Source organism: Melozone crissalis, unplaced genomic scaffold (assembly GCF_028551555.1).
Source record: "Melozone crissalis strain CALT ecotype California unplaced genomic scaffold, PUWL_Pcris_2 ptg000005l_1, whole genome shotgun sequence".
In the NCBI taxonomy this organism is placed as follows: domain Eukaryota; kingdom Metazoa; phylum Chordata; class Aves; order Passeriformes; family Passerellidae; genus Melozone; species Melozone crissalis.
In genome coordinates, this window is record NW_026535783.1 from 48,680,653 (window position 1) to 48,805,990 (window position 125,338).

Sequence of the window (125,338 nt, forward strand, 5' to 3'; positions counted from 1 at the left end):
AATGGTTCAGTGCTCTTTGAGGATGCCTGTTCATTCCTCTATATTACCTCAGTCTTATAAAAAAGATGTATTACTTCAGAATAAAAATTAAGTTTTGGAACTTTTCAGTTCAAAGCCAACTAGGAAAGACATTTTCCCTCTTTTTTTTAGTTTTTAATTTTTAATAATGGACTCTTTCCATTGACAAGTTTTTGACATTGCCTGTTTTGAACCCTTGGTATTTGAAACAGCTTGCTGATGTTTTCTTAAATAACATCCTCTTGTGGGTCCATAAAATCCTGAAGTTATTACAAATAAATAAACAAAATTTCTCTTCATGATGTAAACCAGCTTTGAATGAAGTCATTGAGTGGAAGTTTGACTTGGATTGCTTCTGAAAAATTGCTCAGACCCAAGGCAAAGTTCTGCTTTTCCTCTGTGTGCTGTAGAAATTGGTGAGCAGCTGTTCTAAGTCAACTGAGGGGAGCAAACCCCTGTTGTTTAATGCCTTGTTTTAATTTCCAGTGGGAAACCAATCAGAAAGTCTGTACTCTCCAGTCCCTTTTCCTTCATTCATTTTTGCCAAGAAGTATCCTCCTGATTGAATGATACGAGATCTGAGTTTTCCCTTCTCTATGTTAGGTATCTTATCCCATCAGGCAATGCAGTGGGGCTCAAGCTTCCCCTGATTAGTGGCACCAATATTTAATGACCTGTTCCATTCTGACTGTTCCAACCGGAGCCACAGTGGCTGTGACACCAGCAGACAGCACGGTTCAGACTCTGCCGTGAGACATGGGACACGAACGTGACGCAGCAGGGCTATGAATTTATGCCTGCGCTTCACTTGGTTCTCTCCCCATTTCTCCTCACTGTGGTCCTGTGCTCTTCCACAGATCTTCATCACACTCATGGGAAGCCTTTGTTTTGATAAGAGAAAAATTAGACCTTCTGTGGTCCCCTGCAAGGATTGAAATCTGAGTCTTTATCACCTCAATGACATTTGCTCCAGTGCGTTATGAGGAGATGCTAAAAAAAGTTTTGTTGACCACTTGTCCAGATTCAGGAGATATGTTTAGCCTTAGCACTAAGGTGCACATTTCTTCAACTAGCATCTGGAGGTCTGATCATCTATACTTATCATTTTGTCTTTTCATTTTAGTGGCATTTTCACAAATACCCACCAACAACCCAAACACTCAAACAGATATGAATCATTTAATGTGTCGAGCATGTCAAACAAAATTCTCACAATGTGCTTTTCAATTATGTCATTAGCTGTAGTAATAACTTGGCAATGCAAGTAATAAATGCAACAACCTGTCTCATAGTACTGAAGACAATGGCCAGGACAACCTGCTCTCAATTCTCCTGAGAGACGGCCATATTCACACACTGGAGTTGTAGACCATATTTTAAGTGATGATGCTGTCTGCAAAGCCCTGTGCAAGCACTGAGATTGCGTTTATGTAGTGAGGTACTACCTAGTCTTTTGACCATAATTAGCAAGTATCTGGCCACAGCCTTCACAGGAATAAAATAATGGACGAAGAAAAATACAAATGAGGTGGCCGGACCTAAAGGTAAAATGAAAGTTTTACTACATGGTACAGCTTGAATTAAAAAGAATGCTCTGGTAACAGGTGAAAATCTATACAAGTATGACATTTAGCACTGTGACTGAGATCTAAGTGCTATTTGCTCCTTTACAGCTGATAAAGCTCTTTAGCAAGATGGATGCTGTGGGATTGTCACTGATTCCCCAAGGGCCGGACACTCACACTACCACATTCCCCTGTTCTATGGGCAGATGTTAGCAATGGTTGGAGAGTCATGTTTTATTGCTACCCCTCCCTCCCCATACCCTGAAAACTATGAGCTGAAAATCAAAATATTGGCAGGTATTTCTTTGTACCTGGAAATGCTGTCACTGTAGCCTCCAGCAGAGCTTCCAAGACCACTTCTCCCACTCCTCCCAGTGAGATGGGGAGATGCCCCACCTCATCCTGCTCTGTGGGATGGAGGTCAGTCAAGCAGCACATTTTTTCAGATTGAGCATAACCAGACACTCTGACTGAGATCAGGAGAGCTGCTACACTCAGCTTCCAACCACAGCTCCCATGAAACTTTGTGGCAGAATTTCAGTGTGGAAATACTTCAATTGTCAGGCATTAGGGGGTAGAGTATGAGATGGAAAAAGCTTGCTGAAAAACTGATACTGCTCACAGAAAACCGATACTTAAACAAATAATTCATTTAGCTGCACACCGATTTTCTGTCAATAAACAGTTTTAAAACGTGCCTGATCCCCAGTGAAGTCTGCAACCCATACTGAGCTATTTTATTACTCCGAGTACCTCTGAATCAGTTAGCCCTGCTGTTTTCTCTTCCTCCACATAAGGTAGAGATTTGTTCATCTTGTGGGATGCTCAGTCAGTCCTTGGCTCCCCACACTGACAGCCAAGTTACAGTTTCAGCTCCACAAAATACTGTTTATATAAGAGCTAGAGAGAAAAGACACCTATGAAAAAAGAAAAATAATTATATTTGTTTGTGTTATAGAAGCCCTCAGCAGCCCCACTCACAGTTGGGCCCCAGTACATAGCACAGGGTAAGATCATAGCTGCAGTCAAAGCTAGTTGCAATCTAATTAAGACAAGATGTAACACTCTGATGCAAAAAACGGTTGAAAAGGGAATCAATGATGGGGGAAGCATTCTCTCCTTAAGAGGAGAAAGAAATTAGAGATTTTTGTTAATTGCCCAATTCCAGCATCTGGGGCCTGAAAAATCTCTAGATCAACAAATAATCAGGAATTTGCAATAGATCTTGAGAGCATGTGAAGGGTTGATATATTACTTGGCATTTTCTGCTTGGAGCTTTTTTTTTGTTTTTTCCCCTTTTCATGGGTCCTTCACATTTGTGCCTTTAAGTGGAAGATGAGTTAGCACAAGCAGCATCAGACTATATTTTGGAGAGCCATGTACACTGCAACTGTCTGCCCCAGCAACTCAGTGTTTAGGTAGGCTCTAGAAGGCAAAATTTTTGTTCAGGAGTCATTATTGTTGAGAAAGCCTTAAAAGCTAGTATGTTGCACATAGTCTAGACAGATCAGCTCCCTGGACTGGTAAGTACAATGCTGAAAGAACAGAACACAGGTATGGATCAACTTTTTTCATCGGAACGAGAAGCGGAATCTAAAAATTGTCTGCAAACCTTTCTGTTTCAGTATTGATTACTTTCCCATGAACAGACTTTTTATAGGTACTTAAGTACTGTGTTTATATCAAAGTCCTAGCCACTCCCTTAATCTTCACTTGTCCCAGCTCCCATTGTTTTCTAGCCACTTGACCAAATTTCTGGATTTTGGAAGGAGGATCTGCAGAGTTTTCTATTTAATTGAACAGAAAAATTCTCAACTGCAGAGAGCAGGCAGTAAGAATATGAGTGTTCAGGAAGTTTTATATTAATCAGAATCATGGTTATGAGTTGTAGTGTCAGACAGAAACATGGTAAAAGTTTGTAAAAGACAAGATGCTCCCCCATTCTGGTGTTAGGATGTGCTGATGTAGTACTGACGTATTGGCATGCTTAGTAGGAGTAGTTTTGGTTACTGTTTGGAGTCTGCCTGCAAAAGAAAAGTGCCTGGCAGAAACAGAAGGTAAAGCCAATTCAGTCTGCAACACTCCTCTCTCTAAATTATGGCCCTGAGAGAATTCTGTTTGAAAGGGTTCAACAAAAATAACCTTTTCTTTTAGAAAGGTTTCAGAGTAGTAACTAGGGAAAAAAATCAGTAAAAGATTCTTCATCATTGTTCAGTCAGTGATTGTTGGTGGTTGGAAGCTGGAAGAAGAAATCCAAAAATGTCAATTTTTCAATAAGTTTTTGTATGAAAATTTATACTTTGGAAGGAGCATGCTGAAATCCCACCACTTTCACGTGACATAGTCTTGAAAATGTGTAAACATACTGAATTTTAAAAGTGTTCACAAAACTTTGCAGCTGCGACAGGCAAGTGCTTTGGTATTTAGAACTTACAAGCAGGCATATTTAGATTTTCAATCAGCCGTTTGTAAAGTACTGCAGTAACTAAATTACAGCTCAGCCAGCCTAGCCTGAGAGTGCCAGTCTCCACTTCTAATGATTTCAACATCATTCTTAGAATTGCATAGTTCTAAATACCCCTCAAAACTTTACTCCAACCTGGTCTAATTCTTCAGAAAATATAATCCTCCAGAAACAGTACTGAGTTAATACTTGGATAGGATAAAAAGGGATATTCATGATGCTGATTAGAATGGACTGTCAGTCTGACAAACCATGAACATGAAATACAAACTGCTTGTGATCATTTAACTCCTTGCAACACAGTGTCCCAAAACTAGGCTGTTCACTCAATTTCCCTGTTAAAGCAACTATTACTTGCTCATGTACAATTTTAGAGAAAATTAAACATAAAGGTAATACATTTCTTAATTTCCTGCCCTGAGTTTATGTAGTCCTGTTTCATTTTGTTGAAAAAGCTGCCATGTTCCACCCTACCACTGGATGTGTTTCAAAAGTAATTGAGCTAGTTGTTAAAGTATACAAGGAGCACACGCACTGCAAAACTTGTTCGAACAGTCATTTCAAACTCTTTCTCTGTTCTGGTGGACAAGAATGTTTGTACAGTGACTATTCACATTTGTCTACACTTAACATCTTTGCTCTTTAGAATAATAGCACCATTCCCCTTAGGCAGGAATGCAAAATGTTAAAACATGGCCACAGAGGCTGCCCACTACTGAGCTGTGAGCCTATTTTGATTTCTGCTGTAGTCAAATCTCAGTGACATGTCTCTCGTGTGGCTCAGTAGGGCTCCCAAGCTTGCAAAGCTAGCATGAAAGGAATGCAGGTCTGCCCATTTGCTGCTAGTAGAAACTATATCCAGTAGATGTGAGCTAGTAATCTAAAATCTTTCGCACATTTGCAGTCAAGGACAGTTCAAAAACTTCAGACTGCAAAGGTAATACTTACTCTGATGAAATGAGATTTCTTTTTCTAATATGCGGTTTATTAATTCGTGGTTTGAACAAAAAGAACAGGTAAGCACTGAGTCATTTTGGCTAGGATCTGAAAATCCAGGATGAATTTTTGGAGAAAAGATTTTCTAAATAATTTTTCAGATATTAAGCCTTCCATCTCAAGCTATCAGCATATTATGTCCTTTCCCTTAACCTGATCAAAAATTTTGTGCGCTTGTATGAAGATTTTTTTCCCCCCAGTTCTCTATGGAAATTTATTCTTGGCTTGAAGGAGAAGAAATAAGAGATGGGCAGCCCTCTTCAAATCAGGCAGTCCATGTTCCATCAAGTATTTCCAGATGAAACCACTGCCATTGGGACTTGTCCAGGGGCTGACAGCAGCCTGCAGAGAAGTGCTAATGAGGAAGTATGGGCAATATGAGAAAATACCTTTGTTGCAGCATTAATAGTTCATCCACTTTACAAATATGAGCAATGTAAACAGGGGCCTTTCTATGTGTGTCACGGCAAGGAGGCAAAAACTATCATGGAAAGTGTTTGTTTAATGGTTCTGGCACGTGGCCAACAAAAAGGACAGAAGGTCACACCCCGTCCAAAGGTGCACAGTGTAAGCTGGTGCTGGAGGAGACACTGGTACAAAACAGTTTTCCACCAGCTGCTCTGATTTATAGGAGCTGTAGAAGTGTAAGCCCACTTCAAAACCAAGGGGATAAAAAACAAACTTTATGTCTCTTGTGTACCCATGTTTGTAGTTATGAATTCTGCTCACTTCCCTTTTGGAGCCTCTAGCTTTTCATCTAAATATTAAAGGGACCTCCAGGTCCAGAGAGACCCCAGACTTTCTTTGTTTACAGCTACCCATCTGCTTTCCAAGCCACAGAGTGGTTATCTGTCATCTTTTCACATTTTGTTTATGGATATTGCAAGGTCAATCAAGGAAATAAGTGTCTCTTCTATGCAGCTAGCAATACCTCAGATAAAAACATTTCTTGTAATACATTAATCCATATGCATCCGTTTCGAATATTTGAGTGCATTGGTTTGAGCTACCTCCTCATCAGCTGGCATCAAAAAGCAGAAATACACCTGCAATTTTCCACAGAAATAGAAGAAAATATATACAGATAGCCCTGTGCCGTAAAGAAAAAAAAAACGCGCAGCTCCTTCCTTATGAAAGCATAATCTTTATTTGTAACATAGATATCACAGTATGAACAAAAGTACTCTATTCATGTGGACAAGGGTTCATATTCTCCTAACAAAAAAAGGGCTATCTGCACCCAGCTCAGAGAAATCCTTGTTACACATCTGTTCAGATGCCACTGGTTGCACATCAGGATGTCTTTCAGCCTGAAGACTGATGGTCTCCTGAGTGGGGGGCCACAGGCAGAACCGCCCTGGCCTTCCCACATCGAAGTGTTCAAAGCAGGGGGAGCCAGGCTCCAAGCCTGGCAGTCACACTCCCTTTTCAGAGAAGATAAAAGCAGCAGAGGAGTGTTACAGCACAACCACAGCATCTCAGCTGTTAAACAGTACTCAAACAAAATGTGTTTCTGCTTAGTTTAAGGAAGGATAAACAAGATTTAATATCTGGCGATGAACACAAGTTGGGGTTTTTTTGCCCTGTTAATGATATTTGGATTCATTCAGATTCATGTAGCTTCCACTCACGTAAGACTCCATTCCATTTCCTAATTTTCCATCCTTTTTATTTCCTAAAACATGAGTTGTTGAGCTAATGAATTAGAACACTCTGAGGTTTGGTTTTGGCTCTGTGTGCATCTGTGCTCTTTTACTACCATAATTCAATGTGACAAGTTTATTGTCCAAACAAACACTAGCACCTATTGTAGAACTATAATAAAAAAAGAAAGATTGCCTTAAGCAGCACATTTTCTTCAGAGAAGACCAAATACTACCTATTGACATTTTGTTTTCCTCACATCATGTTCCTCTTTTCATTCCATAGTGGTCACTAAACATGCAAGTCTGTAGGCAAAATGGACTAGATTAGGCTTTAAGGATCAGCCTCTGCAATGAGCTGGATCAGATGGAATTCATTCTTCTTATTAGCTTTCAGCTGATACTTATGAGCCTGAACTCAGGACTTCGTTTGTGCAAGGCACATTAAACACTGTGAATGCAACCCCTGCCCCACGGAGCTTGCAGCTCAAAAAGACAAGTATGCAAAGATAAGACAGATTTAAAAAAAAAGGCCTAGGACTTTGCAAAAAACAAAGTTAAGACCAGCCTTTGCTAAATCAACATGCAAAAAGCCAACACAAATGAGAGGTTGATTTCTCCACAACAACCAACTTAAATGTTTCTATACAAATCAGTCACATCCAGTGCAAGGCTAGCCCTCCAGATGAATGCCTGTCCAAAAAAACACAAACCCCCACAGATCTACAGCTAAGTAAATAAACTACAGTGACCCAAAATAAAATGTGAAACACTCTGTTTTTCAAGGCTCACAAAACAAGATTTTAATGATGCATATGGTCCTTATTTTACCCATAATAGTTCTTTGATATATAGTGGCAAGGCTTTAATTCATTGATGGAATAACATGTTCATGTAACCCATTCTATTGCTAATGAGATAATCAAGACTTCTCTCCTTGTGTCTCTTTGAAAGGCTATATTTAATAGCAGGTCTTGGAATATTTTACCAGCAGAGGAATGACACAAGAGTAACACACACAGAAACTAAAGAGGAATCTGTCACAACTTGTTCCCTTCTTAAAAAAAAAATCACTTACAAAATTGACATTTCTGCAGAGAAATGATGATTCATTATGGGTTTGAGGAGCACAGGTAACAAGGCAATTAGCCACAACTGAAGACTCCTTTAGGAAAAAGGAATTTGGAAGCTATTCACACTGGTGATGCAAGTGCCCTGGCAAGGCGAGGCGGACTTCCTGCTGAAGCAGGATGTTTGGCATGGGCCAGGGCTGGTGGTAAGTGCTTTGCAAAAGCATTCTTTTCTGCTCTCTTCAGTCCTCTCCTTCCTCAAGCGCAGCAAAGGCATGGCCTGAGGTCTCCAGGGCTTGCTTCCCTTGTTCTCCTCCTCAGTCTTGCTGTGGCAGAAGCAACCTGACCCTAGTCAGGTCCAGTCCTTCATCTGTGGGCTCAAGCCTGCCTGCGCTACCAAGTGTCAGGCTGCCTTTCAAGGATGAACGGGGGAAAAGCTAGATGGGGTAGAAACACTGGTCTTTTTCAAAGTAGTTATTTCCATGCAGTTGAGTGTTCAAGAATCTGACTGAGAGTAATTAGTGCATTTCGCCATATTAAGGACTCTCAAATTGCTGTTACTTTTTACCTTTGTGAAAAAGCTCTGTGTCATCAAGTGGCAGAGGTATGGCCTTTTCTTAAAATATTAGATACAATTTATAACATGCATCAATGCCTACTGAATTGGTGAATGTAATAAATTCTATCGCCTTCAGCATCCAAACAGACTGTGTTAAGCACTGGAGGAATCAATCTGACACTAATTTCATGTTTCATGATATTTTGTTCAAAATGGTTACACAAATACAGCAGGCATCTGTTTAGAGCATCTTTGGCACTGTTCAGAGAACCTATATTTCACTCAGCTTTCATGCCTGATTTAAATTAATTACTGCTCAGGGAAGGGACAGGAAACAGATACAGGTATATACAATGCATGTGTTACATATGTGCAATTTCCCTAATGGAAATAAAGTGGTGGGGGTTGCAATTTTCCAAGCTTCCCACTTAGCCTACTTTTTCTGCCCCAGTCTAACTGAAGAGGCTGCACAACCACAGCTGTTTGATGCAGTGAGATACCATGTGTAATTGGAGCAGGAGGAGGCAAGCCTCCTTTCACATCCCTAGAAAATTCATACTCATCCCATCTCTATCAGGCAGACCAAGAGGTTCCACTTTCAGCCCCCCAGGACACTGTGGTGGAGCAGACCCCCACCTACAGCATGCAAATGAAGGGGACCCAGGGGCTGGAGGGGAGCAGTAGCTAATTAAATTTTTCAGCAGGAATAAAATTTGGCAGATCTACATACAAGACTAAAACCCCTGATTAAGTTTAGGAGTGCAAGTGAAGTAAAATCCTGATCTTCTCTGCATTGGTGAGGACCAGCATGGCACTCAGCTCAGAGTTTATTTACCGTATGTGAACGCAAAAAAAACCTCTAAAAATATAAATTATTCATATTTTGTTTTGCAACTAACTTTAAAAAAATAAATTCATTAAATATGACGTGTTTACTGCATTTGTCAATTACTAAGAGAAAAAAACCCCGTATCTTTCACTAATAAAATGTTTTCGCTGAAGCATTTAGCATTGAATTTTAGTAGATCTATACATACCTCCTTATTTCCAGGCATTGAGTGAGGACAAAGACAAATCTTTCACATGCAGCAATTTCCCTGGTGGAAGTTTGCTATCAAGACTTACAGCTAACATATTGAAATATATTAATAGGGTTTAAGGCAGCCGTTTATCTTCATTAAAACCAGTTTGGGTCTGAAAGCTGACTTAAGGATAATTTTTCATATCAGGAATGAGAAGACAGAGGTTTCACCCCAGCTCTTCAGAAGACTTAAGTAGTGATTTCAGACAATTCACATCAGTTTGGAACACAAAAAATAAACTTAATAGCACATATCTCTCTCCAAAGTAGCCTGACTTGTCTTTAAGAAAGGCTGTGAAGGAGTAAGGGTATCGTAGGTGAGCTAATTTTTCTTGTCTGATGATTAAGAATCTGAACAGATGGACTTCCATATACCTAATCAATCCTGCGAGCTTTATACTCTGAGAAACTATCTGCAGCTCTTAAAAAAAAGAAGCATTTTGTAAAAAAATATGTATTGCTGTTTTTAACAGACTAAATGCTTTTCAAAACATATGTAAGTCAGTAAGTCAGAAATTTTGCAATAATGCAACATTTCACACCAGAAACTGCTTTGGAAATCATACCTTTCCTGCATTTAAAAAAAAAAAAAAATTATATCCTCCCAGTGTTTTGCGTACAGGCAGAACAGTGCAGTTCTAAACCTTTATCCAGCATTTTAACCTGCTGGATAAAGGTTTAGAAGAGTGACGTCCTTGTGGCTCCATCTTTTCCCCTTCACGCCCTGCTATGTTCCTGGAACCCTTTTGGGAAGTCTGGGTGGGAAAGCAGCCAGGAGAAAAACACAGCACAGTACACCACAAAATTCTGGGATCAAGCTGAGCAGCCACAGGTAGTGGTGGGCTTGGGGGCATGCTGGGGAAGATGCAGCTGAGGGGAAAGTTGCCCCTGTGACCAGCTTTAAGCACTGCAGTTCTCTGTTTGGTCCTTAGCGAAGTGGAAAGACCGTGCAGTTCTTTTTTCAGTCTATGTTTTCTTACAAATAGTCCATGGATAAATGAGGCTGGGAAACAGGCACCCAGCAGAGATCATAAATAAATACTTTGTCCTAAAACTCTGAATTTGTGATCTTTTTTGGAAGAGGGCAACAGGATATTGCATTTTTGTTCTTCAAGTGCTCTGCCAGAGTACTACAATGCACACAAGCACTGCACAATTCTGCTGTAATTTCTGTGTTGTAGATAACACCCCAACTGCAGACTTCCCTGTGTCAACACCCTTTTTGTGCTCAGCAAATCCTGGAAGACTTATTGCATCTTCCAGGAACATCCAACAAAGTAAGACTGGGGTAAAAGTGTCTTGAAATGGTCTGAAATTAAAGGGATTTAAATTTTGTCTTTTCAGTTGGAAGGGAGCTCTTGGAACAGTACACGTCTTAGTGTGTTGAAAGTTTTCTGTCTCTGTTTTTTCCTCCGTAAAATGGGTATAATGGTACATACTTCCCTTGGTAAATGCTGTGGAATCAACATGTGAAAATGCCATGTGGAACTTGAGTGTTTTTATTGGTAGTATTACTTCTGTTGTTCATGCATTTGCTCTGAAACTACAGTTACTGTGCAGGGACATCAACCAAAAAATCTTACTACAAAAACACAAATGTGTGAATAAACACCATAAAAAAAATTCACACGCTCTCAGTTAAGCAAAATACCTCACAGAATTAGGTCGGGCTCTTCAGACAACACTTGCAAAATTCAGGCCCCAATTTTTATTAATTCACCCTTTAAATAAAACTCAATTTTGATTTAAAATTTTTTTCAGCAATGCTGTGAAAGAAGCCAGAACACCTTCCCAGGGATTATGCCAAGCAGTAGTTTTGAACAGGTTTGGGGCAATATTCAATGAACTGTAACTAATCATTTTCATCTTATCGCCTACAGAGTCATTGCATTGGAATGATGTTTGGCTAATTTTCCAAAGGACACGTTTACCATGGATTGTTCTACATTGCTGTCAGGAATGACAGTGAGCCAAAACATACTCTGCCAAGGGAAGTGTTTGGTTGATGAAATTATAAATAAGTCATCAAACAAAAGTCTGTTAAAATGAATCATCATTAAATGTTTCTCTAAATACAGTGTTTAATATCAAACTCCAAAATAGGAACTGCAAGACTGTCTTTCCCTACCTCATTCACAGATCTCCTCTTTGAACATATAATGAGAATATTAAGTTAGTTAATTTAAGCTATATGTGCATGCAAGCACATGCAGAGAAGCAAAGACTGTGATATGTTTTACATAAAGCAGGCCATTGTGCACTGATTATAATGTGTAAAGAGGAAATATGTTTATACCACAATCTATTCTAAACTCAAATAGGCAGCAGTACACTGTGTTTATAAATACAAATGCAAAACCTATGTTAAGATAATGTTAAGGGTCTGGATTCTAACCACAAACCCCAGGAAATTCAGAGCAAACCTTGAAAGTTTGGGTCTGATTCTGATTTCCATGTAACCCCAGTATCTTTAGCAAAGTTTGTACAGGAGAAAACAAAAATTTCAGTCTGAGGCTCTGTAAGTATGGCAGGGCTTGTGCAAAGTATTATCATATCAAAGACTGAAGGCTAGGAACAAGAAAACAACATAGGTAGCTGTGACAGTGTTCCCCGGGGCTTCTCTTAGTCTAATGAAGTGTGTATACGCACATGTGGGTGTGTGCAAGAGGGGAAGGACAGAAATGTGCAGTTTTGACAAGCACATCTTCAAAACTCTCTTTTGTTGTTCAAGACACATATAGATATTACAGAAAGCTTGGAACAAGCTGAATATTATCAGTCTTTTGTGATGCATAATTTACAGCATTACATTACCACATTTTAAGGGGACTATAATAAAGGAGCACAGCCAGGGATGTCCCCATTGAGACACACAACTGAAATATTAATCAAGAGACTTCAGTGAGGAAGGAAATGACCTAAGTCTGTGCAGTCCTGCGTGATGTTCCAGTGCACAGCCATGACAATAAAAGAAAATCCAATACAGGCAGGAACAAGGTTGGATCATTCCAGGTAGAAAAGGAAGGGACATGGCAATGAAGAACGATTGATCTGGTGGTAATCTCTAACAAATGGAGCAGATGTTGGCTCTCCTCTATCAGCAGAAGTGAACTAACATTCCAGATGGTAATGCTGAGACATCAAGGATCTCCTCTTGTAACAGCATATTTAATGTTTTACCTTTCCGCAGCTTTCCATATATACAAATTTCAATATATACATCCTTTAGTAAAAATGGCTTTGAATATCTTATTTTCCCTAACCATAAATATAGCAAAACCTTCCCTGAGACATAATCTTCTATGAGTGTCTTCTAGACAACAAATTGTGGAGCTCACAGACATTGGTAGAGCAATCCACTTATTTAGAGGGGCCTGATAGGTGGTTAAAAAAATCTCACCATGTTACAGTGTGTTATGTCACTCAGTAAATGCTCACCCAAGACTTGGGCCAAACTTGGAAGTTGCAATGAAGTTCCTGAAAGAGCCCTGAGAGGATCAGTAGGTGGAATTTAGGCACTAAAATGAGCAAGCCACAAAAGCATATCCAACTGCTTTGCTCTTAACCAGCTGTAGATATCCCTAAATGGAGCAGCCATGTAGCACAGACCCTGTAAACTCTGCTCACATGGTGCCAAAACCCTCCACTTTCAATGGCCTTAATCCGCCTAAAAGCAAAAGTTGACCTGCACTTTTCCTATAATAGCTGATGATTGGTGAACCTCCTGAGGAAGAAGAGATAGAGGCTGCACAGCGTCCTCAGCCTGAGGCAGTCCCCACCCACGCCCTGCGCACATCCAGTGCTCTCCTACCCACTGCCCCAGAGACTCACAGCCGTTCCTTGGATTGGAGCTTCCCTGTGGGCTGGAAGGCAAACAGCACCATCAGAGAGGAACAAGACAGTGCCCACATGCACGTCTTATTAGTAACATTGGCAAAACTGACTCCCAGATCAAACACAGGAAGGACCAGATGGCATGATCTCACTAATGTGGAAACAGATATGCAAACCTCCACTGACAGTCCCAGAGAGAAGAACTGACAGTCTTCAGAAAAAGGCTGTCCATCTCACTTCAACCAGAAGAAAAGGAAGTCCAATGCACAGAGTCCGTGAAAGTATTGCTAAAATAATGGTAGATACTAGTACAGTCACAAAACACATCAAGAAGAGTGGAATATACCTAGAGGAAACGTTTCAATGATGGTTCAGCTTGCTTAGATGTATACCATTTTCAAAGGAAGTACAAAAGGGGACCATGTTAATGAGTTTCTGTTCCCAATTAATGAAAATTATACTTCTGATGTTTCTCCTGGTTTTCCATACTATTCATCAAATTATTTTTAATGAGACACCGCTTCTGCTGCAAGTACATTGATCATCTTTCCATGAACATTGACACAATGCAATCAAGGATCATTGCTTTACTAGCTAGTCCTAAAGTTCATTACTGTAAAAAGCCTGAAAATATGTATGTGTGTGTGTGTATGTGTGTGTGTGTGTGTGTGTGTTGTTTGCTGTTAATTCACCGTTTATTTAAACCAGTACTTTCTTTCAGATTGGCTTATTCATGACCTCTGTGTCATAAGTAAAATAGTAAGCACTTTTAAAAAGCTCTGAAAGTTTCTTAAATGAGTAAGGAGATGAAAATAGTCTGACTGTAGTCCCAATTGATATACTCTATTGAAAACCAGGCATCAACTCAACTAAAGTCTTCTACGGGGAAAAAAGATTATGAGAGAAAACTCAGGATCAGTCCATTGTTCCTACCCCAAGGGCAGCAAAGAAAATTCCAGGAAACTTGTTCTTTATTAAAAAGCCATAAAGAAACACGCTGTACAAATAAGTGTGCCAGATGAGAGCACTTCTATAAATGGCTGGATCTAGAGGACAAATTTGGAGATAAATCCTGCCTCCAGCTAAAAACACCAACACAGACCATCACAAAAGCAAAGGGAAGATCTCCAGTAAATTATATCACCTTTACCAGCCATCTTGAGACACTAACACAAATTTGAAGCTCAGTGAGACAGAAATCATCCCAAAGGAATAATATTCTTGCCTTCCTGTGAGAACAACATATTGGTGCATACTTCAACTATTGTTAAAGGGGCGTGGGGGATTCATACAGAATTTCTGTTGCATCTAGATGGAGTTGTCTCCTAAGGTGTGTACTCAAGTATTGAATTTTTGTAATATTCTCTTTCTACAAAGGATGTGGAACCAAACCCAAGGAATTCTTCATTTCTTTCAATTCTTGATCTTCTTGAAAGAGGTCTTGATGTTCATTACAAATTTTTATTTCTCTTAACAGCTTCATCTGACAAAGATTAGATAGGCAGGGTCAAGCTGAACAGGTGGGTTCAAGCCAGAAATGAGCAAGCCAGACATTCTGCTGGAGACTGTGTGAACTTCATCCCAATGCTCATCATCCTGTGCTGAAAGGAGCCCTCCAGGCCACAGTCCACAGGTTATAGAGATGGCTGCCTGACATCACGTTGGTTGTGGTTTTCAGGCTTTATTCCATTTGTTGCCATGCGGATATAAATCTTGAATAACTCCATTAGAGATTGCTGTATTAGTGGGACAGCCTAGATTTGCATCTCTGAAAAGAGAGCTCCACTCCTGTTCCATGGGGCCTTACTTGCTCGACAGTGAGACAGCATGTTCAGGCTCCTCATCTATTTGCTGTCTGCTCCTGATAAAAAGGTAGTAACTAGTCAACTACACAGAGAAAAAGCAAGATTATTTAAAATAATTAAGAAAATTATTTGCATAAAAAATGGTTACACCCAAAAATCAGACTCAAAACTTCTGAGAAGAAAAGTATTTATTAAGAGTTTGGAGCTTTTGATGGATTTTTGTTAGTATTACAGCAGCATAACAAGACATCTAAATTCTTATAACTCTTTTTTTTTCCGTTTGCTTCATAGTAATTTTTTAAAACATGTCCCACAAACTATTTGAAGATAATTAAGGGGTTTTGTATCCATAATTTGATGGTAAAACTTCTTTGGACTTTCTGTGTGATATCCTAGACTGCTTTTCTGAGGAGAAATATCATTGATTTTATTTGTTGATAATCCACCTGGTGATTTATCACCAAGTGATATTATAGTCATAATACATTTTTGTTGAAAGTATCAGGAATTTCAGAATGCATGAATGCAATCAAGGCAGTTTATGCACCAAAGGACATAGAGATATCATGGTGTTAAAATAATAGTTTAGGTTCAAGATAAACTCATGTTGTTCAAATTGGATAAAAAACCAGAAATTAAAAGATGAATCTCACTGGAATCTCGAAGACAGAGGAACAACATGGAACTGAGACAAGACTGAAGGAAGATTAGATGTGTTTTAAAAAGAGGCACAAGTACAGGGCCTTGTCTCTTCCTGAAACCAAAATTAATTACACAACAGATACAAGCTTATCTGAATCAGGGAGCAAGACTAACGGAAAGAAAGCAAGAAGGGGAAAAGACCACATAACCATATGGATAAATCTGAACAATATGTTCAGAAAGAAGGAAGGAAAGAAGAAGTAGAAAAAAAAGAAAGAAGAAGTAGAAAAGAAAAAAAGAAGAAGAGAACGAAAGAGAAAAAAGAGAGAAAGAGAGAGAGATGTGTCTAGAGGACTTCAAATGTCTGGGAGACTGATAAAAAGGGAGTGAGTAAGGTTTTTCTCCCAGTTAACAAGATAAATTTTAAAGGAGGAATGTTTTGTCCAACGGGACAGGAAGCATGCCTTAGGTTTTGCATAGCATTTTGCCCAGAACTTAGAGTATCTCCCACAAAGTCCTGCAGATACTTCTAAAATCTGAGTTCTGTTTGTTCTCTGGGCTTATCTAAACTTTGAACTTTGCTCAGGCTAATCACTAGGGCGCCACTTGCAGGTTATGCATCATAGGTATCGTTTCATGAGCAGCTAGTGTGTGACTATGAAACCTTTGCCCTGATACACCAAAATTCTATCACACTGAGTGACAGAAAGTCTGAGAGTTCAAAATGTCATCCCCAGTCAACGATACAAGCAGCAGCTCTCAAGATACTGAGGTGCTTAAAGTAATTGTAGATGTAAGACCAGATGCCAGATGTTGTGCTTTGAATTATAATTTCATACAGAAAGTGCTCATGCCAAGCCATATATTATTCATAATTTGAAATATTTTTTTACAAATTTATGTGGTTAATTTTTTTTCTGTCTTTCAAAGGAAGTCTGCAAGGCTCATTTTTATATCTGAAAATGTACCAAAATCTTGTGAAGGAAGTCCCTGTCTTCAGGCAATATAGTGTTGTCTTCTCTCCCATTTTCCACAGTGGTTCAGTCTTTTCTCTTTGATGTGGTCTCTGGCACCTGAAAAGCAATAAGCTGATTTCAGCTCTTATGTGCCAGCATTTCAATACCTCCAGCCACCATCTTAGTACCTACAGCTGAAAGCTGGGGCTGGGGAACAGGCAGAGGAGTGTGAGGGACATCCTGAATTACATTCCTGCACATCCTGACTTCCAATTCTGAAACCAACAACACAGCAGTTAACCAGAAATCTTTACCACCAGAGTCAAATAACATCCAAAAAACTAGGATTTACGCACATGTCAAAGACTGATTGCAGCTTGTCAGACACTCCAGGCTAAGTGATTTTAGAGCAATTTCTTCAATTACCAGTCTTTTTGTTTGTGTGGACCACCATGAGGAGACATTCAGAAATCTCACGACTCCAGTAAGGACTTGGCAAACTATACACACACACATATATATGTATATATATACATACTTGCAAACTATACATATATGAGCAGGCACACACATGCACAAGAGAAAAAGGACTATAATGCCTGAAATTTCCTACTTTATTGACTGAATTACCTTTTTCTGACTGGTTAAGCAGACGCTGGGGTGGTTAGTGATTATCATTTTTCTGCAGTGTTAGGGTACTTGACATTTTCATTCCCCAGTGACTTCAGTTAAAAACAAATAGGTCTACCTGCAGTCCACATCTGATTGCCAGATGGTCTTTTTGCCTATGAAGCTCCCATCTCCAAGTGAATTCAAATGACCTCACACATACATCTTCAAACATTGCTATCTGACCACAAAAATGTATGGAAAACGCAACATCTGTACATGTCCACATCTTAAATCCCTGTTGTTTTACAAAATATATTGCTTGTCACCCTAAAGTCTAAAGCCTGTTAATGATCTTCAGGAGGAGATGTAAATGGTAGCCTATGAATTTAGTGGTTGTTTGTTGTATTAAACTGTTTAATTTCAACCAAAGGTCAAAAGATAGAAAACTATTCATACGAGTCCACTGAAGCAAACAAATATATCCTTATTAAGTATTTCAAACAGTCCCCAATGCATAGCAGTGTGTCACTGTGTGTCTCTACACTGTCTGTATTGTTATGCAGCTGATGCATCCAAACAGTTCAAATAAACTTGAGATATTGTGAAATTATTACTAAAAGTTGAGAGCTGTTTTTACCTGTGTAACAAAGGTTTATTGAGCCACACAACCTGTAGGATTCAGATTGGGTCAAGGGGATTCCTTGTCATATCAACATCATTGTACACGTAAACCCAACGAGAGGGTAAACACAGGTCCACTCAAATGACTGTATGAAAAAACAGATGGAATATCACAAACATTTTCCAAACTGCAACAGACTTCTAGGCCAATTAAATATGGTTAGCTTTGAATAGGAGAGGAAATAGTTTTCTTTGCTGTTAAATGTCAAAAAAAATATTTCCTTGGGGCATAAAAACTCAGTTAATTTTTGGAAGCTTGCTAAAATTAATCAACCCTGTGTGAACTTTAACCAAAACAAAACAACAAAAAAAAATAGAAATATATAGGGGAATATCAGAAAACGGAAGTGGGACAAAAGAGATTTTGAGTTATGTGGTGCTTAAATTAGTAAGAGCTTTTTCACAAAATGACTTAACAGATCAGTATGGAAAAACATTTGTATTTATTGCTTAGCAGAACATGAAGTTGAGGGTAAAAAGGGTTGTTTTAATATTACTACACTCCTTTAAGCTTAAATACAGTCATGAACAGCCAGGTATGTTGAAAAATATGAGATATTTTTTCATGATGTATTCTGTGTGCAGCATTTACATTTTCTTTTTTTTTTGTTAAATTTTTGTTTTGTTTGTTTACAAAGCAGACTTATATTTTGGCACCTGAAAACTAATTTGCCTTCTGTGAAATTCATTAAGATGACCAAGGAGAAAATTCATTAAGGTTACCAATGAGAAAATGCCAGTTTAAATTGTTTGTCCCTTCTACTCTAGTGGGACTTCATTTTAAAGGGGAAGAAATCACATTCGAAATACTTCAAATAGCAAACCATCCCTAAGTTCAGGCATCCCAAGTTTCCAGCGCTGACACATATTTAGCTCCTTTGAAGGGAGAGCCTTCATCACACAGCAAAGTCAATAGTGGCCATCAGGACATAAAGAAAACATTAGAGAAATTCAGTTAATCTATCCTAGTAGACGAGGTCATGACAGGACCACGTGCATAAATAGCAGAGGTATTATTTTCAGATGTAAATGTTCTAAACAGGAATGGACCAGCTGGGAAAAGGTTTCCTTCCAACTCCCCTAAATAAATGGCAGTTTTTGGCTAGGGAGAGTGTGAGCTGGGATGTCATCCTTTCCTATCACGGTCAGCTCAAGGGAAAGTGGGAGCAAACCTCACACCGAAAACACAAAGAAAATCTCTTCTGCTCTACCTGAGGGGTAGTAGTGCATAAGGGCAGAAAGAAATGAGAGAAACTGAGTTTGTCCTTGCATTTGTTTTCATTCTTACTCACTTTTCTGCCCTGAAGAGGACATATTGAATATTCAACCTGCAGTTTGCAGTGTGGCTTTGTGATACTGAACTTAGATGGGCTCCTTCAACCTCACAAATGAGAACTGCCAATTTGCCCTGCAGCTTAAATCCTTGATAGTGTAGGGATTAACCACGTACTCTCTAAGTAATAAATGCAGTCAGACTAATGTCCCAGAGGGTTTTTCAGTCATTCTGTGTCATCTGACATTTAAAAGTGTTTGGGCTCAAATTCCCTTCATATTCTGGACTTGCAGCAGCAACCTACAACCAAAGCATTTCCGTTCCCTTGAAGCTGCTATTGCAAACACTTTTTGCACTGCTTGTCAGATGTGAAAAGAGGATGATATAATTGAGCCTGCTTTAAAAAAAAATCAAACTGACATAATATTGCTAGTAACTTGACAGCTTTATGTAAAGCCTTCCCCTGAAAACCCAAGCTGATCACACTGTTGAAGACAAGCAAAGGTTAGGGAGAAGGTTTAGGCTCTAGGACTCCTAGACTCAGCCTTTCAGAGGTTCGGTCATATTTAGCTTGCCCTTTGACATGACCCAGGCTTAAACAATAGCTTTGTGGATATGCTAAATGGCCACATCTTGCCAGTTGCTGCCAAATTAATGAGCCCATGTCATTTTTAGTTTACAGTTCAGTCATAAAGCAGCCAAGTGGAAAATGAGGCAGGGACCGTTAAGGAGTGTCACGCAAATTTTCAAAGGGTATAGTCCCTAATTCCTCACTGCCCCTTTCAGAAGTCTCTAATCATTGTTCACTTTCCTCCCCTTGATTTCTTCAGATCCTCTAAAGATCCCCCTCACTGGGCAAAAGGCTGGTCAGAGAAACTAGGTACTGGTGACTCCATCCAGAAGAGTTGAGGAAGAGTAAAATGCAACCTGCACTCATGATTTGCACAAAATTTAAGCCATCTGAGTGGTCACCTGAATTCCCCAGCCCCCACCAGGGGTATACATGCATGAGTGTTGCATAGTTATGCAGAGCATAAGCGTCTAATAGCTTAAGGGACAGAAGCAAAAGGAAGCTTCCACGCTAAAAGGGATTGTTTTAAATGGAATCTTGTCCAAAAAATGCTTGGAGAAAAGAAAAAAACCATCATTTTCTAGTGTCTTACATGATTTACAGGCAGGAAATTAAATCAATGACACCTAGCATCCCATCTGCTCTTCTAGAACTCTTTTCTTCATCTGTGGCTTGATCAAAAACCCAAAACTCAGTTCAGAGTTGCAAAGCTTTCTGCTTCAATCCTACAAAGTTGCATATGTTGTACAAGTGGTTTTACATGGTTTCAACCTGAAACCACACAAATCTTGTCAGCTTTCCAGTGTGACTTTAGAATTTTAAGCAGCTCTTCCCTATCTCGTTCAGCTCCCACCTGTGCTTTACCTCCTTGTGACAGCTGTAACTGGCATATTTCCTCATTCTTAATCCATCTTCTTCTGTATCTTCTGTCCCTGTTTCTCACCAGCTGTGGACCTCATTCTTCTATTCCACAGCCTGGGCTTTTACCTTGGAAATGTCTCAGCTTCTCAAAGCTCAACTATTGGATTTTCTTACGTGTGGCCTCGCCTGGATGCACAGGATTCTCTCCTTTGCAATTGTCAGGGATCAACGTTTACATTATCCCCAGGCAGCCTCCATGGTTCCCTATTCAACTCAAATTTGTCCTTGTTGTTTTTAAATCCTGCCTCAGACGTGCCTCAGGCTCTCCCATGCAATTTGTCTCCCTCTGTTCCTCTTCTTGCTCTTCCTGATTGTCTAGCACTTGGCTTCCTGTGTCCCTCCAGGAGCTATGTGTATTCCTTGAAATTTTTACTAGGACTATTCAACTGAACAAAAAATTGTTTTGTTTCATGCTGCATTCACACCCTTTTGGCTCAAGTATAGAGGGTGAATTTGCTAGCAGGAGCACTTGCAGACGCAGCAAATTTGAAGAATATAGGTCAGAATATTCTTGGAATATAAAAACAAGTATTTGCAAAGAAAGTCAGTTCTAGGAGGTATGTTCTTCCAGTTGGGAAGCAGAGTGATTGTCACATGACCTCTGTGCCCATCCGAAATTTGAAACACATTTCACATTTTAAAGACAGAATTTTCTCACGGAACCTCTTGCAAACCATTTACAGACCCTTGGTTAGATTGTGGTGCTGCACCACATGCCCTAAATAGAGAGCAGTTCAAGGCCACACAGGAAGAGCCAAAGAGATTGAGCCTGTCTAAGAAACAATTCTTCCCCAGGGCTGCTCCCCTCTATGTGTGGAGGTGAACAGTTGATATTAGCTGGTAGGAACCAAAACATTTAGAAATACAGAAATCAGTCCTCAGAATACCCCTAGTTGTCTTGGGGTACATTTCAGGTCATCCTTCTCTCAACCCAAGCAATCTTCTCCCAAAAGCAGGTCTGGGCCTGTTCTCCTGCTCCAGCCAGAAACCTATTCCAGCACCACACCCATCTTCATTTAAGGAAACCTCTTCCAGTTCCCGGCCTAGCCTTGTTCCTAGCTGTTTCAGACACCTGTGTGTTTCTGATAAGAACACCATTAAGCTGTCATTATGCTATTTTTTCCTTCTTAAATACCAGTCTGTGTGGTTGCTTAAGCAGCATACAGAGCCTGTCTCAGACTGTGGCATTGGACTAAATGCTGTTGTGGAATTTTAGTTTTCTCTTGTAAGGTCAGCTCTTGTTCCCTTAAATGCATTCCAGGTCAGCCCTTCTTGACCTCTATTCCTATTTGAATCCTTCTTTCTGAAACATGGGTGCTCAGATAGGCACATTTCATTTCAAGGGTCTCACAGGTATCTGAGAGATTAGCATCAGTCCCTTTTGATCTAGTGAAAAAGCCTCTTTTGGCATATGCTGTAACCACACTTGACTTATTCATTGTTATATCATGACCATATCTATTTTGTATTCCTGTTATTTTCAAACAAAAAATCTTAATTTTTATAGCAAAATCCATGCTACCTAGAAATAAATGCATGATCTTAAAATTTGTGCTAAATGACTGAAATCCTATTTCTATTACTTCAAACCCAATGTAATTCCAGTGTTCATGTTATGAATTCCAGCTTACTGCCATACTCTCTCCTTTTGTGCTGACAAAAAATGCCATCAAAACATTTCTATGCTTTCTACAATGTGACTTTCCCTACCATTAATCAAATCCTAAAAAAATTTTAGTTCTAGATTAATCTTTTAAAAGCTCTTTCAGTAACCCTTAGCCAATGAGATGCTTCTTTACTTGTCTTGTTGATCCTCCACAAGTTCCAATATCTTCTTTACATGAACTGTTAATTTCTTGAGTAAGACCATATGAAATGTTTTACTGAAGCTGATATAATAGAGATCATTCTTATTTCCTTTTTTGACAATGTAGTTAACAAGGAAAAAGTAATTATTTTAGTCTTGCTTGTTTCACCTTTTTCTAACTCAAATCTTATTTTTCACTGACTTTCATGTGTGTAACTACTGTCTTAGAACTGGCATACTGCTGAGGTCAGACTAAAAGGACTAGTTTTCCAGCTTGCCACTTTCCTATTTCCTAAAACAATATGTACAACATTTGCTGTCCTCTAAAGAAATGCTACCAGATTTGATTTTACTCAATTATTCAGGATCCCATCACCACAAATTACAGTCTCATCTTTCAGTTCATTAAGGACTCAGGAAAAAGTTGTCCCTTCCCGAACACATTGTGCTCTCTATATCATGCTCCTCCTCAGAGATTGCAAATTTCCATGTCAATTCCCTCATTCCTAATTGTCTGCCCTGTTTCCCTGTCAAGAAAAATGTTCGAGAGAAACAGAGGGAAAACTCTTGGTTTCTCAGATCCCATTCAGACTGTGTGGAGGATTCACACCCCTCATTCCTTAGTCATACATGGTCATCTTTTCTTTTCTTCCTCATCTTTCTTCCTCCCCTTTCCCTTCCTTTTACGTGATCATCGACCTCAGCAGTTTTTATCCACCCCTGTACTTCTGGTGCTGGTACTTGCTTTCTCACTGCCTTTTTAGAGCTTGCACAGGACCTGACCAAATGTGCCAACCTCATTCAACAAAATGTTGAATATTCCCAATACCTGTGACCAGGCATCATCTCATCATCTTCCTGGTTTTTCCAACCCTTTCAGACACTCTGGTAAAGTAGAGCAGAACTCCTACAAGCAGGTGCCCTTCAAGGAAGAAGACCTCTGCTGATTTAACCCCATTGTACAACTGTGAAGACAATCACAATCTTCCTTCAATGGCTGCCTTCAAAAGATACCGTAAGCAATGGACAAACTTGAGACAAATTAGATTGGCTGCATGAGCTATCTCCTGAGAGAAGAGAGACAAACAATTTGTATGAATTAAACATTAGTTAAAGTTACTCACTGTGGTGTGCAAAAGGTCTTTTTCTTTCTCTTTACCTTTCTTTCTTCTTGTTTCTGGCTTCATTTTTCTTCTAGCTCCACATTTCTCCATCACAATTACTGTTCCCTGGATTCCCTTACAGCTGCTAGAAAGCATCTTAGTACGCCATCTCAGATGCTTCATTCTGAAGTCGTAGAGGTGTAAAGCACTGCTCTGCCACTTGCTGCAAGATATCAGTCCAAAGTCACTACAGGAAAATACTGGCATTGGTTTCAGTAAACCTCTCTGGTGAGGTGCAGGGAGTGGTGGTCTCACTTGAATCCTTCACAGCAGTTATTTCTCCAGACCTATCATAGTCCATAGAGTGAAATGGTGGCAAGGAAAAACAGACTTGGGCCACTCAGTAAACAGACAAACGGGTTTTAGAAAGGTGTCCAGGACCAACAAAAGAGGTACTGAGGTACTGTGATAGTATCTACACCAAATAATTTTGATTTTATTTAGCAGCAGGGAAATTTTGATCTACTACTGAGGTACCAGCTTTCTGTGTACTGCTGCTCTCGTGTCCTACAGAGAAACCCTCTCTCACCAGTTCCTTAACTTGTCAAAGAGGTGAGAACATGCTCTGTTGGCTCTTCCTGCACCACATCAGAATGAGCAGCGGAGAGATGTAACTCCTTAAACCGCTTGAGTTGCCAGAAGAGCAAAAGAAATGCACAAACCCAAAAATACCACCAGACCTATGTTACAAAATCCTTGGTGAAAGATTGACATTTGCTTCGTTTGAAGCCAAAGACCTCACTCCTACTGGAGACATCATGCGCAGTACAGGCCTGTAACCGTGACCAAGCACTTCTTTCTGTGCAGCTGAATTTTTAGATTATGTCCATCTCCAAAAGAATGCAAATCTTGGTTTAGGCAGTTATAGATGAGGTATTTGAAAGGTAGATGTGTTTCTAGTGGCAAAAGCTCATATACGAAGTCATGAAAAACTGTTTATTATATTCTAATCTCTCTTTTAGTGGGTATTTTATCCCTCACCCTCTGACCTTGAGCACTCTGCACAGCAGTTCTGAAGCAACCCCAATTAGTTACTTAGAGCGTAGGCAGACATGGTCGAGTGGCTTGGCATTTACAGACATTCAGCCATAACCTGAGCAGCTAGATTTGCTTTAATCCCATAAAAAATAGTCAGGAATATAAATGTGCCAGATTATCAGCTGAGACAAACTAGCTCTGCATCACTGGGCTCAGTGACGCTGTGCAGACTGAATCCATTGAAGCATTTGTCCTCGATATATCCTAGAGAAACAGTCTTTCATAAAAATAATCAAGGCAAAACAATGTTGTCATTGGAAAGCCTGGATGAGATGCATGTCAGAATTACTCAAATTCTTTGGTGTGATATTTAAATATGAGTGTTTGAATGACAGGGAACTACAGGCCAAATAAACTGTTCCAAGTTGGATTTGGTAAGCACTGGCTTTTTCTATAAAGAACATTAGTCATAAAAGTTCAGTCAAAAGTCATATGTAAGATTATTAGCTCTTGTGCAGGGGTTTTCTCATTTGTGTTGGCTCTTCAAACACTTTGGAAGCTGTACTGAGCAAAACACTGAACAGCTGAAGATGGTTGTGCTGGAGGCAGGCTTTTTTCCATGCCTTCCTCACTGCGCATCCGCTTGCTATTGGAATCCCACAAGAAACAAATTCCATTCTTACAATCATAGTTTTGGGAAAGCAGTTCTGCAAAAGGGAGGGAAAAATATTATGATGAAGCCTCCTTTTCCCAGCTTTCTTAGTATTAGAGACAATGGACCCCATGGTGTCTCATACAGTTAAACAAGGGAAGGGACACAGCAGAAAAGAAAAGCATTGTCATGCTAAAATAATGTTTCTAATGCTAGGATTCCAAGCTGTGAAATGGTCACAGCCTTAAGTCTGCCCCTTTAATATATTGTGAGAAAGCCCCTAATTCCCTGTTTATTAATCTTATCACTGAAAAACATTCATTAATGAATTAAAACATAATTAAAGCAAAAAAAAAAATCAGTATGTGAGGCCCAATAGGTGGCCCTTACAAAACTAATACCTTTGGCTCATATAGGTGTGAGCAACCTGCAGGGGCCAGACAGCTCAGGGACCAGCAGGGGTTCTTCAACAGCATCCTGAGGCTCCCAGTGACCAAAGGACTCACAGCACTGGAATGGTCTAGTGCAACCATGAAACTCAGAACTAGCTGGACTGCTTGTAAAGACCACAGAGACTGGAGGACCATTTGAAGACAGGGCAACATGTGTAGTCTGGCAAGTGAGTTATCTAGTTGAGCGCCTCACACATGAGTCTGGTTCAAATTAGGTACTCCACCAATAACCTGGTGGCTGCAGCTTCCCATGGGGATATTGTTTTTTTCCTATGTACTTCCCTAAGAATGTGTTGCAAGATACAAAAAACTCTGTGGACACTTTAGTCTGACTGGGCAAACCTTGTGTTTTGTATTCTCATTACTCTATCAGACAGATGGGCTGGAGCCTGATTCACTTCAAGCATAACAGGCACAGTAGGAAAGACAAGCTATGGCCGACATGCCCTTCCAGGCAGTGAAAGCAAAACAGCTAAATTCGTCTTCCTGCCTCTGACACTATGGCTCTTCTGCTCTTTCCATTTTATTTTCATACTTCATATCCCAAGTAACTTTGAAATCAAATTCACGTTCACATATGACAAATATATTGTATTGATCTTTCCTCTAGACAGGCCCAAGGCTGAACTGCTATTCATAAGCAATGGTGTCAGCACTCCAACAAATGGGAAGAGGCAACAAGTACATCTCATCTTGAGCTCCCTCTCCCTCCTTCTACTCCACTGACAGTCAGCTTTCAGCTGCATTGACCTCCTGAATGGTCTGCAGGTGTCTTTCAGAAGAAAGCTCAAGCAACTACTTTGAACATGGTTTAGGCATAGCAGCCTCTGTGAATTTATTCTGTACAATGCTCTGCTTCTGTACTCAGTTACAAACATTATTTGGCTCTAAATATAAAATAACTTGCAAGTTACCTTAATCATACTAATTTTATTTTGAATCATGTAGCTCTAGAATTTGATTTATGTCTTCTATACATCAATGTCTCTTGAAGTACAGCTGAAGCCAAAGCTACACCTCAAAGCAAAGTTAAAAGTGCATGTGAACACATAAAAATGTGTGTGTTTTTCCTGTTTTCCCCACCCTTCCCAGCTTACTGTGATGACAACACTAGCACCCCAGTGGCAGGACAACATGCAGCCAAGCAGCAGTTCAGAGCAGATCTCCTCACCAGGAGGGAGTGTGGTTGTACCATCCACTTACAACATCTGCAGCTCCCATCCTGAGCAGGGAGCCACATCTTCCTTCAGTCCTTTCAGCCTCTGGCGTAGACCTCTGGCTTGTCTTGTTATATTTTTTAACTTACTCTCTAGCCTGATGATGAATGAATGAATTAATGAATTAATTAATTTTCCAATGAATATTGAAAAATTCTGAGCAAGCTGCCTTATGTCATGATTTCACAAACTGCTGGTCAGTCTAACACAGAAATGGAAACTGGAAGTGAAACTGTTGGAGTAAGAATCTGCAAGAAATACAGAGAGAAAGAGAGAGAGAGAGAGAAAGAGAGAGACAGAAAGAGTAGGTCCTCTCTCTCTGTTTTCCTAAGATCTTATTTTTATTTATTTTCATGGATTGATGAAAAAGAACAGCTGAAGGGAGTTGATAAAATTTGTGTTCTATAAACATGAAAAAAAATCCCCTTTTTGTGCACTCCTTCTCTGTAGTAACCAGTCTTTGTTACAGATCTGAAATTACTGATTGGTATCTTGGACTTGCACAAATGCACAATGCACAAATAAGACTGTCACTGTGTTCTGAGTAGAGGAAAGTTAATGATTATCATGTTTATAGCTTGCGTTAAAATGAGAAAGCCATAAAGACAAACTTCTGATAACGTAGTACTCATATCTGGTGAACTGTGAGTTTTCTACTGTGCACCAAGGTCTCCAGTCTCATTACTGAGTCACTTGCACAAACTGCTTATGATGTTGTTTAACCTAGCAGGACTACATTTGATAAGTGTCTGCAGAAACACTAGCATAACTCCTTGCTTTGTTCAGCTAATGTGCTAGACCTCCTCTTGGGTGTAAGTCTAAAGGAGTATTATTTTTTCTTTTTTTCCACTTTGAAAATCCAACAGAGTTTATTCAACAAGAAGGCAGCATCTCTAAATTGCAGCATGCAGCTTGTATGTACATTGGTGCAAACCAAGTGTTTACTTTGGCTGTGCCGTGTTGGAATATATGGGGTTTTCATGAGCAGCATGAGAAATGGAAGAACCTGCTGAAGTCAGAAAGGGACCTTTGTCTTCAGATCCCAAACCTTCAGCAGTGTCCTGTGCCATTGACTCTACGACTGCAATTGGGGTACCCATCTGCTTTGTAGTGTGCTGCCACAGGTACAGACTGCTATTGTTTCTGACTGTTCACATATGCTCATCTGAACAACTGGACAAGTGTCTTTTTGTTTCATTAATGTTGTCAAGCCTGTTATTCACGCTGCAGATAGAGCTTCATATAGGAAGACACTCAGGTGAAGCTTTACTGAAAAATAAACAAGGTTATCCAAAACTTAGCATGATCACTCTTGCAGTCACTGGAATTGGATTGGAACGCAAGCCTTGAAACACAGAAGATGTTGGAGAGGTAAAATCCATTTGGCCTGCAAGAAAGAAAAGCAATAGTCAGCTGGATAGTATCTCCTCTCTTTCCCTAAAAATTATGGCTAACTGATTAGGATGAATGGTTACTGACAGTAAAGAAAAGAGTGAGGAATAGATGTGCAGTTCAGATAAAAGGTGCAATTGCATCACACTGTACGCAGAAATTAAACCCTGTGGTGATTTTGCAAACATTGGCCAGTGTACAGCAAAAGGATGAAAGCTCTGAACTCCAATTTAGATACTTGAGAGGTCTCAGAACACTGCAAATAGCCAAGAGCTGCTGGTGGAATTTTCAGTCTTTTTCTGTGCGTTAAATCTGGAAAGAAAAAAAAATCTCAAGTAACATGGAGATAAAATGGAACAGGCAAGCATAACTCTTCATTCAGTAAAGCTCTGGAAAACAAATGGACAGTCTTGGGATATTATGGATAAGGAGATTGATTAAGTTTTTACATTTTATAAGATAATAAAACAACTATAAAAATATTTCTAGTGCTGCTTATACTATCATAGCTCTGAGAAACAGCAATATATTGACTGCATGGGCACCGTATGGAATTGTGTATCGAGCTTGTACTTTGCTGGTCAACACATTGCAATGAATGTCTGGATTTGATTAATTTGTTCATGTGTTTTTTTGATATTAAGCTACAAGTAAGGATCACACTTTAAAATTGGTTTCACACAAAAACTGAGTAGAACTGCATCTATCTAATTAGAGGATTCCCAATGGTATTATATTTTTTTGCTTTTGGCGCAGCTGAGAACTAAAAGTATCTTAATTAGCAGAAGTATCTTAAGTCTCTCCAAATGTGAAAGAGTTTATTACCAATTACTATTTTTCAGTTTCTAACCAACTAATGACTCTTGGAAAATAATCAGAAAGACAAATGCTGTCCCCATATTACAAAATCAGCAAATATAGAAAGAACAAGCCTTGGACTTAACAAACAAGTATTTTTCTCATGATTTGATGAGTAAAACATGACATCAAGCCACAGTCCAACAAATTCCAAGCTTGTGACTCCTAGCCACCTGCTAGGAGGTGTTGTGGGGCTAGTAAATATGGAGTTCTTGCTGTCTTTTGTGTTTTGGATTGTCATCACTGCAGAGATAAATTTGGAGCTCTACAGAATCTTGTTTCTTGGGTATTGCTAACATTCAGAAGTGGAATAAACCTTTAGAAGTAGCATCACCACAGTGGCTAAATACCACAAAGAAAGGCCTGTCATAGGAAGAATGGGAAAGTCCACAAGATAGGCTGAGACATATACACAGTAACCAAATTAGCCAATCCCAAAGCAGCAAATTAAGAAACAGAGAAAAATAAATTGCAAGAAAACGTGCTGTGATGGTGCATTTTCCCCCCACAGCCCCCACCCCATCTAAATGCCACATTATGATCTGAGAAATGCTCACTAGACTTTTGCCTTGATGAACAGGGCCCAGGCTAAGGTTCTCTTGAGCTTATTAGCTGTCTGTTCCCAGAAACTTGTGTTTTCCAATAAGCTTCTGGTTTTTTTTAATTAATAGTCTTAGAGACTTGTTTTTTCTTACCTGAATAACAACCCAAGAAGAATAATGTTTTTGTCATCAAACTTTCAAAGTTACCAACCTGAATTTTGGCCAGAATGGAAAATTACTCTGACTGAAGCCCACTGTCTTGCAGCCCTATAAACAGTGGTCCAACATGAGACCCCTTGAGCTTTTTCGCACCAGAGCAGACCGCAGCCAGTGGCCTCCCTCTGAGCAGGGCCTCTCAGAGCCAGCAAACTCTCAGCTTTGCCATACTCAGAGAATCACTGAATGACAGCGATGGATGACACCAGGATGCCTCAGGATAACCTTCAGAAAAATGTGAACATGGGGCAGAAAGACTCCCCAGAGAAAGTATTGTGCTCTGCAAGGGCTGCTCTCAGGACCCTGAGGCCCACTTTGATGACCTACCTTGCATCACCTCCTCTCTCCTGTTATTTTCTGAATTGTGACATATTTCTGTTGCTTTACAGCTCAAAATGGAAGGTAGCTAGCTCGCTGGCAGTGATTTCAGAGAAAATGAGTTCTAACATCAGTGGCATTAATACTGTGGAGTCTTTGGACCTCAATAAATTTGGGTCCTTTTGATATGGCCTGTTGTCAGGAAGCTGATCCATCATAGTTCAAAATTTATAAATCTTATTACCAAGGTATTCTAGTAAATATATATACAAATTTATACATGCAATTATATATATTTTAATTTATAAATTTTAAAATACTTAAAGCATAAGCTCATATAGAGTACACCCAAAGGACAGTATACAGCAACACTCAGCCACATGCATTTATAAAGACCTGTACTGTCTGAACTAATCTCTCTCTCTACACTGCTGTTTCTCTGCCTGTGGAGCTGGAGACTGTCTGAAGGAATTATGGAAGACCCCTGTAACACAAATAATTATCAAAGCAATCTGGCTGAGCAAAACTGTTTAACGGATGGCAAGCTGCTTCACACTGTGCTACATTATGCTTTACCAATCAAATGCCTCACTAGTTAATTCATTGAGCTCCACATGGATTAAATAGGCTAGAGTGCACTCATCCTCTCCTCATGCAAAAGAAGAAGATTTGGTTCAAATGTTGATTTGCAACATGTCAAGAAATGTTTTCTTCAATTAAGTAACCTCATATTAAAGACAGTTCCATGCCAGAAAAATAAACAGTGCAACTTTTCTACACACAGGCAGCAGTTACATGCAGGATACAATCTTATGCTTTCTTTGAGGCAGCTTTTGAAAGCCAGGAATTAATATTTGTATCAGAATCACAGCTACAATAGTATTATCCAAATTTTGGGCTCAATTACACCTGTATACATCAAAGCCAATTCATTTCTAGTGGATCCACACAGGTTTAGTAATCATAACAGAGAGACAAAACATGTCTTTCAAATTTGTTCTGCTAAGTGAAGAAGAATTAATCCATAGACTCTGCTCCACACAAATTTCACTATTAACACTCCTTTTATGCAGCTGAATTCCTCACAGAAGGTTTTTTCCCCTCTGGTCTAGAAACTAATTGATTTGACTAAAAATCGGTAATTACTACTAAAAATAATAACAGGCATGTCTTCTCTGGTCATTACTACTAAGGAGGTCAGAGATACAAAGACAATCACACTCCTAAAATGGATCAAACAAAACAAAAGCCTCCATCATTGTCAGACAAAAGAAAGGTACAGAAGAATAAATGTACTATATAGTTTTATCTCTTCTTCAAACCCAATAACTAGGGGCTGACCGCACACATCCTGAAGGCTATGTAGTTACAACAGAAGTGGGTTTTGGCCCTCTGACAGGGAGTTTTCATTAGATAAGCTAGACCTAAACAATATATTTTCACAGGGCTTTGTGATGGCATAGCTGAATTATAAATAATTACTGACATCCCATCTGAGAGCCCAAGCAGCACACCATTATGCAGCTCATTGGATCTCCTGGGAAATGGGCACTGAGGCAGCTTTGCTTCTCTCCAGTTTTGCTCACCCAGCTGCAGTAACTGGCATGCAGTGGAAGAAAGCTGGGCTCCTTGCTCTGCTGTGACACAAGCAGCACTGGAACAAAACCCCAGGGGTGTGACCCAGAGGTGAGAGGACCCAGGCAACTGGGGAAGCCCAACAAACATATGTTCCAGGAATAGGAATAAAGCCATCTATGATTTTCTGTTACTTATCATGAAAAGAACAAAAGAAATAATTCTTTAAAATGTAGACAACCTAAATATCAACTATATATATTGATTTGCCCTCGATGTTGGGGCCAAATCAGGGGGAAAACACACCAGAAAAAATGATAATCTACCACTAGATACCCCACCAACCAAATCTAATTAACTCTGTTGGGAGCTTCAGAAGATGGTAGCCTGACTCACACCTTATTGCTCTGAGCAGAAACTTGAAGGTGTTGTGATGTCCTTTGCAGAGTCAGTGACAAGGGAAGCCTGTGTTACACTGTGATTCCTTGTTGCTAGCTTTCCACCACCTCATCCTTGGTGTGATCCCACTGAGGCCAGGTGTCCTGACAGAATATTATGCACCTGCTGATCTGATTAGAGCCACGTAGTAAATGCAGCCAAGGAAACAGGCTCAGACATGGTCCCTGATCCATCCATGCATGCATTGACACCAGCTTTGCAGATGTGTTCTAGCACACAGCCAATGTCCTCTAGGAAAAAGCCTGGTGCTGATGCCCATGTGGAGGATGAGATACCATGACCAGCACTGACTAGCTGTAAAGATTGATGCTTTACTCCCATATTCCCCATTCTGGAGTTTATACTGGTGCTTAAATATGGATGGGTAATAAAACACCTTGGACATGGAGCAAACTTGAATTCAAGTGCAGGAAGACACTTAGATTCATATGATAAGCTACAAGTAGTAAAGTGGCCGGGCCATTCTCCAGCAATGAACACAAGTATTAGTGAGACCATCTAATCAATTAAATTATGGCATAATAAAGAATTACTTAATCACAAAATTACAATGGATTTTTAAATTCAGGTTAAAGATTATTTTTTAAAATTTTAGATTTTCCTGGCACTCTGAAATTTTTGTGTTTTAAAAAGGGGTAGAAACTTCATGGGAGAAAAAAAAATCCCTGCTGGTGACTGGACTCAAGTAGGTACCACTGTCCTGCACATGTAATATGTCTGAAGTAACATCACTCTTTGATTCTGCTTTGCCTCCTATCAGAGGAGGCTTAGCAAAGCCAGTAGGTTTTTTTCTTGCCATTGACTGGCTGGAGATAAATGTTTACTTTTCCTTCTATGCACAAGCTTTACTTTGCTCTAACCTTTGCCACAGAGATGCTGCAAGGACTAAGTGCAGCATCACATATAAGATCTAAATAGGATCCCATTAAGCAACTGGCAGAGAACAGCGCAGGCAGTAGTGAGTAAGCTCCTTCACATCAAATTCCTGTTTCATTCCAGATGAGCTGTTGGGTACAGTAGGTACAGTCCTGTGAAGTTCACCACATGTACACACATATGCTTTCCGTTTCATTTGCAACGCTGACACCCTGTTCCTACAGTTTGCAGAGACTGGGATTTGTTTCAATGGTTTTAACTGGGCCGCTGCTTGTTCTCAGTTTCCTGTTGCTTTGATCATGGTTTTCCAGCTCTCCTCAAGTAAGTTGTATCCTCCAAGGTGGATTTTCTCCTTTCCTGTGCTGGGCCAAAGCATCTAAGTGACCTTTGATTTTTTTCTTCTTCCCTCATCTTTTTTTTTTTCCTTTGGCTTTTTTTTGTTTTGTTTCTGACTCGCCATATGTGAGATGATTGTGCCCACAGGAATTCCTTTCAGAGTACCTAAGCACAAAAGAAAAACACCCGGCCAGTTCTTTTTCTAGAGCAGTACAAACATTTCCTTAAACCTAAGTGTCTCAGGAGGGGCATTGACAGAAGGCTCCTTTCACCCAGAAAGCGCGCTCTGCGCTGAGCTGCCGGTGAACCCTCAGCTGCCTCCTGCATTTTGACGTCACTGATGGAGCAAAAGTTTTGCCAATAAAAGCAGTCAAGTTCTTTGATTCCAACTTTATGACAATGGAAAGGAGGCCAGGGCCAATCATGCTGTGGTGGGGTTTATTAATGGAAAAGGGCAGTGGGAGCCAGTAACTCTTTGGCAACTTCGTTCCTTTGACTACTGTCCCCCTGCCTTGCACTTGATGGATGGAAAACTGCATGCTCTCCTCTTCAGTGATAGCTTTCCCATGCTAATATTCTCCCCAGTAAGGCGGCCTGGACTAACAATAGGAACTTGCACAGCTTGGGAAGGGCAAAGCAGATCTTAAAACCACCCATGTGATTTGACGGCTGCAAGGAACCATGCTAAGAAAATATCCCTGTACTCTGAACTCATCTTATTAAGGGAATAAATCTGATTTCCTCTTTGAGCTCTCCTCCCCTGTGGTCTGAACTGCTAACCCCTTGGTTTTAATAGATGAGTTATGTCCCTGGACAGTGACACAAAAATTTTAGTCCTATTTTCAGCATATCCCAATAAAATGAATTGTGATCTCTCCTCAGAACTGTTTCAGAATGATTCTGTCTCTCACTGCACTAACAAAAGATGGGGTTGACAATTTTCTTATCAGGGGCTCATTTTTCCCAGGTTCAGCATGGTTGTGTGCTGAGGGAAAGGATTGTGTCTCTAAATCCCAATTTGGAGAAAGCACAGACAGGCATTGCTTCTCCCCCCTTCCCTGCTCTGTCACTAAAATTGCCATTAAATGCCTGGAACTTGTCCCCCAGAGCAAGAACAATCCCCATGCCATGGACCACTGAAGAACAAGAGATGGGGGGACATCTGCTTTAGTGGCCAAGCCAGCTTTAGGGAGGACAAAATCAAAGCAAGGAGCAAGACAGGCCAGAGCTTGGCTGGAAGGTAAGAAAGAAGGGCGAAATGCTACTTCACTGGGAAAGAAGCTGATGGGGGGCCTAAGCATCTCTTTCTTGCTTCACCAAACACATCACAGAACAAGTCACAGCACAGAAGTTTTAGGAGCTCCTTTCCTCTTCACTTTGTATCCAAAGCACTCTCAGTGCAGTCAGAAGTCACCCAGCCTGGATGGTTATTCATGGACCTTTGCTGGGCACCAGCAAGGAATCAAGTGCACAAATTACATCCTGAGCAGTACACACCTCCCAGGGAAGCAACAGCCATAGAGGATATTAAGTTCCTGGCAGAAGAATTATTTAGCACAATCTAAGATAATGTCAATAAAAACTCTGAAAGATCACAACTCCATAGGAGCGTATGCTTTAGGGCTTACTTTGGGTGTGATGATTTTATTGCTGTTTGTAGGGGGGGAAAAAAAAAGGAAGTATTTAATTGGAGCTAAACATCTCCAACATTTGTGGCTGTAGGATACAGATTTCAGAACAATCCTTGCTAAGAAACTTTACAGATTAGAACACAGCAATTTATTCCTCTCTTTGTCTGACAACTAGTGAAATTTCGCTCTCCCAAAAAGTGTGCCTCTTTAGATAACTAAATTTTCTTCAAAGTGTGTAGGAAAAAAAAAAACAAACACCTGCTTTGATGTATAATTTATTAATTGGCAGTTGTGGGGGGTTAGGATACTAAGTGTCTAGAGATTTGGAATTTTTATGACATGGACCCAGATTCCTAAGAAAAGTTTGATATATGTAGGTTGGGGCAGGGGGGTTTACAAAATATCTGAGTGCTAGTGTTCACAATATGCTGTCCAAGTTTTTTATAGCAACTTGAAACCAGAATTTATAGAGTGCTATTAAAATGTCTTGGTTGTATGTGTTAGACCTTGATGGCAGTTGGATTAGCCTTAATTTTTGTATTTTTTATAGGACAAAGAAGAACGTGGCTGTGCATCCCAGCATGTGAGCAAGTTTATCAAATACAAGGCAGCAGCCAGAACAACAGGAAATCGCATAAGAAAGCCCAACTCCTGGTTGGCAGAAGCACATTGACCTCTCCTTCATGTCACTGGGTTTAATACTCCAACTCCGCTGTAAAAGCTTCTTCCCCGAGCCTGGGTTCATAAACGTGTTAGTGGTTCTTGATGTTCCCAGCAGAGGACAGTAAGAAAAACACAGCCCTGAATAGCTCACATTGATCGCAGCAAATACAGAGCAGGAGGGTCAGAATCATTTCCCAGCCCAGAGCCAGCGCTGTAGAACTGAGCAGCTATTCATAGCCACTGGATCCTCTCCAAGCCGTGAGCGTAGATTTTCTTGTATCATCTTTGCAGAGAGGAATTGTAGTCCCCAATGCCTCCCGCTTGATTTGGATAGACGGTTTATTTGTTTAGTCCTGTAATGATATTATCCACAGGGCTAGAGCCACACAGGGAGGATTAGGAATTCCTGGGGGAGAAGCCGTGTGTTTATTACCCTGACAGCCCCATGTGACACAAACCAACAGTTATTTGTAGTTGTTCTTCCCCTCTAAAAACTTGGAGCATGCAGCCGTGGGGCGAAGGTGTCGGTTCGATCTCGCAAAGGCACAAGGCGAAGAGGCTGCCACAGGGAAAGTGGTAGAATTAGCATGCTAGAAAGTCCTTGCTCAACTACCTACGAACAGCTCTACCTCTGGAAGTTTTCAAATGTGAATGATGAGAGGGGAGACATCAGAGTCTTTCAAACATCGATAACAATCCCAAACCTGCGAATTTTACTTGCCTTTTAAGAGCATTTATTAAGCTACGCAACTCAGATTGTAGCCGGCTTTTTTTTTTTTTTTTTTTTTTTTTTTTTTAAACCCTGCGTTTTAAAACAACAAATAAAAAAGCACGGGCACAAAAAGCTCTTGCAAGTATATGCATAAACCCAGGGAAAGGGGAAGAGGGGCCAAGGGGGAGGAAGAAGGTTGTTGGTCTGGGTTTTTCTTCCTATTATTTTTCTTTATAAAAAAATCGTTTCCTATTTTAATAAATATTTAATCATGGAAAGGGAGGGGAAAGGCCAAAAGTAACAAAGAACTGTAGGTTGTTTAGATTGCTTGGGAACTCCCTCTTTGCAGCTGACCATTGCTACATGTAGGTTAATTTCCACATGGAGCTGGAGAAACTCTATCCCCGGTTTGTGAAGTATGGGTCAGCCGAAGCATGTTAATCTGTTTAGCATGTGTGCTTCGTGGAGGTGCCAGACCACCGCCGAGCAAGAGCAGAAGCAGCAGCAACCATAGTCCTTAGGGGTAGTTAATAAAGACTTGAAGGGAAACAAGTTTATGAAGGTTTCAGCTCGTGCGCTGTGCCAGCTTTGGACATGACAGGCTTCCAGCCCTGAGGAGCAGAAAGCTGAGAAATCCCCGGGCTATTTATCGCAGCCCTAGAAGGCAGAGCGCCGGTGACGCAGCCTGCGCAGCCGGGGGAAGAGCGGGAAGTGCGGTGGTGCTGCTTCTCTCCGTGAAAAGGGGGCACCAGCTGAGTCTCCCCAACCCTCTCGGAGCACCCCGGTCTCCCATAGCCCCGTACACAACTGAATCTTCACTGCTTTGGGTAGATAGAGATGGTTTTGGAACCTCTGTTTTAACCTGCGCCCTTCCCGGTGTACAGCCTCACACCCAGCTGGAGACTTGAGGAGTCGTACGAGCCACTGAATGAGATAATAGCAAATAAAGCTCCGTGGGCATATTCCTACAACCCCTCACAATGCAGACTAATCAACGTCTCGTCTCTCGCTCGGGGATGAGCTGCGAGACATGTGGCGCTCGGGCTGACACGTCGCTTCTCTCCCATCATTTTTTAAAATTTTCCTTTGAAATTCTAGACACTTATTAAAGCATTTTTAAATAATCAAAATATTTTCTGATGAGTATTTATTTTGACAAGGGTTTTTTGGTTTGGCTTTCGACTTTCCGTTCAACTATATAGACTGCAGTATTAATTTACTGCAAAACCAAATGTGGATGAGGTTATTTTGCCTCGACGCTGGATTTCAGTCATTCGGGAGAAGTTTTTCTAGAAGATGAAATGAACAGTCGCAAATAGATCTCGTTCCGTTTTCCAGCGTACTTTGCCGTGTGTTCTTCAGAGCCAAAGGAAATCGATTACTGATCGACAGGAGAAATATCCCGCGAACAGATACACACCGTGGTCGTATCCCGCAAACAAGGGCGTTCATGCAACCCCGTGGTGTCGCGGTCCTCGCCGTGTTTAAAGCGGCCGAGTGGGCGCTGCACGTCGAAGATCAGGAGAAGCCACGAACTGGGACGGGGTTAGTCCCAGCAATCCGGTGCCGAATTGCTCCACCCCAGGAGGGATTCTGGAGGGAGGGGGTCTGGAGGGTGCCCTTTCACTGCTCTGCACTCGGACCCCAGACGGGGGAAGGAACGCCCTGTTTGGACAATCCCCGCCGGACAAGGCGTTTTTGTCTCCAGGCCTTGAGCGCTCTTTTCTGTTGCATAATGCATTGACGGCGATAAGATCACAAGTGAGGGGACAGAGGCAGGAGCAGCCGCGATACAAGTGCAGCTGCTGGAGAAGCCTCTGCCCGCTCTCCCGCTGCCTGGCAGACCGGCTCCCAGCCGTCCCTCCAGCAATGATACCCGCGTGCACTATTTTCCTTGTTTTCTTCCTCACTTGCAGGGAGCAGAGGCAGTGGTCACCCTTTGGGGTCTGCTGGCACCGGCTCATCATCGGGCTGGGTTCAAGCTCCTCTCAGGGGATCCGGCTCCCTCCAAGAGATGAAGCTCAGCACCAAAAGAGCCTTCTGTTAGGTTTCCTGGCCTTTCGTTACATCTTCAGTAGTTTACTTTCCCCTGATAGGTGCGGGTTTTTTTACTTTAACATTTTGGCGGGTTGGTTGGTTGGTTGGTTGGTTGGTTGGTATGTGGGCATTGTTTGTTGTTTTACAGCCTAGCACGCACTTTTCTCATTAAGATTTTATTAATGCTGAAAGAATTGGTCGAAGTCTAAACCGTGAGCCATCTTCTGTGCTGGCACTCCTCGCCCTCACGGTTACTTGTACTGACAGAAGGCACTTCACTTTCACGGGCGGCAGCTCCATGGCTTGACGTCGCTTCTGAAACCAGCCTAACACATCAGTAAAACTCACTGACACTGACATCGAGCGTCCTTAGGCCGAGGTGTGCGGGGGGAAAGTGTCAACTATTTCAGAACAGGAGATCCCTCCCAGTTAGTGCTTGCAGAGTGAGCACACACACACGCAGGGAGATGTTTTAAAAAAATTCTGGGAAAAAAACCCTGTGCTCTGTGCTTTTCCCGGCTGAAATCTTTTACAGAATGTTATTTCTTTGAGGAGCGTCGGGAGGTGGGGTGGGAAGGGTGGTAGTACTCCTGGATTAACACTGTCGATTAACGTGAGAAGCCCTTCTCTGCTTAGGGCGTTTAATGCTCTGAAGCCCTGTCCTCCTCGAGGGGAAGCAGAGAGCTCCCCTCACCCATTGCTCCTTGTCCTGAGAAGGCCTGTTCTGGCTCCTCCAGCTGGGCACGGAGCACGTGGGGAGATGACACTGTCATTTCAAGCCACTGAAATCCTTCTTATTGCTCTAATGACCTACCACCTATTTTCGTTCTCTAAAGGATCCAGTAGCACCTATTCTGTTAGAAGCAGTCGCTGCGCGTCCTGATCGCAGGCCAAGAGTCCTGCCAGAGGAAGTTTAACAATGAGTTTCAGAGAAATGTGTGTATTTTGCGCTTGATGTATGCTCCTGGTCAGAAACCCAGGCTTTCCTCGCGCGGCATCTCCTCTCCCGGTCATCTCTGCTTCTTTTGGAGCACGGGACTACCACTTTCACTGCGGTCAGTAAAGCCAAACCAGGAAAATGACCCTGCAGTGGCTCATGAATAATCGCCATAATTTAATGGCTTCTGACTGCCAGACCTGTTACATATAGTAACCACATCCAGTCGGTCTTTCCAGAGACCAGAAGCATGGCATAATTATGTGCAGATACCAGGTTGGCTTTCCAGCAAAATGAGGAAAGCTCAGCCGCCTTCGAGCCTGCCCTGGCGCGGTCGCGGGGGCAGCGGGGGTGGGATGTGCGGACCGGGAATGTCCACATTCAGAGGCGGAAGGGACAGGCGAAGGGTGGCCACGGCTGCCGAGTGCTGCTGCTGCCGAGTGCGTGCTGCCTGGCGGAGCTCCCCGACGCCATGCCGGGCCCGGCGCGCCCCTCAGGCCGGCCCAGGGTGCCTGGGCACCGCCGCCCGCCCGCGGAGAAGGAGGGCAGAGGGGCGCGGAGACACTCAGCGCCGAAACGAAAAGGGAAATTCCGCGGCTGCCAATCTGAATCTGGCGGGGGACACTGATGCGTTTTGGAGGCGAGGCAGAGCGCCAGCGCCGGGACATCCTCCTCCGCCCGTGCCGAGACGGGAGGACCGGAGCCTGCCTCACGTGGAAGGGCCAAAGCGGAGGGAATACCCAGATCTCTGGGCTTTCGGAACAGCCCGGCAACACCGAAATGTCAAGTGGGAACACCCGCACGGTGACCATCCCGCTGGGATGCTCCACTCCCTGGCCAACAAGGCAGAAGAAAAAAAAAAAAAAAAAACAAAAACAAAGAAAGAGCAACAATAAAAAAAAAGAAAAGAAAAGAAAAGAAAAGAAAAGAAAAGAAAAGAAAAGAAAAGAAAAGAAAAGAAAAATCGCACCAAAAGAGCCCTGCCAAATAACCCACCTCCCTCAAGGTCAGGACGTGAAATTGGGATTTCACAGGAGGCAGGACAGACACGCATCAGTCTCCAGACGTAGGCCGGGGGCCGACGCAACCTCCCCGAGCCGCTCGAAAGCCATCGCCCGTGGGGCTCCCACTCGCCGGCTGGCTCCGCTCGGGCGCAGCGGGCGGGTCCCACACCCTCGGCCTCACCCGCCGTGGGCAGAGGATTTCCGCTGGCTCCGTTCCCTCGGCCGGCGCGGAGCTGGGGCTCGCCGCGCCCGGCGGACACGCGTGGGAGCAGGCGGTGCCGTCCCGCCGCACTGCCGGCACCAGGCCCGCTTGCCGCGGTTCCTGCTCGTCTCGGGCCGAACGGCACCGCGAAATGCAGTACCGCTGGCCAATAAATTCCCCCAGCTCGACGCAGAGTAGGCTTCCCCCTTTAGAAGCTCTCCACGTGTAAAGAGGTATTTGGGTTGTCTCCGAAATAATAAATCCTAACAGCGGACAATAAAATTTACTATCACAGGAGTAACAGAAGCCTAAAATATTCCGAACATATTCCCTGAACAAATAACATAATCCCTGGCACACTAGAACACATGGTTTGCTTCAAACATGTTTCATTTTGTCATCGCATTGAGTGTACAGTATTTCTCTTTGGGTGCAAGAGTGATTGATATCTTTGGAAGAATTGTTTGCAAGAACATGAAAGTTGCCAAAGCAAACACGTTGGAGGGAAGTGTGCAGAAGGGGGAGCAGAAGAATTTGGAGTAGATTTGGATTTGGGGAGTTCACACAGAGGTGAGACAGCTAGAACTAGAACAAATAAAAACATTCTGCACACTTCATCTAAATAAATTATATACAAAAATTGCCCTTCTGTAGCCGGCAACAGCACAGTTACCACGCTTCCCTCATGCCCCTATAGAATGTGGGCTGGAAGCCAACTTTCTTCAGCTAATGATTTGTAACTTTTGCTCCACTTGAATGAGTCTATTAATATTTAGATCTCTCCAATTCTGCTCCATACAAGCTATCAGTATTGTTAAACAAAATAATCTATTTACCTTCTGTTGTACGTGTCCAGCAGTGGCTTGCGCGGCTCCATGATGTACAGTAATATGTTTTTCTTACGCTCCACTGCTTTGGCCAAAGGCAGAACTTCACATATTTTGTTCTGTCTTTTTCAAAAATAATGTTTGACAAAACTCCTTAGATAGCGCAAACCTTGGGGTGTTAATTTAATAACTTCCATTCCTGAAGGACAAATATTTATCTCAATTCTCTTTTTATCTCTTTCTGCCATCAACCTCAGGGGAAAGATGTCGTTCTGACTGGTTGAGATGACCAGATCACAAGGGTGCTTTGGCGGGAGATGGCGAGGAGTGCGTGTTTTCAGACATGCAGATCGCTGTCCCTCCGAAATCTCCCTTAGTAAAGCCCCTGACCCTTCGCGCCCCGCCATCACCGCGGCAGCGGCCTCCGGGGCCCTGGGAAAGGCCGTCCCCCAGCGGGGCGGGGTGGCCTGGGGCCCCTCGCATCAACCTGCTTCTACCCGAAGGGCCCGCTGGAAAAAAAAAAAAAAAAATAAATAAAAAAAATAAGAGAGAGAGAGAGAAATGTCCACATCTTCCCCGCGGGGCGGCTATGACTCTGTGGAATTTTCACTGAGGTCTGGATTTCAGAGAAGCCTAATCCATCTTCTACCCTCAGCCTTCCCTTCTCTCTTCCTCGCTCCCGCCTCAAAAACCTCTAATCTCCCGCCACTTGCCTTCTTGACCAGCCCGGGGTGAATGGCACGACTGCACAAAACATATCCGAGGCAAAGTCATAGAGCCCAGACTAGAAGGAATGGAGGGGTGGATCAGTGTCGGGCTACAGGTTTCAGTTAAACCTCTCATGTAAAAAAGAGAGAGAGAAAATCCCAGGGCTAGCAAGGAAAGTTGCTGTATAACGCCCACGAGGAACGTAATGTGAAACATGTAAAGTGCAGACAAACAGCTCAGCCACCTGCTGACTGCGGTGGACTACCAGGCACGCAGCTGCAGTTGCCCTGGTCTGGACACGAAACTCTGTCCTCATCCGCTTATTTTCCAAATGAGAGAGGTCACCAGCATCCCTGGGCTCAAGAAATGCAGAGTGGTCCTGGGAAGATCCTATACGCTAAAATTAAGAAACTCTGAAACTCAGTAAAACTCAGCAAACTCTCAACTAGCTGTCATGCAGTTCTTTGATCCTTGAAGTCCGAGCACTCTTCCTGTGTCTTGGGCACCTCCGGACCTGCATTTCCTGATGAAATTCCCTAGATGCTGTGCGTGCTGGAGGGGTGTAGACAGGGGCACGGCCCATGAGCAGGGGCAAGAGAAAAGCCTGCCTTTTGGAGTGGGGGTGTGTGTGCTCTCTCTTACATCCTCGGTAAGGGGCCAGCGCGGCCCAGCAGCCACGAAAAAGTCTCCTGGTCATCTCCCAGGGACAAATTCCTCCCTCTGACGGGGGGGGGGGAGGGGAGGGGTCTTCCGGTCTTTTCTCTTAATCCCGCAGGTGTGTCCTAAGGGACTCTTTCACCCCGCGGTCCCCAGTGGAGCAGGGGTGAGGTCCTCCAAGAACATTTTATGAAGAGATGAGATCTCTGCAGAAAAAAAAAAAAAAAAAAAAAAAAAAAAAAAATCTGTCCTCTGAGCTGGACACGCTTTCGGAGGAGAAAATAAATAAATAAATAAATAAATAAATAAATAAATAAATAAATAAATAAAGTAGGTTCTATGTCCCTAAGGGAAGTATTTGATCGGTTTTGTCCTTGGGACTCGTTCTGTTGAGTTCACTGGAATTAAACATGATACAGCGTGAGCAGCTCCCCGTATGTTCCTAAGGGAAATATTTGATCGGTTTTGTCCTTGGGACTCGTCCTGTTGAGTTCACTGGGATTAAACATGATACAGCGTGAGCAGCCCCCGGCCCGGCCGAGGAAGAGCGCGGCAGAGCAGGGACACGGCTGGAATTGCCCGCTTCCCACCTGCCGGCTCATCCGGGTCCCGAGCTAGTCCTTCCCCCGCCGGTAACGTCGCCGGACTATCGGGACGAAGAGGAGCAGATCCTCTCAATTCTCTTCTGTTCCCCTCCCCTGCAGGGGGTTTCAGGATAAGGTGACTCCCGAAGCTTGAAAGAAAAGGAAAATGTCAACTGGATTTCTCTGCCTGCCACCCCCGTACATCTTTCTCTCAGGAGATCCCACCTGCCAGAGGGGCCTCTCCTGGGGCAATACGGGGAGAGTGGGATGCGGATATGTTTCCCTGGTAGACTGGACAGTTTCTCCAGAACGCCCACCGCATCATTCTCAACAACGAGAAGACAGCAACATAATAATGATTAAAAAAATAAATTAAATCCCAACTTTATTGCCCTCTGCTGATACTTGGTGCGCTGTAATGACCAAAGGCCAAGGGGTGAAACCCGCAACATCCACCCCCTACCGACCCGACGGTACCGACGGGGCGGCCGCTGCGCCCTTGCTCGCCGCCACAAGGACGGAGAGCTCCCGCGGGTCAGAGCCAGCTGTCGCGGGCTCGTCGCCTGCCGAGCCATGAGTGTGGGCTCTTTCCAGGCACTTTTGGTCATATCTATCCAGTAAATTAAGTCATCTGCGTAACAGGCTTGTGTTAATGAAGAGAACATTTTCCTCATCCCTTCCCCAGCCAGCACCAGTCCTTGACTCGCCTTTATGAGGACAAAATCTATCTCTGCCGTACGGGGAAGGAACGGCGCCGCAAATTCGCGAGGTGCCCGACGCTGAAGTGCCCGGCTGAGGCTGCCTTTCCCGGGAGCGGGGCTGTCCGCGCCCCTCCGCACACCCCGCGGGCGCACAGAAATGCGTGCGTGCGTGCTTAGGTGAGCGGCGGTGCTCTCGGATTAGAGATGGAGGCACAAGGTACCCCAGAGCGGGATTTCCAACAGCCCCTCCGTCACTTAGCCCGGTGGCCTGCTGGAAACTGCTGCTCTGCGTTGGGCTTCCTGCAAGCAGCCTTTGGGGGACAGGAGCCGTCAGTTCCGTGGGTAACTTTCCCCCACCGTCCATCCTCCCCTTTTTTACTGCACTGCTCTTTCTGAACAAGGACGGCGGGGCACAGCGAGGAGGGCAGCGCGGCAAGAAGGGAGCCGGGCTGCGAGCCCCGCACCTGTGCGTGCGAGGGGACAGGGCGACGGCCTTTGCCCTTCCCCAAGATTGACTGGCTTGCCGCAGGCAGCGGAGAAGGAGCTGCCCAACCTTAACCTGTCCCGATCGCTGAAGATGAATCCAGGAAGAAGAGCCCGTGCGTGCCGTCGGGAAAACCGGGACCAAACAAAACACTTGGGGAGAAAGATTTTGTCCCATTTCTCTGCCCCCGTTTTTACAGCTCCGTTATCTTTTTCTCTCCCTTCCAACCCGTCCCCCCGCGCCCCCCGCCTTCTTTATTTTTTGGAGGTGGGGGCGGGGTTGTGGGGAGAGAAGACATTCTGCTGAACAGAAAAGCCAAGCCCGGGAAGGAGTTCCTTTTGACTGCTCAGGGCGATCTATCCAGGCCCTCTAATTAGAGAGGGATCCAGGGTGGCATTAGTTTCCAAACATTTTAATCGAGCTTTAAGCAGAGCTCTTTTCAATAGCAGGAGATAAATGTAGCAACTGTTACCGTACCCCTGAATGGCCACCTCCCATGGCGGGCATTCAGCTTTCCTTTCAGAAACCCTAAGCAGTTTAGTCTATGGACCCAGCAACACTCCGCATATCTTCTAATTAGTCTAATTAGAAAGGTGGATTGATAGATACAAGGAAGACACAGTTAAGTTAGGAAGATGCTCAATGCTACCAGTCTGTGCCGGGGAGACGCTTGTTGTCAGTGTGAGGAAAAAAGAGATAAAGGGGAAAAAAGAAGAGGAAGGAAAAAAAAGGGGGGGAAAAAGAGAAGCAAGAGAAGGAGAGAAAGAAAGAAGAAAGAAGAAAGAAGAAAGAAGAAAGAAGAAAGAAGAAAGAAGAAAGAAGAAAGAAGAAAGAAGAAAGAAGAAAGAAGAAAGAAAGAAAAAAAAATCCCGGAGTGTGACAGGAAGAACAAGTCCAGAGAAATCAGACGGGAAGGAGCTGCTGTCTCTTAACTGAAGGGGAGACATAACTGAGATGCTTCTCCTGGCTGAGTTTCCCCCCGATCCAGGCTGGATCGGCACAGCCCTGGGCCGGGACACCGCTCCGGCCCCCTCCGGCTTTTTCCTGCGACACCAGGCCCTGGGTTCACACAGATACGGAGGGGAAGGAAGAGAAACAGAAGGGGCCTAAAAAAGGCCACCTCGACCCATGACACCCCGTGCTGTCGCCGGGGAGGCGTCACCGGCAGAGACCCGTCAGGGGAGGCAGCACGGTGGCTCGGGGAAGGCTGAACCTCTAATTGGGCGATAAATCAGGGAGAGGAGCATGGGCCAGTGCGCGCAGGTGTCAAAACAGAGGAAAAGTCGGCCGGTCAGCATGACAGGGCAGGGCCCCCTCGCTCCTCCCCCACCCCGTTAATGTCCCTACGTTAACTCTCCTGCCCTCAGATTGGAGGGGAAGAGGAGGAGAGAGGGACAAAGCAGAGCCCGCGGATCTTGAGTCATCTCGGACCGCGGTGGGGAATGGGGCCGCACGTGTTGTATTCTACGCTCTATGTCCCGAGCAGGCTTGTGCACCTGTGGGCCTTCTCTTTCTCCTACCAGGCCGGTACAAAAACCAGCAAGAGAAGCTTGGGAAATGTCCCCACCCCTCATTTCGGCGCTCTGTGGCACCCCTCTCCGTCCCGCTCTCCCTGCTCCTTCTGCCCCTACCTGCCTTTCTCCGTACTCGCTCGATTTCTGGCAGAATGACATTATGGAGCAAAAGACGAACTATTTCAAATTCAATACTTATCTCGGAAAAACGGTGTGTGTGTGGGTGTGGGTTTGTGTGTGTGTGTGTGTGTCTGTGATTACAATCCAGCCTGTCAAAGTCCCTAATCAAACTGCTGGCGAAAGGGGATTCGTAGACAAAAGGAAACAATGGAAGTCTCGTTAGATCATTTTTCTGGACATTGTTTATGGTCTGGAAGGGATCAATCGTTTCAAAATGTTACGAGTAAAAATGATCCTGTGTGGAATGCAGCTAATCCTTTTAAGTTCCTGTCAACTGTTTCCACTCAAAGAATCCGATTTTCCAAATCAAAGGTGCAGAACTCAATTGCCGAGGGATTTATAGCGTCGGCACCGGGCTCCCCTCACCCCACACGCCCCCGCGCGCCCCACGGTGGGTGTCGACGGCAGGACAGACCGAGCCGAAGGTTGTCCTCCCCGGGGGAGTCATGAGCCCAGAGGGCTCCCTCAGTGGCAGCAGCGGTCTGCCCTGCCGGCGGGCGGCCGAGACAGCCCCGCTAGCACGGCAGCGTACCTGGGGCCGGGAGGAGGCACCGAGCACGGTCCGTCCTGCCGGTGTGCCGGCAGCGCCCCCGGCTCCGCCCCGGCACGGCCGCGGGGCTTGCGCCGCTTAACCGGGCGAACCGCGCCGTCTTGCAGCGACAGGCGCAGCAGCACCTCCGGGACCGGACTCAAAATCTCTTGTGGAAACGCCACGTTTGGCTTGCCCATGAGTGTTAGCAAGTTGTTGCGGATTCCTTCTGGGTGGGGAGGAGGCTTGAGGGGAAGAGAGTCTTTTATTAAAAGCAAAGACATCCACTCCACACCTCTTGTCGGTAGCCCCGCTCCGGTGCGCGGGACGGGACATCTGCCTCAGAGGCGGACGGGTGGAACTGGGGATTCCACCGAAAATCATGTCCCGGCCGGCAGATGTCTGAGTGCCAGGAGGAAAGACATCGGGATGCAAGCAGAGCTCAAAGCGATTTAAAGCGGTTAATTTTCAGAGAAAGACCACCCTTTGGCTTCTCATACAGAAGCGAAAAGTAGAGAGGAAGAGGTGTTAGCGGGGCCTCCGGCTGCCTAGCGCTTGCGGAACAGTGCGAGAGTACACACTTGCGTGCGCTGCCCCATCGGCAGCGCCGTCTGCACGGAGAAAGACAGGTTAAGGACTTCCATGAAGGAGGAAGGGATGCTTGACAGAGCCCACCGAGCAGCCCCACGGCACTTTGTGCAATCAGAGGCGGGCTGGAAAGAAAGTATAAAATATTTTTTATATAAAATACGGTCCATAATTTCCGATCCCTCTACTTTCGAGCAGTCACCTGATACATCTGTTCATCCTTGCTCGGCACTGGACATCTTTCCTCTTTTTTTTTTCCCCCCTCACCAATGGTTATTTTAATCGTCCATTTATTCGAAGAGGCTGTTCTTCTCTGCCCCCCCTCCCCCCCATGCCCTTGTGCAGCCGACAGGTGGAATTTCACTATATACCCCTATATTAGAAAGTTATCTGTTTCGTCTGGTTGTTGCTGAATAAGCAGACGTGACAGTGTTTATTCAACGAAAAGAAAACCCAGGGAAGTCACCTCATTAATCTTGATTGTGTGTATTTAATGTATCTCGTGTATACAGGTGTGCATGTACTCTTCTGCAATGAAACTAGAGAAGCAGTCCTACGACCAGTGTGGTACGAAGAGACATTCACAGGTTTTAAAAGGTCTTGGCAAAGCGTGGGCATTAGCAGGAGCGATGACCGCAGTGCTACAGTTGTGCGGGCACTGGCTGGTCGTGTCACCGGGTCCGAGACAACACTCCTAAATGTTCACACGCTTTTCGATGCACTCACATGGTTTTCTATTGCACTCAGGGGACAGAAATACCTTCGGATTGCCTGTGCAAAAGGCTTTCCCTGTCTTAAGAAACGAATTAATGCAACAACGTAATTATCTAAGTATCGGTTTGCTTCTAACATAAATTGCATGATTAATCATCTAAATATGGGGGCCCGCAGATTTCTGCGTGCCGTTTTACCGTATCAGCGAAAGGGAAACAGAATCAATTCAACAGGTCTCCTGTGACTTGGAGGAAGGGAAAGTTTAATTATTTTGATTAGAAAAATAAAAACCCCGCAACCACAAATTTCCTTCTGAATTCAGTTCAGCGGTAGAATTTCTGAAATTGACGAGATACCGCGCCAAAAGAAAAAAAAAAATAAAAAGAGAGGCCCCTTTCGTCTAGTCCAGTCCATGTGTATGTTTTTGTACATTTTGGGCACTACGGTGCCTAGCCGAAAGGTTTCTCCACGGCGCAGAGCGCAGGGTGCCTCTGTGTCTCTCACTGCGGCAGCTGGTGGAGCAGGAGCGCTGCACTAAGGGCACATCTTCGTACCCTATCCATCTTCCGGGGGCTTCCCGCGGTGATTCCCGCCGGGACGCTGCCGGGTGCCTCCCCGCTCCCACCGCCGCGGCCGTGCAGCCGCACACAGCCCTCGGGGCCGCCCGCACTGAGGCAGCCGGGCCGGCCGCGAGTTGGGCTAGGGTGCCTTCCCAGCCCCGCAGCCTCTGCCTTTGTTGTTTTCGGTCGTGCCGGTGAGTGAGCGGCAAGCCGAGCCAAGCGGCTGGGAAGGGGCCGGCGTGCTTTCAGGGCCGGCTGCCCGCAGTACACCTCCAGGCGGGGACCGGCGGCGGGGAACAGAGTTCTTCCTCAAGCGAAAAACAAGAGGAAGAGGTTTACCGATTTGGAACTCGCGTTCATTTCTCCATCTCTCCACAAAATCGGCGGGCACCCGTCTGCGCCATGAGGCACCGAGCGCGGCTGTTGCCGCAGCGGGGATCCATCCGGCAGCAGCTGGTTACCTTCTGAAGCGCCATTCTCCTGCACACACGTACGCACGCTTCTGCGCGAATGCCTCCTCCACATCTTGGTGGTGCGCTGCAGCGCAGGAAGGGGCAGCGAACAACGGCGGCTGCTCGACGTGCCTCTCACGGTGAGGGTTGCAAAGGAGAAAGGACTTTCAGAGAAGGGCGGAGAGGCCTTGCGGTCACCTGCAGCAGGTCACTGGGGCTTGGAGGTGAGGAACGGTGGAGGGGGCCACCTACCTGCTCAGGATACGCCCAGCTGCGGGCACAGGGCAGCCGGTCCCTGCCGGTGCTCGGGTCCCGATGGTGTGTGCGGCCGGCCGCTGCCGACGGAAGCAGAGGAAATACCACTGCAGGTGGGGGAACCACTGTGAACAAGCTGAAAAACGGATCTGCATTGGTTAGCAAGTTCCAGAGCAGCGAGGTCTTGGCCAAGATCATAATTTCCATTACTTCTTTCAAATACAATATTATCAGAGACTACAGCAGTACTTACTGTAAGTACTGAGGGAAAGTATTGCATACGGAGAGGAGTCTCCAGGACGTGCCAAGGGACAGCTAAATCAGATCCACTTTCCCACAGATCCCCCGAACAGGCCTCAGTCTCTACGGGGGCGACCGTGCTCTCTGCCCTCGCCACCAGCGCTGCAAGAAAGGGAGCAGCTGAGAGCAGGTGAGGGCCTCGTTCCTCTCTTTCATCTTCCGGACTGGGTGATGGGGCCGGCCCTGGGTATTTGAAACCAGCCTGCAAGCACGGGATGTGTGTGCACCCGGCTGACCCCAGGAGTGCTTCTCACTGCACCTAAAATACAAACCAGATCGAAGGTGTGGTCCAAAGGAGGTGCGGGTGGGGGTGGTTTGGGTTCGAGAGCAGCTTCAGGGCTGGGGAGCCGTGCACGGGAGCCACGGGGCTCGGCTGGACCCCCGGGCTGCGCCCCCGTCGGAGCCCAGGGCGGTGTCGACAGAGCGGGCACGATGTCCGGCCCCTCTGCACAAGGCAGCAGGAGCGCTCCAGCGGGAAGGGCGCAGTGTGTGGACGTGCAAACGAATCGTATTCAAAACCAGGGAGGGAAGGGGAAACCTCTTTTATAGGGGATGTGGGAAGAGACCTAACACAGTCCTGTTTAAGAGAAACGTTATACAAGATACTTGAAAAGAAAGAATTTCTTAAAAACCTAATTAAAAATATATAAATCACCCATCAGAAACAAAGAACTATGTGGAAGGAAACGTTTCTGGATAGAGACACTGTGTGTGGCATAAAAGACGATTGAATACATAAGGGCTTCATTAAATTCCCAATAGATAACATTTGGCTAAATCTATCCCTAGATTAAAACTCCGCATAATAGCACCATAAACGAAGAAGTTTCTTTTTGTGTGGTCCTTCAGGATGAACTGATTGAAACATTAGCCCCCTTATAGAGCAATCCCCTCCCAGTTCAGATCCAGTAATTCTTCTCTCATAGCCCTACGGGGATAGGATGAGCAAGGAGACGGGTTAATGAATCCACACTTTGTCTCTGAGAGGAGAAGGAGACGACACTATACTGCATGTCTTACCAGATTGTTTAGGACCCAGACTATTTTGGAAGAATTGTTCGTCCGGGCTCGGTCCTTGCGAGGACTACACTGTTCGCTTCTCTGTTAGTCTTGGAAGCCGCGGAGAGCACGGCGGGCCATTAGCATGCGAATGGGGCGCTGCGGCCCGGCGGTGCTGCGAGCTCATCAAAGGGCTGTGCGGCCGGCTCCTTTTCTGGCAGCACCTGCTCTGCGGCAGCAGCGGGGAAACAGGACCCTCGGGACCGGCACCGAGGCCAGGCGGCTTCCCCGCCGACTCGAGGAGAACAGGCAAAAAGGTCCTTCACCAGGACTCTGGACCTCTTACTCGACCCCCTTTTCCTTACAGAAAAAAAAAAAAAAAAAAAAAATCCGTACCACCTACTGCAGTTTGCTCCTGTCACCTTCCCTAGCAACTCCCAAGGGAAGGTTTTGTCCGCACGGGATGGAGGCAACCGGCGAAAAACGTGGAAGGAAAAAGTAGCCAAGCAGTTTGCTTGCCATGTATCTCTGAGGAGACCTGAGGGATGGGCAGCGGGCACACTCAGACCCCACTGCCCACCGGCGTGGGCCGGGCTGGACTCTGCGTGGGGGAGGTCGCCGGGCTCCCTGGGGTCTACTGCGTACCCGGGGTCTGCTGCGTAGAAGCCAAGAGAAACAAACACAGGGTGGGTCGCCGGAATCCACCCTTCTCATGTAACTGCCCGTGGAGATCCCTAGGACTCGAGCAGACAGAACCCAAACTGAGCGCCAGCAGCACCCCTCCTCGGGAAGCCTCGCACCGCCGCAAGGCCACAGCTGCCTTCTCTCCCGCGAAACACTTCCTCGTTTGATTTTATCTGCCTCTTCGAGGGGGGCCTCAGCTTAGCTCCATACTCCGCGCCGCACCGGCCCGTGTCGGCCCGGCGCATCCCCCGGCCAGGCCCGGGGAAAGTGAATTAATCGGTCTCTCGTGAAAAAGACTCGCTCTCCCTGGAGAATATGAACACGGTGCCTCTGGGGTATTTTCCCTTTTGTTTTAGAAATTAGAATGCACTTATTTTTCTGCTAAGGAACCCAGAACATCCAAAGAGGCCTTCCAGCGCCAGAGTGCAAATGGAGCCCAGCAGAGATCTTACGTCCAGTCTTTCTGCTTTCTGAAACCCACTATTTTAACGCAGCATTGCTACGAACAAAACGGAGAATTACCACTTTTCCGTCTATGAGGATATTTAAAACCCAGGCGACGAAATACTTCTACATGTAAACCCCTCCTCACTCCAAAGAGCACTAAAAGGCATCCCTCCCTTTTTATTATTATTATTTTTTTTATTATGAAAATTCACATATTTGATCCCCGAGTCTCCTAAATAGTTATAAATACAGTCGCAGTTAAAAAGCGCCTCCCTGTTTTGAAAAACGTGTATTCCTAGCCCACAACAAACATTCACACGCCTACTCTTAAAACATGCGATTCTCTTTTCCATATAAAAGCTCTGAATATTTGAGGTCTGATTTTTTTGGTTAAAATTTTTTTAGTCTATAAAATATATATCTATGGACCTTATGCTGTTAAAAACGAGTGTTTGGAATCAGAAAAGCTGCTTTCATGGTTTGTTTTGTACATCCTTATTTCGACAGCTTATAAACTTAATCAACTCATCACACGAGGATATTACAAAGCGCATTTTATATTTTATGTATTGAAAAGTAGAAACACATGCCACTATTATCATCATCACAGAAACATAAGTGTCTAGAACAAATCTCTCTTAAGTTCAATGCACGCCCTTTATTAGTAGTATTTTCCTTTGGCCTCTTGGAAACCAAACTATGATGCAGTTGTGACTTAAAACACACCCAAAAGTATAAAAATAGTTTTAAACCGGCGTTTTAATCAATCCCCTGATTGGCGACTTACAGAACTGGGCTTTACTCCCTCCAGAGAGACCTATTTCTATTTATCCCCTCTTTCGTTCCTGCTGTTTTTTGTAGAGTGTTTTTTGTTTTCTTGGGGGGGGGTTGTTGGTGTTGTGTGGATTGTTTTGCTTTGTTTTGGTTTTTTTTTGTTTTTGTTTAGTTTGTTTTGGGTTTTTTGTCATTCTTTATCTGCTAGGGTTAACAATGCATTGCCTGCAAAGATCGTATTTTTATTTTCTTCTTTGCAGTCAAATCTGCACATAATAAATTTCAAGCTAGAATATTCCTTGACTATTGTGCTATTAATCCCAAAGAAAAAAATATTAGTGTCCCAAAGAAAGGAGAAGTGCTAAGGAGGGAAGGATCCAAAGCCAATTGTTTGACTGGGCTCCTTTGGTCTTTGGGTTTGGTTTTGACTTTTTTTTTTTTTGAAAATTAAAAATTTTATTTTTGAAAATGTGTAAAAATTTTACATTAAAATGGTACAATAATACTTGCTGTAATTTTAACAATATTCCTTGTAAAGAATACGCATAAAGTACAAAATAAAAAACTCCGTAAGTCTATTATAATACAAAACACAGGTTAAAATAAGAAATGATAATCTCGACTTTCTTCTGTGTAAACACGTTAATCTTTTCTTTTATAAAAGTACATGAGACAAGTGTACTAAATGAAAAAGTATTGCTCTGCTGTCCTCCCTCAAGCCTTTTTTTCCTCCTGTACGATACTGTTTTCAAGCTCCTAGACCTGAGAATCTCTGAACTTCAGCGGTTTAGAGACATTATTTATCACCATGTTTGTTTCTTTTTAAGGAGTAGCGAGTAACTTTCCGATGTAGCGACCGCCTGCCCGTGCAGTATCTAGATCTACACCTGGCTTTGCACTAGTGAAGGTCGCGGGAGGTCCGTCGCTCGCGGCGGACGGCCCCCGAGCCCCGTCACAATTATCCCCACGCAAAGACAGGCAGCCCCTGCGGGCAGCGTCCGCCGGGCGTCCGAGCGGCGGAGAAAGGAGATACCCCAGATCCTACCTTCGGAAAGACTCCCAAACACTTAACAGTTAGAAATCCGTGCCGCGAAGCCGGGGGTGGCGGGCAGGGCGGCGGCGGGGGGCAGGCCGCTCCCGGCGCTCCCCAGCGAGCGGGCCAGCCCCGGCGCCGCGGTCGACTGCGAGCCGCAGCTGCTGCCCGCGCCGGGGCCGGGGCCGGGGCTTCCCCCGATGATGCTCTCGATGGAGAAGGGCGAGCGGGCCAGCGCCGCGCCGCTGCCGGGCTTGGCGGAGTGCAGCGAGGCCGCCAGCGCCGGGCCCAGCGGGTGCGCGTAGCCGAAGGGCGTCCGTGCCAGCTCCGCCGCCGGCAGCAAGGGGCCCGGCGGCGCGGCGGCGGCGGGGGGCAGCGCCGCACCGGGGGCGCTACCGGGGGCGGCAGGGGGCTGGCGGGGCGGCGGAGAGGGGTGGTGGAAGGCGAAGAGGGCGGAGTGGGGGTGGTAAGGCTGGAGCTGGAGACCGTAGCCGCAGCCGTAGGGTCCGTAGGCGCAGGGCGGCTGCTGCGGGGGCTGCGGCGGAGGCTGCGGGAGGAAGGCGGCGGGGTCCACGGCGCGCAGCAGAAGCTCGGGCGCCGGGAGCTGCTGCCGCTTGAAGCGCTTTCGGCGGCGCAGGAAGCTCCCGTTGTCGAACATGTCGGCGGATTCGGGGTCAAGCGTCCAGTAGTTGCCCTTGCCAGGGTTGCCGGGCTCCCGGGGGATCTTGACGAAGCAGTCATTGAGGGAGAGGTTGTGGCGGATGCTGTTCTGCCACGCAGGGAACTTCTCCCGGTAGTAGGGAAAGCGCCCGCTGATGAACTCGCAGATCTCACTCAGCGTCAGCCTCTTCTTGGGGCTCTGCAGGATGGCCATGGTGATGAGAGCGATGTAGGAGTAGGGCGGCTTCACGAGGCTGTTCTTGCCGCCGCCGCTGCCCGCCCCGCCGCCGCCCGCCCCGCCGCCGCCCGCCGTCGCCTTCTGCGGGCCACCCCGCGAGGGGGGCCGAGAGCCACCGGCAGCGTCCCCGCCGCCCGCCCCGCCGCCGCCACCTACGCCTCCGCCGCGCACGGGCGACCGCGGCAGCAGGGCGGCGGCGTGGAGGTCGCCCACATCCTCCTCGTCCTCTTCCTCGTCGTCGTCCTCGTCCTCCTCCTCATCCTCGGCGTAGGAGCGGCGGCGGCGGCGGGTCCGCGGCTCCTCGTCGTCCTCCTCGTCGTCTTCCTCGCCCACTACATCGATGTCGGTCTCCTCAGCCAGAGTCGACGCCTCGGACATCTCCGAGCTAAGGGTCATGGCGCGGCGGCGGGGCAGCGCATCGGTGGCGGCCGGCGCGGCGCGGCGGGCGAGCGGGCGCTTTCCCCGCCGCCGCCAGGCCTCCGCGCCGCTCCGCGGAGAGCCGCCCCGCCGCCGCCACGGGCAGGCGGGCCGCTCCGAGCCGCGCCGGCCCCCAGCGCCGCTGCCGCGCCTCTGGAGCGCTCCCGCCGCCCGCTCGGAGGCGGCGGCTAGTCAGGGTTTTGTTTCGGGGTATTTTTTGCTGCCGTTTGGATTTCTCTCTTTCTCTTTTTTCCCTTCCCTTCCCCCCTTTTGGGGATCTTTTTCGGTTTTTTTTTTCGGTTGGGATCTGTTATTGCGGGCGCAGGGAGGTTGTGCCGTCTCTCCTGGAAGTCGGTGTCCCCTTCTTTCTCCTCACCTCAGCCCCCAGACATTAATGGATGCGGGGCAGGAGGGAGCGCGCCTAGTCCTGGGAGGAGGAGAGGGGAGGAGGCTGGCGAGGAGGGAGGGCGTAGGGGACGGCTTGCTGGGCCTTAGGAAACACGGTGAAAAGGCTGGGGCTTAGTCCCAGGGAGGGCAGCCTTCCTCCCCGCCTCGTAGCGAGGGGGCCATCACATGGCTCCCAGCGTCAGAACCCGGCGAGCCTTCCCCCCCCGGCCAAGAAGGGCGCCTCCCCACCGTCTGGGCCCTCCCGGCCTCACCCCATCCAGGGGGGGCCCCGGGGGGCCGCGGGGAGACCGGTGCCATATTTAGTGGAAAAGGGAAAAAATAAAGATAACACTTGATCCTCCGCGGGGAAAAAAAAAAAAATAAAAAGCCCAAACCAACCAACCAACCAAACAAACAAAACCCAAAAGGAAAAAAAGTCTGTCGCAAAGTGTAGGCGCATCTTCCCGGATACCCTGAGGACGGTCTAGGAGCTTTGCATCTTCCGGGGTTGCCCTCAGAGACGGGGTGCTGCTTCCCGTGGGAAGGAAGGAGGAAGAAAAAATCAAACCGGAGAGGGAGATGGTGAGTTAACAGACTTCAGACTTCTGTCCGCGGAATGGTTGAGAGACATCCTTCCCTACCTCTCCCCCATCACTCTCCAGAGTTTAATTTACTTTAGAAGGAAATAAAATATCTCTTGCTATCGACCTCACAAATTCTAAAAGAACAGTCTCCAAAACACACCACTATTCTCAGTCAAATTGTAAGGCTATGGTTATTAAAGAGAGAGAGGCAGTTCCCTCCATTATGAGAAACACTCCACTCCCTCCGCTATGAGAAACACAGAGAATTAGCGTTACCTCCTTTGTATGTAAAGGAAATAAATTCACTGGCCTTTAGAATGGAACTTTCGCTTTAAGTAGGAGCAACACCCCTGAGAAAGCGACAGAGGACTGCTTGCTAATTTAGTGGCAGTTCCCCTTTTCAGGTGATCTATGATACGACAGAAGACGGGGCCCCCTTTATGTAAGGGCTGGCAGGGGAAAAAAAAAAAAAAAAAAAAAGACAAAAACTCCACCAAAGAACCCAAACAAAATGAACGCCCCAGAAATTTGGACAGAAATGCAATTACCACGGTCTTAAAAATAAAGCCTTTGAAAAATCCCATCTTTCCCAGTTCTGGCAGGATAAACCGCAATCAAGATCCGACTGGGAGTAAAGGAGCATTTCTTTCTTTGGCAGAAATCGTCCTGAGAAGGGCAGACTGATGCATAAAGTCTCATTGATCAAATCACACTTTGCAAACAACGTACACACCCAATTTCTCAAAATACGTTTTGGTTTGTCGCTATACTGTCCTAACCCAAAGCTACGAGCCACCCTGTTTCAAACCCAGTTCCATGGATTTACAACATAATCCTTTCTACTATTTCCAAATAATCCTATTTACATTTTGTTCACTACTAAGGCGCCTGCAAGACAATACCACCAAAAGTTACAAAATGGGGGGGAATAAAAAGTAAAAAACCCAACCCTCTATATCCAGCTAATTGCTATATATTTTTCCTGCACAAAAATAGATATCACTCGGATTTACAGTTCCTACAGTTCATAAAATCTCTCTTCGAATTAGTTTTAAGGTCCTCGGGAAGTTACTAAAGAAAGGTAGATCGGATTCTTCGTCTTCAAGAGGTTTCTCGTCTTTACAAAGAGTTACTATTTTATCTTTCTACTTCCTCCCCCTCCCCCCCCCCCCCCCCCATTCTTTATCTTCTCCTAGCCTGAACGTTTAAAACAGTCTTTAAAAAATCATGCTCGAAAGTGAATTTTAAAAATGCACAGGGAAGAACCACTGCAGCGACAAACCAAAAGCGCCGGGCTCTGCCCTCGATCCTGCTCTAGCAGAACGCGCGGGTGTTTCACTGAGCGTGTGACACCGGCGGCTCCTCCACAGCACCGAGCTCCCGCCAGCCTCGGCTGGGCTGCGGCTCGTTCTGGACGCGGCCGATCGGGGTGCCATCGGGGGGTGGCATTTCCCTTGGCAAAATCCTACCAGCGGCGGGGCCGGGGGCTTTGCCCTGTCCCCCACCCCGCGGTCAGCGTCGCTCCGCTCCGGGCACGGCTGTGCGCGGACGGGGGATGCCATCTACCGGCAAGGAGCGCCGGCGGCGGGACCGAGTGCGGGGCTCGGGGCCCGGCCTGACCTCCCTGGCCAAAGCAGCCCCCGAGAAAGGCACGGTCGGGCAGGAATCCTCCCGCTCAGCGACTGGGCGGGACCCCGAGACCCTAAAGAAGAATTTTGGAGCCACACCGTGAAAGGGCTGGAACTTCCTGGGCCACCTTACCACCTCCGCGACGGGGCTCTCTGCCCACACACCCAACCACCAAAAGACCACCATTGACCCAGGATCTTGGGGGCTGTCTTCTACGGTTTCCTGCTAGTCGTGAATGATCTGATATATCATACATCTAAAACCACAGTTGCACAGAAGTGGGATGAGAAATACAGTTACTCAGCTAGGATTTATGCTTTTTTTTTTGTTTGGGCATATTAAAATTAATCATAAGTTTTGGATTATTATGAATTGTAATTTTTGTTATATACTATACACACAATTCCTGCATGCATACACAGAACATCCACATTTTACCAGTGCAGCCCAGGCCTTTATTAAAAATCAAAGATTACCCTGGGCACTATGCAGGGCATTTTCAAGCAGCCACACAGGCACACTGGCTGAGGCGCTCTGAGTTTTCTGGAGCTGCAGAACTGGACTTTTTCTTAATGTATAGAACCATTTTTTGAGTAATTTCCATTTTCTGTGAATGTTGTGTCTTGGGTCAAATATCGGATGGAATTCTGAGCTGCTTGTGTCATAGAACAAATAAATAAATGCACCAGCAATTACCTTGCAAAAGGATGGTGGTGTCCATGACCTCTGTCCATGACAGAGACAATAACAGTGACAGTGACAGCTGTGGTCTTCTTAGCCCAGCATAACAGTGACTGCCATTCTATCTCCACATTTTTGGGTGTTTGTTTTCCCCTACTCTTGCCACGCAGTTTTGGGGAAGGTAACACTACCTTTAAACCTTCTGCAGAGGCCAGGATTACAACGTCTGTGTGATCACAATGCATTGGAGAGGATTGGCAGCAGTCACCTGAAAAACTAAAGAAAATCTGGGGTTCCAGCCATGTCTACTGCTGAAAAAGGGTTTATCATCCTTGGAGGTGATCTCCCCTCTACTCCTGTCAAACATTTTTTTCTTCTTGACCAAGTTGGTTTGGTTTATTTGTTTTGTTGGGTTGGATTTTGTTGGGTTTTGTTTTGTTTGTTGGTTTGCAGATTTTTTCTCCTTGTTCTATAATTCTTGTGGGCCATGTACATTTGTTCTGACAAGTGAAAGTGACTACCTTTAAAGCTCTTTGGATTTTTAATTTCTGTAAAATGTGATTTAATGTCCTCATGATGTTCTGATCTTAAGAAGCATTTTTACTGGGTTAGACCAAGACCCATTTAGCAGAATAAACTGACTTCAACATCAGCTAAGACCAGATGTTTAGGGAAGAATATAGGAACAAGACAAGTGTGTAACATTAATTCCTAGCTGCCAGAAATCTAGGTTTCAAGCTGTTCGTTTGTTTTAAAGCGGAGATAATATCGGAATTTAACAACCTGTGACAGAATTTATTCCATGAATTTGTCCAGTTGTTTTTTGAAATCATGTACATTTACACCACTAAACATATTCTGTGGTGAAATGCTCCTAAGCTTTCACCATGAGTGGTAAGAAGTGTCTCTTTTCATTTGCTTTATGCAAGTCATCTGCTCATTTAAATGTGCCGCGCCCTCAATTTTGTCATGGAAGAGACAAGGAACAAGTGTTGTTCAACGCTTTCTTCCTGCTGTTCATGACTCCATAGATTCTATGACAAATTTGTTCATTGGTCACCTTTTTTATATGCTGAGGAGTTCTCCTTCAGAATCACTAGAGTAGCACAGAAGTAATTATGTATTCCTGATAATCTTTGTCATTCTCTCCACCTTTTTCCTTGTTAATTTCACCCCTATTATTTTCTTAATAGTCCTTCAAAACAGCATGAGATGCTTAAATTTTCTTTGCCAGTTCTAATTTCAACTTATTATTTCTACCCCTTAAAACCAGTAACTCTTTCCAATGCTGGTGGAAAGATATCAGATTTACAAAATTAAGCACTGGCTGCTGGAGCTGATATAGCAGAGTACTTTTCACATGAACAAATCATGCTTGTTTAGGTTACCTTTAATTCCATAACTTCACCAACTACTGAAAATCTTTCTGCCATTTTCCACATAAGCCCTTATTTTTTTTGTTGTAAACAAGCTTTAGCAAACTAGGAGGGAGATCCCATAATTAGCGTCTCAAATATTTGAAATATTTTCTATTTCATTCGGTAGAGTTGGAAGTAAGCCCCAAAGGAGTACAAACTCATTCATAAATTCAGTGAATATTGGCAGGTATATTCTTCGTCCACTTAGAAATCCTTGGGGATAAGCTGTATTGTGATCAAAGACAATGATCCATTTTTCCATCTAGAAATTAGTGGGTAATGGGTTCCTGCCAGAACTTGAGCAGAAATAGCAGCTAGATGTTGCAGAAAAAGGAAGGCCCTTGCCTTGTTCAGCCTTTCCACCTCTTGCCATGCATGCTCACCACTCCTGCCAAGCCACCAGCTGGACCAGGAGGTCTAGAAAATCAAGTAAAATCCAGAATGAATAAAAATTTTGGAGATGCCAAGGCAATAATCAAAGGTTGCATGATGGCACCTATACTTCTAAAGTGGGCCAAACTTAGTCCTGATTCATCCTGGGCTAAATGTGATACGTTACACAATTACACATGTGTGTTGGGTTGTTGTCTCAACAATGTTTTGACTTGTGTTAATGTTTAAAGACAATACAAAAACCACTGTCTTAGCAGAGGTCAAAATATTTCTGTGATCATGACTTGAAGGATTCAAGTCCTCTTGAATTCTGTGTATAGGATGTCTTTAGGAATAAACAGTTTGTCTAAGTCTCTAACATCCATGCATAAATTTAAGGTATCACCTTTTCAATGCATAGCCAATAAAGGATATAGTGACTTCTACCTCTTACTTATTTTCTAGCAAGGTATTTGCTATTGACTAGAACTAGCAGGCAAGCCTTTCTTGGTGAGCCTTTAGCAGTCTTATTAACTCAAATTCCCAAATATCTTGCAAAGCCCAGTTGAACTATGTACAGTGAAGGCAGGGGATTCTTGAGTAGCCCTTCTCCAACTACTCCCTAGTAGGACTCTGCAGGGTGTTACAGGGAGAGGCATCCTGGGAGTTGTAAAAAGCCTGTGATATGGTTTGAAGCCCAGGTATTTTGGGTTGCTGAGTTTAAAAACTACGGTCATGGTGAGAAAAGGACATTGTTTGCTGGGCAGCAGCCTCTCTTTCTTGACACTAAGTCTATTACAGATCAACTCTGTGGCGCATGATATAACATAGTAACACATGAGATGGAAACAGCACCAGACTTTGGTTGAATCTTTCTGGGCTCCTATCAAAGTTTATATATTTTACATCCCTTAAAAAGTTTCTAATTCTTCAGTGAATCTAATGTCTAGATATCTGGAGATGGTTTCTTTTCCATTCATCTCTCTCTCTCAACATTTTTGGTTCTCTACTACATAATGCTGCTATTTTCCTCCATAAAATTGCTAACACACATGGGTATTTTCAAAATTACTCAGTACTTTCCCACCTATGTCCTGCAGTTAAATACAGCATTCTTCTGAACAAATGTTTCCAAATGAAATTTTAAATAGCAGATTTCCTTCGCTGCCTAAAGTCATGTTTTTTGTCATGTTGTTCCTGGTAATCAAGACAAATATTGCTTCACTATAGCATGATCACTTATGCTTTAGATCTGTGATTAGTTTCCTCAATATAATACTAGCACCTCTCCTCAACATTCCCTGTTATTACTTATGCAGCACTGGCCATGACTTTTAGGAGAGCTTTTCCACTACCATTTTGAGAACAAATGTCATTCTCCTGCCTTTAAACTTCCATAGAATTTAGGAAACAATTTTTCTAAGTAACCATTTTAACGATCTTCCTCCATTCCTATGCTGTTTTGGTGTAGCTAATGAACTTTTCTTTAGCAATGTACATGCTTCAATGTTTTTGAGGTCATGACTTTCACCCTTTTTCAGAACTGAAAAGGTGTTTACTGAGCTCAGGATCCCTCTCAGTGGTACAGTCCTTGCATCTGCTTCATTTCTCATAGAAGATCTGCAACTACTACTAAATCCAGGTTTAGGTTTATGTTTCCCATTATGGAATTACAAAAGAAAAACTGAAGAAAACAAGCCAATACTATTTTAGCATGCTAAAATGCTTCTTCCCAGATGTAAAGCTTGTTTTTTTGAAGGTCTCCTGTTTGATCCATGAAATGTAACCAAATCTTAGAACCCCTTGAACTGCCACTTTTGAATCACTTTAGCTGTGTCCTGATACAACTCAGCAATGTGGTTTTCATCATAGTTTGTCTTCAAAAATCTCACATGAGAGCATATGAGATCATATCTCTAGACCAGTTGATCCTAAAATGCCAGCCATAACAGCATTTTCTACAGTTTTTGTCTTGGGATAATCTTTCTGTGACTAATTTTCACTTCAGTATTTTAGTCTAATAAAATATTTTGCTTGTTTGTAATCATCATTTGGCCTAGCAATTCTAGACTATTACACATATATGGATGGCAGAGTGTAAAAAATCTGAAGCAGATTTGTTACAAACTCAGGTGTGTTCTGTGTTTTTTCATCTTGGTTCTCTTCACTTTTTCTGCAGGTACATTGGCAGTTTCATCCTGCAATAAATTTATAAGCTTTCTTTTGAGTTCCTGAGAAACTCTGTCTTCCCCAAACACCCCCTTCTCCTAAATCTGCTTTCCCCCCCTCCTTCTGAATGATATACTGGGGTTGCTAGTTCAGGTAAATAATATGAGCTTCCCCTGCCATTTTTCTAAGATAGGGTGAACCAGATTTTTGGAGGTTCCCCCACCATCTTTTACAGTTGTTTGATCATCCCCCAATTTTCATCTGTGATTCACCTGGTGGGAGGCACATAGGCTGCTGCTCTTCAGCAGCACCTTTCGAATCATCCTCCCCCTGAATTTCTACCCCCACCAGATGGAGGTAGAATCTTGGGATTATCATTAAATTTCACTAATTACAAAGGCCTCGATTTTAACAGGATCAATATCTTTTGTACAAATTATCACTCGGCTCTGGTGTAGTGAAAAGATAATGTAAGAGCAAACTAAATTTACAGACACATAAAAAGTAGTGCCTTGGCAAAATCTTGGCTCTGGGGATTAGTAATAAGAATAATTATTATTATTATAAGGGAGACAATGTTAATCAATGAAGAAGGATAGATTAATTATTAACATAGTCTTATAGAAACAAGACCAAAGAGAATAGTTAACTGAGGATATTCCAGAGAAGAATCAGTATAAAAGGCATAAAAATACAGGGTGAGAAGGCAAGGTCAGCAGTGTTTCCACTGGTCCCAGTAGGCTCATCAAGCTGGGTTGAGGTGGTGACTGGGACCATGGAGAAACAGGGCTCCTCCTCTCTTGCATCACTCTGTGAGCACGTGTAGCACTGATGAGAATGCCAGGCTTCTTCCCCCATAAATCTGCTCCTGCCCTCTGCTGTGCAGCACAGCCCCTGCAAGGACTGCTTTGCCTTCTGCTGGAGCCAGACATGTGCGTTCCCCACGGCTGTGAGATTAGTCACACTCGTCAGAGTAAACTCAAACACAGTGGCAAACTTGTGGGAGACTGAAATTGTAGACTGAATGATCTCTGCCCCAGAAATGCAAACTGAGGAACAAGGTTTACATGTATTCAAAGGGAGCAGCAACTGCGTGAGTTAGGGCCTGGGAGGAGTGTGAGTTTGGGTCTCAGAATAGGACTCCGAAAACACAAAGATTGGCAATGCTTAAAAAGGGTAGATTAAGGCCTTGGTGAGGGAAAACAGCTACAGGGGGACATCTCTGAGGGATCCAGTAAAGGTACACAGACAGTGTGTGCCCTCAGTGACAAGCAGCAAGCAGCTGCATGTGGATAGTTTATAAATTACAATAACATAACAGCGGAGGAAAAGCCACAGGGAAAAACACACAAGGTGGAAGAAATAAAAAGAACAAGGGCTGTTACACAGGCAGTGGTGACAGAGGAATCTCAGTAGTTTGGCTGGGCAGGGGCAGCTGGGGGCACTGGGGTTTGTTTCACTTAAGGGGCCCCATCACAGAGCTCTGCACTGGCCAGCTGGGAGGAAGGAGGTAAGTTGATGGGGACAGCAGGGAGAAGCACAGCCATGGGCTTTGAGAGAGGGCCTGCACTAAAAAAGGGAGAAAGAAACATAATGCTCATGTGTTTTCTAGCATGAAAAATAACAAACACATAATTAGTGAGGCCACATCTGGAGCACCACGTCCAGTTCTGGACTCCTCAGTACAAGAAAGACAAGGAATTACTGGAGAGGGTCCAGCCACACAAGCACAACTTCTGGGGCACCTCTCTTATGACAGACTGTGGGAGCTGGGCCTGTTTAGTCTAGAGAAGACTAAGAAGGGATCTTATCAATACGTATAAATATCTCAAAGGCAGGTGTCAAGAGGATGGTGCCAGATTCTTTTCAGTTGTGCACAGTGACAGGATGAGGAGCAATGGCCATAAGTTAAAACACAAGAAATTCCTCCCCAACATGAGAGATAACTCCTATATGTTGAGTGTGGCTAAGCAGTGGAACAGGCTGCCCAGGGAATATGTGGAGTGTCTCTCTCTGGAACTGTTCAAAACCCACCAGGATATGTTCCTGTGTCATCTGCTCTGGGTGTTCCTGATTTATCAGGGGCATTGCACTGGATTATCTCCAGAGGTCCCTTCCAATCCAAATGGTTCTGTTATTCTGTGATGCCAGACCATGGATGTCAAGCCTGTGGCGGGGAACTTCCCTGGCAAGGCTGCAGGTAGCAGGCTGGGTAAGAGGGCAGCAAAGTGACTAAGACATGGTAATCTGAGGCATGGTCAGGGCAGGCATGGTGAGTGCTGGGTCCTGCCCTTGCCACAACAACCCCAGGCAGCTCCAAAGCTGGGGCAGAGTGGCTGGAAAGCTGCCCACAGGAAAAGGACCTGCAGGTGCTGATCCAAACATGAGTCAGCATGTGTCCAGGTGGCCAACAAGGCCAATGGCATCCTGGTCTGGATCAGTAATGGTGTGGCCAGCAGGACAAGGACAGGGATTGTCCCCTTGTACTGGTGAGGCCACATGTCCAGTGCTGTGTCCAGTCCTTGGCCCTTCAGTAGGAGGAGGACATTGAGGTGCTGGCAGAAGACCAGATGTGGCCAACAAAGCTGGTGAAGGGTCTGGAGCACAAGTCTTATGGGGAACAGCTGAGGGAGCTGGGGATGTTTAGCCTGGAGGAGACTGAGGGGTGGCTTTATCACTCTCTACAACGACCTGAAAGGAGGTGAAGCAAGAGGAGAGTCTACATCAAAAGGAATTTCTTCACAGAAAGGCTGACAAGATATTGCAGCGGGCTCCGCAGGGAGATGCTAGAGTCACTATTCCTGAAGTTGTCTAAGGAAGGACTGGCCGTGGCAGCGGGCGCCAACCACACCGCAGGTCTTTCCCAAGCCAACAGCTCCCGGGATTCCACGGCCCGCCCCGAGGGGCGCCCCCTTTCAGGCCCGGCGCGGCGCACGCGCGGCCCGGCGCGCAGGTCCTTCCTTCCGGCCGCCATCTCGCCGTGCCCGCGTGCCGATCCCGGCCCCGCGTCCTGCCCGCCGCCTCCAGCCGCGCTCCGCGCCCCTCCGCTCGCCGAGGTACCACGGGGGCGGCGGGGGGCGGCCGGGAGGGGAGCGTGATTCGGTCGGGGGCGGTGGGAGCGGTGGTGGTTGGAGAAAGGGACGGCGGTTACGGGCTGGGGCCCGGCGGGGAGCCTCGGCGGGGCTCGTCGGCTCTGCCCGCGATCGGAGAGCGCTCCGGCCCGCTGGCAGGGCGGGGCGGGGCTGCCCCCGGGCCGCGTGTGGGTGTGTGTGAGGGGCGGCTGCAGAGCCCCCTGCGCCCACGTGCCCCCACCGGTGTTCCCACACCCACTCTTGTTGTTCCCGCAGATGAAGGAGACCATCATGAACCAGGAGAAGCTGGCCAAGCTTCAGGCCCAAGTGCGCATCGGTGGCAAGGTAGGAGCCGCCTCCCTGCGCTGCCTTCGGGATTGCGTGTCCCTGCCCGTATGTCGGGCCTGACACAAGGGGTCCCGGAAACGGGTGTGTGGAGCAGCCCTGAGTGCTCTCAGCTTGGCTGGACTGTCCTCAAGGGAATCTGTGCTCCTTCAGGGCCCTCTGAAGTCACTTTTGTAGGTGAAATATGCAGTAGCTGAATCTCCAGGCGTTTCTCTCTGTGTATGTTTTGTTACAGCAGATTTAAAATTCTTTATTAAGGTGAATGTGAATCTAGTAATCAGCAAGGTCAAGTGCAGGGTACTGCCTGTGGGTCAGAGCAGGCCTGGTACCAGCACAGGCTGGGCATGAACAGATCCCAGTAGCCCTGCCCAGAAGGAATTGGGGGTGCTGGTGGCTGAGAGGCTGGACCTGCCCCAGCCATGGGCACTGCCAGCCCAGAGAGCCACACGTGTCCTGGGCTGCATCCAGAGCAGGGTGGGCAGCAGGGCAGGGAGGGGATTCTGCCCCTCTGCTCTGCTCTGCTGAGACCCCACCTGCAGGGCTGCATCAGCTCTGGGGGCACAGCACAGGAAGGACAGGGAGATGTTGGAGCAAGTCCAGAGAAGGGACAGCAGATTGATGAGAGGGCTGGAGCTCCTCTCATGTTAGAACAGTCTGAGAGAATTGGGACTGGTCAGCCTGCAAAAGGGGAGGCATTGGGGCCTAATTGTGGCCTCCTAGTACCTGAAGGGAGCCTACAGGAAAGATGCATCAAGACTATTTACAAGAGCATGTAGTAGCATGTCAACGGGGCATGGGTTTAGCTTGAAAATAGGTTTAGACTGGATATTAGGAAAAAATTCTTTACTATGAGGCCAGTCAGGCACTGGAACAAGTTTCCCAGAGAGGCTGTGGATGCCACATCCCTGGGGGTGTTAAGGGCTAGATTGGATGGGACTCTTGAGTACCTTGGTCCAGTTAGAATTGTCCCTGCCCGTGGCAGAAAGTTTGGAAGTAGATGGTTGTTGTAGTCCTCTTGCAGCCATCCTGTGCTAATTCTATGGGCTGTTTTAGAAAACGTGTGGGATGTAAAGTGAATATACCTTACAGCGGGTTTGGTTCGGTATAGTTTTCATAACAGGTCTTAGAGGTCTTATGTTACTGTTTTGTCAGAGATATTTATGTTGCTCAAGGCAGCTTTTTGCCTTTCTGCACAAATTTGAAAATTCTATATATTGTCATACTTTTTTAATTGCAGACTAATATAATAAGAAAAACTTTATTTTGTTATATTTGAATAGAGGTATTTGTGTTGTGTGTTTACTTATAATGTGAGAAAAGTATGTTCAATATGACAGTAAACATTTTAATTTCAGTGTCAGTCCCAATTCAGGAATTTTTCAGGAATCTTTCATACCTGAGGGAGTATACACAATGTTCTAGATTACAAATTATTCAACAGAACTCTTGCTAACGGAATTTCCAGGAGCTTTCATTCCAGTGTTTGGGGGTTTTTTCCCTTTTCTTTTTGCCGATTGCTGGAGATATAGGCAGCCTAAAGCAGGGTTTATGTAGTAATTAACCACCTTGGTAATTTTTGCATATTCTTGGTATATGTTAATGGTTAATTAGAGAACTCCTGTATTATTTTGCTGATTGTATGCATGTTAACCAGTGTGTGTTTATTGACTATAGAGGCTTTTAATGTCTGTCATGTGAGAGCATGCATTCAGATTGCAGTTCTTGCAGCTTGTTGATCAATATAGGGCTTTTATAGACATTAGGCAAAGCTTAGAATGGTAATTTAATTCTAAAATTGGCCTGTGAAATAGTTGGAATACCTGAACCTGCCATATTATTATTTTTTATAATGGGAAATTATTCCTGATATCTTTATTGCATTGTTGCCATGTAAGTTGAGATGGGTATGAAGGAGGTACATATTCCTCCATATTCCTTGATTCAAGATGTTATGTTCTGAAATTTACCAAGAATTTTGTTGTCCAGGGGGACTTAGCATATGCCTTATTTAGCTCAATTCTTGGGTAACAAGCCACTAAAATAAAGCAATTCTGTTACTTTTAGCAGTTTCCAAATCACTGTGTGTGCTAACCCAACAGTAGCAGGGTGTGAATATCAAGTTTTCTAGACAAAAACTTAAATGTTTGAGTGGTCATCTTCCAAGTGTTGGTTTCATATAAATTTGTCGCTGATGTTCCTCATTGTTGGTAACAGAATTATGTTAGATTTGTTACTGTCCAGCCAACTTTTAAATTTCTGACAGTAAACTGAAAAGGAATTGCAGCTATTTACACAGCTAGGCAGCAACACATTCTCTTCTTATTAGCATGAGGTAGATGAGCAGCCAGAGTGTGAGGGCTTATATTAGTAGTTACAGTTACATTATGTCTAAAACAAGCTTAGTTTCACTTTTTAACAGACATTTTATGTCAGATTTTTCTGAACCCTTGTGCAAGCAATTGGAGAATGACATTTTCTGCTTTTTTATATAAATAGATGTATTCTAATGTGGAACTTTTACTTCCCTGGAGAAATCTAGAGCTTTGGATCTGTAGGACAACTTAACCTTTACTTGTTTGGTTTCTAAACAGGGTTGGTCTAGAACACCAGAAGTATTATTTAAAATGTATTTATGAAATATTTTGGAAAAGTAGGCATTCTTCAAATATGTAAATCCATCAGATGAAAGATGGCTATTTAGAATAAAAATGGAGTATTTTTGGCCTTTCTCTTATTCATTTGTTAATGATGTGTTCATAGCCTTACGACCTCTGATTTTTACCAAAATTTGGCTATAATCTAAGAAAAACCTAATAACTTTTGGAAATTGCTTGAAACTGTTCATTCTTCAGTTTTATGTCTTGTGATGACTTGGGTTAAGAAGGTTAAATTTGCAACTCCCCTTTTCTAAGATGTTGCAGTAAAACTATGACATTTGTGGAATAAATACTCTGTGATGGCATTGCTTCCTAAAACTTTATGCTTCTCCTACATGTGCAAATCTTACCTAACTGCAAAGAGAAAAACTGCTGCAGTGCAGTTGGGCAGCAGGGTTACGTGCAGTGAAACACAGGTGCAGTATGTTAAGGTGATTTGTAGAGATTGTGAAGTAGTTATGCAGCCTTTAGGATCAGAGTTTGTGAGAACAACTTAAGCTTTATCTTGTAATTTTTTTTTTTTTTTTTGCAAAGGGTACTGCCCGCAGAAAGAAGAAGGTTGTTCACAGAACAGCTACAGCAGATGATAAAAAGCTTCAGTTTTCATTGAAGAAACTGGGAGTCAACAATATTTCTGGAATTGAAGAGGTAATTGCTTCAAAGGAAAAAAAAAATATTTAAATAGAAAATAGAAATAGTATTATAGAAAATAGAAAATGTATTAAATAGAATATGCATTAAAATCAATTTTCTAGTAAGTAACATAGCTCCTAAACTTGTCTGTAGATGATCAATAGGTCTTCCTGGAGCTTTAAGAATCTTTATTTCCTGTTAAATTGAAAAATCCTGTTCAACTGCTTCAAATACTGGATTTTTTTTTCTTGCAGGTAAACATGTTTACCAATCAAGGAACAGTCATTCACTTCAATAACCCAAAAGTTCAGGCATCTCTGGCTGCTAACACTTTCACTATCACCGGCCATGCTGAGACAAAGCAGCTGACAGAAATGCTGCCTAGCATCCTAAACCAGCTTGGAGCTGACAGTCTGACCAGCCTCAGGAGATTGGCAGAAGCCCTACCCAAGCAATGTAGGTTGAAACTTGAATGTATTTCATGCTGGCAGCTGACATGAAGCTTGTTTCTGTAGCAGCAGTGACATTCCCTGCGCTCTTGTTGTCGGCAAGCATGTTATAAAATCCTTATAAAGAAACCAAACACTTTAAAATCAGTTTTATTTATAGCTCAAACCCAATGGCAAGCATGACTCAGTCAAGCGAAGTCACCTGTTAGTGTGTCTTGTAGCTGGGTTAGCACTGGAAAATTGTAGCCAGACTTGATTTTCTGGTACTTTCCTTCTTGGTGTGGCTGTCATATTTTGACATATCTTGTTCATTGTAGCTGGGTGAATTAATTACTCTGTAAGTGTTAAGTTTTAAAGAAGGATAAGTTTGAGTATATTTCTTGACACTTGGAATGGAAATGTAAGTAATGGGGAGAGAGACATAACAGATATCTCGTGATTGCTTTTCTCCCTCCCAGGTGTGGTGCAAGTATTGCTTCATGGGCTTTTTGATAACGAGGAAGAAATTACAGGGTATTTATAAGGAAGTACATTACAATTTCAGTATGTGTAAAACAGTATAGAGAACAGGGCTGATATGAGCATTAAGCTAGATACACCAACTTCTATTTCATACTTTAAATAGTGAAAAAGTACGAGGATTTGTTCCTTCTAAAACTGGGAAAAGTATAGTAAGGACTTCAATATGTAGTGTTTGATAAAGGTGCTGCTGCTACAGGATGAAAATCAGGAGTGAAAGACTTGTTGACACTGGGAACATTCCTTGTGTCCTGTGTGTACAGTCTTCTACTTCCTGAAATATCTTAAGCCCATTTCTTCAAATAAATGGAACAGCCTGAACATAGAAAAAATGAGATAAAATCATTGTGCCTGATCTTTGGCAGTTCTAATTTGATTAATTTATTATTCTTCCTCTGCTTTGTTGCCAAAGCAGCCTCTCTTTACATTCCTAAAATTGATGGTGCCCTCCTGGCAACTTACCAATGAAAGAAATTTTACTAGAAGTAGTCCTCAAGATATGGAGTAAAGTGTTCTTTATCATGATCCTCAGATCCTTTCTTCTAAAGTCACCTGTGTGATAGTAATAGAGCTTGAAAGAAAAGAGTACTTTAAAGGATTTAGAATGATTGCTGGAGTTCTGTTTTCTAATAACAATGAGAAGCCAGTTATAAGAGGCTATATACTAAGCTAAACTGTGGAGTTTTAGAAGGAGGGAAGCTTGTTTGAAGTGATTGGTTTTTATGTTCTAATAAATGGCTGTTTCTTTCCACTAAGAATGGGTGCCAGAACTAGTTGCATAAAACTTTGTATTAGGCATCGTCAGCTAGGTTTGGAAGCCTAATATCAATGAATGAAGCGTCTGTGATGATTGCAGATGCTAAGGTAAACTTGGACTGGTCTTGGGGATGAGAGAGAATGCAGATAATTTAGGACAAAATAACATGGTTTGCTTTTCAAATGTTGTTTTTAATGTTAAGATGCATTTAAGATTTAACAACTTTCTGCTTCTTAAAAAAAACAAATGAAGGACAGTGATGTCCTTGTCTCGAGTCCTTTCAAAACAAAGTTTATTTATCAGTTCTGGTTCTCTAGAAATTAATGTACAGATCTAGTAAGAAACCATGTTTTTCCTCACACTTTTCTTAAAAACTGAGAAGGATTAATTGGAATAATGCTAAGGTAGTGGAGAGTAAGAGACAATGTGACAGTACAGCTAAGAATAGTTGTAGAGTATTCTTATTCTCTATACTCAGACACTTGAGATAGCATTATCCTTTGTAGCATTATACTTCTGCCTGGTTCAGCACATGCTCACTGGTCTGCTACAATGGAGATGGTTAAATCTCACTACGTCTGTCAAATGCAATAGGAATGGTTAAAGAAATTACTGAGTCAGCAAACATGTGGACTAGAACACTAGGTCGCCTAAACCACCTAAGGAGTGTAAAATTGTGCATCCAGTTCCATATTCCTTTGACTTTGCCAGAGAACAGTAGTACCTTTTAAGTACTTCTACTTGTGTCTGCCTGCAACTTCACAATTACACCTCAGCTTTCTTTGGATGTGTGGGGTAATAAGATCCTTCAAACTTCGTGATGTAAAATATGTAAATTTAAGAGCCATGTGGTAGTCCATAAACTAACCTACTTTTAGGAAAAACTTGTAAAATCAATCTCCACTTGTATTTGGGAGTTATTGTTGTGCAGAGTACTCAATATCTTTGTACAAGATGGTGACTAGTATGCTGTTTAGCATGCATCTTCTAATTTTACTACTGGGCTGTTTGAGCATTATCAGTAAAAAAGGCAATGTAAACTATTGACATTAGATAAAGAGTTTTATTTACAAAACTGGATAAAGCATTGCAGCTTGGCCCAGAATCTTTGATAATGTTTTCAAAAAACACAAAGCTAAACAATAACTCAAAATGCCTATGATGAGCTTGAATGAAGGTTTTGAACTACTTGCTCTTGCAGCTGTGGACGGAAAAGCACCACTTGCCACTGGTGAAGATGATGACGACGAAGTTCCAGGTGAGACCAAACATGCAGTGGTGGAGAAGGAAGTGAATTTTGCTGAGAGATCTTACACATAGCATAAGATCAGACCAGGGATAGTCAGAATGATGTCTAGTGACTTCTGTGGGCAGAATTTCTGTGGGCAGATTATTTCAATAATTTCAGATACTGTGAGAGACTTCGCAGTTTAAGCTAGCATTTTGGTCCTGTGTTGAAGTGATAGCTGTGACCAAGATCATTATTTAATATTTCATGAGCAGCTACCTTGTCAGAATCACTGCCCAGTCATGCTTTTAGAATTGTGCTTTTTAATGGACTGTCCAAAATTTCTTTGGTTGAGCAATATTTGCTCTGTATTTTACAAGCTGAAAGTTTTTATGGTAAAAACTTGATATGAAGTAGGACTTCGGAAAAAAATTCAAACCCAAAATGTTCGGCAGAGGGGAAATGGGTCAAACTTTTAATTCCAACAATCTTTTTCTAGATCTTGTTGAAAACTTCGATGAAGCTTCGAAGAATGAGGCAAACTGAACTGTCACCTCAAGTTTTAATTAAAACCTCAAGTTTTAATAAAATTAAAACTTGAAAAAGCTATATGGAGCTGCTATTTTATATTGTGACTGCCTTGTTTTATTTCCTGATGAGATCTCAAGATCAGTGATATTTGAAAACTCCTTGAATCTACAGCTCCTTAGTTACTGCTTGTACACTGTTATTTTTGTGGCCTGATTGAACAAAACAATGCTTTGAAATAAGTCAGATTGCTAACAAATTTCTGCCTAGACACATTTTTTGAGTAACTTCTACAAGCAAACACTCATCTTTAATGAACTTTGGCATACAATAAAAATATAAAACAAAGTTTCTGGTGTGACTTTTTGTCAGAAAATGGGGGACAAAAATATTGAACAACAGGTCCTAAATATTAAACAATCTTAAAATGTTTTGCTTTTCTGCAGAGCATTCTCCTTTTGCTGTGTTAAAAAGCTGGCTCCTGAGAAAAAGCTTTCTGTGCATAATGAAACCTTTTGGACTTAAATGGTGAATTTCTGGTATTGCAGGTTAGAGCTAGGTAGGCTATAAGTCAGTTTGTAACCTACTGGATTTACGAAATAGAATTGTATTTTAGCAACAGTTAATGGTGGCTTAATCTAACACAAAACTTGCAAGTTGAGGAAGAATTTTTACTTGCCAGCTACTTGCTGCTGGCCTTGGGGGAGCTACATGTGAGTGTTAAATTTTTATCTTCAGTAAGTGTTTAATAGATGTTTGCGCGGTACAACTGTTTAATGGGTTAAATAATACTATTTTAATTTTACTTACCTGAAACCATCAGTTATATGTGGAAATGAAGCACAGAAAGGAGGAAAAGCATTAATAAAATTGATAATGGTTCTTAAGTGTATTTACCAGCTTTGGATCTATTAACTAATAATTTGAATGTTTCAGGAATGTGTTGTTTTTATTGCTTTTTGGGTTTTTGTTGTGTTTCAGAGAAAAATATAACTTTCTAGGGCACAAGAAAGACATTTTGCATTCCATTCTGTCCTCTGTATAGCTGGAGTTTCTAAGGGTGAGAACTAAATTTCATGTTTGTGAGTCATTGATATTAATGATAGATCAGAAGCTTGCATGACCGAAGAGCACCCAGCTACTGGCCTCCTAAGGTTGTTTCTAGAGCAGATACTTCAGGAAGTGTAGATTCACCGTGACTTGCTGAGAATGAAATTCAAGGTAGGAGTTGCTGTACCCGTAGCAAAGCTCTCCGTGTTCCTGGAAAAGGGTGGGTCTGTGTCTGACTTGTCAAGCATGTTTGTCATAGTGTACATTGGGAAACAGTGGAGGAATTTGTTCAAGCCCTAGAACTCCTGTGGTTTGAGGTAAGCAGACTAATGTGGGCGTGTCATGGCTGAAGCCGGGTGCAAGAACTTTAGGTAACAATTTTAGAGCACTTGTCTTGGCTTACAAGTACTTCAGTGAACTGTGCTTGTACCATTGAATTAGCTTAAAAAGTGGATTAATTGAGTTGTGGCAGTAAGGTAGAAAAACTAGGCCTGTGTGAATTTGACTTTTGAAATAAGGATGGCAAATATAATTGCTGTGTATAAGGGAAAAAAACAAATTCAGCAGAGTAGCTTGCCAGACTTCCTGTGACCTGTTGAGTAAATAAATAACATGCTGGGTTTTTATGAGTGCGTTACCTGTTCTGTGATTCAGATATGCTAGTCCACATAAATTGTTTAAGCCATCATAGCCCTTATGAAATACTTTCTACTGATTTCTATCTTACGAAGTAACTTCGGGCCTTGCTTAGATGTTATAGACAGTGTTAGCCTTTTTCCCTCTAACACACATACATTTAGTACTTAAAAAATAAGATCCTCACTAGCGCAGTGTCTTTGAAGTGCATTGCACTTTGAAGTGCGATGTAATCTAGTGATCAACACCCATGTGACATGCCTGTGGAAGTCTTTGTGCAAGGTATGCTCCCCATACACTCCCAGTCAGGAAATAATGGCATAATCTGCATCTTCAGACTCAAACTGAGGATAAAGGTATGAGCAAACTACGTTCTTGACTATATTTATCTGGTAAGGTTTTAATATTCTTCATGTGTAACTTAGTGTTCAATCCTGGACTCAATGGTGTGAATATTTTTCTCTTAGTAAAGAGTTTAGTTATGGTTTTCCTAATCTGTCACTAATTACTAGAAACTGAGGATAGTTTCTCAACCTGATGTTTCTCATCAGGTTGAACTTCTGGGTAACCATACTGTAATTATGCTGTTACGGATTCATATCTAGTTGTACTCAAGGAAAATGGCTCTCCATTCCAAATATTTTGGACAATGGAGGAAAACAAATGCCTGTGTTTCTACTGAGTTTTTTATTTTTAAAAGGCTAAAGGAATGTTCAGGTTCTGTCACATTAAGCTCTGAAATAGCTTAACTCAGTGCAGTGGTGGGTTCTAGTGAAGTTTTTCATAATGTTTGGAACAGATTTTTGGAAATATTTTCATACTAATCTTATGCTTTAAGGGCTTTGCAGTGTTTTAAAATTAGTATATTCTAATATCAAAACCCAAACAACTGAAACCTTTTTGGAGATGGTGAAGCTGTGTGTTTTATTAGTGGTGTACATATGAAAAGCTTCTAACTATGGTTTTAAAGTAAGCCACATCTATGAGAGTTGCTGAAAATGTTTTCTACTGGATATGATAGTTGTAAGATCCTGACCAGTAAAGTTCTCAAAGTCACATTGCATTATTATTGCATGTTTATTCTTATTAAAGGCTTGTGAGTCTGTGGTTGTGTCTGTTAGGAAAAGTAATAATTGAGAATTTAATGTAATTTGTAATGCACATTTAACATACATGACAAAGGAAGAACATGCTTAAAATGTTCACAGCTGAATACTTGAAATTTGAAATCAATGTTTATGTATTTTCTTATATTGATTTGCCTGGAGTGTGGGGGAAGTTAAGTATAGTTGCCACCTCTCTGAAATTTTGTGCTGATACTGTGTTTTGTGGGTGAAACATCATACAGATAATTTACTTTTCCTCAAGTTGTCTACTGTATCTGCTGAAAACCTAAATGTGTAATGGTACGGTTGGAATAACAGGCTGTTCTCTCCTTTAAATGTGGGAATAGATTTGAACAACTTAGTAAACTGGAGAGTTAATATTCAACAGAGATATAGGGAAGTCCATGTTGATGATGACTAGATTACAGCCTTAAGTGACTGGCAAGATGGTGGTATATGTAAAAAAGAGAGATTTCTAAGCTGCGTATTTTAAAATATTAATAAGTACTCAACATGTCTTGCGCTTAACTAATACATGCAATGTGGCTTCTAATTTTTCTGAGCTATTCTTTCTTAGATGTGGCTGAAATGATGGAAAACTATGAGAGTTGCTGAAAATGTTTTCTGCTGGATAGGATAGTTGTAAGATCCTGACCAGTAACTGAGATTGGACTCTGAAAGGAAGTCTTATTTTACAGAAAAAGGAGCTTATGGTGCAGCTGAGCCAAGCTTACTTAGCTTGGGGGAACTGTCTGTAGCACGAGGAAATAACACAATTAGTTTGACTACAAGGTGAACTCAGTAACTTTAAAGATGGATGAAAAGTGGATGTATATATGGAAGCTCTGAGAATCAGGAGTATAACTATTTCTGTGTATTCTAATTGACTTTAAGCTGTGGTTTCTTGGTAACGTGGTACCTGCAGTTTCATCATGAAAGTTTTAACTCCTCTGCTAATACTCTGTCTTCATGTGTGGATTATCATTATAAAATAATGTTACTGAATGGAAGGAAGACATTTTATGTAGTACTATTACTGTATGGTCTTACTGTAATCTGGTTTTTTCTTAATAAGAGATTTAACAGATGTAATTTACATTACATTTACATTGCACCTAAGGTATCCTGGTAGTGAAAAAAAGCCAGTTGAACAATGTTTGTGTAATGCAGGGATTAGTAATACTTTAACAGATGAGTTACAGCCCAATGTTTTGCATTCGTAGTGAATCCAGACAAATCAGAACAATTGTTGACTAATTAGTGTTGTAATGGTATAGGCTATAATACGGTGCCTATGTCTGTAACCTCTTGCATGAGTGGAAGGCAGAATTCTAGGATATCTTGCTGCTAATCAGATTGATTGAAGCTCAGTTTGATCCTGCAAAAGCTTTTGGTTGTGATACCCATTAACCAAGATTTGCAACACGTCCTCAGAGAAGGATTTGATTGATGTGTGCTGCAGGTTACTGGCAGATAAATCTGCTGCAGTTGAGATCCTTATTCTGCAATTCCATTGAACAATGCCCTTTTTTTCCCCCTTCTTTTCTGGAAAAATGTAGTAATGGGCTGTATCCTACTCCAAATTTTTAGGGCACACATGAAGTTAACATTCTCTGTGTAAGTTGTACCTGAGTTAATAATGTCTGTAAGGATTATGCTGGAGTCTCAAAAATTTCAGCTCTGCATACCTGATAAGTATCCTGCTTCCCAACTTGTGGCAAGTGTTTGTGCGTATGTGTTGTCACTGGCTTAAAATGATGCAATAAGATTAGGCAAGTTTTGAAGTTGTGAAAAGTATCAGCTGAAACGGAGGGAGCTGTGGGTTTAAGCTGCCTCTTCAGGGACTGTGACTAGTCCTGCTATTCTTTGCTGTTACTTCCAGTAACTACATCAGGCAAATGCAGATGTAACTGAGTATAGTCAGAACTCTCAACAGTAGCATCTCTCCACAGTGAGCTGCTGTTTTGTGATGGATTTCTAGTAACTGTGTAAGCAAGACTACTGCCACCTTTGAGAGCCCAGCTGAGGTGATCTGAGAGGGCTTCTTGCCCTATTGTGCCTGTAAAAAGAAAGATGGTTGGACATGCCAAAATTTATGCTTGTGTGACATTGGTGTTTGACATAACATCTGTGGTATTACACAGAGATTGTCACTAGTAGTCACAGTAGAGTAGAATGGTGTTAAAATGAATGGGGTGATGAATATGCTCCTTGTCTCTTCAGTATAGTTGCCTCTGCAGAACTAGGAGGAATTAAAAGTAATAATCTTTACATTATTATTCATTGGAGCCACATGGGTGAGTAACATAGCTAAGATGCACAGTGAGCAGATTAAAACAGTTAGGAGCCATTTTTATAATACTTTTGCATCTTAAAGACTTCTGCATTTGTGCTCATTTCTAACATTGTTTGGCTTCACCTGTCCAGGTCAGTCATCTAATTTTTTTGTGTTAGATTTGTCTTATTCATCTGTCCCCAACAAGCATAAGCCTTATGTAAATATATGGTGAGGGTTATGTGAACATGTGTTTGAAGGATGCAAACCTAAACTAAAAATTAGGTGAAATGAAAATACTGAACAATTGTGTCAGCAGAGTGGCAGGTTTATTGATCCGAGATGTCCATTACAAGTTTTTGTTCCAGGGACAGTTGGTATACAGAGCACCAGGGAGGAGTTAATTTGAGAATTCCTTTTTTTCCCCTCCCAGCTGCTTTGCACCAGTTAGTGTTAGGAATCAGTAGTTGCTACAGTTCTTTCTGGTTTAGGGAAGCTCCTAAACAGCATGAAACCAGCATAGCCAGCTCATGTAGCTGGGGTTTGCCTTTAGCGTATGTTGGGGACAACATTTGGATAAACAATTCTCATGTACATCTGCAGCATTTCATGCTCCAGTAATTACTGCCCGGGGGTGATGATCTTTAAGATTTTGGGGGGGGGGGGGGGTTGGGGCTGGGTATGTTTTTACTGTGTAGAAGCTAGACTAGCTTACAGGTCTCAGGATTCACTGAGTCATCATCTTCCACCAGCAAAAAAATTCAGACTTGCTCAGATGTGACCTTGTGCACGTATACACTGGTGTCTGGGCTGACCTCTGTCAGGATCTGTATTCTAGATGGATTGTCATTCTGCTTAAGTGCATCAGCCCTTTATAACAGACCCTTTACTCGTGTTATATTTGTTCCTCATATTTTAGCATTGCCCTATTTTAATAATATGTACCTTGGAAATAGGTGATCATTTATTTCAAAACCTGTTTTTATTCCTGATTATGTCCCACCTTGGCAACTCTCTGGTTTCATCAGGATATACAGTATATTTGAGACAAACTGTATAAGCAGGCTGTAAATTAAATTCCAGTGGGGATGCAAGGCTTCGAGGATGCACCAATACATTTTTCTGGGATGCGGTGGACCTTCTGGAAATATTTTTGTGTGAACAGAAAATCATAATGCTTCTAAACAAAAGCCTTTTTGGAGACAATGATGGTGCTGTTATGCCTATGATTTTACCGTATATTTGGGATAGATTATACCACGGTTGCAGACTAGAAAGGCAAGCTATTTTTGTGATACATTTTCAGAAACAATTGTGCTGAATCCCTTAGATTGTAACATTTAAGACAGTCTAGATGCAGTCTAGTGGCTACAAAAGTGGGATGGAATGATCTATGTGGTTTAGCTAAAGCTTGCCGTTTTTCCGTGGTGCTAGAAGCCTGAATAAGTTCTGGCGCATCAAATGTGCCTGCAGACTACATATCATTCAGTGTCCTTTAGCTGACAACAATACAGAAGGTTGAGTTCAGGCATTGGATGGTATAATAGGTCCTTCTGAAATGCTTGGCAATGGTATATACTAGAATTGGTGTGAAAGTGATGCTGTTCTGTAAGCTTCATTTATGTTTATGATGTAGAAATGCTGATGTGCTAGAAAATTTTGTAGGCTGTGAAAAGCATGTGATGTGATTGTATTTGCTATGCTTTAATTTCAGTGCTAAAGAGCATGTTCGGTTGATTTACATAACAAATCAAAACAGTATCTCCCACAATGCAGGTCAGGATTTTTTTTTCAGAGGATTATTTAGGGATTACTTAGGTTTATTCTTGCAGGAAAAGGATGACCCATACAGTCCAGTCCCACAGCTGTAATCCACCTTGTTGCTGGGTCCAGTTTACATCTTCTTTCTGTTGGGCTTTGCAACCTTCCCTGCTGATTTCTGCGTACATGGTTGGCCTCATCACTGCTCATCTGCAGAAGATGGACTGACGTGCTTTACAGTCCTGTATGCCTGGAGAGTTGCTAGCTTAATTTGGTGACAAATAACCCTCAACAGAAAGATCTATTCAGACGTCATTCCTAGGACTATAATAATATATAACCCCTAACAATATCTTTGATCTTTAAAGTTCCAAGTGACTGGATTCCTAATTCACCCAGTTATACATTCATTGCCAGATGGAGCAGTGTACTTCCTGAAAGCATTATGTGCTGCACAGCAGGAGGTGCATGCAAGCGGAACTGCTATAACAATACTAATGATGAACATTCTAGTGATGGGCAGTGTCTGCACTCCAGTGATTTATACCTTTGTTGTAAAGGAAAAAGGTCTGGTCCTCAGTGTTCAGTAAAACTACTGGAATGCCCCGAACATTAGCTTACTAGTTAAAAATGCAGAACATATTTGAGTCTTTCATTTGAGTAAATACAGTCTGTCCTTTTTTTTTTTTTCCCCTATCCTTCATTCCTTCCAGAGAATATGGAGTTACATCTGGTTGATGCTAGGTGTAGGCTAGAGCTGTGAATGTGAAATACTTAGCCAAAACAAGTCACCTAGAATTAAGATAAACTTTCATGGTTGCTCTGCTTCTGACATTTTTTGTCTAACTGTTATAAAACATTTGTGGAAGATGAGTAATAGTTCTGGCATTAGTTTACATCTGTTTCCTCAGGCTGAGCTAAGCATCATCATCAAGGTTTAAAGAAGCAAGATTCGAGATTTTTTAAAGGTAGATTGTAGGACCAAGGCACAGTGAAGTTGCTCTGGAAATTCAGAGCTGGTGCATGCTGTAAATAAAAGTTTGTCTCATGTTGTTTCTCGGCTAAGAGTAAGGTCCAGTGGCTGATTTTCATCTTGGAGCTGTGCAACATTATTTCTTACTGCAGGAATACTGCTGGGTTAACAACGTGGCGGGGGGGAAAGAAAAATTGTCATGGGGCACTTCCATCATGGCCCTGGGACAGAGTTTTCCTCTAGTACCACAGTGAGGAGCCAGAATCATCTCCTGTGGATCATGGAAAAGGTGAAGAGCAGAGGCCCATCTTCCATCTCTTGGCTTCCTGCTGTGGGCACCTGCTCCCTGTGTGGCATAAGGAAGTGTATGATACAGACTGTTTTTTTAAATGCCAAGGAAAAGCCCACAGGAGGGCTGAAGGGAGATTATGCTCTACCCTGGGAAGGTCTGGCAGGAGGTTGCTGCTTTCTGTAACTGTCTCAGAAATACAAGTGGGGAATTCAAAGTACAAGACAGATGAACAAAGAAGGCAACAGAGTGGAACTAGTAACAGCCCCAGGGAAAACCAGAGCAGACAGGAGTGTTACAAAGTGCTCATCAAATTTACATGCAAATAGTAATGCTAACATTGTACATGATTAACCAGAATACCCTGCAAAGTCAAACGGGAATGAATAAGACAAAGACTTTGTGCAGTTCTGAACCATTTGGCTGTTACTACTACATGAAACTGCTGGCAATCTGCTTTGTGAGCAGAGTTCATGACATCTGTGTTTACATGTTGCACACTGAATTTGGCAAAAAATAATTTAGTTAATCAGGAAAAGCAATTTATTATATATAGATCTTAATACTCTGAAAAAGTGCATACTGTCATTTAAGTTCAAATTCAAAAGATGAAAAATTTCTGTAAGAAATTACATTGACTAGAGCTTTTCTAAAAACTTTGGAGAAAATCAGCTTGTAATTAAGATTCTGACTGCAGAATTTTCAAAGTCCTCTGGTTCTGTGACAAGGAAACACTTTGGATCCATAGGTGTAGTTCAAAGGCAGGTCTGTCTTAGTGTTGTCTCGCTGCCATCAGAGGCTACAGAAATCATTCACTAGAATGAAATCAGAAGACTGACCTTTCAAAACACTTAACCGATGCTGAAGTTCCCACCACTTAAAATTTTTGCCACTATAAACAAAGGAAAATGAATACTGAGAAGTATTTACACCAAGAAAAACAAAAATTCGTTGTTGTGCCTCAGGGAAATACAAAGTATGTGGAGTGAAGCATGCTGTTAATATTGCATAATCACCAGTTGACTGTGCCTTTTACATAGGGATTTTTTTCCTGTGAGTAAGGCTTTTTCTTTGCATAGATTTTTTTTTTCCGCTGTTTGCTAACTCTTGACTAAATTTTCCTCAGGGTATCTGAATCATAGCTTATGAAATAGTGCTGGTTGGTCCCTGCAAGGTCCTCAGAAGAGCCACAGAAAACTTCAATTCCATGTTCCCTTAGCTGCATAATGTTACATAGTAGAAAGGGCATATGATGCAGGAAACAGCTTCTGAAAAATTACCATCTGCACCTTTGTACTCACTCTTATGGGAGGTGTTGTGATGACTATCTGACAATTCCTTGAAATTCTGCAGCAAAAAGATGGAAGAAATTGCATTGTCTTAATCTACATTCCTCACATATAATTAAAAAATGCATTTTCTGGGATATCTTTTGAGGCAATAGCTACGAATTAGTCAGTTTAATTTCCTATATGTTATCTCATTGCTGACTGAAATTCAAGACAAAATACAGAGCAGATATTGAAGGTTCATTATTAAAAACAAGTACTTTCCTGTAACACAAATAATACAATAAAAGGAAATTCTGTTCTTTAAGCATACTGATGTAGTTTTGTGTATACATAAGATGTATTGCAATTTAATAAAAAATGGCTTAGGTTATGGTATCTCAAGGAAACACCATTTGCCTTTTATTTGCATTACTTTTCAACAAGTGTGGAAATTCAGCACTTGTTTTTACACAGGACATTAAATCTCAGTATTTTTAATACGCAACTTTACAGTAATTGGCACTTCATCTTATTTTACTTTAAAATTACTTACAAGAGACGTTTTTCTGGATTTTGATTATAAAATATGTTTTGTCTCTTGCTTCCAAGGCATGTCAGATTTGTTGTTTCTTTCATCTGATTTAATCAAGCCTGATGCAATAAAACTTCTGTAAATGCTACGTAAGAATACAGGTGTCAAAGCCTGGGGGACAGATAATAGAGCAAGGATTTCACCAACACCTGCAAGGTCAGTTACATTTTTTTGCTTCACTTCCCCTAAGGCTGATTCCATTGCAGATTTCACTGTCTTGAAAGAAATGCATCTCTGCACTGGCTCTTCACACCACCTTTCAGAGGTTACTTCTGACCCAGTATACACCTTCTATGTACCACAGATGTTTCGGTACATAGAGTCAGAGGGAAATTAGGCCAGAAATCCCGGTTTAATCCATGGAGGTTTGGAATTTTTTTCTACATTTTCCCCTTTTGTTTTTTCAGGGTTAGCATTTTTAATTCATTATTTTTCTGGCTCTGACTCAGAGAATTTAGCTGGATTGTTCTCCAGCCTTATAGTCCCTTTCATCAGAATCACAGTGCATATTCTTTAAATAGTGCTCATTTTCTTTGTGTATGGATTTACTTTCAAATAGAAAAAAATTAGCACAGTAGAGACACTATACAAGAAATACTGGAACTTGGAGGTTGGGCTTGCTACTCATGGACTGGGGAAAAAAGGCAGGGATTAATGGTGTATGGATGTCAGTAGATGCCAGACCTCTAGTGGGCACACTGGAGAAATGCTTGGAACCGTGAACATTATATGGGAGAAAACCTTATGTACTGTTGGGGGAGAGCTGCTGAAAAGTCTCTTTCAAAAGCTTATCTATTATTTGTGCAAAACTGTTATGTTCCATCATTCATTGTAGCTTTGAGTAAGTGCAGAAGTCCCAGAAAATCAGTTAACATTGTTAGATTTTTTCCAACTAATTTAAAAATCTTAATTGCTGTTTTGACTGAACAGCAATAGTAGGACATCCCCCAGGCTGGAGACAAGAGGCTGGAGAGCAGCCCTGCAAAAAGAGATGTGAGGGCTTGGATTTGGGTCGAGTTGAACATGGTCAGCAGTGCCCTGGCAGCCAGGAGGGCCACCCTGGGGGCATCAGGGACAGCATGGCCAGCCAGGCAAGGGAGGGGATTGTCCGGTTGTGCTCTGCCCTGGGGCAGCCTCACCTCAAGTGCTGGGGGCAGCTCTGGGTGCCAAAGTAAAAATGAGATATAAAACTATTGGGGAAGTGTCCAAAGGAAGGCCTTGAGGATGGTGAAGGGTCTTGAGAGGAAAGCAGTATGAGGAACAGATGATGTCACTTGGTCTGTTCATTCTGGAGGAGCCTGAGGTGACCTTATGGCAGCCTACAGCTTCCTCATAAGAGAAAGTGGAGAGGCAAGCACTGATCTTCCCTCTGGTAACCAGACTTTGGACATTAGGAAATAGAATGTAACTGCATCAGGGAAAAGTTCAGACTGAACATGAGGGAAAGGCTCTTTTTTAAGAGAGGTGTTGATCACTGAACAGGTTCCCACGAAAATGGTCTCCCAGCCTGTCAGCATTCAAGGAGTGTCTGGGTGATGCTTAGTGGTATGCTTTAGTCTGAGGTAGTCACAGAATATCTCAAGTTGGAAGGGACCCATAGGGATTGTGCTGCAAGGAGCAGGGAATGTGACTCAATGATCTGCATTGTCCCTTTCAACTTGAAATATTCCATGATCCAAAGAACTACAATGGCTGAAGAAGGCTGTAGTGCAGGAGGCTGTGGCTTTTCATTCCATACAGCTGATACCTGCTTTCAGCCACTGCATGAGGGATATTTAGGAGCTAGGAGTTCTGTACTAGCAATTAGACTTTCTTGTACCAAGGAAATTTCAATCTACAATGTGTTGGCCTAGTTGTTCCAGGACTAACAATGGAAGGCAGGAGGAAAGAAGTCAGATACTGTCAGTGTTCCCACAGAAACCACACACTGCTCATTAAGACTCCCTTCTCCCTGTGGCAGACTAGAGAGAATTAGAGGCATGCCAAGCTGTGTGATCTACAAGACCCACTTACTCCATGCAGATTTGGTGGCATGCCATGTAGGAGGGACTTCCCCTTTGAACATTCATCCCAGCACTGGCAGTCAGGGTGCCAGAAGACTGTGAATATCAGTTTAACCAATGGACATCCGAATTGCAACAATCAAGTCTCGTCACGGGATTCATCGTGGTAATACCTTTCTACTCTTATAATTTCTTTCTCATTATTTTCCTTATGTATTTTCTTACGTATTACTTTTATGCTTTTATATTATTACCATGGATAACAACAACCAAAATGGCTACATACATCCTCTCCATTGCAACCAAATTGTTCTAAGGCAAACTCTACACACACACGCACATGCACACATATATAAAACCACCAATCATTCACTCTGTTATAAATACATATGGTAATACTGGCTTTTTGCAAATATTAAAATGGATTCTTTATGAGTGGTGTTAAAGTAACTTTGTTATGTAGTTTTTATTTCTGTTGTTAATTAAGCCTAGATGTAGTAGTGAAATCGCTGATATACGTATGCTTGCGTTAAAATGCCTGCTTGGACGGGATAACATCCAACGAACATAGGAAGAGGACACCTGCTACAGATAGGCCAACTATCAGCACTTGCCATCTGAAGACAGGTGAACCAAGGCCCAAAACCTGGAGGTGATAAGAATGGACTAACACCACAACTAAGGAACATGCATGCTCTAAAAAGGTGGATCCAAGACGACTTGTTAAATAGTTCTTGGAACATGTGAACTAGTTTGGGGAAAAGTTTACTATGCATAAGGGTCTATGAATATGCAAGAGGCTGATGTAAGGGAAAAGATATTTAAGGGGTGTCTCTGAAGAGAACAGTGTGGTCTTGGCTGAGTGCCAAGATGCACCCAGCCATAATAACCTTTGCTCTGTGGTCCTTGTCTCCTATTATCCTTTATTAAACTTTTAAAATTTTCACAGGAGAGTGAATGTGTTTTTCACACACTCTACTCCACCCAAAAGGATCTATCTGGTCATTACTCAAATCCTTATAGACTATGCTTAGTGTGAAAAACACGTTCACTCTCCTGTGAAAATTTAAAAAGTTTAATAAAGGACAATAGGACACAAGGACCATAGAGCAAAATAATGCCTAGGTGCATCTTGGCACTCAGCCAAGAGCACACCATCACCTTCTGAGATACTCCTTAAAACCCTTTTCCTCTACATCATCCCCTACAGCCTGTTGCATATTCATAGACCCGTATGCATATCCATAAGATAGTTTACATTTTCCAGGTTTTACATGGCCCCTCCTTGGGTCTGCCTTTTTAGAGCATATATGTTTCTTGGCTGTGGTTTTGACTCCTTCTCTTTTATCACTTCCAGACTGGGCCTTGGTTCTCACTGTCTTCAGACGGCAAGTGCTGATAGTTGGCATATTTGTAGCAGATGTCCTCATCCTATGTTCATTGGATGTTATCCCATCCGAGCAGGCATTTTAACACAACCATAGCTATTTCACTACTAGGTCTAAGCTTAATTAAACAGCAGAAATACAAACTATATCTTTATAACAGTTACTTTAACACCATACATATAAAATCCATTTTAATATTTGCAAAAAGCCAGTATTATATGTATCTATAACATTCAGCACAGTTAATTCTCTCAGGTACTTGATACCTTTTTCAATAGCATTCCACCTGCTTGGGTGCACTTCTAGATCATGCTTGATCTAGTACCTTTCCTCATGCTTGACAGGAGTCGCCTGCAGGGTCCGAGTTTCTGTCCTCTTCCCAATCCTCTTGTCAGTGCCCACATCCCAGGGTCATGGATCCCAGTTGCCCGGCTTTACTACTGTCTGTTTTCACATCGTGGGCTGCAATAACCCAGCATTGCGCCAGCCAGGTGACCAGGGACTCTCCTGACTGCTGGCTGAAATCTTCTTGTGCATCCCGCACCTCACCTAGGGATAGAAATGTAGTGATTGATTATCTCTGGCCCTGCCTCTTCCTCTTGTTAAGAGAGCCCTGCTTCCTCCTCATTCCTTCCTGTGTGAACTGATTTGGTCTTGCATTTCTTCTTCTGTATAGGGGCTTTTGCTACTGTCACCTAAACTGTGAAAAACCAAAACTATCTGACAATGATTTTAGTGTTAAATAATCAAGGCATTACTTTACTTCTGGCCAGAATGTTGTTCTGGCCAAGATATGCAACAGAAATAATTTTATCCACACGTAGTCTGCGTGTGCAGAGAATGTAATTTCATCACGTGAATTTTACCAGATTTTTCACAAACCTTACACAGTCAAAATGAAAAAATTCGTTGGTTCAATATTCATTGGTTCCAAGTTATGTAGTTCTTAGTATTCCGTTTTTCATTCGTTACAAATCTCTTTGCCTCTGATGCTAATTAGATCCTCATCCTTATTGCTTTCCCTGACCAGGTGTCTCTGACCATGCCAGGGATGTTTGGAATGGATGTTCCGTTAATGGCCCTTGATGGCTGTTGCTAGCTGTTATCTTTTCTGTCTCTTCTGTGCTGCTCCCAGTCTGTTGAGATGCTAAGCTCATCAGGCCTCACCTAGTGGAGCAATGGCCTGAAAACAAACTTCAGATCCCTTCCTCCGGGGCAAAGGTGAACAAACCTGACTAAAGTTATAAAATAAAAAATTTTATACTTATATATTTTGCAACACTACCAGAAGAGGTTGTTCAGCTGCAGTCTGCGTGTCCATGGTGCCTGGTGGTCTGCTTTCTTGCCTCTCCCCTGAGCATGCTGCTTAGGGTCAAACAGCGTCCAGGAAAGAGTAGCCAGGTCCTGGCATATTGCATAACTTCGTGCCTCTCTTGCTACACCAGTTTTCCTTCACATATTATGCGACTTTATCAGGATCTCATAGTTGTTCAGGAGCAAGAGGAAAGATGTGTGCTAATGTCTTTACAAATAACTTAATGGGTGAAGGTATGAGTGTTTACCTCTTTGAAATGGGTCTTACTGTCTCGACTAAATTCAAGGCAGCAGGTTTGTTGTAGAGACTGGACAGCTTGGCTCCAGAGATCGACAAGAGTCTTCGCAAGCCTGAACTTCTCAACTTTGGGGTAAAAAGACAGATTCAAGGGGACACATGGGGTTGGTGGTTTGGGAAGGCTGTGCCTTCCTAGTACCTCAGCCAGCGGGGAAATAAAGAGGGAAACCTGCGGCCGGGAGTTTGGGATAAAAGGAGGCTGTGCCCTCTGAAACCCCGAGAGAGAAATCCCTGCGGGCGTGTGTGCCCCAGAGGACTCTTCCCCCTTTATTTGAATGAAGTTGAAGGACTCCTCTGTCTCCTTTTTGGACATAGAACTCTGGCTTTTGTGGATTCTCCTGACACGGGTGAACTTCCAAACCATTGAAGCACAATAATCATTCAAAAGCTGGTCCATTTTTTCCCACATTCCAAGCCACTCATGACTATCTACCCTCAGGGCAGATGTCTGAATAACCTCCCTAGAAATATCTAAACAGATGTAAACCGCCCTGAGGAGACCTGCCAGACTTAGCAACAAGAACATACTCTTCTTAACCATCCAAAGGGAATTCAAAATTCTCAAAAGCTCTTGTAACAGGAGTGAAAAGATGGGGAAAATCGTCCTTTCCAATTCTCCCCTGCCAGACTGGACATGACTATTAATAGAGTCCCAAATCGTAGTGCCTGAGGTAAGGGTAGGAGAGCAGCACTGAATACATATCCCAAATGGACCTCACTGCCCTTGATGTTATCATGCCATGAACTGATGTCACAGTGTACAGCAACAGAACAATCCTGATTCCCCTCCCTCCTCTGAAAAATACCATCAGGAGGAGCACATAGAGGATTATACAAAGGGTTAGGTACAACACCCACACCAATAGACAAAGCTACACTGTGACCAGTGGCTCCCTACCTAATACAGCAAATACTTAGATCAAATTTGTTTCCAATTACCCCTGATTTTATCTGTCATCTCAATCCTTCCTGGCCCATAGTAGGTGCCAAACAAGACTGCTGTGGTTTAGGAATGGTACTGTCCAGTTTAGTGCTCCCTGGGTCGCTTCAAATCCACTCCCACTTGCTTGCTCGCCCACTCCCTCTCTGCTTTTCCCTGGGCTGAGATGGAAAGGGGAATTCGAGGCAAAAAAGGTAAAGATCACAGGTTGAAATAAGAAAAATTTACTGGACACAGCAATGAGGTAAGAAAACAAGCATTAACAGCAACAATGTACAAAAGACAGAGCGATTCACATGCAAAATTGCTTAATGCAGAGCTCCACCAACCCCAGTGCAACCAGTCTACCCTACTGGAAGGAACTCCTGCACCCTGGAAGGGACCTCCTCCTTCTCTTAGCAATGAGGTGAGGTGATAAAGAGTAAGCTCTCCATCCTAGCCACATTCTCTGTATCGCAAAAATGAACCCTGCTCTGGCTCTAGCCAGAATAAATATAAACTGGGGGGTCTCAAAAACTTCACACAGAGTGAACATTTTGGTATTATTAACCATACAGGTATCTATCTATTGTGGTGATATCCCTCAATATCTAAACACATTTCTTCCTGTGAATATGTATTGATGATGTGATGAAATAGGACACTTGGCATTGTGCCACCCACTACACTCAGTGTAAACATTTAGATGGTCAAAACTGGGTTTATTTACAAATACTTTCATGCATGACAACTGACTCTTCTAAAATTATACAAAATATATTTAAGAAAAGGATGACATTGCACATTTGTATTAACAACAATGAAAGAAGAGGAAGAACACCAAAAAACTTAACTAAAGCCAGCAAATAGTTGCACTGAGGTAAAGTTACAAAACAACCAACTCTTGTCACTGATTAGAGCAAAAAAGCAGTTCAGCTCTCCAAGACAAGATGTGGCACCTGCAGAAGAGCCAACTGCTATTCCTTGATATTTTGAAGTAGCTTCAATAAATGAGACTCAATAACCTGCTGAACTAAAGCAGAAAAAGAGATGAGGTTAGTATTTATTTTTTCTCTATTTTCAGAGTTACACTGTTTTTTTTCTAGCAGATATCTGCTTGTCCTCTGCAATAATTTAAAAAAAAACCAGACATGTATAAATTCACTCTGTGAATAAGTCAGCATTCCTTCAGAAAGTAAAAGCCTTATATAATGCAAAAACAATACCCCCAGATAGGCAAACAATGTTTTGGGGGGTCATCATCAGTTCTTTGGTTTGAATAGACTGATAGCACATGGAAAGCAAATTTTTAGCCTACGAACAGAAAACAGGCAGAAGCATTTATGAGAAACTTCTGTGAAACACTTGGAGATTGAGCTCTTGAAGCAGTCTTCTATGTAAACTCCTGTGAGTTGGGCTGTGCTTGTTTCATCTGGGGTAGAGTTAATTTTCCTCACAGTGGCTGCTATGGGGCTGTGTTTTGGATTTTTACTGAACACAGAGTTGATAATACAGAGATGTTTTTGCCATTGCTGAGCAGGGCTTGCACAGAGCCAAGGCCTTTTCTGCTTTCGGTACAGCCACACTGGGGAGGGACTGGGGGGGCTTGGCAGGCTGGGAGGAGACAGAGCCAGGACAGGTGACCCAAACTGACCAAAGGGATATTCCAGACCATGTGGCACCAAGCTCAGAGTATAATGTGGGGACAAGAAACAGGAAAGGGGGGGACATTTGTGGTGATGTCATTTGTCTTGCCAAGTAACCATTTTGCATGATGGGGCCTGGCTCTCCTGTAGATGGCCGAACACCTGCCAGTGCATGGGAAGCACTGAATTAATTCAGTGCTTAATTAATTAAAACCATTAATTAAAAATGGTTTATTTTGCTTGTGTGCACAGCCTTTGCTTTCCCTATTACACTTTTTCTCTCCCTGATCTCTCTGGTGGGGGAGTGATTGAGTGGCTGTGTGGGGCTTGGCTGCTGACTGGAGTTAAACCATGACACTGGCTCATTCCTAAGCACAAGGCAGTGCTTGGAGAAGCTACACATAGAGAGTGCTTGGCTTACTTTTTGATTCCATTCATTTCTGTAATGGCAGACATTTCACAGCTTTCAAAATGACAGCAGCAGTGAGGGAAAAAAACAATAAGGAGTCCCTTCTTTGCTTCTGGTTTCCATAACCAAGCCAGATATTACAATTCACTGATTACTGTCTGCCTCAAGACAAACTAGAGCTAGAGCTGATCTGACTGAAAAAGGTTTAGCAAACTACATAACATCATTCCAGTCAAGTAGGGTGATGGATTCAGGAGGGTTGCAGGCGTTATCTGAGTCATGGCTGCATCAGCCCTAAACACCATTATTTGTGTCCAGTGATATAGAGCCAGGTCAGGGACATTTTCTTAGTAAGTACTTGACTTTCTGAAACAAGAATAGAAGCTCCTACCCATTTTGGCTTAATACATTTAGGATTATTAGGACTTGTAGAACAGGTAACATGTTAAGAGCTGCAAAACCTCTACTGGGCCATTACAGCAGCTACATAAATGAGGAGCTGCAAAAATTTTTTTTTTTAAAGTGTATACATTTGCAATACTCACCACTGCGATAGCCCAAGGCTACAGCCAAATCCATGGAATTATAGCCAGCATCTGTTTCAATGGTTGGATCAGCACCACTCTCTATGTAAAACAGGGATAGAATCTTACATTTCTGACAGGGAGAACTGATTGTACATTATTAATGATAATTTGGACAGTCTGCTTACCGAGAAGAATTTTAACACATTTCACATGGTTCCCATGTACTGCATATAGCAAGGGTGTGCCTCCATTCTGCAAAAGCAGAGAAATGCCTCAGACACTTAAATGATTAGCAGTCTGCAACTGTAATTCCTTAATACACAAATATGCTTCTGTGTACCAGTAAGAGACTTCCTAGGTTTTATAAAAATGAGGTTCAGTTTTAGATTTTCACAGCTTTCATCATTTTTGTATACTGTTCAAACACTTCTACAAGAAGTCAGCATTGGTCTCATTCTCTTTCTACCATGAAGTCACAACTAGTAGCATCACTGTCTCGTATCCTATGAAAGTTGTGAAACTCTCAAGTATTTCAGAAGAGGTAGAACAGCTTCAAACGGAAGGCAGTGCTATGTCCTGCTTCAATTTTCTGACTAAAGCACCTTCTGATTAAATTCAAGCTAGAATCTTACCCAGTCATACTCATTGACATCAACTCCACAGTCGAGCAGCATTTTGACAATATCAGTGTATCCTTTACTGCAGGCCAGTGAGAGGGCACTTTCTCGCCCCTTGCCCAGAATCTGAGGATCTGCACCCTGAAATAAAGTATCAGTTTAAAAAAAAGAAACAAATTTGAGGTTTTACATAGACCTTAACTTTAAATCTTTTAAGCTTGTAGCAGCATTGACAAACTTAGGAATGCAAAACAAACTAAAGAGTAAATTAATTCAAAATCAATTGTGATTTTTTCCTTACATTCTGGAGCAGAAATTCCACTACTGCTATCTGCCCATGAGCTGCTGCCCACATCAGAGGGGTAAATCCTTCTTCATCCTTATGATTGATTAAATTTTCTGTTCAGAGAAAAATATATAACTTAGTAATCCTTTTTTCACTGCACTGTATCAGCTGGTGAAATGTGCTGATGGTAACATTTATTCACTAGGAACCAGTGTGACCTAAATGTCATTCTCAACTTTAAAAACAAAATTCTGTCCCAGTGGTGGTGGTAGTATCTCTGTCCAAGAAAGAAAAACACATCCAACTGACAACAGAAAAATTTCAGCCTTTAGTTTAATAATTTAAAATTCAAGTTTTTAAGCTCTATGAATCAAACTCTGTTTTTACTCAGAAAATTACAAGTTGTCTGTAATCTGGGCTTCACCTTTGTAAAGAAGATAAAGGATGTTTGAAAAATAAAGAGGTAGATCCTGTATTATACTGTAGACTGTTTTTTCAATAGAGTGAGCCACACAATTTTGTAAAAAATGAACTTGTACAGCAATATAGGTAAAACAACCTCATTCTCCACAAAGTTTGTATAATCAATAAGGTGGTCTGTGAAAACAATTAAGGTCTACATCGAGTGCAGCTGGAAAAAGAAAAGAACTTTTAACAGCTGGCTGACAAATATTTCAGCTGGATTTTATTTTAATATCTAAGTACTTTATAAATCCCATGCTTATCATAGCACCAAAATAAGCATTTTTAACTGCTACCAACACTCCAGAATTTATTTACTTTTCATATACATGGCTCATTACAAAATATTTAGACTCAGTGACTCATTACCTGTTTTCCAGTAAACATTTCAATAAGGATGCACTGAAAGCATGGATGATTACTATTAGTGCAGTAAGAATATACTAATGCTACTAAATTCATAAATACGTTAGAGAGAGCTGAAGTTGTGCACATGTGTTATGCATACACAAATGCCACACTATCCAGAATGTGTACTACTATTACACTGCAGGTGTGAGGCATGGCTTATATTAGCGACATGCAGGTCTTTATGCTGATTGATTAAATAGAATTGGAAAGCCACCATTAATGCAAGTATGCTTTAAATGACAAGGATAAATTAAAAATAAAATTAAATAAGCTGCTGTGACAGAATTAACATGTTCCTTTTTTAGTACCATGGATTACCTATATACCCCTACAGAACAGAGAGAGGAAGGGATTTACCTACTGCTATTAATGTTAATGTTTTAATTTAAAATGCAAATGATACAGTGAGTGAGTAATAGATTGATACAAAATATTAGTCCACATCTGCAAAGAACAGATACCTCAAACGTCTTCCTTTGGTGAAAAGGTCAAACACAACAGCATATAAATGGCCCAAAGAAAACAAAAAAGGCATTTAACCTTCTTCTGTCTCACCTTGTTCAATACGTGTGGCCAGATATAACATTTCTCCCTGAGCAGCCAGCTGATGAACAGATAAAGCTGCAAAAAAGAAAGCAAAAGCCATGCTACATACAGCAATTTTAATTCTGCTCTATTTAGAGCTGAGTATAACATGTCCATTGGCTTCAGCAGTACAGAACTTGGAATCAAGCATGTAGATGATTCTACCTTAGGCTCTGAACTTAAATCACAGTTAAACCACTGAAAATTTTCTGAAGAGTTTCGCAGATTTAGGTAATTTTTAAAGCAATGGAGCAGTTATTCTTGAAAGCAAGGATACTTTCCACACTGACTCTTTACAAAGTAACATGCTGTCTTCACTGCTGTTTGGTCAGCAACCCAAGATTACTTTAAGACCCATTTATTAAGTGAAAATAAACACATTTTGATAAATTAAGGAAGTTTAATTTAAAAATCACACTTAAATCACTAGAAGATCTGTCCCACTAGTCAACAAAGGAAGCCTCTAGTGTGTCTCCCACTCCCTATAATGTGGAATAGATCAGACATTACAAAACTATACATAACTTGATATATAGAGGAGAAAACAAAGATTGAGGGTTTTGTTATTGCAGAGATTATGCAAAAATAACCTCCAATCCCACAGAAAACTGCATGGGTGCATGGTTTTGATGACTGCAACTTGGAGCAGTCCTGAAAGGTAATGAGGAGGCTAAATGTAATAAATTATCCACATGATGTAGTAACAAAATTAGCTAATGATTACATTAACTGTAAATGTTCACAGTCCTCCTCCAAGTAACCACATGAAAGTTGAGTTTGTTGAGGAAGATGGTGTATTTTGTTCAGTAGTCTATACTGCAGCTCCTGATTAATTTTTTCCATGCAAGTAGCATTTTTCTTTAAAAAAGAGTGACTTGTAATTTATAGAGAAAATAATTTACGACAAAGTAAATTACAGCAAATTAATTTAAAAAGGCAATGCTTGACAATTCAGAAAAAAATCCCACCAGAAATAATGCTTCCTTGATTTTCAAGATCTGTGACAATCATGACACAGTATTCTATATTTACATTACATCTTAAGTATCCTGCAGCATTTACCAATCATCTAATTTTAAGATGCACAAGTTCTGAAAACATGGGCATGAAGTACATGAACTTACAACTTACTATCTAATTTTTGATTTTAAAAGTATAGGTAAGGCTTTTTCTGTTTTTTTTTTTTTTTTTCCCATCTGGAAAATAAACGTCAGTCATGAATTCCATACAACAGGTGGATGACTATTTTATGGCTGGACCCATGTGAAATTATCCATGTGAAATTACATGGGCAGGTACAACTCAAATAAATGAGAGGGGAAATGAGTCTCCATCTTTTTTCTGAGGAGGAACAGGATGAGAGGAAAGACTATCTCAGTGGTTTTTTCCTATCTTTAAATTCATTGCAACACCAAACAAAAAACCGCACAAATTTGTCAAGCATCCAAAATATAGTTCACAAAATAATTAATAGAAAGGCAGAAAGATACTTACAGTTTACAAGTAGAGGTGTTGTAGAGACTTCATTTCCCCTGTGTTTGTTAGTTAGTGTAGTTGATTGTTTTATTGGTGAGAAATGCTTAGTAGTTGATGGAGTATAAACATGTCTTACTTGGATACCAGGGGAAGGAGAAGTGTGGCTGTTGCATTCAGCTACATTGAACAAAAAACAGAGAGGATTTCAGTACTAATAAGAGCATTAAAAGCAAGCCATAGATTCTAAGTGAAACTGTAAAGCACTGTAAAGTATCACAAAACCTTTAAAATCCATGTTAAGAAAGCTTTGTGACATGTGCTTTTCCCATGGTGTACTGTGAAAGCTGAATAAAGACCTGCATTAGTTTCTAGCATAAAACAATTACACTACTTCATAAGTTCAGTATGGCATAATGTCACCCAGAGACAAGTTAGTATCTAAATGAGGGAAGCCTTTGTCTTGATTTTTCAACATCCCTGGCATGGATTTATTACGCATGAAGGTTCTACTTGTCATCTTCTCATAAACACTCTCCAAGGCAATAACATGATGCAGCTCTGGTCAGACCTGCACTCAGGTACCTGCTCAGCCTTTGCCTGCTCCCTAACCACACCACTGCACGAGTGGAGACAACATTCATTAACTTCTTCAGCAGGGCTCTTCCCACTCCTGGATAAAATTTAACAGCATTATAAATGACTGATGAATACTTATCCAGGAGAAGGACAGCACCCACATGAACGTACATAAAATGCAACAGCAGGTCACTGCTCAGAGTTCAGGAAGTCCTTCACTACTGATGTGCTCCTTCATACTAACTTTTCTTGCTTTCTCCTAGAAGCTAATGGCATTTTTTTACAGAATATATTTATCATGTTGTCTTGGCTTCTAATTCTCAAAAGTAGCTTTTGGTTTTGAGATTAGATTCTTAAAGGACATATTGAAGGATTAAACTCCATATTGGCTTAACTGATTTGATATCAGTAATTAATGAGTAGAAACTAATTAACACACACACTGAAGTAACACCATAGAGAAGTCTGTGATCATAAATGCAAGCACAAATTCAGGGAGACTACTTAAAAGAAGTAAAGTGTAAAAGGAAACAAAATTATGTTTTGTTTGCCAATCAAACAGCTACAACTGACTGTAAAGAATTAAGAGTCCTACCACAGATTTTGACCTGTGGTCCCTGGATTTGCAGGACCACTTCTAAGGGACTTAAAAATGTTACCTAAGAAAAACTACCCTGGTGCTGATGGGTGTAAATCTGCCACTCAGACCTGCAGCTCTGCTACTGAGCACTTCGGGCAAAATCAAAAATGTTTGAAAACTATAGTGGCTGAAATGCAGCCAAACAACACAAGTCAATGAAACCATCAAAATTCAGAGGAGGCCTGTGTTTGCATTTGTCACAGGCAATAGGTCACATGGACTTCAGGGACAGATACATCACGAACAGTCTGAAATATGACAGCAAATGCTGGAAACCACAACAGGTAAGGGGAAGTAGATGGCAGTCCTAATTTTGCCCTGTGTCAATATCCTGAGCTATGAAAAAGCTCAGTATTTAGACTCAGTGACTCATTCATGTGATGAAACTGCCCAACAGTGGCAGGATTAGCTGCAGGGATCCTGCCCTGGAGCAGCATTTGCTTTCCAGCAGCAGTGCAGCTACAGTGGCAAGCCCATGGCTAGGACCAGAGGCTCTGTACAGCCACAGCGGCAAAACACACCTGCCCTGCGCAGTCTTTCATCACCCTCATGAAAAGATACAAAGTGCTGCTGAAAGGGCCTATAAAGTGCTTTCAGCAGTGTTTTGTGAAGAAGCATACTGCTGCAGGACATGCCATACAGAAGCAGCTTGTTTTCCTAAGCATCAGCTCTGACTAGCTTCAAAAACTTTTTGTGCCCCTGATTCTTCAGTTTATATATATATTCGAAAAGTAGCATAAAAATTAATATTGGAGCAAATTTTTACATTAATAATCCACTAAACATATTAAAAAAACGTTAGAGGAACACATCTTAGAAAACTGATCAATACACATATAGCACAGAAACTCTTTTTTCAGAAAACTTAATAACTTAGCAGGATGACACAGTACACAGATAATATTTTGTACCATAAATTCAACCTTTAAATAAGACAGATGCGACTTCAAGGTCAGAGTTGACTTGATCTTGAATATTTTTACTGTCCTCCTCATTCAAAGACTTCACAAATCGTGAGCAGACATTCATATCAAATCTATTGGGCAAAATGAATTTCATCCCCATGGTGACACTCTGAGCTGGGCCCTCCTCTGTGCTGGCATCAAGCTGATGCTCCACTTTAATGTCTGGCATGGGTGGAAGGCTGTAGCTGGTGGTACATTCTTCCACAATTAACTGGGCCCCGACATCTAAGTTTGTTGAAGATGCCATGATCTCAGTCCCGTTCAAGTTTCATGCAAAATGGTTCTTCATTGTTTCCAGCCAGGAACAATTCTGGCCAGCCAAGCCAAATTTTCTGGACAACCTGCAACTGAATAGACATAACACTGGTTAAGAACATTCTGGTAAAACAATGCATAAAAACACATCAAACTGTATTTGAACTTATGGCCTTTATTTTTGTCAGTCAAAACACCGGTGAAATATCAATCTTAAACAATGCATAAAAACACATCAAACTGTATTTGAGCTTATGGCATTTATTTTTGTCAGTTGAAACACCGGTGAAATATCAATCTTGTTGCTGTCAGAAGTTAGTGACCAAAACGCAAATATGTTTCAGCACCTGGATGCTTAAACCAAACTCCGCTATTAAGCCAGTAGGAGTTTCATCCATGTGAAACGACGCTTCAAAATATTTGCCTAGTTGCACCAAAAAAGCCCACACAACAACCAGATTTATACTAAGCCAAGAACAAGCTATAATATGACTTTATTTTCCAGAAAAATTAGACCTGAGGGAAAAGTTAAAGCGACTTTAAGCTCCCATATGTCTTTTGCAACCTGAGTAAAATAAACTGCTTCTATCACATACGTAGGAAAAAAACCAAATCCCGTTAAACGGATAAAGGCAACCCCAGAATACCCGTGGCTTGTTCGCAGTACCGCGGGAAGTCTGGGGCACGTCTGGAGGCGTCCCCTGTCCCGGGATGCAGCCGGTGAGGACAGGCCGAGGACAGACCCCACAGCGCCGGGGCCGGGGCCCGGGCCCGGCCTCGCCTCGGCTTGCAGCCGCCGCCACCACTGCCGGAAGTGCGGTCTCGCCGCCCTGCCGATTGGCCAGCGAGAGGCGCGTTCTGATGACGCACTGCCGGTGCTGCCGCCGTCTCTCCTCGCGGCCGGCGCGGCGTGTCGCGTGTGCTCCGAGCCCGCCGCCGCTTCCCGGGTCTCTCCCGCTTCCCGGGCCTCCGCCGCTTCCCGGGCCTCTCCCGCTGAGCTCCGGCCTGCCCCGGTCCGGCCCGGCCCGGCCCCGCATCATGGCCGCGTACAAGCCAGTAGTGGTCCAGGCGTGCCCCAAGCTCGGGGAGAAGATCACACAGGACACGCTGTACTGGCGGGGATACAAGGTAGGAGGAAGCCCAGCAGTCGCAGTTACTGGCCCACAATGCCTTCTTTTACTACTTTGGTGCAATGATGTTTTTTTTAAACACGTATGAGTTAGTTTTTAAGTTCAGAGCACGTAATTAGAAGGGTAAGTTGTAATGAGTGAATTGGAAAAAAAGTTAAAAGAACAGTAGTGGCCTGTCAGAAGTGAAACTCGTTATCATTGCACCTAAAAAACGTTTTGATTCTTACGGAGTTTTAAATTCTTTGTAGGAAAAATAGCTTTTATTTTGCTGCTTTCATACTTGATTGTGTCCTTATGTGTATTTAACGATCTTTATCACAACTGTTTTAGACACCTGTTCAGATAAAGGAATTCGGTGCAGTAAATAAAATTGACTTCTCCCCAGTCCCGCCATATAACTACGCTGTCACAGCATCCTCGAGGGTAAGTGGCGTTTCGGAGGCTTTTATGCTGTTGTTCTTCAACTGGCATGACACCAGGAGATGTAATTCCCTCTTGTTCTGGCAGATCCACATCTACGGCCGCTACTCGCAGGAGCCCATCAAGACGTTCTCTCGCTTTCGGGACGCGGCGTACTGTGCCACCTACAGGGACGACGGGCGCCTGCTGGCCGCCGGCAGCGAGAGCGGCAGCATCTCCCTTTTCGACATCAGCGGCAAGGCCCCGCTCAGGCAGTTCGAGGGTCATACCAAGTAAGGCAGGACTGTTTTGTTTTGTTTGCATCCTAAAGCAACCGGGGGGGTTTCTTAAAGATCGCCGTGTTCCACCCCTCCCGCCACAGGGCAGGAATGCCTGCTGCTATAGCGCCCAGGCAGCTCAGAGTCCCATCCAGCCTAGCCTTAATGCTGCCAGGGAAGGGGCATTCCCATCTTCTCTGGGCAACCCGCTCAAGTGCCTCAGCAATATTCAGTATTTACATTAAATTATAGTCGTATGTCTGCTTCACATGCTGCTGAAAATCTGAGTAGAACTGATTTATGTCGCTTTTGACTGTCTCGTGGAGATCTTACTGAAAAGTAGATTTAAGTTAAATTTAAAATGGGAGTGAGTTTTTAAAAAAATCTAAATATGAATCAAGTATGTAGAAGAGTAAATACATTTTCACATAGGTGTCTCAATATGTTGTGTAGATGCTGTCTTGCGGGTACATTGCATTGATAGTCACATCTTATTTGATGCTGGTAGGAAAAGAGTTCTAAAATAAACAAAAACAATGAAGAAATACACCAGTAAAAGCAGGAATTCCTTAAAAAGCTCCAAAAACAAAACCAAAGAAGTGCATAATGGTAGTATGGGGTGAGGAAGAAATTAGGAGTTCTGATGTATCAGTGAGGAGAAGACAGTGGTAATGCCTCAACAGACTTCTGTGCTATGAAAAATCGATTTGTGTTTTATCTATGTAGAGCAAGAAGAATCCCCCTTTCAGTGGGAAATACCCAGACTGACCTTCAGAGTGTTTCTGTTTGAGGTCTCTTTGCAAATTGGGTGTTCCAGTGGCTAGGCTGACTTCATACCTGTGCACACCTGCCTTTGCACAGAACACACCTGTGTGTGTTCTGGCAAGACCCATTGGGTTATTACAGTGATAACAAAGACTTCAGTAGTGATTTTAAAAGACAAGAAGATTGTTCAAAGCAGCCATACTTGAAATTTGGCGTTATAAAGTGAGGCTTTGCAAGTTCTGATATTAAACACTGCACTTCTAGGTTGGAGGACTTTAATAAACTCTTCATACAAACTAACTCTTCTTGAAACATGAATATATTTTAACTTCGGGTGTTGTGGACTTTGTTTTCTAGACCAGTTCATCTAGTGGGATTCCTGTCTGATAAATACCGAATATTTTCTGGTGGTGATGATTATTCATCAAAATTGTGGGATATTCCAAGTGCCACAGAAATCATCTCTTACAGTGAGCATACTGACTATGTGAGATGTGGCTGTGCAAGTAAAGTGAATGCAGATGTCTTCATAACAGGTTTGGTTTTGGTTTTTTATTTCTACTTATTTTGGATTGAGTCGAAGAAAAATGCTGAAAGATAGTTTTTGATACAGTAGGGTCATGTTTATTGCATTTTAGTCATGAAGGATCAGTCTGCCTGTGCAATACCTGCTTTATTGTTTCCTTTTTTTGCTTGCTTTTTAAGCTTGACACTGATGTTCTAGGGGAAACTGCAGGAACTGAGTTTTAACATCTTCATGGTTTAGTCTATTAGAGTTAACAGAACTTGTGAAAGAAAATACTGTGAATGTATCCTTAGTCAGGGAGTGACTGAAATGTTGTACCAAGTTTCTGGAGCAGGACTCTAGTCTGTACACTTAAAACTGTGAGGTCATGTGGAGTTTCTTGGAACCAGCTGCTTTTGGTTTTCCTAGCAATTGTTTTGTATCAGTCTGTGGAAAACTGGAAAAAACCTAGTATTCCTTTTTTAATGAGGCACAAGAAGCTAGGTTTCATCAGGTTGCTTGATATTTATTATTATAAATACACTTCATTCATGGAAGTGAAATGAAATGAAAACAAATTACTTTTACAACCTGACGTGTAGCTAGGGCTAGAATTAGAAAATTTGTTGCCACAAGGCTGTAAACTAACCAAGGTAAGTCACAAGGTGTTTTTACATGTTGCTATTAGCCAGGAACTCCTTTAGATGATAGTACACAGCTGTTTTAGTTCTTGAACTCGTTGAAATTATGAAACTGATTTATGCTGATGTTTGCAGGTTCCTATGATCACACTGTGAAACTGTTTGATGCACGAACAAAGAGTAGTGTCATGACGATAGAGCACGGCCATCCTGTGGAGAGTGTGCTTCTCTTTCCATCTGGTGGACTTCTGGTATCTGCAGGTAATTCTATGAATTAGAATTTATAGAATTGAATCAGATATATTTTCTGTGGTCCTCATTTGAGGAATACTTCAGCTCCTTGCTTTTTGTGTGCTGTTTTAGTTTGGTAATGAAGTGGTAAGTGATGTAATAGTTGGATTTCTCAAATATCTTCTGTCAGAATCTGTGTTTATGTGGCGAGTGCAAGTAAGGGTCTTTCCTTTTTGTCTTTGTTTTAATATTCTTGTTGTTTCCACTACCCCCCTGCCCCCAATATAATTTGTTATAACAAAATGCAGACTAATTGGCCCACTTCTAAAGTGAAGGAATTAATATACTTAGCTTTTGAAAGGGTGGGACTGTCTTTCTCATCATGTTGACAAGCTTTTTTAGTCTCTTGTTGCTATTCCATCAGAGGTACTGTAACCCCATAGTTTAAAGATTTTTTTTTTTGTTTTGGTAATGAGTATGATTGGACAATGGTTGAATCATTTAGGTCCATTCAGAATGGCCTAAAAAAAGAGCAGGCTTGTGCCTGAAGATAAAATGGAAGAGAATGGTGAGTAGGTACAGAAAAGTGTTAGGAGGTAAAGGTACTTGTGAAGGAAATACAGCATCACTCTGAGAAAACTTCTTCAGAGAAGCATAAATATGTACATGTGTATGTTTTGTGTGCTTCCTCTTCACAGGAGGTCGATATGTCAAAGTTTGGGATGTACTAAAAGGTGGACAGTTACTAGTTTCACTTAAAAATCACCATAAAACTGTGACTTGTTTGTGCCTGAACAGCTCTGGACAAAGGTTACTGTCAGGATCTCTCGACAGGTTGGTATATTTTGTGGCTTCCTTATGGTTCCATTCTTTAGGACCTTTTTTCTTTGAAAAGTATTTTTTCACATCACTGTTAATCTCTTTGCAGTAAAGTGTACTATGATTCTATGATTCAAACTGTACTATGATACTATGATACAATTTAACCTTTTCCTCTTACTAAGCTGAATATCAATAGGGATTGTGTGTGCCGTTTGGGAATGCATATGGGGAACTTTGGAATAAGGGTTCAGTTTTTTAAATGTCTAAACTGACCTTTCCAGTCTTTGGAATTTAACTATTTTTAACTTTAACACAGTTTAAATATCTGAAAATGTACTAGTATTCGCTTTTTAAAAGCCTGGGTTTTGTGTCTCGCTGCTTTTGCTTCTTGTATCCAGGAGTGCTTGTGAACATGACCTTTTTGTTTTTTTCATTTGGTTTCAGTTAATGAGTACTGATAGTTGGTGTCTTGTGTCTGAGACATTAGACATTAGGAACACCAAGTGATGTGAAATGACACTGGATCTGTTTTCCTCCTCCCTCCTGTATTGCCTAGGCTACCTCAGGCTTTACAATTACATAACACTAGCTTTTGTCCTTGGAAGATACTACTTTGTTTTCCAGTTTGTTAAATATTTCATGCTTCCAACCAAATCCTTAATGGGCAGCTGGATGCAAGAGTATGTACAGATTTACTCCCAGATACTGCTAGTAGATCTTGTATTTAAAATTTAAGAACAAATTTGGAGAGATGCTCTCTCAATGTTTTCCTAATACGCATTTCTGAATTCAAATAATCACTGTGCCTGCCTTCAATTTCTTCTTCTATTCTTGCCCCATTTTCACCTTTTGTGAGGTAAGAGCACTCCTGACTTGACTTGTGGATACCTTTTAACAGAACATTACTGCGGCAGGAGTAATACCTAAGAAGCTCAATGGTAGTCTGAGGAAAGCATTGTATTAATTCTCAGTTTCCTTGAATGGTCTGTAGAAGATGAGAGTGATGAGGTTCCTGTAAAGTGACAACAGTAAATCTCTACTAACAGCTTTTTTATCTTTGCTCTTGTGTGTAGGCATGTGAAGATTTACAGTACTACATCCTACAAAGTGGTCCACAGCTTCAACTATGCAACATCCATCCTCAGTCTTGCATTGTCGGTAAGCGCATTAGAAGTCTTCCTAGACTAGAAGTGAATTCCTGATACCTTTTAAGTCACTAAAATAAATAATTGTTGCTTTCCTGGCTGTTGGGTATTTCAGAAGAATGGTGTACGTGCAAAGTAGGGTTGAATATGTTTCTCCTGAGTAACAAACACTAACAGTTTTTAAGCATAATAGATTCAAATACCATGTTACCTGACTAGATCAGTGCAATGTCTTGTGTTTATGAATGACAATGTACATCATAGGGAAAGCATTCACTTTAGAAAGGTGGTCCTTCAACTTCAAGATTATTATTCTTACCTTTTGCCTTTCAGGAATGCTGTGAGTCCTTTCGCATGGCAGCAATAAAAAAAAAAGTAGTCAATTTGTTGAGAAATTCAGAATAGGATGTAAACTTGCTTTAAAAGTTTGTGTCAGGTTGGTCTGAGGAAGAAAGAAGATGGTTGTGAGCATAAACAAATTTGTTTGTCAAGGTGTCTCTTGGAAGCAGACAGCAGAGACTCTTGCTTCTCAGAAACACTTGATTTCCAGTGTATAAGTTATCTGCTGGCCTGAAATTTGGAGGCTGGCACCAGTTTTTAAGCAATACTGTTGTCATGTACTACCCCCTTATGTAGCCTTTGAAGGACATGTGAATGGGCCTGTGAGGGATCTTTACTACCTTTGCTAATTGTCCTTCTCTGCTGGAATGTGGAAGGTATGTGTGGGTAGTGTCTTCATTTCCTACTGTATTACCAAGGGAGCTGAGCTATAATAAATTTGGATTTTTTTTTTCTTTTGAAGTGAAGAATCCATAGCCTTTTAAGACCCTATGGCATCTGGAAAATATGCAATACCTGTAGTTTAACATCTCTAGAGTGTGTATAATACATCTTTTGAAGTATGATCTTGTTTTCTGTTGACTAAACTGGAATTTTTCTGTTGACTAAATTTGAATTTTAAATGGTCATACAAGAACATTATAATGCCTTTACTGAGTCAAATCAAAGGTGGGTCTGAATCCACATGCTGCATAAGGAAATGCATTTAGAAAACTAAATGCAGAGCAAGTGTGTTGATATTCTCCCAAATTCCATTTTCAGATGAGAAATTAACTCATCAAAGTGTAGTTTCGTTGTAATTCAGTTAATTACTATTGCATAAACCTGTTCAGTCTCTCCTTGAGCTTGATTAAACTTGAAACCTTGCCTAGATTCCTTGATAAGGAGTTCCACATTTCTGATACTTGTGTGAAGAATTGCTCCCTATTGTTCCACTTGAATCTTCATAACCTTCAGTTGATGCCCTTAAATGAGCCATTCATCAGCTGATCTCCATCTGTTCCTGTCATAATTCTGTAGGCTTTTATTATATCATCTAATTGTAGAATGGCTTGGGTTGGAGGGGATATTAAAGGTCATCTAATTTCAGTCCCCTGCCCTGGGCAAGGACACTGCTAGACCAGGTTGCACAAAGCGCCATCCTATCTGGCCTTGAACACTTCAAGGGATGGGGCATCCACAATTTTTCTGGGTGAAATTTACACCTGCTTCATTATATAAGTGAAATTATGTAAACCAATGACTGGTGTTTTGAACAACTTTCAGTTATTTCTCAAAATCCTGCTGTTCCGTGGTAGCTTTGCTTTCTTATAGGTTCTGTTCATGCCTGCTGTATGGTACCTAATAGCCAAAGGTAGTTGTATGCTGTTGGAAAAAACAAAACCTTATAGTTACAGAAGGGTGTTAATGCATCATTGAGATTGATTCACTAGTCAGTCTGTAATGTTGCTTATGAGCATTGCCTGGAAGCTGTCCCTGCCTTGAACAAAGTATTCAATCATGGAACCTCAAAAAGGTGCATTCCACATTAAGTCATCTATGATACTGTGATGAAACCTTGTAATGAAACATTAAACTATAAAAATGTGTAGCTAGAGCACATACATGCATGGTAGAGCACAGATAAACACTTGGTCCTAACTCTTTGAATTTCTTTGTGCTAGCCTGAAGATGAAACCATAGTTGTAGGCATGACCAATGGGGTGCTAAATGTTAAACACAGAAAACCAGAAGAAAAGAATGAAAACTCTCAAAAGAAGAGACAACCAGCATATAGAACCTATGTGAAAGGAAGAAGTTACATGCCAAAACAGGTATGTGGTAAGAAAATATGTCCTGAAACATTTCTGAAAAATTGGTGTATTTGAATGTGCTAAATTGGAGAAGGGGAAGGGTATAATATATAAATATTATATAAAATAATATATAAATATAACATATAAATTTATTTATATTAAATTTATGTATTATATAATTATATATGATATATAAAATTATTAATGATAAATGTGTCTAATCCATTATGTGAGTGTGTGTGTGTTTGTCTTACTGTGAACTATTTTTTTGAATTCTAGGAAGATTTCTGTGTCAGTAAACCTGTAAAACGTGTTTTGAGAAAATATGATAAGCTGCTGAGGAGCTTTCAGTCTTCCAAGGCTCTTGATGCAGTACTCGAGGTGAGGCATTGGTTTTTCTTCTTGTCAGAGTTTTATGCGTCACCTGATGTTAATTTTCCCTGTATGTCACACTAATTTTGTTTTTGTGTATAACTAGAAAGGAGTCTTAAATTGGGTTCTGTTTTGGTTTTGCTGACACCAGTGTTGTGTGAAAAGATGTTGCTTTGCTACTAAACTCTTCTTTTATGTGTCCAGCCACCCATCATGCTTCATACCCCTGAAGTCACGGTTGCAGTCATGCAGGAGCTGCATCGCAGAGGAACACTGAGAAGTGCACTTGCAGGCCGAGATGAGAAGCAAGTTAATCTCCTGCTTACCTTTGTGGCAAGGTATTATTTTAACATGAGCTCCCTCTGACTATTTTGACACTTCTGTTCCCTAATTACTCACCAGTTTCAACAGATCACTGGTAGAACACTGGTACTCCTGAAATCTCACATGTCTTTTCTATTCTGATACCAAGGCTTTGGGATAGGTTTGAAACAGTTCACCTGTTAGCACAGAATGCTTTTACTGATGAGCTATTCTACTTCTTTGCTAAACACTCTACCCTTAGTCTGTTATTTTCTGTCTCCTTGATGAAATTTGTGTTTTTATGTACTCAAGGCTTTTTGACACTCCTCCAGCCCCTGCTGGCTTCCTGAAAGGAAGAGGGTAAATACCACATAAGTGGGGTTTTTTGACTTGCATCTCTGACTGCTGTTCTGTGATGTCTCTTCATCAAGAAAAATTTGTCTGTATGCCTGTGTGAGAAAGCTGCTTGTTGGTGGTGGAGTACAGTTGACAAAACCAGTAAAATAGAAATGTCTTCTAATTTTGCAGGCGTGTGATTGAGCCTAGATTTACTCCTGTGCTGGTTATTGTTGCCGATATGATCACTGGTAAGACAATACAAAAAAGATTCTCAAAGCCATATAGCTAGCTTGCAAATAAGATTGAAAGTGCTGCATTTTTAAGAAACCAAACCTTAATGGCTCTGTTTATATCTGTGGTCTTAGTGTCAAGAGAATGATCCAAAAAAGAGATATTTCCAGATAACTTTGACCATAGTCAGGATTTGATTTGCACAGGCTGCAGGAAGCTCCTTGTGGTCTCTAAGTACCTTTGATACTTCATGTTTCTGTGTTTACATAGTACAAATAGCTTCCTCTTATTTAGTGATGTAAAAATAGTATTTGAGGTATTGTGAGTTTGGCATACTGCTGCTGTAAGTACATACAGCTTATGCTTTCAGAACAGACAACATTAAAGTTGTCTTATTTTTTCAGAATGTTGGACTTCTGCTAGAATCCTTAAATGTATCTCTAACTAGCTAATATAATTTTTGCCTTTTTATACATCTATGGATTCTTAACTGATATTTTTCTTTATAGACATTTATCAGCCTGTGGTTGGGCAGTCAGCAATAGTTGATAAACAGTTCTTGAAACTCCAGCAAGCTATTGGAAAAGAAATTGACTATCAAGAAGAGCTACTAGAAGTTTTGGGAATGATGGATACACTGTTTGCTACTTTTACTAAGAAAAGAGATACCTGTCTAGAAGAGAACAAAAGTAATGGTGTTACGGAGATCATTGAAACAAATAGGAATTACTGACACCCATCTCAACAAATTGTCACAATTGTGAACTTGAAAGACATGACTTGTTCTCCTGGTAATTTCTTATAATAGTGACTTTCAAAATAAGCCTCTCTATGTTGAAGTTCTGTCTTTTAAACTGTGTTACTGAATAGGCTTGACTACTGAAGATGAGAAAGAGGACATTTTCAAGATTGTCCATGCAATATTTTTCAGACAATTTAGTTTCAGACAATTTTGTGTGCTGGGGGCTGCTGTGCCTGAAATAAACAGGTTCTTTCCACCTCTCTCCAAGGAATTTTTTCCCAAACCGGTTGCGGGGAGGGGCCGTGTGGGTTTTGCTTTCTGGAGGGGCCCTCCTTTGCAGATTCTTTAACAAATTTGCCCTGAACCAGGACAAAATATTTGCGCCCAATGTGGGGCTCGAGAGAGAGTGGAAAAACCCTGTTTTGACTGCATTTTGGTTGTTATTACTCTCTGTTCGTTTAAATCAGCTAATAGTCATGCTTTTTGAATTCATAATGTCAATTGGGGTGAAGGTTTGCATGCATTTCTGGTCCCTAGGGTTTTTTGAGATTTTAATACCTCTCTGGTCCCTAGGTTTATTTTCTATCCAGAAATAGCTTTAGTATTGCCCCTAATACATAGTTTTTACATCAGAGGGGCAGTGACCAGAGTAGCTATCCTGCTGGGCTTGGTGGCAATGATGTGCAAGAAGTTTATAAACATGCTAGGGTCTGCTCCAGGTATGAATGGCTCATGGCTATGGTTATGCATCCAGTTTGTTGCAGGAGGAGCAGGAGGGAATGAGGTTTTTCAGCCTCTGCTTTCCTTCTTCTTCTATGAATCAGTTGCATCACTAGTGAGGGATGTTCAGTTTCCCCTCAATGTTAAAGAAACCATCTTCCTGGTATTCAATCTGGTAACCTTCCTCTATACAGCCTGCTGCTTCTCTAGAATGAGGGCTGACATTTCTATACGGGCTGATGAGACCCCTGACTCAGGAGTAAACCCCGGTGTGGGAAATGGGAGGATATGGGCCAAATCCTGAAGGAATTCTCTGACCCTATAGTCTGGGATTTTCCCCATGAACAAATTCAGAATCCAGCTGAGGTGGGGAAATATCTGAAAGAGAAGTACCAGGATGAGCCTAAGGAGAGGAAGGTCATTGCAGTGAGCTGGGCCCTGGTGTATGCTTATTGCACGCTGCTAGATACTGTCGGGCAGCAGACAGAGGCAGGGGGGCAGGGAGATCAATCAGCAACTGTGCCGGTGACTCAGGCTGCAGCCAACACTCCAGGCTCAAAGCCAGCATCTAAACCCATGGCTGTTGCTACCAGCACTAGAAGTGGGAAATGCACAGACAAGACCAATCGACCAGTGGATGATTATGATGATGAAGGAGAAGGAATCTCAATGCCTTCTGACATTAAATCAGGAGTCAAAGCAGCAGGTGCAAGATCAGATGCGAATATTGAGTCCTTTTCCCTGAAGGACCTTCGTGGCCTATGGAAGGATTACACTCGAAGGTCTGATGAATCCATAATTAGTTGGCTGGTTCGTCTCTGGGATGCTGCAGGCGAGGCTACAATTCTGGATGGCACTGAAGCCAGGCATTTGGGATCCCTGTCACATGATCCTGTCATAGACCAAGGAATGATGAGGGGAGCTAACTCTCACAGCCTCTGGGAACGGGTCCTAAGAAGTGTAGCAGAAAGATACCTGTGCACAGACGATCTCTATATGCAGCAAACCCAGTGGAAGACAATAGAGCAAGGGATCCAACGCCTGAGAGAAATGGCAGTGGCAGAGATTATCTTCTCAGATGATGTAACAAGTAGGAACCCAGACTTAGTACCATGCATGCCTGTGATGTGGCGAAAACTCGTACGACTTGGGCTGCACCAATATGCTTCTGCCTTAGCCATCATGAAGAGGGATGAGAGGGATGAGACTGTGCTTGACATGGCAAGGAAGCTCCAAGCATATGCAGATGCTGTACATGGCCCGACACATGCGAGAATCGCAGCGGTAGAAACACGTCTGCAGAACTTAGAGGATGAGATAGAGGAGAACCGTAAGAAGCTTAGAGAGGAGATTAAAGAAGACCTTCTCCAAATTTCAGCGCTACAGATCGGAGGTTCTGGTATGCAAGGCAGACGTTTCCCAGATGGTGAGAGAAGGTACACCCCACGAGCTGAGCTGTGGTTTTACCTGCGTGATTGTGGGGAAAACATGAGAAGGTGGGATAAGAAGCCTACTGCTGTTCTGGCACGACGAGTGCGTGAACTGAAGGAAGCCACCAGAAGGAAAGCAGCTCCAGTTGCCCGTAGCCGAACTGCCGGGTATGATGATGATGACATGTCTGATCCCCTCGAAGGAACATCCAAAACATACGCCCAGGGAAAGAAGGATAACCAGGCTTAGAGGGGCCCTGCCTCTAGCCAGGTAGAGGCCAGGGAAAATCGTGTTTTTTGGTCTGTGTGGATTCGTTGGCCTGGCACATCGGAACCACAAGAGTACAAAGCTTTGGTCGATACTGGTGCGCAATGCACATTAATCCCATCAAGACATGTGGGGACAGAGTCCGTTTCTATTGCTGGTGTGACAGGGAGATCCCAGGATTTCACTTTGGTGGAAGCTGATGTGAGCCTAACGGGAAATGAGTGGAAGAAGCATCCTATTGTGACTGGCCCAGAGGCCCCATGTATTTTGGGCATAGACTACCTTTGAAGTGGGTACTTCAAAGACCCAAAAGGACTCAGATGGGCATTTGGAATAGCTGCTGTAGAGACAGAGGGCATCCAGCAATTGAACACCTTGCCTGGGTTGTCTGAGAATCCATCTGCAGTAGGATGCCTGACGGGAGAAGAGCAATGAGTGCCAATTGCCACTTCCATAGTGCATCGACGGCAGTATAGGACCACTTGAGATGCTGTGATCCCCATCCATAAGATGATCCGAGAGCTGGAGAGCCAAGGGGTGGTCAGCAAGACCCACTCACCCTTCAACAGCCCCATTTGGCCTGTGCGAAAATCTGAAGGAGAATGGAGATTGACTGTGGACTACCGTGCATTGAATGAAGTGACTCCACCACTGAGTGCTGCCGTGCCAGACATATTAGAGCTCCAGTATGAGCTTAAGTCCAAGGCAGCAAAGTGGTATGCCACTATAGACATTGCCAATGCATTTTTCTCCATTCCTCTGGCAGCAGAATGCAGGCCTCAGTTTGCCTTCACATGGAGGGGAGTGCAGTACACCTGGAACCGACTGCCCCAGGGGTGGAAGCACAGCCCCACCATCTGCCATGGACTGATCCAGACTGCACTAGAAAGGGGTGAGGCTCCAGAACATCTGCAGTATATTGATGACATCATTGTGTGGGGGAACACAGCTGTGGAAGTGTTTGAGAAAAGGAAGGAAATCATCCAGATCCTCCTGGGAGCTGGTTTCGCCATTAAAGAGAGCAAAGTAAAGGGACCAGCTCGTGAGATTCAATTCCTGGGAGTGAAGTGGCAAGATGGACGGCGTCTGCTTCCTACAGATGTCATCAACAAGATTACAGCAATGTCTCTACCCACCAATAAGAAAGAGACACAAGCTTTCTTGGGTGCAATAGGTTTTTGGAGGATGCATATTCCAGAGTACAGTCAGGTCGTGAGCCCTCTTTACCCGGTCACCCGCAAGAAGAACAAGTTCCAGTGGGGCCCTGAGCAGCAACAAGCCTTTGTCCAGAACAAGCAGGAGATTGCCCATGCAGTAGCCCTTGGCCCAGTCAGGACAGGACCAGAGGTGAAGAACGTGCTCTACTCTGCAGCCGGGAACCATGGCTTGTCCTGGAGTCTTTTTCAAAGACCCAAAAGGATTTTCAAAGACCCAAAAGCCACCACTGGAAGGCAGAAGGTGCCTGAGGAGACTCGGGGTCGACCACTGGGACTTTGGAGTCGTAGCTACAGAGGGTCTGAAGCCAGCTATACTCCAACAGAGAAAGAAATCCTGGCTGCCTGTGAAGGAATCCAGGCTGCCTCGGAGGTAATAGGCACTGAAGCACAACTCCTCCTGGCACCCCGACTACCAGTGCTGGGGTGGATGTTCAAAGGCAAGGTTCCTTCTACTCACCATGTCACCAGTGCTACATGGAGCAAGTGGATTGCTCTCATCACTCAGCGCACCCGTATAGGTAAACTGAATCGCCCTGGGATTTTGGAGGTCATTACAAATTGGCCTGAAGGTGAGAATTTTGGTGTCACAGATGAAGAGGAACAAGAACCAGTGACACGTGCTGAAGAGGCCCCTCCCTATAACCAACTGCCACCAGAGGAAACACGCTACGCTCTTTTCACTGACGGTTCCTGTCGCATCGTAGGGATGAACCAGAAGGGGAAAGCAGCCGTATGGAGCCCCACACGACAGGTTGCACAAGGTACTGAAGGAGAAGGTGGATCAAGCCAACTTGCTGAACTCAAAGCTGTTCAACTGGCCCGAGACATTGCTGAGAGAGAGAAGTGGCCAAAGCTCTACCTCTACACTGATTCATGGATGGTAGCCAATGCTCTGTGAGGATGGCTGGAGAGGTGGAAAAAGGCTAACTGGCAACGTAGAGGGAAACCAATTTGGGCTGCTCATGAGTGGAAAGACATTGCTACCAGGGTAGGGAGGCTGCCTGTGAAAGTCCGCCATGTAGATGCCCATGTACCCAAGAGTAGGGCCAATGAGGAGCACCAAAACAATGAGCAGGTAGACCAGGCTGCAAAGATAGGGGTGTCCAAAATAGACCTAGATTGGGAACATAAGGGAGAGTTATTCCTAGCTAGATGGGCCCACGATGCCTCAGGCCACCAGGGCAGAGAGGCCACCAGGGCAGAGATGCCACCTATAAATGGGCACGAGACCGAGGGGTGGATCTAACCATGGACAGTATTTCTCAGGTTATCCATGACTGTGAGACGTGTGCTGCCATCAAGCAGGCCAAGCGAGTGAAGCCCCTGTGGTATGGTGGGCGGTGGTCCAAGTACAAGTATGGGGAGGCCTGGCAGATTGACTACATCACACTGCCCCAGACACGCCAGGGCAAGTGCTACGTGCTGACCATGGTGGAAGCCACCACTGGATGGCTGGAAACCTACCCTGTGTCTCATGCTACAGCCCGGAACACCATCCTGGGCCTTGAAAAGCAAGTTTTGTGGAGACATGGCACCCCTGAGAGGATCGAGTCAGACAACAGGACTCATTTCAAGAACAGCCTTATCAACACCTGGGCTAGGGAACATGGCATTGAGTGGGTGTACCATATCCCCTACCATGCACCAGCTGCAGGGAAAGTGGAGAGGTACAATGGACTACTAAAAACCCAGTTGAAAGCTTTGGATAGGGGATCTTTCAAGAATTGGGAGCAGCATTTAGCAAAGGCCACCTGGTTAGTCAACACCCGAGGTTCCACCAACCGAGCAGGTCCTGTCCAGTCTGAGTCCCTGAATGTAATAGAAGGAGACAAAGTCCCAGCGGTACATATCAAAGGTTTGTTAGGGAAGACTGTGTGGATCAATTCTGCCTCGAGTACAGACAAACCCATTTGTGGGGTTGTCTTTGCTCAGGGACCAGGTTGCACATGGTGGGAAGAGATGGAACAACACGATGTGTACCTCAGGAAGATCTGATTGTGGGGTAAGAATGATATGCAATATCACTGTTCATTGGATGTTACTGCCATTGTCTGTACATTAAACCATACAGACATGAGATAGAAGGAAATGTGTAAGAGTGGAAGGTCTGGGCAAGTGGAAGATGGAGAAGGAAATGTGTAAGTGTCAAAGGTCTGAGCAAGTGATAGATGGAGCTTTAAGAGACTAAAGTGAAAAGGGGGAATCCTGCAGCTCTGTAATATAGAGCCTGGATTCAGTGGTCCAGTGTGGGGATGTGATGAAGGCATGATGGGTATTGCTTGTAATTTTGGGGAAACAGATGGAAATTTTGTATGAATAATGCATGATGTGTTGTAGTATGTTGCTGATATGGGGATAAGGGGTGGAATGTCCTGGGGTGACGTTATGATGCTTGTATCCCCATTCATCTGTTCTGTGCCTATAAGACCGGCTCTGAAGAGTGGAAGTTTTGTTTGGGTTTCTCTTATCAGGGACACAGAGATGAGCAGTACATAGGGCTGTTTTTCACTTCTTGCTTTCAGCTGGCTGCTTTGCTTGCTCTCTTTTCTGCTCTCGCTTCTGCTCTGCTTTGGCCTCTGCTTATTAGCTAGGTCTAGCTAAAGAGTCCACATCCCTTCCTGGACTGTTTCTCCTCTCCTGTTCCTGTGACCATCTCGAACCTGCTCCGGCCTGGGACCTGGGAACACCGTTGGCTGCAGCAGCTGGCCCAGGCCGGAGGGACTGAGAACAGAGCAACCACCCCCGAAAGAGACTTTCTGATTTTGTCATCTTTCTCAGAGCGCTGTCATTGGGTATTGTTCATTTTGTGTGCTGGGGGGTGCTGTGCCTGAAATGAACAGGTTCTTTCCACCTCTCTCCAAGGAATTTTTTCCCGAACCGGTCGGGGGGAGGGGCCGTGTGGGTTTTGCTTTCTGGAGGGGCCCTCCTTTGCAGATTCTTTATCAAATTTGCCCTGAACCAGGACACATGGGGATTTACATGGCCTCATTTTTGGTAGCAGCAGAGCTGCATTGGTGGCTTCTGTGAGAAGCTGCCTGAAGCTTCCTCATGTTTGGCAGAACCAATCCCTGGTTGCTCCAAAGATGGACATGCTGCTGGCCAAAGCTGGGCCCACTAGAAATGGGGATAACAAAGTTATTGTGCAGTTGTAATTGTGGCCAGAGAAGAGCAGAGTGAGAACATGTGAGAAGAACAACCCTGTGGACACTGAGATCAGTGAAGGAGGAGGGGCTGGGGATGTTCCCAATGCAGAGATCCATCTGCAGCCCATGGTGAGACAGCCCTGCCCCTGCAGCCCATGGAGATCCATGGGGAATGCAGAGATCCATCTGCAGCCCATGGTGAGACAGCCCTGCCCCTGCAGCCCATGGAGATCCATGGGGAATGCAGAGATCCATCTGCAGCCCATGGTGAGACAGCCCTGCCCCGGCAGCCTATGGAGATCCATGGGGAATGCAGAGATCCATCTGCAGCCCATGGAGGAGCCCGTGCTGGAGCAGGTGGATGCCTGGAGGAGGCTGTGACCCCGTGGGACACCCATGGAGGGAGGGGCCCTGCTCCCAGGCTGGAGCAGCTGCCCTTGGAGGATGCACCCGTGGAAGAGTGACCACCCCACAGCAGTTTGGGGAGCACTGTGGCCTGTGGGATGGGCTCACTCTGCAGAAGTTCATGGAGATCTGTCTGCATGGGAGGGGAGCCCACAGTGCAGCAGGGCAAGGACTCCTCTCCCTGAGCAGTGGGAGAAGCCACAGGTCATGGACTGACCATAGCCCCATTCCCTGTCTCCCTGTGCCACTGCGGGAGAAGGCAGAGCTGGGAAGGAGGGAGGGGGTGAGGGGAACGTGTTTTTAAGGGTTTATTTTACTTCTCATTGTCCTGCTCTAATTTTGTTCAGTAATAAATATAATTAATATGTCTTAGTTGAGTCTGTTTTGCCTGTCATAGTATTTGATGAGTGATCTCTCCCACTCCTTATCTCAACGCATGAATCCTTTGTTATATTTTCTCTGCCCGGTCCAGCTGCAGAGGATTGAGTGAGGGGCTTTGGTGGCTGCCTGGTGTGTGGCCAGCACCAGCCCACTACAGTTGTGTGTCCAGTACTGTCAGCAGTCAACAATTTTCAGTTTTTATTTACCAGAAAATAATTGTTTGTGTAATTTTAATTTGTCACTGTCTTTATTTAAGGTTAATATCCGATCTCACATCCTTGAAAATACAAAGAAAACAGCATATACATTTGATAACACTTGGCTACATTGTTTTTTCTCTCTCCGCTGCATCTCCATTTAAGATTTTGATGAATTCACAGCACATAGCAGAATGATTCAAGAAGTGCATGCTTAGGTATATTGAAAAAGTTTAGTTTACTTTTTTTAATGATGCATATGTATTTATGAGTTAGTTTTTCTAGAAAATGGGTAATACTTCTAAAGGGGAATTAATTTGAATTAAATTAATGTAATGAGTAAAGTACCAATGAGAAAATATCAAGCTCAATATCAAAACTCAATTTTGTGTAATTCTGCCACTTCCAGTGTGCAGTAGATGGAATTTGAGTCTGTTGTTTGAATGCTAGGGTAATGGTTTATTTTAACTTCAAGCAGGGCTGGGTCAGTATGAATACAATGGAAAGAGGTGTGCCAAAGGCCGTTGAGTACATGTAGTATGACGTTAAGGTAGAACCTTGTTCTTAGCCTGTTCTATGGCTTGAATTCTCCTATAGGCTTGGAGTTTGGTATGTAATAGGAATTTCTTGCAAAATTAATTTGCTCGTGTAAGACATTGAAAGGCAGATACGAGTGGTAGAAATAGCTAGAAAAATTTTGTGAGTTCTACCTAAAATCTTAACAATTGCGACTGAAAAGCATGGAGTGCTGTTAGGTCTGCCCTTAAATTGGGGTGTGAACAATGTATGTTCCTGACTACTACTGTTACTGGTTTTGAATAGTTAGAATGATAACAGGTAATAACAGGAACAAACTTCAAACTTTAGTTTGCTTACTTAACTATTTTTATTTTTTATTTTGTTCGTGTTAATAGACCTAGAATCTCTTCTGTCTTTTAGGAAATCAGTGTACTTCTTTTAATTGTGTGGCTTAATCAGGCAATAGCACGTAGATTTTACACAGAATTAATTTTCGGAGTGGAGATGCAGGGGATGCTTATCTTGGTCCTTATTGGTCCTTATTGGTCCTTATATTGGTCCTTATTATTATTCTTGATCCTTATTCTGTGAACTGGTACTGCTGGGAGTTGAGGGAGCACATTTCTCTTTGCAGCATAATTTTTTTTCTATGGCTTGCAAACCACTAACCTTGACATAAAACATATTCTTAGTTCTTACTGACAGTATTCATGTCTATAGTATGTATCCATTTCAGTGCTTTAAAGTTTGATGTATGGCTAGCAGAAGCATAGGAAAATGTTAGATTAAAATAGTGATTAATTGGATCTAAAGTAGGGAGAGATGGATTTGATGGTTGGACTCTTAAGTGGATGAGAATTTGGTTGGTTGTTTGCATCCAGAGGGTAATGGTCAAGGGCTCAATGTCCAGTTGGAGATCAGAGATATGTCAGCAATGTCCCTTAGGAATTCATATTGGAACCAGTACCATTCAGTATCTTCATCAGTCACATGGACAGTGGGATCCTTAGCAGGTTTGCAGATGACACCAAGTCAAGTGATGCAGCTGAGACACATGAAAAGTGGGATGCCGTCTAGAGGGACCTGGACAGACTTGGAGAGGGGCCCATGTGAACCTTAAGAGGTTTAACAAGGCAGTTGTGCAAGGTGCTGCCCGTGGGTCAGAGCAGCCCTGGTACCAGCACAGGCTGGGCATGAACAGATCCCAGCAGCCCTGCCCAGAAGGAATTGGGGGTGCTGGTGGCTGAGAGGCTGGACATGCCCCAGCCATGGGCACTGCCAGCCCAGAGAGCCACACGTGTCCTGGGCTGCATCCAGAGCAGGGTGGGCAGCAGGGCAGGGAGGGGATTCTGCCCCTCTGCTCTGCTCTGCTGAGACCCCACCTGCAGGGCTGCATCAGCTCTGGGGGCACAGCACAGCAAGGACAGGGACCTGCTGGAGGGAGTCCAGAGCTGGGCCATGAAGATGATCAGGAAACTGTAGCACCTCGCTTATGAGGACAGGCTGAGAGAACTAGGGTTACTCAGCCTGCGGAAGAGACAGCTCCAGGGGGACATTATCGTGGCTTCTTTTGGCACTTGCAGGGAGCTGATACGAAAGATGGGGACAGACTTTTTAAGTAGGCCCTGTTGTGATAGGACAAGGGGTAATGGTTAAAATATAAAGGGTAGATGTAGATTAGACATATGGAAGTTCTTTACAACAGGGTTGATAAAATGTTGGAACAGGCTGCCCTGAATTGGTAACTGCTCCATGCCTGTAAGCATTCAATGTCAGGTTGGATGAGGCCCTGAGCAACCTGATCTAGTTGAAGGAGTGCTCAGCTTATTGCAAGGTATTTGACTAGGTGATCTTTAAAGGTCCCTTCCAACCCAATTTGTTCCATATATCTGTATCTTATGGCAATTTGATGCATTACAATGTTTGTCATTCATGTTTTCTTTCAAGTGAGTTTGCCAAGGTGGATGTGGAAACAAATGTGAGATATTCTCTACACAAATCGAAATGGAAAGAAAATATGAAAACATAAATGCCATTTAAGATTTTGATGTCTAAGAAGGCTAGTAAAATTAAATTTGGAAGGAAGACTTTGGAAGATATTTGGAATGACTGATGAGTTGTATTTTAAGCTCCACTGGATTTCCTACCTCTGCATTGAAACATAATATTTGTTCAGGTGACAAACCTGCCAGACATATCTGTTCATTGTGAATGTAAGTTTTTGTTCTGAAAAATAAGTTTATTTTTTCCCATTTAATAAGATTTTTTTACATTATGTAAGTTCTTCAAGACAGATATAACTAAGTTACAGAGGACCTAGAAAAAGATACTGTTATTACCAGTGTAGAGCCTGTTGTTAATTTTCTGATTTTACTTAATTACAATATTAATATAAGGCTCAATTTTTTTTTCCTTTTGAAGTAGGCTGCAGCTTGAATAAAATAGGAAAAAAAGTTCCAGGTAAGAGTTTGTAGTGGTCTCTTGTGCTGGTGAATGTTTGAAATGCTTTACAGCAGTGCCAAGCCTACATATATTTGTACTACAAGTTAAAAAGTAATTATTTATATGAAAACATAGTTATTTTTCCAGCAGGCTTTTTCTATCTTATGCTTCAGAATCTAGTATTTTTAAGTATTAAGATGGAATGTAATAAGCTGGAATACTTCAAAAAGTTAATTGTCCATTGTATTGGAGGGGATGTAGTGCTGGGTGTCCTTTTTGGGAAGGGATATTAATTTGTTTATAAGGGAAAGGGAGCATTTATTGCACATGGCATCATCCTTGACTTGTAGGTAATTTGGAAATAACCAGGTTGACTTGTCTTGAAATATAGTTAATGAATTACCTTGCTGCAGAGCAGTTACAGACAAAAAGCATGTCTGTTATTATTCTTTTAATGTACTTTTCATATGGAACATTCTTGCAGCTCTTTGCTGCAAAGAATACCTCCTTACCCTGAATATTCTTGTGGCTCAGGAGCAGTGTGTTATCAGAAAAGAGGCTTTTCTAAACAAATGCAACCAGAATTAGACTGGTATTCAAAAAGAATAGTGAATTAAAACTTCCCTGTCCTTTGTTCAGGCATCTGAATTACATGGGAGAAATAGATGAGCTGGTTGGTCACTCTGCTGCTTTTATCAAGGCTTCAACTGAACATTCCCTAAAAAAGACAGTGGAATCTTCCCTGGACTAATTCTGCCAATAAGTGAAACTTTTGTTGCTAGATCACCTATACATTCTAATTTCTTGAGGGAACTTCAAGAGATAGGCTTCAAGACCATGCTGCTAGAATTTACTAAGTTGTATTGTTCGAGTTGTTCAAGGCTGAGTAACTAATGATGTGAAAACTTTTGGTATTTTAGAAAATACTAAAATACTTATCGTCTAACATTATGATTAAGCTATGCAGAGTGTTTAAAATATAAGAAAGTGAAGCAAACTTATAAAAATGAAAATCAGAGATAACTGGTCCATTACTTGATGTGGTCAGTTACCTCACAAATAGGGATGTAGACAGAGCAGAGGCATTAATGCCTTCACTTCTGTCTTCAACACAGGCCATAGGCTGTGGATCCACAGAGGTCTCTCCAAGAAGGCCACGACTAGAGGGACAGTGAACTCCCAGCTGACTCTGAACTTGTCTGAGCCTTCTTCAGCTAGATGTGCATAAATTTATGGGTCCCAAAGAGATTCATTCCAGAGTACTGAAAGAAGTGGCTGATGTTATTGCAGGATCTCTCTCCCATACTACTCAACTACCTTGGCAGTCTGGAAAGGTCCCAATCTACTTCAAGTTGCAAATACTGTCTCAGTTCTCAAGAAAGGTGAGAAGGAATGTTGGTAATTATTGTCTCACTGCAGTGCTTGGTAAAATTATGGATAAAGTAATCCAGGAGTTACTGAAAAACAATGGAGTGACAATGCAGTCATTGATCAGCAAGGGCTCATGAGGGGAAGGTCCTCCTTGACATATTTCATTTCCCTTTATGTCAAGCTCCGCCATCTAATTAATGATGGAAAGCCAGTGGATGTGGACTATAATATTGTAAGTTCACTTGGGGAAGTTTCTCCAAGCTGTGGCACTTGGGGATCAGGGTGGAGTTAGAAGAGGAAGAGTAGGAAGAGTAGTAGTAAGCAAGTACTAAGTAGTAGTAATACTTAGCTCAAGAAAATTACTCACTGCCTCCTTGCTGATGATACTTTCCATTTTGTAACATTACTTTGTGTGTGTGTGTTGAAAGCTAAGCATTCATCTAAACATTCAGATTATTATTAATTAAGGTAGTAGTTGTCAAATAAGATTCTTTCCCTTCAGCTGTTTCCAATAGTCAATATATTCAAGCAGAAACCATTTGGCACATTGTGAAAAACTGAGTAGCATTACCCAGTGACATAGAAGACCTAGGCAACAGTAATTTGACTGATGCTTGGATGTTTTATGAATCAGAAGACAGTCTCTGTAGTGTATATTTTTTTTCCTTTGTTACTTGAATGTGATTTATAAAAACTTACTTGTCATAAGTTTTGCTAGATACATAGTCCCAACACATACAAAAAACTTGCCTAAGTCCTTATTTCCATGATAGAAATGCAGGAGAAGGTCTCCTCTGGAACTGAGGCCTGATAGTATCTTATAATAATATTACATTGTTAGATTGGAAACTATGTAAATTAACTTTTAGATAATAATTCTTGTATTTTTTTCAGTTGTCAGTATTTGGCATTGACATCCCAGGTCTACAACTGCTGCAGATGTGCCTATGTTTGTATTCTTTTCTAGGATAACATGCAGGTGGATAGCTTGCTATATTCAGTGGTGAGTGAGTGTAGCAACTGAAGTAAAGCAATCCTTATGTATGCTTCCAGTAAAGTATGCTGGGGCTGCATGTAGAGGGAAGGTGCTATAAAATGGTTGCAAGCCATCCCTAATCAGGGTGCACCCCATCAACCTGTACCTCTTTTCCATCTGGCAAGTTTAACTTTCCAAGGGCCTGATCACCCCAGAGCTGAGTAGGTTCTCTCTGTAATTTTGGAGTTGTGGACTTTTGTCCCTGCTTCCTTGCACAGAGGATTTTTTTTATGTGATCAGCCACAAAAAGCAAAAACAATGAAGAGTTTTGAAGTTTAGAAATGAATGCATACCTATGTAAAGCCATTAAATTCTTGCTGAAAGACATGGGGTGGTAATGGAGTTTTACTGGCTTCTTTCTCTCCTTTAGGGTTTTGAGAAATAACTCAGTTTTCCACAGAAATGAGAGGGGAACACGTCTTTAAAACAAAAATATTCATATGAACGAGTCAGTTGAGTCAGGCATGTTCCCCTCCTCCTGCAGGTGAAAACACAAAACACTTTGCTTCAATGGCAACCTTTCTCTGTTTTGGTTCCCAACAGCACTTAACAGGTGCAATGAACTGATCAAATAAACAATACCTAAACCATAGGTAACAACTAGAAAACAGAATTAACACTTTTCCTTAATTTACCCCATAGCTCTTTTGGGCTGAAGCAAAATCCTCTTTCACCTCTCACAGGGAGGTGTCTTTTTGACCTCTGCTCTGTTACAGCAGTCTAATTTGCTTAATATTAGTCTAACACTGCTGTTACAAAGAAACTATGCTATCCATCTGCAGCAGACAGGTTATGAATTAAATTACAGCGCAGCAGGAGGAAACTTGCTCAGCCTCTATGCCCAGTCTGGTACTCATAACCCTACTTCTTCAGTGCTTCACTGTCCTTAACCAGTGTAACAGGTGGGCAGAAAAGCCTTAGGGGGTCAACTTTAGATGCTTTTAAGTGCAGATGAATTCACATATCATGTATACGTGGCAGCTGAGAAGCTAAGGTGTGGCGTGCTTTGTCGGGGTCCATGCACTGAGCATCACGAAGCACGCATGGAAGGGCCGGGCAGCAGGCTGATCAGCCAGCCCCTTGCGTGGGCAGCTCCCGGCCCAGCGCCGGTGCCCGCGGCGGGGCAGCGGAGCGGGGGCTGCAGCACCGAGCGGGACAGGGCAGCGGAGCGGGACAGGGCAGCGGAGCGGGGGCTGCAGCACCGAGCGGGACAGGGCAGCAGAGCGGGGGCTGCAGCACCGAGCGGGACAGGGCAGGGGAGCGGGAGCTGCAGCACCGAGCGGGACAGGGCACCGCTCCGCTCCCGAGCGCGCCGGGGCTGCCCCCGCCGTGGCTCCTGCCGTCCGTTCCCTGTCCCTGGAGCTGCGGCGGCTGCCCCGGGCCCTGCTCCCCGGGAGCCTCCCAGCGCCGGGGGCTGTCACAAAGCGCCTTTGTTACCGCGGGCTGCCGGGGCGGGCCCGGGCGCGTCCCAAAGCGCTCCCGCGGCGGCTGGGCAGCACCGCCTCCCTCCCTCCCTCCCTCCGTGCCTCCGTCCGTCCGACCGTGCCCCGCACACGAGGCGCAGGTAAGGCGCCCACTGCCGCGGAGGGCGAGCGCGGCCCGCAGCTGCTGCCGCGGCCCCGGGGCACGGTCCCAGCCTGCGGCGCCCCGCTCCGAGCGGCTGCGGAGATGCTCCGCGCTGGGACCGCGCCCCGGCGCCGCCGTGCGCCTGGGCGGGCTCCGCCTTTGCGTGCGCTGTCAGTGGCCTTCGGAGCCCCGAAAGGCGGGGAGGGATTTCAGTGGGGTTTTGTTGTAGCTTTGTTGTTGTTGTTTTTAAATACATGTGGCTGTTTGTTTTAAGTGCACTACTTTGCCATAAAAGCTACTCTCTTTTTTTCTTTTTTCCCCAGTTTTTCCCTCAGTGGGGACAAGGTATTCGGTCTTAATCATAAAGATGCTTGCGTTTCTCATACAGAGCAAAAGAAGTTTTAAACTACGTTACTCTTAACTTTTTTAATAGCCAAGAATATAAAGGATATTAAAGCGTTTCTAATGGTAAAATTCTGAGAAACGCCTTTTGAAGCTGTTCTTGTTGGGGCACTGCTGTGTGCAGCTTAGAGATGTGCCACTAAAAATCCTTCTTAATTTTTACGGCCTTAACTCGTGCCTCTGTATCTGATCTTATACAAAAATGGTTGAAGTTCTGCTCGTAAATCTTTTAAAGCACGCAGATGTGACTGAAAATCTACCAGATGTTTTGTTTTACAGAAGTAATTTGCTCTTTACTGCACATTGTGGAAATAGGATATCAGGGGGCATTTTACTAAGCAGGATATTTCCGCATAAGTAAAGATGGAGCTGTATTCTGTATACTCAGGATGAAAAACTGACAGGACAACATCTGGTGGAAATATTGAACTACTTAAATGCTTTTGTTTTTCCACAATGGGTTTGAATATGAACTGAAACAATGAAAGTGGTTGTGTAGGTGTATCTTGGTAATAGGCAGCTCATCTGGCCTTCTCAGTTAACTTGCAAATTAGACATTTATGCCAGTGATTTACGGAATTTTCAAAAACTTACCTACAAACTAGTTGAGTTGTATCTTTCAGGCTTAGCATCATTAAGACAAGCAGATACCACCAAACTACATTAATAGTTAAAAGAGGGCTATAAGTTGCACTTCTCAATGGAAGCTGCTGCTTTGATTATTGGAATTATGTTTAATGAATTTTGGTATAAAATTTTTTTTCTGGTTCTTGATGTAGAGCTTGTAGCACAGTTCTAGTTGTTCATGAAGGTGGAACACCAATTACAAAAGTATCTTTAAATACTTTTGAATATCAAATACTTTTGAAAGCAGAATATCCTCTTGCTTTCTTAATTGTAGGAGTTTGGTGGATGGCCAAGCCTGAGGGATGATGAAGTGTCACAAGATAGCACCGGAGCCCTCAGTTTTATGCATTTGTAGAACCAAAACTTTCTGGTCCATTTCTTTGCTACCTTGTCATTCAGCTGTACAACTGTGCTGCATGAACTATTTCAAGGGTTTGCTGTTGCTCTGGGTTCACAGAGCCCAAACTAGGGAGTAATAAATGGTAAAGCTGTAAAAAAAATCACAACTAGAAAGCTACTGTCTTTATCAAAACAGGTGTTAAAAGGAGTGAGGTAAGACAGGTGTTCCACAACATTATCAAACATATTTTATTTATTTCAGTAACCTTAGTAATACATTTGATTTTATTTTTGCCTTTTGGTAATGTAAAACCCACATTTCACATTTTTAAGGTCTAGGGCCCCATTTTCTTTTTAGTTGAAATGAAAATGCTACATTAAGAAGGTTAATGCGGGAATACATAAAGAATGTATTTTGCCAACCTCAACAGCAGACTTCTGTCAGAAAAGAATTTTTTTTCCTGTGTTTTAAAACCCAAGACTATTCTTTAAAGATGAAGAAGTGTGGTCCTTTTTGGAGACTCTTGAATTTCTTTCTAAGGATCACAAAATGGCTATGCTTTTCACAAAATAATTTGTATGTATTTTGGTATTGCAATAGCCCTAAATGGGGTGATTTTTTTGAAATAAGATTTAAGCTTCTGTTTGTCTCAAATTGTTGAGAAGAGTGACATTTTAAAAGATGGTTAGCTATACTTCTTGTGTTCAGTTGCCTTCAAGAGCAGCTAGTGTCTGGTGAAGTATCAGCACTAGTGCATGCTGCTTCATGATAAATGTGATAGGCAAAGGTTTATTTCACCTCTCAGTTTGAGTAGCGTTAGAAGGCAGTAAATGAACGTGCTTGTGAAGCTATGAGCTGAGGGTTCTGCTTTGTCCCCTCCCTATTCCCCGATGCTCTCTATATGTTCAAGAGACCCTAGCGGAAAAATGGAAGATCATGTCAAAAACCTTGGCTGTAAAGTTAAATCTCCAACTTTGGGAATGTAATATTTATTATGTATGTATTTTCAGCTTGCTAGTTTTTTCCCTTTCATTTATTTTATCCAAGATCTTTTAGTCAGGTTCAGAAAAAAGACCTGTACTTAAAAGACTGTTCTGTACCACATTTGACCTGGTGGCTGTGCAGTGTAGTTCCTGGTGCTGGGGAAGCTGTGAGTGAGCCTTTGGTGTACTAACATAACATAACATAACATAACATAACATAACATAACATAACATAAGTCAGATGGAATCTATAAATTCAGGAACACAGTTTAGTTCTGTTGCTGTACTTTTATAGTGGAAGCTGTGGGATGAGTGTTAGTAGTGGGCACTGGCTTGTCTGTGAGCACCATACTGAAATCTCACAGGTTTTGAAGAGTATTAAGATCTGAGAAATATAAACAGATTATTTGCATGGTCAAAAAAAAAAAAAAAAATAGAATGGTGGTAATGGTTAGTTACACAATCAACAAGTAAAAGAGAGCTCAGTGGAAGACTTCTTGATCTGCATGTGCTGCTAGACTTCTACAAGACATTTTGCTAAGACAAATATGTTGGATTTTAAAGCATTACAAATGATGTTCTGAGGATTCCTGCTTGCCTTCCAGTGGCCTCTGGGGGGGATGCATCCTTGCTTTATTGTTGTTTTGGTTGACCACAAATACAGATTTAATGTGTCTTGATATAGTGGTAATAAGACTAATTCTCAGCGTTTTATAGACATGGGTTTCAGTGTGACTGTCACCAAAAAGAAGTGTAGTTAAAAAGGAAGAATTGAGCTCCAGGACACCTCTGCAGAATCATTTAGGGTTTATTTATATAGTATATTTTTGGCATTAGGTCAGTTGCTTTGCTGTTACGAAGCAGCAGGTCTGTGGCATGGATTGTGATCTGAAAGGAGAGTGTAGCAAACAGAGTACAAGCAAAGACCTTAAGTTTTGTTACCTTTGAATTGATATTCAATTGATATTGATATGGGAGTATGAAATTAATGTTTTATACCACTTTTCACACTTTGCATCTCTCTGTAAGGCACAGTATTTTTGCACAAACTGATTTGGTGCAGCTTAAAGAGC

At 42.9% G+C, this 125,338-nt stretch overlaps 4 protein-coding genes across 7 annotated transcripts; 2 read left to right on the forward strand and 2 right to left on the reverse strand.

Moving 5' to 3' along the window:
* Positions 1 to 53,742: 53,742 nt before the first annotated feature.
* On the reverse strand, positions 53,743 to 55,002 carry FOXD1 (forkhead box D1). Its single transcript, XM_054288565.1, has one exon. The coding sequence runs from the start codon at positions 55,000 to 55,002 to the stop codon at positions 53,743 to 53,745; it is 1,260 nt and encodes a 419-aa protein (XP_054144540.1).
* A 10,213-nt stretch (positions 55,003 to 65,215) lies between these two features.
* On the forward strand, positions 65,216 to 72,468 carry BTF3 (basic transcription factor 3). Its single transcript, XM_054281456.1, has 6 exons — positions 65,216 to 65,319; positions 65,611 to 65,679; positions 68,871 to 68,984; positions 69,224 to 69,425; positions 71,896 to 71,952; positions 72,422 to 72,468. Exons 2-6 carry the CDS (start codon positions 65,611 to 65,613, stop codon positions 72,466 to 72,468), a joined length of 489 nt encoding a protein of 162 aa, XP_054137431.1. The 5' UTR covers positions 65,216 to 65,319.
* Positions 72,469 to 88,554: 16,086 nt separating this feature from the next.
* On the reverse strand, positions 88,555 to 97,963 carry ANKRA2 (ankyrin repeat family A member 2). Of its 3 annotated transcripts, none has more exons than XM_054281440.1 (9): positions 97,848 to 97,963; positions 96,884 to 97,272; positions 94,763 to 94,921; positions 93,239 to 93,304; positions 91,826 to 91,923; positions 91,540 to 91,665; positions 91,093 to 91,159; positions 90,926 to 91,006; positions 88,555 to 89,358 (listed from the first exon to the last, which is right to left on the reverse strand). In XM_054281440.1, the coding sequence occupies exons 2-9, from the start codon at positions 97,170 to 97,172 to the stop codon at positions 89,303 to 89,305; spliced, it is 942 nt and encodes a 313-aa protein (XP_054137415.1). In that variant the 5' UTR covers positions 97,173 to 97,272; positions 97,848 to 97,963; the 3' UTR covers positions 88,555 to 89,302. The 3 variants fall into 3 exon arrangements, with proteins under 3 accessions (XP_054137415.1, XP_054137405.1, XP_054137423.1); XM_054281430.1 differs by having other exon boundaries at positions 97,828 to 97,963; XM_054281448.1 differs by having other exon boundaries at positions 97,777 to 97,963.
* A 124-nt stretch (positions 97,964 to 98,087) lies between these two features.
* On the forward strand, positions 98,088 to 107,292 carry UTP15 (UTP15 small subunit processome component). 2 transcript variants are annotated; one of them, XM_054281418.1, is made up of 12 exons: positions 98,088 to 98,308; positions 98,641 to 98,733; positions 98,818 to 99,002; positions 100,110 to 100,288; positions 101,034 to 101,159; positions 101,828 to 101,963; positions 103,025 to 103,109; positions 105,100 to 105,249; positions 105,511 to 105,612; positions 105,808 to 105,941; positions 106,435 to 106,493; positions 106,986 to 107,292. In XM_054281418.1, exons 1-12 carry the CDS (start codon positions 98,219 to 98,221, stop codon positions 107,207 to 107,209), a joined length of 1,563 nt encoding a protein of 520 aa, XP_054137393.1. In that variant the 5' UTR covers positions 98,088 to 98,218; the 3' UTR covers positions 107,210 to 107,292. The 2 variants fall into 2 exon arrangements, with proteins under 2 accessions (XP_054137393.1, XP_054137385.1); XM_054281410.1 differs by having other exon boundaries at positions 98,641 to 99,002.
* Positions 107,293 to 125,338: the final 18,046 nt, after the last annotated feature.

Bases quoted from the DNA above. Each gene is read 5' to 3' on its own strand.
- BTF3 (XM_054281456.1), top strand. From the start codon at position 65,611: ATGAAGGAGACCATCATGAACCAGGAGAAGCTGGCCAAGCTTCAGGCC. The intron at 68,985-69,223 runs GTAATTGCTTCA...TTTTTCTTGCAG, and splicing joins ATATTTCTGGAATTGAAGAG to GTAAACATGTTTACCAATCA. The intron at 69,426-71,895 runs GTAGGTTGAAAC...TTGCTCTTGCAG, and splicing joins AGAAGCCCTACCCAAGCAAT to CTGTGGACGGAAAAGCACCA.
- ANKRA2 (XM_054281440.1), bottom strand. From the start codon at position 97,172: ATGGCATCTTCAACAAACTTAGATGTCGGGGCCCAGTTAATTGTGGAA. The intron at 91,007-91,092 runs GTAAGCAGACTG...TGTTTTACATAG, and splicing joins ATGTGTTAAAATTCTTCTCG to AGAGTGGTGCTGATCCAACC. The intron at 89,359-90,925 runs GTGAGTATTGCA...TTTCTGCTTTAG, and splicing joins AGCCTTGGGCTATCGCAGTG to TTCAGCAGGTTATTGAGTCT.
- FOXD1 (XM_054288565.1), bottom strand. From the start codon at position 55,002: ATGACCCTTAGCTCGGAGATGTCCGAGGCGTCGACTCTGGCTGAGGAG.
- UTP15 (XM_054281410.1), top strand. From the start codon at position 98,219: ATGGCCGCGTACAAGCCAGTAGTGGTCCAGGCGTGCCCCAAGCTCGGG. The intron at 100,289-101,033 runs GTTTGGTTTTGG...TGATGTTTGCAG, and splicing joins TGCAGATGTCTTCATAACAG to GTTCCTATGATCACACTGTG. The intron at 105,613-105,807 runs GTGAGGCATTGG...TTATGTGTCCAG, and splicing joins CTCTTGATGCAGTACTCGAG to CCACCCATCATGCTTCATAC.